Below are 133,687 nucleotides of genomic sequence, written 5' to 3' on the forward strand. Positions count from 1 at the left end.
AGTATTCTTCTAAGTCAATGTTTCCCAACCTTGGCAACGTGAAGATATTTGGACTTCAACTCCCAGAATTCCCCAGCCAGCTTTTGCTGGCTGGGGAATTCTGGGAGTTGAAGTCCAAATATCTTCACGTTGCCAAGGTTGGGAAACACTGTTCTAAGTATTATGACCATCTGAAATTACTCAGGTCTTATATATTCTTGTGTCTGTTTTCTGGGTCTCTCACTACACTAGATCTTAGTCAAAGAGTTCAGTAAACAGTTGAGGATGTGATCTTAGACATTACGGCCCTTGGTATAATCTTTGATTATACTTACTATAGAGTCCTTATAATAGTGGTTTGCCTAGCAGGCTTTTTATCCTATTCAATTATCTAATTGACATTGTATGAAATGAATTTGATCTGCACATTTTAAAGACTTGAATAGAACAATGAATCTCCATTCTGTATGAATAATGTGCAGCAGTCTTAATATTATCTGTTATCAAAAATTTCAATAGATCTTACCCTATGATTTATTTAGTAAAAACCAGCATATCAGACTCATGGGATCCAATTGCATTTGCACAGAAAATAATAAGAAATAGATAATTCATCATGTTCTGAAGATGCAACACTTTTCTGTTGCCTTGAAATTGTTACACACTGGTAAGTTGTCACTATATCTATTAATGCAACAAACCATAAATGTATTAATGGTTAGGCAGTGGAAATGGATTTTATATGCCCTTTCTATTGCTAAAAATGTATTCTTCAACATTGGAAATATAATTGTAGGACCCCAATAAACACCTGCTGTTATTTGCACTTTATGAATATTTATAAATGAATTGCTTAAAGATTATGTGGATGATTTACAATGAAACATGCTCATCTATTGTAACTTCTATATAAATCTTTACATTGCACATATTCACATGTGAGCCGCCCCGAGTCTGGAGAAGGGCAGTATACAAATCTAATAAGTAATAAGAATAATTAACAATAATAATGTAAAAAGCCTTTATTCACACAAACGCAAACGTGCATACAAATAATAAAAATAAAGAAAAATAAAATAAAAGAATAAAGAGAGAAAACTCAAATTATTGCTAAGAGGAAATATTACTATTGTAAGGCACTATTATACCATGGAAAAATATAGAGGATATGAAAGCATTCACATAGAAATGGATACGTTAATGGATAAATTAATAAGATATATGTGTAATAATAAATAAGAGGGGAAAAATATACTGTTACAAATGAATATGGTGCATAAAACAATTAGCCTGCAATCTAGCAGGTGTAAATACCAAGTTCTGATACCAAAATAACTCATGTATAAAGCACAATGCTTTATTTTGTCTTGAATATATATATATATGTATGTTGTTATCCCTCCTGTCTTCTCATTCTTTTTCCCTTTTTTTCCTTTTTTTTCTATGGATTCCTATGCACAAATAATTATGTAATTGTATGCACTCTGTAAATGTTGTACTGTTGTATTGTTTTTTAATGTAAATAACTAATAAAGTATTTTTCAAAAAACAATATTTTTTTTGTTATTGCTGTTGCTTTCCCCCCCCACACATTTTTTCCCTGCCATACTATTTTGCTTCTTCTTAAATCAGTAAAGTGCAAAAGGACTTGGCCCATTATGTGTGTGCCACAGTGAAGATCTTTCTCTTTAACACTTGCTGAACCCTGTTCAAAAGCACGGCAGAATGCACAGCAAAGAATGATGAAGCCAAAGTGATGACATGTGTCTAGTGACATCATCAGACAAATGCCACTCGATACAAGTGCACTGAGTCATCACTGTAGTATGATGATGCATGTTTATCCTCTATATTTATCAAAGGAATATATAATCAGTTCCCAACTCAACTTTCCCTGTTTTCCTGAGCCACTTGCATCCTAATTTGTGCCCATTTTGTCTGGTGTGATGCATTAATTTAATAATATCTTTGCTAGCTCTCCTAGTAAATCATATTGGAAAAACATACTTCCTGTATTATCTCTTAAAATAGGAAGAAAAGGCTAAGTCTTGTTCAACAAGTTGTCCTTGATTTATAGCCACTCTTAAACCCAAAATTACTATTGCTAAGTGAGTTTTCCTGGGGTAGACATGTGCAGTGGCAAAAAACCTGACCCCCCCCCCAAAAAAAAAATCCAAAAACAAGATGGTGACACACACGCAGTGCCAGAAACTCGGCTTCTGTGCATGCTCAGAAGAAAAAATATTTTTTTAAAAAAATTCCCAAGAATAAAAAAAAATCAACACCCCCCTCCCCGCCAAAAATATGGCAGTGCTCACCGGTTCTGTGATATCACCGTGATGTCAGCAGTGGATCGCTACTGATTCTGGCAAACCGGTCTGAACCGGGAAAAACTAATCCCTGGTTTTTCCCCATTGTATGGGGGAAGGGGTGTTTGGCCAGAGTTACTAAGTGGATTGTGTGATCATTAAATGTATCTGGTTTCCCCCATTGACTTTGCTTGTCAGAAACCAGCTGGGAAGGTTACAAATGGAGGTCACGTGGCCCCAGGACAATGTAGCAGTCATGAATTGCAGTTTATGCAGTTTGTAAATGCCAGTTGCCAAGTGCCCAATTTTTGACTACGTGACCATGACAATATATTTATTACTGTAGCCACCCCGAGTCTGCGGAGAGGGGTGGCATACAAATCTAATAAATTATTATTATTATTATTATTATTATTATTATTATTATTATTATTATTATTATTTATTAATTATTATTATTATTATTATTATTATTATTATTAATTATTTTTATTTTTATTTATTCGACTTCTAGGACACCCAATCCCAAAGGACTCAGGGTGGCTTACAACAATAATAAAAATACAATATAAATAGATACAAGGGGATTTTAAAAAGAAGAAGTCGAACATTATCTAAAACTAAAACATTATCTAAAACTAAAACTATATATAAAACTATATAGGACAGGGTAACAGAGTTGGAAGGAACCTTGAAGGTCATCTAGTCCAACCCCTGGGCCAAGTAGGAGACCCAACACCATTTCTGACAGATGGCAGCCTAGTCTCGTCTCCAAAGCTTCCAGCGATGAAGTGCCCACACCTTCTGAAGGCAAGCTGTTCCATTGGTTGATTGTTCTGTCAGAAAAATTCTCCTTATTTCTGTTCTGCCGGCGTGTTTCAACCACCCATAATTACAGGGTAATTAGTCCAGGAAGACACACACCACACGATAAAAGGAAAACCCAAAAGTTTTTATAAACAGAAAAACAGAAACAGCTCCCTTTTTAAATGTCAAAGGGATTTTCTGGTACACACAAGGCACAGGTTAAATGCAATCCAATTGCTCACCCAATAACTGGGAAATTGAGACAATTCTAAAGTCCAGAGAGTCCACACACAATCTTGAACAGCACAAAAACCACGATCTTGACGAAACAATGAATCAGATAAACTGCCACGAGGCTAAACCAGCATGCTGTTCTTTTTATCTGTAGCACTAATTACAGCAGCCCCACCCAACCACAGGTGGCCTCATTTTCTCTTGTAATAATCCTTCAGTTGTTGTCTCCTATGCATCACTCTATGCATGCGTGGATGTGTCATTAATTCTTGTTCAGAATCCAAGGATGATACAGATGATTGATCTCCTCCTGGGCTGTCTGCCAAATTCCCCTCTTCCCTTTCACTCACGCTTCCTTGGTCAGAGGAGGCTTCGTCGGCAGATTCCATCAGGAGCAAAACAGGCCTGCGGCTTGTGGATGTTTCCCCCACATCCACCTGCACATTCCTTGGGGCAGGAGCTGGGCCAGAGCTAACCACAACAATTTCTAGGTTGAATCTCTTCTTGATATATTTCCATCCATTATCCCCTTCTCTGAGAGACCCACAAGTATTGGAACATTGCTCTCCTGTCTCCCCTGGTCCTTCTCTTCATGCTCAGTTCCTGCAACTGTTCTTCGGATGTTTTAGCCTCCGGTCTCCTAGTCATCTTTGTTGTTCTTCTCTGCACTCTTTCCAGTGTCTTGACATTTTTTTTATAGGGTGGTGGTGACCAAAACTGGATGCAGTATTGTAGGTGTAGTCTTACAAAGGCTTTATAGAATGGAATTAATACCTCATGTTATCTTGCAACTAAGGATAATGTTAATGCAACTTAAGATTGCATTGGTTTTTTGGGCTGCCGCTGCGCACAGTTGGCTCATATTTAATTGGTTGTCCACTAAGAGTCCAATTGGGCTCCCCGCTGTAGCTCCTTGTCCCATCACTGGCTGGCCTTATCCTACCCTACCCTCCTTCTCCTGGCCTGAGAAGGTATGGTTGACAGCGAGAATGGAGAAGGGACCAGGACTGATTCTCCAGCACTGGCTGAAGAAATATCTCCAGTGGAGCTTCCCTTCAGGCGGCTCTCATCCCCCTCTCATGGCTCCCTGGCTACCTGTGGTGGAGCCAGGAGGGTGCGCACATGTGGGGAGACCCTCCTCAAGTAAGCACCAAAGTGCAGCAAAGGTCCATGCTGAGAGTGGGCTTAAGGAGGGTCTTTGGATGCAGTTTTTTCCTTGCCCTATGGATCTGACCATCACCTTGCCATATTCATACATACCTCAGCTCTTTGACCGAGGGCATAAGCTCCAGCCTGAAGTGGCAGGAAGTGAAACCTGCCTTAGGCTGTTTTGTCCCTGAATTAAGGCTCAGGCGACTCCTTCCCACTCTTTCTCTTCTCATGTGCAGAGGGGGGAGGGAGAGGGGAACGGGACAGCAAGGCGACGGCTGGATCCTTAGGGCAGGAGAGAAACTAAGTCCTTCCGTGTCCTGTTAAGAGCCTCCTTAAGTGAGCGCCCACCCTTTGCTGCTCTCACTTGAGAAAGGTCTCCCCAGTGTGCACCACAGCCAGGTAGGGAGTCGCAAGAGGGGGAGGAGGGTCACCCAAAGGGAGGCCTCCACCAGGGGTGGCGATCATTCCTCAGCAGAGGGAGAGAGAGAGAGAGAAGAAGAGAGAGAGATGAGGGAGGGAGAGATGGGGAGCAGGAGGGAGAGCGACAGAGCAATGAGAGAGGGAGGGAGAAGGAGAGAGATGAGTGGGGAGGAAGGTAGAGAGAGAGAGAGATGGAATGATGGAGAGAGAGAAAAACAGATGAGAGGGAGTTAGAGAGATGGGAGAGGAAGCGAGAGAGAGAGAGAGAGATGAGTGGGGAGGAAGAGAGAGAGAGAGATGGAAAGATGGAGAGAGAAAAAGAGATGAGAGGGAGTGAGAGAGATGGGAGAGGGAGAAAGAGAGAGGTAGAGAGAAAGAGAGAGGGAAAAGAGACAGAGAGAGATATCTGTTTACCATCGAAAAGAAAACATAGTCTTTTGTTTTCTCTTGGAAACTGGTCCATATGGCTCTTTGAGTTTTTAAGGTTGCGACCCCTCATCTAGGGTGTTGGCTATTCCTGTCAACTTAGTATCATCTGCAAATTTGATAAGTTCCCCTTCTATTCCCTCATCTAAATCATTTGTGAAAATATTGAAGAGTACTAGGCCTAGGACAGAAACTTGTGGTACCCCATTGCTTACTTCCCTCCATGTAGTACTGCCATGATGTGTATAAAAGTGTGAAAATCAATTATTTTGATACAGCTTTACACTGAGATGCAGTAGAAATAAATAATGTGTCTTTGTATTTACAGAGAATAATTAATTTACGGTATTGTTTGACTAATTTTAGAGTTTTTTTCATATTTTTCCACTGTTTTCTTTTTAATTGTGTGTAATTCAACTAAACAATGTCGTTTGGCGGGACCCAGGAGAAGAGCCTTCTCTGTGGTGGCCCCGACCTTCTGGAACCGGCTCCCCCTGGAGATTAGAACTGCCCCCACCCTCCTTGCCTTTCGTAAAGTTCTTAAGACCCATCTTTGCTGTCAGGCATGGGGGAACTGACACATCTCCTCCGGGCCAATACAGTTTATACATGGAATGTTTGTATGTGTGTTTGCTTTTAATACAGTGATCCCTCGATTTGCGCGAAACGCTGCAACGCGGTTTTTCAAAAAATATTAATTAAAAAATAAGTCCGCGTTTTTTTTCCTACACCACGGTTTTTCCCACCCGATGACGTCATACTGATTGCTGATTGGCCAAAATCTCGACCAATCGTTGCAAACGCAAAAAAAAGCTTTGCAACTGTTGGAACTTGCCATTGCCATTGCCGCCAGCGCTGCCCTGTGGGTAGCGGCGAGAAGCCCAGAAAAATCACCATTGCATTGCCAGCCTCCGAACTTGCGTCGCTCCACCTTCTGCGCATGTGCGGCCATGGAACAAAGGGCGCGCATGCGCAGATGGTGTTTTTACTTCCGCATCCAGTATAACGCGGAAATCGGTTAGCGCGGGAGGTCTTGGAACGTAACCCCCGCGCTAACCGAGGGATCACTGTAATGGGGTTTTTAGTGTTTTTTTAAATTATTAGATTTGTTCTTACATTGTTCTTGTTATTGTTGTGAGCCGCCCCGAGTCTGCGGAGAGGGGCGGCATACAAATCTAATAAATAAATAAATAAATAAATAAATAAATAAATAAATAAATAAATAAATAAATAAATAAATAAATAAATAAATAAATAAATAAATAAATAAATAAATAAATAAATAAATAAATAAATAAATAAATAAATAAATAAATAAATAAATAAATAAATAAATAAATAAATTCCTAACAAAGAAGCAGCCTATGACTATAAATACATTTCCTTACATGTTATTGGGGTTTTTCTTCTAAGGAACGCTCACCTGGTTTCTAATGTAGTATATTTGCAAAATTCCTTTTAAAATTGGCTTTTAATATACAGTATGTATTCTTCGTGTCACAATCCTCTCCCCTGTTTTACAATGTTGTCATTTTGTTTTGTATTTTCACTGTGTTTTGTTTTGTCAACTGATCTGGTAATTGTTTATTGGAGGCAGATTTTTTTTAATGACCTTATAAATAAATGCTCAAGAAGTGTTGCACCATTTACATACAGGGAAGAAACAGTGGGTCTATTTAGGGACATCTTTGAAGCGAGACTCCCAATTGTTTCCTATCCCAGGAAAAAGCAGCCCTTGCAAATGACCCTGCCTAGCTTCATTGTTGGTACCATTGCAGTTGACACAACACAGGAAAGGGCATAATTTGGTACACTTTTTGAAGTTTCCACCGAACAACCCCCTCCTGCCCATAGCAAGAAGTTCAAGAGTCCAAGTTAGCCAGAAAAACCAGTTATTTGCCCGGGAAATTCACTGATTGACAATTCAATACTCAAGGAAAAGTATTCTGCACATGCTCAAAACGATTGAGCTGTTATTCTGGCAAGGAACTTTGCTTTTTTTTCCTTTTCCTTTTTAAAAAAAATGAAAGATAAAAGATCATGGAGCCTCTTCACATTTTATTCCCAAAGCTGGTACTTCTGCCATAAGGCTGCAGAGAGGAAGAGAAATTAGATTATATCTTCAGTGTGGTTGATAGATAATTGCCCTGGCTTTTCGCCACTGCTCCAGTAACAACTGGACACTACTCTTCCCTCTGTAACTTCTTTCCCTTTGAAAGCTGGACAGGCTGGGGCCTGTCTTAATAGTGATACATGGGTGATACATAGTTCTCCTCATAATAATATATGTATAATAGTGATCAGTGTCGAGTTGCTCCCGGTTCCGACTGGTTCTTAGAACTGGTAATGCTGGCAGCCAAAGGCTCCGCCCATCTGCCTGGGGCGTTTCTGCGTATGCTTCGCGCAGAAGCATCCCAGGGGGGTGGGCGGAGCTTCCCGCTGCCGGCTGCGCAGAAACAAGCACGCACACAGACCGGTAGTAAAAGGTCTTAGGACCCACTATTGATAGTGATACACAGTTCTCCTGAAAACCTTCCTTGCTAAACTGCAAGGTAAAAACATTTGAAATGAACCAAATTTTGGGATGCATGTGTGAACTGGAAGATGCAAGGATTCAAGAACAATTCTATCAAGACAACACATCTGAAAAATGGCTTGCTTTTAATGTTCGGTTGTCACCTTGGCTTCTTTAACTGACCTGCACCTGAAAAAATAAAACACTTAATAGGCAAACAAATTCCAGTCCATGTTTGTCATTCAGTTTGCTGTAGCTCCACGATAATGATGATGTAGTGTAATGCTTCTCAACTTTAAGATATATAGACTTCAACTCCTAGAATACCTTAGCCAGATGGCTGTTAAAATTCCCATATCTTAAAGTTGCCAAGGTGATGAAATATTGGTCTAGTGTTTTTTAAAACTATTTTGCATACCTTCTGTATTTACATTAAGGTTTTTAAAACCCCATATCTTTATATTTCATTTAACAGGAATTTTTTCAGAGTGTATAGACAAAAATTAAGATTTACCCAACTACATTTTCTGCTGCTGGAAGCACTTACTATCCTTACCTGCCTGGCCTTTCTTTGCTTTTCTCTCCTCCTTCCCTCCTCCCCATAAATCCCACACCTTCCTTATGACTGCAGAGATGAGAAAAGATATTTTAGCTTTTGGCAACAGTCATTAGTCAAAAGACATTTGATGGTAAAACTTATCTAAAGGCAGGTCTGGTCTACCTGAGAGGAAATGGTGTAAAAAAAACAGAGGGAGTTTTTCTCAGCCAATCAGACAACACCTTTCTTTGACCACACCTACCTGGCCGGTAGGTGCATAAAAAGAAAAAAGGAACAACACTCCAGAGCACTAAGTAACTGCTGAAGAGCTGGGACTTGACTTCTCCCTTTCCCTGAATTCCTGCCACTTCTCCAGTCTACCTTTGGAAATCCATCAGTCATGCTTTTTTGGCACAGCCAACCTGATCATTACTGGCCAAGCCCGGGAGAAATGTATCCTTGCCCTGGCAACAATCTCATAAGGTGAGCAGCTCCTTTTTTTTCACCTCTCCTATTCTAGCTATGCCAACAGCAGAGATCTGCAAGAAGAAGAAGAAGCATGCAAGTAAATCTACTTGGTCGTGATGGGATACATGAAATAGTTGCAGTGATTCAGCTTCCAGAATTTTGCTTATTCTAGGAGAACGTCTGGAAAGCTCACAGACTGTCAGAGAGGATGAAGGACACTGATATATGTTGCTCCCCTTCTCTTCCCAGTACTTTGTATGCCGAGTAGCCATTCTACTCCGAGTCTCCAGAGAGGGGCGGCATATAAATTTAATTAATAATAATAATAATAATAATAATAATAATAATAATAATTATTATTATTATTATTATTATTATTATTATTATTATTATTATTATGTCAGTACAACACAGCAAACGAGATCACTATGCTGGATTTCGTATTTCATCACCAGTCGGGCGCTTCCCAAGCACCTAGGACTGTGTGATGTAGCGGCGAATTATGTGTGCGGATCCCAGTAAAGCGGCCTTTTGCAATTGACAGATGGAGATTTTGTCAATTCCGATGGTTTTCAAATGTCCACTGAGATCCTTTGGCCCAGCGTGCCAAGTACCACTGGGACCACTTTCATGGGCTTATGCCAGAGTCGTTGCAGCTCGATTTTTAGATCTTCGTATTTCACTAATTTCTCTAGCTGCTTATCCTCAATTCTGCTGTCAAGCAGCTAGAGAAATTAGTGAAATACAAAGATCTAAAAATTAGATGTTGTTGTTATTATTATTATTATTATTATTATTATTATTATTATTATTATTATTATTTGCAGGGTGCTACCCTGGATAGTTGCTATAAAAAGACTTCTCATCCATAAGTTGGTCTCTTCCAAATTTAAAGTTTAACCTGTTCTCTCCCCCCCCCCCCAATTCTGTGGCTAAATGAAGGGAAATCAGTGTTGGCCTCAGAGCCAGATCAAGAAAAAAGAATAATAATGGCACACCTTGCCCATTTCTTTGGCATAAAGTGACATGAGTGACAGATCTTGTTTAGACCATGTCCACATTTAACTTCAGGAGGCAGTAGGCAGCTTAAGAATGACCCATAAGGGAGCCCATCTTTGCTCTGCTGCTGCTTGAGAAGATCCTACTCAACACCCAGTAGGAGCTGGATCTTGCTCAGAGGCTAATGGGAAGACTTTTCTTAATTCCAATCAAATTCCTTCTCTTCTATCCTTTTTAGTATGCAGAGAGAGACAGTTCTCTGGAATTGCTACTCTTTCCCACACCCCTTTGCTTTGGATTGCATTTAAAGGCTGTTTAGTTGGGAAAAATAGGGGATGGGTGTTAAGGTATCCACTGCTACACAAATATGAATGATGCGCAAGCCCTTGCAGCCTTTTAAATTGTGGCATTCTCGCTTACTGTTCATCACAACTGCCCTTCTCCCTTATAAGACCTCCAGCTTCTGTAGCCAAACCGTCTTTCACTAGCTCAGTGTAATGGCATCTCAAGAAGAAGAGGTGACAGTTGAAGTCCAGAATTGCTGCCATGCACCAAAGTGTGTGTGTGGTGTGTACGTGTGTGTATGTATGCATGTATAAACATTTCACTTTTGAGAGCTCAAGGTCAGAAATCCAATTCCAGAAAGCATGAAATGTTTCTGTGAAGTACATTAGGTAGATAGTCAACCACCGGCCCAAGGCCACCCTATTATTAGTAATTTGGCTAGAGACATTTACAAAAGCCTTTTTGTGATGCAGCCTTTTTATATGCAGTGAAAAACTGAGCTTCTATATAACTTATCTGTGGGAACAGGCAGAGAGAATTCTCCCATTTTACTCCTTCCCTTCAAAATTGTTGCTCGCTACTAATGACTAATACTGGTATATATTGTGATAAGGACTAATTACACATTTTACAGTCAAACAACGTGCAGGAATAAAATTGACACTAACAATGTCAATGCAGAACAGAATGTGAAAGGAAACTAATTTTAAAGTAAACCAGCATTAGCATTCGAATTATGCAGTACAGTAGTTAGTTTAAGACATTGCACAATATTACAGGTAGACTTGAAAAATTTCTTTGGGCTTTTACTAAAACTGCAGGATCTGCTGATCCAAAGTGAGTACCAAAATAATGACCCCACTGGCATTTGTGTTGTGCTAAAATTGAAGTGCCTCTGAGCATGTCCTCAGCTGAGGTACTTACAACCAGTGCAGGATTCATAAGAGAAGATTGTTAACATGAACCAACCAAGGATTAGAAAGCTGCAGTGATCTACAACCTCTTGCTTATTTGCAAAAGGAAAAAGAAAAAAAAGATGAAAAAATAACAAGTAATCTTGGCAATAATGCACTTTGATTCTCTTTCTTTCATTGGCCATTTAGCTACTACACAGGTATTTACAAGTTGTGTTGATTGACATATGACCTGTAACCTCCTGCTGATAATGGTCTTACTTATTGTGTTTTGTAATCTTTTATTATTTTATATTTATACTGTTTATTATTTTAATTATGTGAACTATCCAGAATCACAAATGCAAGATGAGTGGCTACACAAATTGAACGTTATTACAGTACATTTTTGCAGTACTTTCTTGGCTTCTGAATATATTTTACATATTTTACACTGAACTTTACTTGAAAATCTCTCCCCCTCTCCCCTTCCCCCTCCCTCCCCCAGTCTTTCACACACATACACACTCCAGTTTTCCTCTTGGCAAATTCTACTTCCTGTAGTTTTCTTTGGCAAAATTTTGAAATTCTTTGCCATTGCTTACTTCTTAGAGCTGAGAGAGAGTGGCTGGCCTCCAGCTGGCTTTGTGCCTAAGGTGGGATTATAAATCGCAGTTTTGCAAGATGTAGTCTGATGCATGAACTACTACAGCAATTCCTATATATCTTATCCATACCTTTTTCGCTACTGCAGAGAGCCACTAGCACTGCCATTCCTAAAGCAAGAAGAACCAAACATCTCAACATCAGCTGAGCAGCATTGCCCATCTTTCCAGTATATTCTGTGTGCAATTACTTCTCCAGCTGTCAAACAGCATGAGGAAACTCTCACCTATCTCAATCAAGGTAAGATTGTATAAATCAAGCCAGGTGGTGCAGGAGAGAGGGGTAAAATGACCACGTTCTACTGCCCCCTAGTGGTAAACATAATGCATTAGCGGCATGTTCCACTGCCACTGTGACACAAAAATGACTGGATTCACACACATGTACAAACCCCACCCAAAACCTCTACTGTTGGAAGAGAAAGGTGAATTGCAGACCTTCCTTAAACTGACAGCTGAACCAGGTAACAATAAGGCTTTCAACCATTTAAATCCTAACACATTGCAAGATTGATTGCCTTTCTAATTAAAAGCTAAAGGTTGCATTTTATCCAGCAGAAGATCTTTTGTTAGAGCTACATACTGTGTTTACACAATATGCTTAATCTGATTACTGAATTAACTCATTGTCAAGGCTTGCACAATATATTTTACCAAAAACGAGCCACATGGGTTGGGTCTGCACAATGTGTTACTTCTTTTTAGCTGCACTAACATTGGTGTAAGAATGCATGGTGCATTTTAGAAATTGAATTTAGACATTATTATTATTATTATTATTATTATTATTATTATTATTATTATTATTATTATTATTATTATTATGTCAATACAACACAGCAAACGAGATCACTATACTGGATTTCGTATGTCATCACCAGTCGGGCGCTTCCCAAGCACCTAAGACTGAGTGATGTAGCAGCGAATTATGTTTGCCGATCCCAGTAAAGCGGCCTTTTGCAATTGACAGATGGAGATTTTGTCAATTCAGATGGTTTTCAAATGTCTGCTGAGATCCTTTGGCACTGCGCCCAGCGTGCCAAGTACCACTGGGACCACTTTCACTGGCTTACGCCAGAGTCATTGCAGCTCAATTTTTAGATCTTCGTATTTCACTAATTTCTCTAGCTGCTTCTCCTCAATTCTGCTGTCTCCTGGGATTGCAATGTCGATGATCCATACATTCTTTTTCTCCACAATCAGGATGTCTGGTGTGTTATGCTTCAGAATTCGGTCAGTCTGAAGTTGGAAGTCCCACAGTAGTTTTGCTTGCTCATTTTCGACCACTTTTTCGGGCTTATGATCCCATCAGTTCTTTGCCACTGGTAAATGGTAGTTCCGACACAAGTTCCAGTGGATCATCTGTGCCACAGCATCAAGTCTATGCTTGTAGTCAGCCTGTGCGATCTATTATTATTATTATTATTATTATTATTATTATTATTATTATTAATTAGATTTGTATGCCACCCTTCTCCGAAGACTCGGGGATTACCATCTCTCGGCTGTGGCCATGGGGACCTTTGTCCAGGTTCGCCTGGTATACCAGTTGCAGCCCTTTTTGGACCAGGAGGCTTTGTGCACAGCCCCTCAGGCCCTCATCCACCTCCCGTCTTGACTACTGCATGGGGTTACCCTTGAAGACTATTTGGAGAATGCAGATAGTCTAGAGTGCAGCCGTGCGAGCACTCATGGGTATACCTAGGTACACCCATATAATACCAACGCTCTGCACGCTGTACTGGCTACCAATTAGTCTTCGGTCACAATTGAAGATGTTGGTTATTACCTATAAAGCTCTACATGGCTTAGGCGTAGACTATCTATGGGACTGTCTCCTGCCACATACCTCCCAGAGACCAATAAGATCTCACAGGGTTGCCCTTTTCCAGATCCCGTCAACTAAGCAATGCAGGTTGGCGGAACCGAGGGGGAGGGCCTTCTCTGTGGCTGCCCTGGCTCTATGTAACCAACTCCCCCCCCCCCCGATGTCTGTACTGCTCCTACCCTGCTGGCCTTCCAATAAGCTATGAAGACCTGGCTTTGCAGACAGGCTTGGGGGCCATGAATATTACATCTATCATGGCCAAATTGTGTATCAGTGGTATGCATGTATGATAATTGGATTGTTTGCCTTGTAAGTTTTAAAATGGGGTTTTATTGTCTTAATTTAATATTTTGCTTCTTTATATTGAACTGTATTTTTTATTTTGTTGTAAACTGCCCTGAGTCCCATTGTGGATTGGGCAGCATAGAACTCAAATTAATAAATAATAAATAGTTACTTAAATTGAGAAACATTGATATGGTGGGGGCGGAGATCATTTTAAAAGCAAAATTATACATGATATGTGGAGGTGCGGTTATGAATTGTTATTGGTTGGATTAAGACTAAGGTCAATTTATATTTAAGATTAACAGTAAAATAACTGAAATATTTTTGCTTATATGTGATGTGAACTGCGCCATCATGCTTCGTGAATTTATGTTTTAGCACAATCATGGGTTATTCAAGTATGATTAAACAGATCACAGCTTAGCACCATGTTACAGGCCTGTCAAACTAGTGGCCTTCAGGCTGGAGGCGTCACACGCAGGCCACACCCACCCTAGCTCCACAAAGGCAAAAAAAATGTCATGATAGGTCATGAAACGTCATATGATGTAATTGAGTTTGACATCTCTGATTTAATAACTCAACCCTTAAGAGTTCCTATACTTCAAAACATACCCAATATTTTTAAATGTATAGACACTTAAATGTCTATAATAAAATGAAGAGAAAATTATAAACTAATATTCAGCTATAATGTTTTTTATTATTATTATTATTATTATTATTATTATTATTATTATTATTATTATTATTATTATGTCAGTACAACACAGCAAACGAGATCACTATGCTGGATTTCATATTTCATCACCAGTCGGGCGCTTCCCAAGCACCTAGGACTGCGTGATGTAGTGGCGAATTATGTTTGCCGATCCCAGTAAAGCGGCCTTTTGCAATTGACAGATGGAGATTTTGTCAATTCCAATGGTTTTCAAATGTCCGCTGAGATCCTTTGGCACTGCGCCCAGCGTGCCAAGTACCACTGGGACCACTTTCACGGGCTTATGCCAGAGTTGTTGCAGCTCAATTTTTAGATCTTTGTATTTCACTAATTTCTCTAATTGCATCTCCTCAATTCTGCTGTCTCCTGGGATTGCGATGTCGATTATTATTATTATTATCATCATTATTATTATTATTATTATTATTATTATTATTATTATTATTATTTATTAGATTTGTATGCCGCCCCTCTCCGTAGACTCGGGGCAGCTTACAGCAATGATAAAAACAATATATAATGACAAATCTAATAGTTAGAATCTAAAATAACAATAATACATTTAAAAAGTCTAAAAAACAAGAAACCCCAATATATAAAAACATACATACAGTCATATCATACACAAAAAACTACATAGGCAGGGGGAGATGTTTCAGTTCCCCCACGCTTGACGGCAGAGGTGGGTTTTAAGGAGTTTACGAAAGGCAAGGAGGGTGGGGTTCTTTTTGTACTTTTAATGGTTCTTTTTGTACTTTTAAAGGAGTTGAAATTTGGGAATGGTTAAAATAGTTTCCAATACTTTGTATGTTACTGTTAATTTCTCTGATAGACTGAACAGTAATTTAGATTTTCATTACTCCTTCATTCACTTACAAATTTCTCTTCTTCATTGGAAAATGTATTAGAAAACAAACATGGAACATTAAAAGGTGGTATTTTGGATTTTAAGGCAATGTTTGGCATATTTGGCCAATCGCACATTCCACATGCTGTATTATTATTTTCCAGGGCAATCATATGAAATCCGGATGCTGTGTAATCCCAAAATAGGTGAATTTGCTGAGGGACGGAAGCTGCTAAAGGTAAAGCATAGGATAGGACAACTGATTGACATTTTTGAAAATTGAGTCCTCGTGAAGCCTCGTGTTATAACAAACTATGGAACTCATTCACGCAACCTATTGCATTTTTTCTAAAAGATCCAATTCACTGCCTATGGAAGAATAGTAGAAGAGAACCCATAATTAATCATTGATTCCTAGAGAAACAATTGTTTTCTTCAGAAACTCTCAGACCCTGGATATTCCTATCTTGGTTTGCTTACAGTTTGTCTGAAGAAAATCTCGTTCCATAGATAGTCAGCTGAAAATTAATCAGAACAGAGCTCTGTGCACTTCAAGCAATTCAGTGTCTTTGAGGCAAAAGTCAGAGAGTTCAAAAATTCATTCCCACAAATATCACTTTGGTCTGATGAGTGGTGCAAACATTAAATCTAATTAAAACCAAACTCACAGTATTTCTCCTCTGTGCAGCTTAAAGAACGATCAGTTGTCTATGATTCAATGCAACATTCTGGTGGTAGAAATGGATTTTAAAACTATTGGTTCTCTCTCCTTCCACCCCCACCCCCACCGCTGTCTCTTGATCAGAGTGTAATCCGAGTGGTGTTCCATGACCGAAGACTGCAATACACAGAACACCAGCAATTAGAGGGATGGAGATGGAACAGGCCAGGGGACCGCATCCTGGATATTGGTAAGGTGTATTTTCAAACTGGGAGGAGTGGTATTATCTCCCTAAGCCCATAACTTGGAATGTGCCTTCATAGCAATCTTTCAAAGAGATTGTAATTGTGAGAATGCCTGCCCTGAACACAGAGAAATGGATCAATCACTTCAGGATTATAGTTGGCACCAAGTGAGGTGGATGTTAAATGAACCATGCCCAATTTTACATCCTTTTTTTAACCAATGTTGTGTGAATCACTGCAGTTGTTAAGTGAATCATGCATTTGCTAAGCAAATCCAGCTTCCCCCATTTGGTTTTCTTGTTGGAAACTGGCTGGCAGGGTTGCAAATGGGGATCACAGGTCCCCAAGATGCCGCAACCATTATAAATATACGCTGATTCCCAAGCACCCAAATTTTGATCACAGGACTGTGGAGGATGCTGCAAAGGTCATCAGTGTAGGGATTTGGTCATAAGTCATTTTGTTCAATTCAATTCAATTTATTAGATTTGTATGCGGCCCCTCTCCACAGACTCAGGGCGGCTCACAGCAATAATAAAAAACAATATACAATGGCAAATCTAATAATTAAGATATCTAAAATCCCTTATTTAAAACAATACATCCCACACAAACATACCATGCATAAACTATATAGGCCAAAGGAGATGGCTCATTTCCCCCATGCCTGATGGCAGAGGTGGGTTTTAAGAAGTGTTTGAAAGGCAAGGAGGGTGGGGGCAATCCTAATCTCCGGAGGGAGCTGGTTCCAGAGGGTCAGGGCCACCACAGAGAAGACTCTCCCCCTGGGTCCCACCAGACGACATTGTTTAGTCGACGGGACCCGGAGAAGGCCCACTCTGTGGGACCTAACTGGTCGCTGGGATTCGTGCGGCAGAAGGCAGTCCCGGAGATATTCTGGTCTGATGCCATGAAGGGCTTTACAGGTCATAACCAACACTTTGAATTGTGACCAGAAACTGATTGGCAACCAATGCAGATTGCGGAGTGTTGGTGTAACATGAGTATACCTAGGTAAGCCCATGATTGCTCTTACAGCTGCATTCTGCATGATCTGAAGTTTCCGAACACTATTCAAAGGTAGCCCCATGTAGAGAGCATTACAGTAGTCAAGCCTTGAGGTGATGAGGACATGAGTGACTGTGAGCAGTGACTCCCGGTCCAAATAGGGCCGCATCTGGTGCACCAGGTGAACCTGGGCAAACGCCCCCCTCGCACAGCTGAAAGATGGTTCTCTAATGTAAGTTGTGGATCAAGGAGGACGCCAAAGTTGCAGACCCTCTCTGAGGGGGTCAATAATTCCCCCCCCCCAGGGTAATGGACGGACAGATGGAGTTGTCCATGGGAGACAAAACCCACAGTCACTCCGTCTTATCAGGGTTGAGTTTGAGTCTGTTCATTGTCTTTATAACTTCAAAAGGCCATTAAATGATCATTTATATCAAGGACTATGGGTAAAAAATTGCGGATATTCATTTAGCAGTTTATCTTCTCCATTTAGAAGGGCTGCTCCGTGGACTTTTTTGTTCCCAAAGTCTAAGCCTGTTACCATTACAAACCTTTGGGACACAATTCTTGGCTTATCTGCTGTTTCACCAGCATCTAATGTTTTGTCTTTCCCCATTTTCATGCCTAGTCTATGCATGGCTGGAAGAACCTTTCTATTTTACTCTACGCTTGCCATCTCCTGCATCCCTCGCACAATAAGAGCATTCTAATTAAAAGCGCACACTTCCTGCCCTTACAAACACTTAGATGCTCTTTGGCGAGTCAAAAAAAAATAATCAAGATTCGGAAATCTGTCCTTTAGGTTTATTTATTGTCTTGCTTTTTCTCCCAAAGCTTTAATTGTAAAACAAGATTTATAAACATGACATTTTTAAAATGAACCTCTTTAAGATTTGCTTTTTCCAGAAATGTTATTTTGATTATATATAACCCCCCCCCAAGCCCCCCTCTCAGTTTCCCACAGCACTAATTGTGGTAGGCCTGAATGTTTTTATTTATTTATTAGAGTTGGAAGGGATCTTGTGTTGATCATCTAGTGCAGTGGTCCCAAGCCCTCTTGCCCAGCGGGAGCTAAGCGCTGGAGAGAGGGGGTCAGGCTGGCCCTCCTGCCTCCCCCCAGCCAAAAACGCAAAAGCGCCCCGTGGCAGAAGCCAAAAGAGGCTTGAGCCTTTCGGTCCTTCCCGCCCCTCTGTCCCATCCATCATCCTGTGGCCGGCAGAACCTGCCTCCCGAGGCCTCTTGCCCGGCGGGAGGCGAAGCGCTGGAGGGAGGGGGTGGCGGCATGAGGGCCGGCAGCTGCTGACTCCACGGACCGGTGCAACATGCTGCGGTCCGCGGCCCGGTGGTTGGGGACCTCTGATCTAGTGCAACCCCACCCCCTCCACAAACACACTCAAGCAGGAGTCCCTACACTATTTTGGACAGATGGCAGTCCAGTCTCCCTTTGAAAGTCTCAGTTGTTGGAACTCTTACGTCCTCCACAGGCAAGCCCTTCCTAAAACACGATCTAAGTATTGCCCACAAAATTATATGCTGCAACGTCCTGCCTGTCAATGACTACTTCAGCTTCAACCGCAACAACACAAGAGCACGCAACAAATTCAAACTTAATATTAATCGCTCCAAGCTTGACTGTAAAAAGTATGACTTAAGCAATGGAGTTGTCGAAGCGTGGAACTCATTACCGGACTCAGTAGTGTCAACCCCTAACCCCCAACATTTCTCCCTTAGACTATCCACGATTGACCTCTCCAGGTTCCTAAGAGGTCAGTAAGGGGCGTACATAAGTGCACTAGTGTGCCTTTCATCCCCTGTCCAATTGTCTCTCCTTATCTCATATATCATATATCTTTTCTTCCTTCATATATACAGTGGTCCCCCGATCATTGCGAGGGTTCCGTTCCAGGACCCCTCGCAATGATCGGTTTTTCACGAAGTAGCGCTGCGGAAGTAAAAACACCATCTGCGCATGCGCAGATGGTGTTTTTACTTCCGCCGCAGCAGCGAGGAGCCAAAGATTGGGGTTTCCCCACCGCCCACGCAAACTCCTCGCTGCCGCTCGCCCGCCCTTCGCCGCCCACGCCGTTCGCTTGCGCCGCTTCCCAGCTGAGTCCTGAAGCCAATTCGCTTCAGGACTCAGCTGGGAAGTGGCGCGAGCGAACGGCGTGGGCGGGCGAAGGGCGGGCGCGCGGGCAGGCAGGCGGCGGACAAGCCGTTCGCTAGCGGCGCGAGCGAACGGCGTGGGCGGGCGAAGGGCGGGCGAGCGGCAGGCGCGCGGGCAGGCAGGCGGCGGACAAGCCGTTCGCTCGCGCCGCTCGCTCGCACCGCTCGCTCGCGCCGCTTCCCAGCTGAGTCCTGAAGCCAATTCGCTTCAGGACTCAGCTGGGAAGCGGCGCGAGCGAACAGCGGGGGCGGGCGAAGGGCGGGCGAGCGGCGGGCGCGCGGGCAGGCAGGCGGCGGACAAGCGGCGGGCGCGGCAGCAGCGAGGAGTTTGCGTGGGCGGTGGGGAAACTCCTCGCTGATGCCCGCCGCTCGCCCTCCCGCCAGCAAGAGGGGGGAGACCCAGGGAAGCCGCCCAGCAGCTGATCTGCCCGGCGCCATCTACGCAAGCGTGGCGATAGAAAAAAAGGGCGCCCATGCGCAGATGGTGTTTTGACTTCCGGGTTGAAAAATCGCCATATAGCCGTTTCGCAATGATCGGGATCGCAATACCCAGGGGATCACTGTATTCGCCTCTATTTTTTATATCTTCTCTTTATATATAATACTTCATGTCTATTCTCTTCAATATGTATTGTGTATTGGACAAAATAAGTAAGTAAGTAAGTAAGTAAGTAAGTAAGTAAGTAAGTAAGTAAGTAAGTAAGTAAGTAAGTAAGTAAGTAAGTGTTTACAGGCCTGACCCCTTCCTTGGAAAGAGGACTGCAGGATTGACAAGCCAGCTATCCCCATGAAAAAGTTGAGAAGGAATTTGGGAGGTGTGTGTGTGTGTGGGAAAGAGTATGGGAAACATTATTTACTTGATTAAACTGGGATTCCATGCAGCTTTTCCCCCCTGCCCTGCCCCTCCCCAGCTCCCTTTTCACGAGAGGATTCTGATAGGTTTTTCCTTTTCTGGCCTGTTGTAGATATCCCCATGTCTGTGGGCATTCTGGAGCCCCACATGCCCTCCACTTTGCTCAATACTGTGGAATTCCTGTGGGACCCAACTAAGCGCACTTCAGTCTTTCTGCAGGTGGGTAGCAACCTGCTGGTCAGTAGGCTTGTCTTCATCCCCTTCATTTGTTTTTATAAAAACAGTAGTGCAAATTTTACAACAATCTTGAAAGCAACGAAAGCTCCCTCCCACCACCACTTGATAAAAGAAAAAGGGGAAAAAAGAGCCAGTTTGGTGTAGTGGTTCTGGCTCAGAACTAGGGGACTGAGTTCCAGTCCAGCCTTAGGTACAAAAGTTGGTTGGGTGAAGAAAGGGACAGACGAAGTTATCCCATAGAATTATTGTTGTGGAGAAACTAGGAGGAAGAAGGAATATTATTTTGTTCACTACCTTGAGTTACATATAATAAAGGTAGTAAAATAATCTTATTTTTTAAAAAACAAGAAAAAGGCACGTTTCTCACAGGACAACACCAATATTGTGATTCACTCTTCCTAGTTTTCCTTCCGGCATAATAAGCCCAAATCCTATGCTTAGAGCAAGTATATACTGGTACAATGATATAATTTTTTAGAATCTGTACGAAAAAGAATCTGCAACAAAATGGGTCAGCATGGATTATTCCTCATTCGGGATTTCAGCCATCAATTCTTTGTTCTTCTTTACCAATTTAGGGAACATTTCATGGTCAATGGGCACACAGTAGATTATATTAGGGGATCCTCCACCAATTATCCTCCTCCCCATTTTTATTATATTTTCACAACCTTGTGACTACCCTACCTGTAGATTTCATTCCCTTGTGTTCAAATGATGTTCTTACTTCTTAAACAATGGCCTTCAAATTGTAAGAATTGATCTGTATAACCCCAGCTTTTATGTAACGGGGAAGCAAAATTGGCTTTGAAAAGAAAGGCTGTAGATCAATACCAAAGTACCTGCTTTCCACACAAAAGGAACCAGGGTGGTACATTAAAAAAAATGTTCTGCCCCAAAACTGTGTACAAAACTTTACCAGTCAAGGTCAACAGTACCAGCTACAGCAAAGCATTGATACTCTCATTCTAGCTGGTCAAAGGAAATCTCACAAGATGAGAGAGCAATTATGAATTTCAAGGCTGCACAAAATGGTGATTGTATATTACTTCCAGAAAGTTAATTGCCCCTCCATACTAATTATGACAAACCAATGTATGAAGGAAAGCATGGTACCCAGGTCTTTCATTCAACACTTGAGGACCATCTGCGGACTAGATATGCTTGTGGTCTGATCGAGCAGCATTTCCCCCAACTGAGAGGTCATGTCTCTTTCCTCTTCCTTTGAAACAGGTCCACTGCATTAGTACTGAGTTCACACTTCGTAAGAATGGTGGGGAGAAAGGGGTCCCTTTTCGCATCCAAGTTGATACCTTCAAGCCCAATGAGAAGGGTGAGCACATGGAACACTTGCACTCTGCCAGCTGTCTCATCAAAGTCTTCAAGGTAATGTTGCCTGACTCAGTAGAGGCAAGCACAGTTATTGAAAGGAAGCATTCCTACTACAAGGATACTACAATTCCTATTCCCTGCCCTGGGTACAGTATAATGAAAGAAGGCCGGAATAAAAGGATCGTTGCCAAGTTAAGGTGGAGGCTGTCAAAGCTCAGGAGGTGCCAATGTCATCCCTCCTTCCAAATCATTCTAAAAATGGAAAATTTCACATTGGCCGAAGGGGACCATGTATTCTTTAGCCAGCACTGCTGGCTGTTTGGACATGGAATGGGAGCTGAGTTAAAAGGCTGATCCATAGGCAGTTTTGTCGGGTGGTAACAGTCTTGGGCAATATTGTTCGTGTGTGAGCCTTAAGGATCCAAGTAGCAGAAAGAACATCTATCTTGTCTGGAAGACAAAATAATCAGCAGAGGTTGGTCGTATGTTCCACTGCCAGTTATCTAACATTCATTACTATATGCAGAGAAGTTTCATGAGATGCACGATTAGTTGACATGAGTCAAATGTTGCTGAATATCTGCTATTCAAAGGAGAGTTACAAGGATGGTGAGTGGTCTGGAAACCATGTCCTACGAGGAATGGTTAAAGGATCTAGGGATGTTTAGTCTGCAAAGGAGAAGACTGAGAGGAGACTTGATAGCTGTCTACAAACATCTGAAGGGCTGTCACAGAGCAGAGGGATCAACATTGTTCTCATTAGCACATGGAAGGACTATGGAATGAAACTGCAAGGGAGTAGATTTAGATGAGATATCAGAAAAAAACTTCTAACGGTAAGGGTGATAAACCAATGGAACAGTTTGCCACAGGAGGTGGTGGGGGTCACTGGAGGTCTTCAAACAGAGACTGGACAGTCATCTTTCTGGGATAGATTAGTGAATTGTACATTGAGCAGGGGGTTGGACCCGATGACCCTGGAGGTCCCTTCCAACGCTATGATTCTATATTTTAAGTGAGGCTGTTTTTCCCCCAGCCCAAAGGAGCAGACCGGAAACAGAAAACAGATAGGGAGAAGATTGAAAAACAGTCCCTCCAGGAGCGAGAGAAGTACCAACCTTCATATGACAGCACAGTATTGACAGAGGTACTTGTGCTTCTTCTTTTTTGCTGTCTTGCTAAAGAGCTTTGTGTGATTTGAAAGTTTACTTTCATTAGCAACATATGAAGTCAGCCCAAGAAGGATAACCTCTAGAATTTATGTGGTTAAAATAAAAGGCAAAAATAACATTTCACAATATTTTCACAACCTTATTTCCTAACATCAGCAAGTATTGCAGGCCCAATTGGCAAAAGAAAGCTCAGGAAAGTATAGGTTGGAAACATGCAGAAGAGACCTTCATCCTGCAATGGATACAAAATGGCTAAAATGATCACACACACACACACACACACACACACCTTGGTTTATGTTTAACAATGATTTGAATAAGCTTCAATGGCTGAATTCACACATTACACCAAACCAGGGGTAGGCAAAGTAGTCAATGACATGTGGACTTCAACTCCCCAAATCCCTGAGCCAATCATGCTAGCTCAGGAATTCTGGGAACTGAAGTCCACATGGCATAGAAGAGCCACCTTTGCCTACCCCTCCACTAAACCATTAGTTTACACACTATGCAGACTATAATAGCTGGGATTATACAAAATGCACCCATACCTTTGTTAATGAAACATGCTGTAAAATGTCATGTGGGACAAGTCAGTTCCAACACGCCAACCAGCCATGACCTCTACCATAATATCCTGCTTCATTTCAGAATGATAAACTTGTTTTAAATTCAGCAATTGCAGAGTGCAAATTCCAGGACATAACGTTTATCCCCCTCCCATCTATTTCTTCCTATGATTTTCCTTAGTGTGCCCCCTGGCCTGAAGTTTCCAGCAATCTCAATAGTCCTCCACCAACTCCTGGTCTTGTCTCTCCGCATCCTTTCAAGCTTCAGACCCCTGAGAGGTACACTAGACTGAGCCATCTATAACAGCATTCCTTCTCTATTTTGGTCTTGGGATATCTGTAATATAAACTGCCTTTGTTGCTCTTTTTGGCAGGGTCTGCTCTTCACCCAGTTATACCTTGGACAGCTCATCAGAGAGCACGGCAGAGGTAACCAATTGCATGTGTAGGCAGGTGGAGCTATTTATGAAGGCCGTATTATTAAAATAAAATAAATGAAGTTTAAATAAAATCCAGGCCAATTTTTTGATATTTTGAATTGGTCCAGATCTTGTTCTCCACTAAAACACTAGTTACTAGTTAACTATGAGTTGACTTGATAACTTACCAAATCCTTGCTAAGTGACTATCCTGCCTTCCCTGCTTTAGCGCAGAATATAGTAACCTACCAGCAGTAGACTAACATGATCAGGAAAAATGTCTGTCTTTAAAAAGACACTAGGCCAGGGGTCAGCAACCTTAAACCCTCAAAAGGTCCTAACCAAAAGCTCCCGGCTCAATTCTGGAGCTGACCATAAGTCCAGTTCCCTCACCATAGAGTCTCCTCCTAACCCGTCCTTTTTCCTCTACCTATCCTAACTGAAAGCCCTATCACTTGTGGAGCTGACCAGAAAACCTGCCCCCTTGCCATAATTTCCTCCTGGCACAACCTGCTCCACACCAGCAACAGGATGGTATCTCAAAATTGTGGTGCTGACTGGCGACAGGGTGCCGCAGCAGAGAGATGAAAGAGCCTCATTCGGCTCCAGAGTCGTGGGTTGCTGACCCCTGCACGAGACTGATGAAGCCACACAATTTACCAATAGGTAATGTCAGCTAGGATTGACAAAAGTTTTATTAAGTCTGTGTTTATTCTGCACTCAAAAAAATACAATGTAAAGGTGCCCCCTGGTGGCAAAGTTTTATTTCCAGTTAATTTTTTTAAAAAAATGGATGAAATTTAGTTTATGAAAGAACATCCAATATACCCGAAGTTGGCAGCTAACTGATGTTTGGCTCATCAACATTTTAATTAAAATGTTACACTAAATAGTGCTGCAGTTTCCAACATTCATTTATGTTATGTTATGGGGGAGAGGAACAAACTCATAGGATATCTCATCCACTATCTAGAGCACATTGCCTTAAATTATGAGTGGGTAACGCTTGGTGCTCCAGATGGCTTATTGCTCCAGGGTTATTACTCCAGATGTGGCTGAACCATAACTGTAACCAGAATTTCACCAGGTGACCACAGTTTCACTATTTCTGCTTTACATGAATCACTACTGCCTTGGCCAGTTTTTCCCACTACAATAGTTTCCACATGTGTAAAGGTCACTTGGGAATGTCAAAAGCTGAAGATGTTAAAGCACAGATTTTGAGAATTCCTTTTCATTAGTTCCAACTTTTCCAATGGTTGCAATAAATGTAGGGACATTCTGAATATTTACCCATGTAATATGGAGCCATAATGGTAGAGCAAGATATCAGTGGGCAAAATAGTTCAAATATAAACTATTCTGTATTTGGAAATGCTTATTTTGAGTTTGAAACAGCTGTCCACTGCAAATGAAAGGTTTTTGGGGGGGTTTTGCTTTGGAGGAGCTAGGAAAAAAAACATCATGGGTTCTTTTGCACTCAAAATAACTTTCACAGTTGAAAGGGGTCTTTAAAATTGAAACATTTGGCAAATCCTTCAAAATGTGAATTACTTATCTACCTAGCGGATATTGAAGTAGAATACTTTCTACAATTCATGTGACAGCAACACTTACTCTTAATACATGAAACATAATAAAAAAGCATGTTTCCAGCATGCAGTTGAAGAATTTCCTAATCCCTGTTAATCAGTAACCAACTAGTCATCTGAATTAAGCAGGAGGGGTTTTTAATCAGAGAATATGAACGATTAAAGATACATTAGATTTTGACACTATTTTTCTGTAGAAAGCCTTTAAAAATATTCCATTTGTCAAGAGCTTTTTAGAAGGAGATGGCTTTTAATCCATTATATGAACATCATGAAATATGGCTACAGGATTCACAAGGGCTAATTCATTTGCAGAATAAATTTTATGTGACCCAACTTGACCCTGAAAAGAAAGCAATAGTCTAGTCTAGACCCAGGGGTCTCCAACTTTGGTAACTTTAAGGCTTGTGGACTTCAACTCCCAGAATACCTCAACTAGCAAAGCTGGGAGTTGAAGCCCACAAGTCTTAAAGTTGCCAAGGTTGGAGAACCCTGGTCTAGACAAGAGCTTTTAGCCTTCCAAAGAATCTGTTTTCAGAGAGAGATTTTCTTCTAACCTGTCTTGATGGACTGGATTCAAGATGCCTGTCAAATTTTCTGCCTCTTTTCAGACCCTGAGTCCAAGTGCCTCCATTTTGGAAACTCAACAATGGTTACTCAAAAACAGGTTCTCCAGTTATTCCAGGGTTTTTGCCAGCTACACAGGTAAGACATCTTTTCTTCCCCAGGGTGAAGATGCCAATAAACTCATTCAAGATTATGTAACCTTGCAATTTTGCATTTTTCCTAGGCCAGTGCTTTTATGGTCTCCTAAATCAGACCATTAAAATACCCTCCTCCCCACATTTCTTAAATACAGTAGATCAGGGGTCCCCAAACTTTTTACACAGGGGGCCAGTTCACTGTCCCTCGGACTGCTGGAGGGCCGGACTATAAAAAAAAACTATGAACAAATCCCTATGCACACTGCACATACCTTATTTTAAAGTAAAAAACAAAATGGGAATGTACTATTTAGAGGTGGGGGGAGAAGGAGTCTAAAATTCATATGTTTCTGTTTTGTTTTTAATTTTCTATTGTTAACATGTGATTGACTATACAAGGTTTTCTTGGTTTATAGAAAAATGTATAAAGAAAGAAGGAAGCACTTTGGCATAATGGTTAATAAGTTAGAAATATAATTGGTGTTGTACTGGAACGGGGATCTTGTGCGTGCAGGCGCGCGCGCATCTTCGCTGGTGCAAGACTTCCCCGCACTTTCCTTGCTGCTCCCCACCCCAACTCCAACGCCCAGCTCCCCAGTGCAGCCTTGGAAAAGACTGCGCCGGGGGGGGGGGTTGTGTGCATGGCTGCACGCCTTACAGGGACACAGCCGGAGAAGACGGGTGGGGCACAGAGCCCACGGGGGTTTCTCCTGGCCAATACTTACCCATGGGCCGGATAAATGGCCTCAGCGGGCCGTAGTTTGAGGACCGCTGCAGTAGAGTCTCGATTATCCAACATAAACGGGCGGGCTGATAGTTGGATAGGTGAAAATGTCAGATAATCCAGACCACACAGTATGTGGCCCTGACATGACTCAAAATCAAGGCAGGAGAATAATAAATAGATCTCCATAGGTCCTGGAAAAAGCAATTCTTCAAAAAAGAGCCGGGGTGGCGCAGCAGTTAGAGTGCTGTACTGCAGGCCACTGAAGCTGACTGTGGATCTGAAGGTCAGCGGTTCAAATCTCATCACCGGCTCAAGGTTGACTCAGCCTTCCATCCTTCCGAGGTGGGTAAAATGAGGACCCGGATTGTGGGGGCAATAGCCTGGCTTTATTAAGAAGTGCTATTGCTAACATGTTGTAAGCCGCCCTGAGTCTAAGGAGAAGGGCGGCATAAAAATTGAATAAATAAATAAATAAATAAATTCAGGAGATACGTCCCTCTCTAAATCTATGTGCTCTTTCCTTCCCTCTTCTGCTTGCCCCAAGCCACTGGTGCGAACATTTCCTGCCAGCGGGGCCGTTGCCCTCCACTTCACTCCTCTCAGCTTGCCCGCCTGCCTGCTTCACTCCTCTCAGCTCGCTCGCCCACCCACCTGCTTCATTCCTCTCAGCTTGCTTCTGGACATGCACGGCCAGTTCCTCTCAACTCGCTCACACGCCCGCCTACCGGGCTCCTCTCAGCTCCCTCGCCTGCCTGCCCGCATCATTCCTCTCAGCTCGCTCTCCCACCCGCTCCTCTCAGCTCGCTTCCATGCATGCATGCATGTTTCGCTCCTCCCAGCTTGCTTGCCTGCCTGGATACCACAGCAGCCTGCGCCTCCCCCGATCCGGCTCCTCTCGGCATCACCCACCTACCTGGAAAATGGGGACTGCTTCCCCGTCATGGCTGCCATGTTTGGGGGGGTGTCTGGGGGCTGCCATGCCCCCAAGCATCCGTGATGTTGGATAATCTGGAATGTCAGATTATCAAAGGATGGATAACCAAGACTCCACTGTAAGTGAGAACAGCCCAGTTTTCTCCAGCATTCCTCAAATTAGGAGACTAAATGTCGGTTTCCACTTTTCTTCTTCACCTGCTTGCTTCAGCTGTCACAGTAATGGAGGGAGGGGGAGGTCAGTTAATTGAAAAGGGGGAAGTTTACTGGTCAGTGCCCTGTTTGACGTTTCAAATATTGCTAGGGAGGATTTTTTTCATCACTGTCTGCCTAGGCATCATGGATTTGTTTACAGCCTGCTCAAGGTCAATGGCTTCTACAGCTCATATGTGGAAGAGCAAATGGCCGGCACACTCACCTGACATCTTGGGACATGGGGATTGGATGAAGGGCCCAGGGGACCACTTGGGAGGGTTTGGGGTTTCTTTGTATATGCATCTTGCATATCTTTTGCCTCAGAACTTGCTTTCATTTTGTTGCTATCACTTCTTTTCTATTAAAAGTACTCATCTCAAATAAATGGAGCTGGGGGTTTTCTTTCCTGGACTTTGAATGCTAACACACCTGACACTATACCTGTATTGTAGAGAATAAAGGAAATACCAAAGTTGAATTACAACTTTCTTATGGTAGATGATATTTCTTCTTTTTTTAAAAGCTAATCTGCAAGACACCATACATATCGATTATAAAAAATAATGAAAAATTATTCATTAAAAATAATGAAAAATAATTGGCTCTGCCAATCCCTGATAGTGTGAATATGAAAAAAAGAATTCTAGCTACATTATGGATTGTTATGGGTCAGAATAAATATAGTAAAATAAACATTTAGTCCAATTCTGCTTTGCTCTCGGAAAATTATCTATTATCAGCAAATACTAAATTATTTTCTTCCCACCCAGGAACTGATTTGCTGAAACTGTCCCGAAATGATCTTGTACAGATCTGTGGAATGGCAGATGGGATTAGACTTTCAAATGCTCTAAAAGCGAGGTATGGAGTTATGCGCAAAGATAGCAAGTTTATGGATTTTTTTTAAAAAAATACCATCTATTAAAACATTATTAAAAGGAGAAATAAACTTTTTTTGGGGGGAAATGAAACTATTGTCACAGGAGACCAAAAAACCATCACAGAACAGTTCATGAAGTTACCAAATGTCAAGCTTAAACTTTTAATATAAATACTTGGTGAAATATAAAATCAAGTCTAAGCCACTCTCAAAAAAAGTGTTGTTGTGATTCAGGGATTACATGAGTACCAGAGCCAGGGGATTAACTCTTAGGAAGCACTTCACATTAAACAAACAAGGAGCTTCCTAACTATTTCAGCTGCCAGCTAGTAGCCAGAGGGACAGGCTACTGTATTTTTCAATGTATAAGATACACTTTTCCCCTCCCAAAAGATAGGTGGAAATATCTGTGCGTCTTATAGAGTGAACATTGCTGAAGCCGTGCCCACCCGTTGGCTCCCACCGTTTGACTTCCACCTCCCAGCAATTTGCCTCCTTGCAGCATACAAATCTAATAAATAAATAAACAAACAGCTGGTTAGCTTCAGCATAGCCTGATTTAACGCAAGCAGCTGATTGGCAGTTGGATCTGCCTCCCAGAATATTTGTCTACCCCTGGTCTAGCCCATACCATTCAGCAACTATGTCACTGAGATGTATGTGTTTGTGTGGGGGAGGTGTGTGTCTTTGGGAAGAATGACCTTAAAAACTCAAGGAAACGGCCAAAACCATGCAGCTGAAGCTCCTCCCCTTTTATGATTGAGATGAAAAGGGCAGGACCTCAGACACATTAGAAATATTCTACATGACTCGGGCCCTTCCCGTTTTACTGAATCATAAAAAGGAATGGGACTCAAGGCAGCAGCAGTTGTGGCTGTTTTATTTAGGCCATTCCTCCCATAAAGCCCGTTTCACCACTGCCACCATCAAGCAAATTTACAGCCGGTAAGAACTTTGTAGCTAATCCTTGAAATCATTTCATGCTGCCAGATCTTGGTACATCAGAGAAAGTGGCTTGACTTCCTCCTCTTTTTCCAGGACTGTGCGCCCTCGTCTTATTCTTTATGTGTCCAAGGAACTGGAAGCAAGTGGGAACAATGCTCCTCCAAACCCAGCATCTGGTAAGTCAGAATTATTCCATAAATATGATTTTGGGGCACCTGTGTGCATCTCTCAGCAAGCAATCCAAACACATCTTCATTGATTGTGGAGGCCTTTTAGCTGCACATTCAGTTGCAATGCTGCTTTGCATTTTTTTAAAAAGATGCAATTTTGCATGCTAGGTTTATGTTGTTCTTAACACCAGCAGCTTTGTAAATTTATTTATTTATTTATTTATTAATCAGATTTGTATGCCGCCCCTCTCCGCAGACTCTGGGCGGCTAACAGCAATAATAATACAATGTAAACAAATCTAATATTTAAGTTAATTTAAAACCCCAATTTAGAAACCAATCATACATGCATAAATTTTATAAGCCTAGGGGGAGGGAAAGTCTCAATTCCCCCATGCCTGACGATAGAGGTGGGTTTTAAGCAGCTTACGAAAGGCAAGGAGGGTGGGGGCAACTCTGATATCTGGGGGTAGTTGGTTCCAAAGGGTCGGGGCCGCAACAGAGAAGGCTCTTCCTCTGGGTCCCGCCAACAACATTGTTTAGTTGACGGGACCCGGAGAAGGCCAACTCTGTGCGACCTAACTGGTCGCTGGGGTTCTTGCAGCAGAAGGCGGTCCCGGAGATATTCTGGTCCGGTGCCATGAAGGGCTTTATAGATCATAACCAACACTTTGAATTGTGACCGGAAACTGATCGGCAACCAATGCAGACTGCGGAGTGTTAGTGTGACATGGGCATATTTAGGAAAGCCCATGATTGCTCTCGCAGCTGCATTCTGCACGATCTGAAGTTTCCGAACACTTTTCAGAGGTAGCCCCATGGAGAGAGCATTAGTGGGATCTATGTAAATTTAAGCAGAACAACAAAAAGATCTAGTAAGCAAGAGGCCCTGGAATTTTCTAGCAAGTTACAGCTGTCTTGGAAGGCATTTTCCCTAGTCACAAAATGGTTCCCAGGCAGGTGTAGCTGGTTGCAAAAACACCAGTTTACCCAGAGCAAAACTGATCAAAGTCAGTACTCATTGTCCCTTCTAAGTTCTCAGCTTTTTGTGCCAGATGGGTTTAGCTCTAAACAAAGCACCAAGCCATTTTCTAAGAATGCCCAAGGGCATTCTTAGAAAACCTTTAGGGCTTTGAGGCATTCTCAGAAGTAATGAAGATGATGGAGTCTGGTGTTTTACATTGCAGCATGCCAGGTGGTGGGTTTCTTTTTTCTGGTTTTGATGAAAGAGTCTAAAAAATAAATTAAGAGGAGGTGGAGTGTGGCAAGCAGCAGGGGAGGAATTTGCAGGTACAATGATGCCCAAGGGAGCTCCGCTGCTCATTTGGGAGATTACAGTCTCTCCTTCACCACTTTTAAGCACCGATAGCATAATTTTGTTGTATAAATTGTTGTAAATCTTTTTTTATTGTATTTCTTAAAACTTCACAATATTTTATGCATTTATATTTCTTCCTCAAAAGTTATATACCAGGAGTTATATCTGGAGGAACTGACTGCCACAGAGCTGACTAATAAATTGGCAGAACTGCTTAGTGTCCCAGCCAATCAGGTCCAGCAAGTTTCCAAACAGGGGCCTACAGGAATTCATATCCTTGTCAATGATCAGGTATGGTGCAGACTTATTTTACGAATGAGCCTTATTCAGCCTTACGTCTCAGAAACACTTGTCTCTAAAGATTATATAATAATAATAATAATAATAATAATAATAATAATAATAATAATAATAATAATTTAGATTTGTATGCCGCCCCTCTCAGAAGACTCGGGGCAGCTCACAACAATAATAACAATGTTACAATGGAAACAAATCTAATATTAAAAAACAGCTAAAAAAACCCCATCATTTAAAAACCATGCAACACACGCATACCATACATAAAATATAAAAGCCTGGGGGAGGTGTCTCAGTTCCCACATGCCTGGCGATACAGGTGGGTCTTAAGTAATTTGCGAAAGACAAAGAGGGTGGGGGCAATTCTAATCTCTGGGGGGAGTTAATTCCAGAGGGCCGGGGCTGCCACAGAGAAGGCTCTTCCCTGGGGCCCGCCAAACTGGCTTGCCGCCGCCGCTGCAGGATGCTTAAGCCTCCCGGTCCTCCCCGCCCCTCGCCCGTGGCCGGCAGATCTGCCTTCCGAGCGCTCTTGCCCGGCGGGAGGTGAAGCACTGGGGTGGGGGGTGTCAGTCCGGCCCTCCTGCCTCCCCCCCAGCCAAAAACGTAAAGCTTCACACTGCTGTTGCCGCTGCAGGAGGCTTAAGCCTCCCAGTCCTCCCTCGCTTGTGGCCGGCAGAACTGCCTGCCGAGCGCTCTTGCCCAGCGGGAGGTGAAGCTCTGGGATGGGGAGTGTCAGTCCGGCCCTCCTGCCTCCCCCCCAGCCAAAAACTTAAAGCCTCGCAGCCACCGGCCAGTTCTGCCGGCCACGGGCAAGAGGTGGGGAGGACCAGGAGACTTAAGCCTCCTGCAGCGGCGGCAGCAACTGCAAGACTTTAAGTTTTTGGCAGCTCTGCCAGGATTTAACTTTGGATGATAACAATGAATTTAACTCTTTTCTTCCATAATGTCACTTCAGCAGTTGATAAGGGATTATGATCATATATTCTTGAAAAGACATACAGTGGTATCTCTATTTAAGAACTTAATTCATTCTGTGACCAGGTTCTTAAGTAGAAGCTATTTTTCCCATAGGAATCAATGTAAAAACAAATAATGCATGCAAACCCATTAGGAAAGAAATAAAAGCTTGGAATTTGGGTGGGAGGAGGAGGAGGAAGAGGACAGTCGCTGCCGAAGGAAGGTGAGGTGAGCGCCCCCTTTTGCCTTTCGGTGCCTAGACGTTCCGGGAGGCAACCTCGTGCCGTGTGTATGGGAGGCAGCACGAGGGAGTCATCACAACGAAGTGATTTATTCCCTCTCCAAGCACCCAGAGAAAGGAAAACGCTCCGTTCGGTCTGGGCTGCCAAAGCCTCCTTAGGCGCCACAGAAAGGATCCCCTGGGGAAAAGCCCAAGATGGCTGAGATTAAAGGGGGAATGGCAGGAAAGTGTCTGGGCCTTCATGCCGCTCTCAAATTACCTGGAAAATTTTTCCGGGCTCGGTTCTTAAGTAGAAAATGGGTCTTAAATAGAGGCAAAAAAATCTTGAGCACCCGATTCTTATCTAGAAAAGTTCTTAAGTAGAGGCGTTCTTAAGTAGAAGTACCACTGTATTTTATAAACAGGCATTGCTTGATTGGGAAACCCAGATCAAACCAGTTTCAGCTACTGTGTTTTCCTAAATGATAAGAGTTTTTGATTGTGAAAATTTAGAGCAATATCCACGTGGCATGCCCTCCTGATGCTCTGGATACATCTCTAATCGATAGTTAACCCATACCCCATAATCTATAATCAACATATCTAGAAAAAAACCAGATTCGATGACCTAAAATTTGCTCCAAATGAATTAGCTGGGGACAGAAGCTGGGGAGAGAAAAGTTAATTGTAATCTTTCTCAGCCAAACAGCCTTTTCAGATTGTCTTCCAGTAGATAATAAATTTCTGAAAGGGGTTATTGGTCTAATCCTGCCTTTTCCAACTTGGCTTCAAGATGGCTTGAAATTCTGGGAACTGCAAACACAACACATATACCTCCTTGCATTGATTCCATCTGGTCTGCACCTTAAAATAGTTAAAAACTGTAGACTGAAGCATTATCATCTTGAGTACAGATACAGATGGAAATGTTCTGGGTAGCTCAAAATCTATGTGCATGAATAAGTCATTTTTAAAAAACACCTCAATTTTATTTTTTGGCAAAAAAATCTTATGAACCAAAACAGCTATCGGGGATTTTTATAGATTATTTTCAGATAAAAGAATGCCAACCATCCAGAAAGGCAAACGAGTAAAATATCCCTGCTTTGCTGCAGATTTCTGGAGCTGAAAAAAGTATTTCCTTGCCTAAGGCCACTTCATCAACTGTCAGAAATGAGATTTGAGTTGGACATTTTTTAATTCACAACCACTGTGGATTATTTTGTACTTAACTAGAATTTGCAGGGATCATACAACATGCTAAGTCACAAGAACCGACTTCATGTAACACGGAAGCCATATTATGACCCAGTGGAACTATCATTTGCTAGTCCCCTCCTTTTTCCTGAACTCTGGAAATTCCAGTTTCCCGGTGTGTGTGTGTGTGTGTTGATGAACACACTTGAGAACATGCAGATTCTCTCTAAACTGACTGCCATGGAGGTGGCTGTCTGGGAGCTGATAAGAGGCAGAGTGCTCCTTCATTATGCCATTGACAAAGAATATTATCTCTTTCCGCTTTACTCCCTTACACTTTACTTTATTATTATTATTTTTAATTTATTTATTTATTTATTTATTTCCTATGGAAAAAAATGTATTCCCAAAGAAAGCATTTAGATTATGACTAACCATTGTTTTTATTTGTAAAGAAAATTTATGGGACAAGTTAATTACCTACTTTGGGAAATAGGTTCAAGATCTAGAAGGATCTTGATAGACTTGAGCATTGGGCTCTATCCAACAAGATGCAGTTCAGTGGTAAGAAAAGTGCTTAGGCAGGAAAAGTGAGGTGTCAAGAGTGTGCTGCAGCTGCCAAAAAACCAATGCATCATGAGAGGGATAGCATCAAGAACCCAGGAAATGGTAGTACCACTAGTGAGGCCACACTTGGAACACTGCATTCAGTTCTAGCCATCATGATACAACGAAGATGCTGAAGCCAAGAAAGAGTGCAGCGAAGAGCAACAAATATGATAAGGAGTCTGGAACCTAAACCATAGGATGAATGCCTAAGGAAACCAGGTATATCAACCTACGAAAGAAAAGGCTTATGGAGGGCCTGATAGCAGTTTTTCAATGCTTGAAGGGCTGTCACAGGAAAGAGGGGGTTAATTTAACCTCAATAGAATCTGAGGCAGGACAAGAACCAATGGGTGGAAGCTTGTCAGAGGAAGATTTGACTTGGAAATGAGGAGGAATTTCCTGATAATGAGAAGGATTGATTAGAGTTGTGAGTGCTCTTCACTGAAGGTTTCAAAAAGAGTGAACAACCATTTTTTTCTGGAATGATATAAAGATTTCTGCCTTGAGCAGGGGATTGGTCTTAAGACTTCTAATATTCTAGCCACATGACTCTTAAATTAGGGTACCCAAAGTATTTCTGGACAAAATAATGAGGCTGAAGATAGATGTTTTGCTCTGCAACAAACCAGTTTTGTGTATTCTTTTGTAATTAAAATATTTAAAAAGATTAAAAACACAAAGTCAAGATAAACTCCTCTTAGATTCTGAGTCGCAATTATAGCATATGTACAATACTACAGTAGTCAAAGATGCTATGCTGGAGACCTTCAAACCAAACTTGGTATCTTACTCCAAATAAAAAAATGCAAGTTCTGGTTATTCAGCTGTTCAAAAGCACACTTTGCTTAAGCTTGGAAGCAGTTACACCTTACACAATACATTTGGGAGATTCTTATATTAACAGAGTTTTAGACAAACTACATTACATTTCTATTAAGTCTCCTCCCCGCGCTCCACCTGTACTTTTACAGTCCATCTTTTTCTCTGTACACATATACACACACCTCATATCAACACTGCCACTGGCTTTTATATGTCTTTACACTTTATCATATTGCCATCTGTTGCTGACTCTCCCTCTCCAGCAACTCAAGTTATTATTTTTTTAAAGCAGTCATTTAGGAGTCTAGCCAAGAACTAACCTTGCATTGTTCTTTTCTGGTTATCACAGATGGTCAGAAATCTTCCAGATGAATCCTGCTTCATAGCAGCTGTAACAAAAGGTAGGTAGATCTACCTGTGAAAGGAGCAGAATTCTGGCTTCTTCAGGACTGATAAGATTTATTGAAGCCTGAGTGTGTGTAGACAAAAAAACCCCATTATTCAGTTTTGGATATACTGTACTCAGTTGTCAAAATGTCCATGACACAGTGGACTCAAATTTCTACTCCAGGAGTTTGCTTTTTGTTTGCAAGAGGATTGAGATAGTGTAGAAGTAGTTCCTTCATCAGTTCACAGACCCCACTCCTTTCAACTCTGTACAAGGTTCATTTGGACATAAGGAGGAATTACTGTAAATTATTACAGGAAGCCCTCAACTTAAAAACAGTTCATTTAGTGACCACTCAAAATTATAACAGCACTGAAAAAAGTGACATGATCACTTTTCAGATTTACGAACATTGTAGCACCCCCCTTGGTCATGTGATCAAAAGTAGGCACTTGGTAGCTGATTCATATTTATGACAGCTGCAATGTCCCGGGGTCATGTGATCCCCCTTTGTCACCTTCTGACAAGCAAAGTGAAAGGGAAAGCTAGATTCACTTAAAATTATGTTACTACCCTGCAGTGATTCATTTAATATACATGTGAATAAATGGGACAAATCTCACTTAAACGTCTTACTTAGCAACAGAAATTTTGGGTTCAATTGTGATAATACATTGAGGACTATCTGTATTTCCCCCAATACACACTGTAATACATCCAACCAGAGGAATCAGAAATCAGGAGATAGTAGGTTTTTTCCTATCAGTGTCTCCTGGCACTTCACATTCTTGGGGCTCTGTAATTTCCTCCCCAACCCTAACCCCATATTATGGAACAGGATTCAAGCAGTGATCAGACTCAAACCTGTTTGGTATTCCTAGGATTTACTGCTGCATTTTCTGTCCTTACTGCTTTGCAATGTGTCACTACATAAAAACAAGGGCATTTCTTTAAGTCTGCAGGAGAATATTGCACATAAAATGGTAGGCAGTGGAGTCCTGAAAAATAATACTATCCTATTAAGCGTACAAGACACAGCAAATTCAGTTAATATTGCAGCATAAATATTCCTTTAAAGGTTTTTGTAGACTAGTGTTCCCTCGATTTTCGCGGGTTCGAACTTCGCGAAGTCTATACCACGGTTTTTCAAAAATATTAATTAAAAAATACTTCGTGGGTTTTTCCCCTATACCATGGTTTTTCCCACCCGATGACGTCATATGTCATCGCCAAACTTTCGTCTGCCTTTAATAATTTTTTTTTTTAATAAACTGTAATAAATAAACATGTTGAGTAATAATCTGAATGGTTGCTAAGGGAATGGAAAATTGCAATTTAGGGGTTTAAAGTGTTAAGGGAAGGCTTGTGATACTGTTCATAGCCAAAAATAGTGTATTTACTTCCGCATGTCTACTTCGCGGAAATTCGACTTTCGCGGGCAGTCTCGGAATGCATCCCCCACGAAAAGCGAGGGAACACTGTATTCATAATCTCCCTTTGGAGCAATCACTTTGAATTTTTTTTCATAATAAGCTATAAAAGCAGTCCCTATGCTTAGCCAATGCTGACCCAGCCTAAGAAAGGATGAAAACTTCCTGTTTTTAGAGACAAGTATTTAAAAAGTGACTTGGTTTTGTCTTTTCTTATCTGTCATTACAGTACAGAATGCAGAAGGCTACCATTTAGTTCTAAAATAGACTAGGACCTTCTTGACGGTGTGCTGCTGACCTGCAAGATGGGGGAGCTGAAAAGTGCAAAAGCAGGCGCAATAAGAATATTAATAGCAATACCCCAGAAGTTTGACTCGACATCAAAGAACTCAAGACCGACATCATCTGATGTGGATTTTAGCAACAGGAATGCGTAGTGCAATAAACACTGGGATTTTTTCTGTACTTTTTTGCAAAAAGAAAGTGGCAACCGTGTCACTTTGTTTTCATAGATTCCAAAGAATGATGTATATTATCAACTGATTATGTTGTAAGCAAAATAACTATTTGCCTAATTATCAGTTTCTAATAATATTATTTGCACAGGTCCACATTTTCTGTCAGGAGGAAGATGTTTTCAGAACTTATATTTGTTGTAGTGGTGAAATCTGATAAAAAGTGCTTTTAAGAGAATGAACATTTGGCAGGGCCATCTACTTTTGCTAATTTCTTTCTCTATAAGAATGCCCAAGCAATGCAGAGCTTTGCTTTTCAAATTAGCTCAGTGTGACAATGCCAAAAAACGATAGGTTGTAAAGGAAACCTCTTTAGTTTTTGCTCCTTAGCAGTCCCTCAACCAAAAAGCAGATTTGTCTGTGCACTCTTTTGTGTTGCAACTTTATTTGTGCAGCTTTCTTTGATTTTGACATTGGATAGTTTCAGTGTGAGAAATGCCAACTGTTTTTTCCAGCTTCTATTAGAAAATGCAATTAGATATTGACGATTCTTGATAGAGAAATCCAAAGAGTTAAGCTAAGTTCATACAAGAGACAATGTAACAGTCTTCCATAAATATCAAATTATTATATATTAGAACCACCAGCGAGGCACGTCTTCAAACATTTAATAAGTTGTTTTTACATTTATAAAATACAGATTATGGGACGTTGGTTGCCAGCTTTTGTTAGCATTTTAATTAAAAAAGCTAAATATTGAAATTGATGATTGGATGATCCTCAAATAGTTTAGATTGCACTCATTCATTTGCTTATCTATGATAATCACTAGTGACCTCAACAATCCTGACTTTTGAGTAAATAAGCACAGAATCTTGCTATTAAATCATCTATCAACCATTAGTCTTTTTATAAGAAACATTTCTGAATTCATGTTTTAAAACATGACTTCACTTAGCATTAACTGCAATCTTTTTAAAACAAATCTATTTTTATTTGGATATTGCTGTTATTTGTCTAAGCCTTTTTAAACATGACTATCTTACTGCCATCTGTTACCAGCTGGGTGGGGGTTTTTTGTAATGATTTCTAAATCCTGCACAGTAGGAAAGTAGCAACATAATTATAAAGTAATCAAGAGTACCTATTTTTATACCAGATAAACATAATGTATTAATGCAAACACATATGAAGTGCTAAGTCAATAGCACAAAGCACGCCTATCCCTTTGAATAGTGATCCAGTTGTGATGTACAACTCCTGTGATGTTTAAAAAACTTGCCTTTCCTATACAAAGGAAATCCCATTTAAACTTGAACGTTCAGAAATTTGACAGCCTTCATATTTTATTAAATTTCCAGATATTGATGAAAGCTTTAACCAACATTACAATTTATCAACTCAAAGCTTTCTTCATATACCATACTCCTAAAGTATCTGTTTTGAGGAAAATACACTTGTTTCTGGTAGGTATTGATTGGAAAATTTACTGTTGCTGACAAATCTTGCTAGCAATATTGTACAGTACAGTAAATCTAGGTCTGCCCTTTATAGGTGGGGTGGGGGAATTATATAAAATTATTCCAGGGGAATTTTTTGGAACATGTAAACTTATTACCTTTTAATTAAGGTATGCCAATTTTCCATCTTCATACACTGACTATAGTTGGTCTGTTCCTTTTATGTTGTAGTAAGATGGATTTGTTATGGAAACCATAACAAATGTGCCACAGTTCTAGTGTTAAATTTCTAGTGTTAATACTTACAATACAATATACCATTAATTTCAGAATTCCAGTTAAATAGGTCATGCTTGTTTGGAGCACAAGAATTCCTTGTCCATTGTGCACCCAAAATAAATTAATTCTACAAGACAGTTTGAAGAACGAATTACTCTCTCTGTTCCTCCAAATATCTTATTGGAAAGCTTTTTTTCTCATGGTGATATAATGCCAAGTATTTGGAACTAGATTTTTTTCTTTTGCAACAAGTTTCCAACACTGTGAACTTGATCAAGGTTATATTATTATACAATAGAAGCTGATTGATCCATGTGCATATTTTTGTTGTAGTAAATTGGCATTATTACATCTTCAACAGTTTTCAGAAGCAGTGAATGCAGCTTCCATGTTTTTGAAATACAGTATACAGATAGCCTATATTTAGGGGACTAATTTGCAAGAAGTGTACTTCTAATATATTTGTTAAAGAGGAGACTTATGCTCCATATATTCAAAATAGCTTTTTTACACTAAGCAAAATATCAATAGTTATATAAATGCAACCTTAAAATTTAAAGATACTCTATAGTTCTGGAGTGAAATGTTCAATTAAATGTTTATTTAATTAAAAAGTGTTTATGTGAATCCTTTGACACTGGTTTCCTAAAGGAATTCACTGAATTGTATTATATTATGTTCGGATTCTAAACAAAATTTGTATATAAACTTCAAATACTGTACTCAATCCTTGATAATCCTCAGGGACTTAGGCATGGGCCCTTTTTTGCAGATTTCAATACTATTATTCCACTAATTCTTCATTCTAAACTGTGTGTCTGTCCATACTTGTAGGTAGGCTATAAGTTTTCTGACAGATAAAGAGCAATAGGTGAAGGTTGGAGAAATCACATCAAATACCCAATTAGCACAGCCCTCCTCCCAAACCCAGGGCCATGTACTCTCTCTATTTTTATCTTTTTTCTCTATACACAAATAACTGCACCTCTAAATAGCCTTCTGTTAAAATATGTAAGTTTGCAGATCCTTGGTCTCATTCGAGATGATGCGTCTGTTCAATGGGAAGTTGAACAACTGACCCTATGTTGCAGCTGTAACAATTTGGAGCTGAAAATGCTTAAAACTAGAGGCAAGAGTGGATTTTAGGAGGAGCACTCCTACTTTATCACCTCTTACTACAGTATATCAAACAACACAGTATCAACAGTAGAGTCCTTCATGTTTTGGGTTCTATGATTTCCGATTTGAAACAGACATTAACATTAGAACCATCATTAAAAAGGAAAAACAAAGAATGTTCTTTCTGTGCCAACTCAGAATGTTCAGACTATCCAAGGAGCTAGTGATACAGTTTTACAGAGGAATTACTGAATGTGACATTTGTACCTCTATAATTGTCCAGCTTGGCACAGTAACCTATCAGAACAGGTATAGACTTCAACCGTTAAGATCTGTACAAAAAATAATTGCAACCAGCCTGCCTTCCATTGAGCACCTGTATATTGTTCTGTCTTATGTTTTTTATCCATCCTTCTCATCCACTGCACTATTGGTATCATTATCTTTTGTTATTATAATTTTAATTTATTCTTTTGCATGTACACTGGGAGCTTGTATACTGGAGACAAATTCAATGTGTTTCTAATCATACTTAGTCAATTTTCTATTCTATTATTTTCTGTTCTATTCTATTAGTAGACACCACCACCACCTGACAAACAGAGAAGGCATAAGTTGCAGTTCACCAAATGTGCTCCAATTGGAGAAAATCATTGGTACAAGTGGGTTAAATCCAAAAGTTTAAATGATCTCTTCCAAATCTATGATTTTATTTCTGCCTTCCAGGGATAAATATAAGCCAAGTGAAGAGATCATATTTAAAGCTAGCAAAACTTTGTCTATGGACCTTTCTCCCAAAAACACAGCATTTTAAGATGCCACATCTATCACTTCCAAATAAATAAAATAACTTTTAAAAAATATATATATTTTTCTAACTTCAGGAATATCTATTTTAGAATTGTGAAATATCACTGTATTAGTGTATCTTGAGAATTAGATTTATTGACTTAGCAGACCTGGAGGTTCTCCAGATCACTCATTGAAGATATATTGTCATTCCCAGCATATTTACTATGTATATAAGGCAAATAGATTACATGTAATTCAGCCGATAAATAAGAATTACTGTTTTCCACAATATGTAGCACAGCAAGTTCTGTGCAATTTTTGCTGAGGCATTTGTTAATTCTGTTTAGGTATAGACTTATCCAATGGCAATAATAATATTTTGACATCTCAGGTTACTGTGATTTCCAATTAAATAAAAAAAAGATTAATGAATGTAAATAATAAATAATGGCCTTACAACTAGTTTTCAATATAATCAGCATTCTACAGTGGGAAATCTCCACCCCCACCATTGCTTATGTCTGAGGCAGGACAAAAGATTCAGATGTTATTTCTTTCAGTATTATGGGAGAGCTCAGCTGATATGTACGATTGTTCGATTGGAAATTCTTCTGTGATTTCAGTCTTTGATTAGTAACTGGGTGGGCTTGACTCTAATGTAAGTGCGATATATATGTTTTTCTATTACAGAGCAAGATGACTTTGTGGGTGGGATCTTACAGCTGAATGCCCCAGACCCATATGCTAAGACAGACTTTGATTGAGGCATGTAAATTAAGCTTATTTTATGAAATAGGACACCAGAAAAGTATGCATCACATGTATCTTTGGAGATATTTGTGTCAATTTTTAACATTGTTAGGTAGCTCAGAATCACCTCACAACAAGATAGCGGCAAACGAATTTAATAAATAAAATATAGGTAAGGTGATTAACGGAGTGTGCATACTTGGGGTTTTCTAGGCTACTTTAGTATGGGAAACAACTAATGAAGTTCCGCAACCCAAATGAACTTGTTGAAGGAGATGAGAAGGTTAAAATTCTGAATTCCTGTTCTGGACAAATAAAACTTCAAGGACATCTGACATCCAAGTTTTTGCCAAATACTAATTACACATTTGGGTTGAAATAGGAGGAGAGGATCAATCCTGAATCTGGGGGAAGTTCTGAACTCATCTCAGATACAAAGGTTGGATAAAAATATAGTAATGGGGTATAGCTGTGTTATATAGAATGTATTAAGAGATTGGTGGGAATGTAAAGGCATAAATAACATAGATTTTTGATCTAATTAATACATTTGCACCTTTACTCCTTGGCTTGGATTAATTTTTCAATTTTGTAGATCATACATGTTCTTAGATCAGTTGTCAACCTTAAGATTAACGGGATTTATTCAAGCATTCCAGAATTAGGCTATATTTTCAGGTTATATCTTTCAATTGAGCTAATCTATCCTTGTGTTATGGTTTGACATGTTCATTTATGGCAGCTGTCTATGGGTAGGTATTGGTCCACTCCAGGAAGATCGACTCTCTTTGGTGCTGAGAAGGACATTGAAGTGATATGAACCTGATGTGAGTTCTTTTTAAATTTTATTTTTCCAGAACCAAATATTTCAGAGTCTGCAAACATTTTCCTGTTCAATCTAGGGTGACTAAACCAATACAGTGGTACCTCTACTTAAGAACTTTTCTAGATAAGAACTGGGTGTTCAAGATTTTTTTGCCTCTACTTAAGAACCATTTTCTACTTAAGAACCTGAGCCTGGAAAAATTTCCCAGGAAATTTGAGAGCAGCATGAAGACCCAGCCAGTTTCTTGCCATTCCCCCCTTAATCTTGGCCATCTTGGGCTTTTCTGGGCTGCCAGAGGAGCCTTTCGGTGGCAATTAAGGAGGCTTTGGTAGCCCAGGGCGAACAGAGGGAGACGCATGCTCCTCCTCGCTGCCTCAGAGTCCCTCTTTTTTTTTTAAGCCTTAAAGTTTTGGATTTTTTTGATTCCCCTCAGCTCTTCTTGTTCCTTCAGCAGTGACTGTCCTCCTTCTCTTCTTCCTCCTCCTCCTCCCACCCAAATTCCGAGCTTTTATTTCTTTCCTAATGGGTTTGCATGCATTATTTGCTTTTACATTGATTCCTATGGGAAAAATTGCTTCTACTTAAGAATGTTTCTACTTAAGAAACTGGTCACAGAATGAATTAAGTTCTTAAGTAGAGGTACCACTGTATATCCTATAGGCAGGAGCACTTGGAGTTGAGATTAGCTATACTGATTACCATCAATACCTGAAGAGCTGCTAAATGGAAGACAGTGGGTGCCTGGGGGACATCTAAATAAAAGTCTTGTCTTTGAGACAATATTGGATGTTTCCATCCCAAACCTTTAATATTTGATATGGCAATTTATGCATTACATTTCCAAGATTAATGATTAGTTCATTTTTTCAAGAATAATGAAGAATGTGAAATACAGTATCTTCAATTATCTTGATTTTCTGTATTGAGACAAGAACCTGGATGAGATGGTTGACATTTTGTCTTATGAGACTTGTGGAATAGATAAAGTTAGTGTATATGCACTGATGAACTCTATCATAGCATTTGTGACACTTTATACATAATTATGTGGGTTCATTATGTGGGTAAATTCCATTAATCTTCCACCTACACCAGGGGTATCAAACTCAAGACCTGGGGGCTGGATTCGGCCCAGGTGATGGCCCGTGGTGCCTCTGCCATGTGTGCTCCCCACCGAGCTCAGTTTCTCAGTGGCAGAGGGTGGCAGGAGGCCATCACAGCTGAAAATGGAGCTCTGGAGCCCGTTCCAATGGCAAAGTGCTTGGGCCACCACAGGTGCCCCTGACATGAGTGCCGTCAAGCTGGACACACACACCAGGTCAAACACAACCCTAATGTAGGTCTCAATGAAATCAAGTTTGATACCCCTAACCTACACAGTTTTTGCCACTCTTCATGATCCTGGGGTGGTTTCTCCATTCAATCCTGCATGATTTTGTTACATGCTTCAGCCAAGGTGAGGCACAAAGCAGACATGTGAGCTGCAAAGAAAATATCATCTATTTGTACGTGCGTAGGAATTTTTAAATTGGAAGATCCTGATTCCTTGTTTTGGGGTTTTACAGAATTTATTAACCTGGGGTAAATTTGCATGTGTAAATTCTGAGACTGGCCATTGGTGGCCCATAGACTGTTTCCCTCCTTCCTCCTTCCTCTTTAATGGAATTATCTAAATCGCTTTCATTCAACGCTTTCCCATCTGATGGCAGGCTAGACATTGGCATCTGAAGTAAGGAAACACCTATGATGAATGGAATATGGGGATTGCTGCAGAACCTCTCCTCACACCTTGAGTTGATTCAATTGGACTTTCCCCATCCTTTTCATCTCTTCTAATACAAGCTAGAGATCGAGATCATGCCCTTCACTGGTAATCTGTGGGAATAAATGCTAAAAGAGATTGGAAGTGGTGGTTCCTCTAAAATGATGAGGAGAAACAATGGTTATTTTTTGCCTTCCACTGCCAAGCTACCTGACTAGAAGGCAACAGATTATGTATCAGCTGTGCTGTTCACATGGCTTATGGCTAATACTTCAGCTCCTATGGTGTTGACTAGTGTCTCTGGAAGAGATTGTGGAAATGAAGTGAAGTGAGTGCATAAGCATGGAAATACATATTTGTTTCATGGCCCAGACCCAGCTTTGAAGGAATTCTGACATACCTTCAAACATTAAGAGTTCCTGATAATATGCTTTGGGGGCATGTCAGTCTGGAAGAGGAGAAAAAATAGGGGAAGAAGCTGTCTAAAAACCAAGGATGTCTTCGACAGAGCTGATGAGCATAAATGCTCCTTGGGAAATAGCAGAGCCAGAACTAGGGATGGTGCTTTTGAAAACATTAGTATTTCTCACCCTGCCTTGGAGATAGGGAAGTATCCTATTGTAGAAGGCCTTGACCCCACTTCATTAAAAAATACTTTAACACATCAATTTAGAATCATGGAACTGTTGAAGTCATCTTCAGTCTGATCTTTTTTTGTGCAGTAGTTTAGCCATACATTTTCATCTAACCCAGTTCCTAATAACCTATCCTGTCATAGCTGAGTCTGGACAAGCCATAGAGTTTTAGAGAATGGGAAAATTTTCATCACATAATACACTTAGATCAAACCTGGCATTTGTCAAAGCCAAGATTTTTTTAAAACAATAATTAGTACTAAAACTCATCTGCTTTTTGAAGCCACATCCAGATAAATAACAGCTTTGCTTATCTTCTGGGTTTTAACTCCAGAAAATGCAGTCCATTATTGGCAATCACGGCAAATCTTTATTGTCATGAATGCAAGTAAAATGCATGCTATGATGCTGGATCTTAAAAATCCACAGGAAATCCCCCCTCCCAGAAATTAACCTATCAATTTGCCCAAAGCCTTTTTCTTCAACCCCAGATGTGACATAAATAGAGCTATTTCTATCTTACCCTGAACAAGTACCCCTACATTACTGTTAGATAGAATGGAACATTTAACAAAATCATTTAAACTGAAAATAAACAACATGTAATGCAGCAAATATTTTCATTTATCTCAAGGGGGCTTTGCACATGAAAAACACCTGACATTTATCCCCACATGTTCATTCATAGACAAAAAATCCAAAACAGTGTAGGGTTATCTTCAAAGCCTTGCTACCATTTCCCCCAAAGTAAGACATTCCCTGATAATAAGCCCAATAAGGCCAAGCACTTATTTCAGGGTTCAAAAAATATAAGACAGGGTCTTATTTTTGGGGAAACGTGGTAACCGTTAACAAGGTAATAACACACACGTTTCTAATTTGTTCTGGATGATAACTACCGCCATGGTGTTTGGGATTCAAAAAGAGGGAATTTACACTGGAACAGTGGATCAATAATATACATTGCAGTTGATAATTGCTTATAACATTTCTCTACTGGAGCCAGATGACTGTTTCTTAAAACTATAAATTAGAAGATATTGTAGGGAAGAGAGAAATGATACTTTAAGAAATATATTTTTCAAAATATTTTGGAACAGTCTAAATTGTTTTAAAGCCCTTTAAAACTATATATATTGGTGAGTTGAGAAAATTCTTTGTAAATGTTTGTGTAGGAAAGCAAGTATCTGTGCAAAAGAAATTGTAAATATTGAGATCACAACACAAATTTAAATATTTCATATGGAGCAAAGGGAAAACATATTTTCTGGTCTCAAAATAAATGTGCTGCTGATTAAGAAAAATGAAAGAACATGTCACAAAACAATTTAATAAAACAGTGGAATTCTACCCCATCTTAGTCTTTCTAGTATAATTAAGGTATAATTAAGAAAGTTTAATATCTATAAGCTTGGCAAGAGAAAAATAAATTAATGTAAACTGTGGGAAGTTGTCTGGATAGAACTTTGCAAATATGTGCTGCGCTTTTGCTTCCAGAAGTGGGTGAAGATCCCTTTAATATCTGTAAATTTCATGATGAAGGGAATACTTAATGTCTCCTGCCTTGCTTATCTTTCTGCCTCCCTGATCTTGTTTTCAACTTAACATTCTGAAATATTGCCATTTTTATGATAGGTTTCAATTTCCTACATCAACGGAATGTATTGAGATGATACTATAATCACCATGATTGTTTGAAAGAACAATCGTCAAATCTGAAGACTGAGATGTATGTGATTATAATGGAAGTTTGCAATCCAAACAACCAAAGAGCCTCATTGGGAATGGTCTAAATTCCAGATTAAATTTTGCAGCTAGCTGTAATGTAAACCATACTGTGTCAGGAAAAACAATAACACATCCAGTAGTTTGAATGGGAAAAGCAAATGATAACAAGAAGTATTCATAAAAGCAAGATACAGTATTAGATATTGGGGGAAGTGTTTGGTCACCTTTGGCATATGTTTTGGGGCTCCATTTGCATTATTTGTGAAGTGAAGTTAGAATGTTGCTGTATCATCCCCACAGCCCTTTTAAACCATGTCTGATACCAAGAATGGCTTCTGAAAAAGCACTATATTTCCAGTGTTTGTTTTTTGAAACAGCAACTTTGAGCAAATCAAACCAAGTTCAGTAAATATAATCCTTCAGTATTGAACTGAATGGACTTGAATTTTCCCATCATGAGTTCTACTTACTTCTAAATAAAATGCAAACATCTGATGTAGTTTCCATACATGTCCAGGTATCTGAAAAGGAATTTTCCAAGTTCATCTAATAATGGAAAAGGTTATTTGTCACTGAAATTAGAATAATCTTTGTTTATATACCATTTCTGATTTATGAGGCACCCATTTCTTTGGAAGTAATACATTATAATAGACAGAACTTTTCTCTTCTCCCCAGATTGCATTACTTGTTTTAAAAAATGTAGAATAATCTTTATAAAAGGCTTTTGCTTTTATAACTTCAACCCATTTCACAGCTGTTTTCAAAGCTTTATCTTCTAGTGATAGAAAGATGCCTTTTGAAAAGAAATATTAACTTGGCATGTGTATTATATGTTCAGTCATTTCATACAGTTTCAGAATTAGACATCTAGTTTATATAAAAAAGAAGATACTGAGGAGATGGGGGGAGGGAGATATCAGGCCTGACATTACAGATTTCTAGCTTTATCATCACAACAATCTAGGAAGCCTCTGAGCCAAATATTATAAAAGAAGAGAAACTGCTGAACCTCCAAGATGAGCATGCTCAGTGTATGTGCTGGCACAGAAAACAAGGAAGTACAGAAGCGCAGGAATCTACATCTCACAATGGCTGCTGTTTTAACATTCCTTAACACACATATGATCTTCTTTTTAAATAAAAAATATACCCAAGGGCATTGTGTTTTCTTTTTGCTTTGTACATTTTCCTCCCACCTGAACAGTATCTTCAAGGTTCAGTACTCATGTTTGTTCCTCCTCAGTTATAAACCTCTCCTTCAATCTCATCATCATCATCAATTTTTTTTTTGCTGCTTTCAGTGTCAAAAGAACAACTTTTCCCTCGCTTGGAAGCAACAGCAGTTCTTCTGAGGTGCGAAGTGATTCAGCCAACAACTCTTTTCTCCCACCCGTCATCTCATTATTTCCTCTGACCAGGCTCTGTAGGAATGGTTTACAATTATAGCAATCCACCCACAGGGCGATGGGGTGGTGGGAGAGGAGAAAGTTCCCATAGATTTAGGTCCTCAATTTCAGGGACCATCAGTCTATTGGAATAAGTATGTATATACTACTCTCTCTCTCTCTCTCTCTCTGTGTCTGTGTGTGTATATGTGTTTTTACATAGGGTAAAAAAGGGGAACAATGTTTTGCACCAGCTTCCCCTGCTTTGTTTTCCAAAAGCCCTGGTGAAGGAGTACTGGCATCATTTGTTGGCAGAGATACTGGTGTCCACTGTAACTTCTAGAAGGGTAATTTAAATACTCAGTTTGTTTTTCCACAAGGTAGACTGGCTCTCACGTCATAGGATGATGCAACATCTGCAGAAACGCTGTCTGCTGCCCCCCACAGATGGTGGTGGAGTTACAGGTGCAAAGTAGGCGTGGACTTTTATATTAGGTAAATGGGTCTGAAAAGACAAACACATTTTTAAAATTTAAAAATACCAAAAAAATAAACAAGGAGTGTAAACTTAAAACACTGAACATGAAGTAACAAAGATTGTAAACTTAAAAAGTTGAAAATAAAGTACCTTTTTATGCAGAAAAATATTATGCATAAAAGATACTTTAAAAGAAAATCAGTGGGGGGGGGGGGGTTTCAGTCTTCCCCGCTTCAGTTTTGTGCGCATGTAATTTTTACTTCATTATTTTCTTTATTATCTGGTTGCTTCTATAAAGAGAACTTCCCTTAATCTTACTTTTTAATGATTTATGAAACACACTGCTTCACAATAAAAAACAAAAATAAAATAGAAATAAAAAAGAAATAGAAGAAGGGCCCCAAACATGCATAACTAAAGGGCAATTTCACCATTAGGCTAAGAAGTAACATTTGGGTCAGGCAATTAAGTTCTAAAGATGCTTCAACTGTGTAAATGATTATCTTGTTTTGAACTCTTTTAAATAATGAACTGTGTAAGTACTGTTCTGCCCTAAGAAGGATCTTACTACTGGGCATATTCAACACTCCCTCAAGAAAGCAGGACAGGCCCACAAACAGATCAAATTATCTCAGAAGGAGGGAGCTAATGGGATAAATTCAATTTTAGCTATCTATTTGAAGGATTTTTTTAAATAGAAAGTTACCAATAGTCATTGTTTCCTATGAATACTTTGTAACATTGGAAATTAATTTCTATCTCATTCTTAACCAACTCTTCAATTTTGATTTATTGTTTATTTGTCACATTTATGTCCCGTCTTTATCTCAGCAGCTTACATGGAAGTTTGCTCTAATTTTATCCCATAATATCCTGCGAGAAAGGCTGGATTGAGAGAATGACTGACTCCCAATTTCCAGTACATTCTGTGGAGGGTTGAATCTATAATTTCCCAGTTCAAACTGAATACTATTATGCTGATATTATGCCATATACCCATTACTTTCAGTTTGAAGTATATGTTTTAAGTAGCTGCAGCTATTGCTAGAATAGAAAATAATTTAAAAAGTACAGGAGCTAGAACTATCTGAATATTAATCTATTAAATGATGTAAATGTATTCTTACTCTGAGTCTCTTAATTCCAGCTCGGGTAATCTGTTGGCAGTCATACAGTTCTATCCTTTCCAGGCTGTGGCAATTCTTGAGGTGTTCCAAGGAGGCATCTGTGATCAAGGGGCAGTTATCCAGCTCAATGACCTCCAGGCGATCATGTGCACAGGCACCATTGCCTAAATGACGAATACCATCATCGGTGATCAGCTCACAGTGTGATAAACTCTGCCATTAAAAGGGAAACAAAGCAACATGTGATAATCAAGGCTTGGCTATGCAGATTTTTTTTCAATCTAATTTTTCAATCTAATTTATTATCCTCTACAAACCGTTCTGCTGAAATCATCCATGATATGTTAAACCTTTCAGGTGAAAATACACAGGCCTCATGGATCTTCATTTCTTCAATAAAAACCCCAATTCCATATATACATTGGATAGCATGCCAATTCCTCTCTCTGCAATTCTTTTATTTGAATTATTGGTAAGCAATCTTAATAACCTCCAATGTGATTATGGAGGGCTTACAGAAGTTAAAACATCATTACTACAGTTTAATAAAAAGCTTGATTTCACACACAATCTAATTCATAAACATATCATAACTACATTAACCAGCAGCACAAGACTCAGGCACCTGGGGGAACAGCTAGGTCTATAATACCTGACTAATCTCCAGAAGGATGTTTTGTAGGATATACATTGCCTTCCCTTTTCTTCTATTCAGATTTTTGCAGTCAAGTCATTGTATACTTGACCCTTTTATAATGTATAAAAGCTTCTGAAGTTGACATTTAACAGGGCTGCAGTCCTGTTCACAGCATTTAGGAAATATCAAATTTTATCTGGTTGTATGTAAAGTATTTATGTTCAGCTATTTAACTCAGCCTCTTAAAGGTGCACTTTACCTAAGATATATACTAAAATATTATCTTGGCCCTTCTGACTCATATTCTAAAATTCTATAGTGCAGATGAAAAAAATGGGTTGGGGAAAAGTTTAGCCTGAAAGAAAAATATAACTCACCAAAACTTGGAGCAGTGGACAGTGTATGGAAAGCTGGATTAATGTGCTATCTGTTATCTGGAAGAAAATAAAGACATATTTGAAACTAAAACTGTACATTGTACTGAGAAAAAGTTTCATATACATTATTTCACTTATTTTTTGTTAGCCTTCTTTCAGGAACAATATAAAACTTAAGAGGAAAGTTGCTAGGAGAGGTACTAATTATTCTCTGGTAATTTCCACAATGAGAATTTTGAGTGGGGGACAAGAGCCAAAATGTAAATTTGTTAATATAAAAAGTACTGTATTTCTAAGCCAGTAATAATGCTAAAATGTCCATAAATCAGGTAAAATTTGTCTTTCCAATTCAGATTACATTCAATAGGATTTAAAATTTGGGTCTCTTTACAATTAATAATCATAAAGAACATTAATCTGAAGAAGATATAAACTCAATCGCAAATTAATTATTTCTGACAATTATGGAGGAATCTGATTAAAAATAAAAAAAGAATCACCAGATCATGCAGAATTGAAATCAATCCTCTATACTTTAAAAACCTTTTCCTCCTCTTCGTTCTTATTTTTCCCCCCATCATGTAATCAAATGCTTTTCCTATTTATTATGTGTGTGAATCTTCATAATACAGTGTTCCCTCGATTTTCGCGGGTTCGAACTTCGCGAAAAGTCTATACCACGGTTTTTCAAAAATATTAATTAAAAAATACTTTGTGGGTTTTCCCCCTATAGCACGGTTTTCCCCACCTGATGACGTCATATGTCATCGCCAAACTTTCGTCTGCCTTTAATAAATATTTTTTAAATAAACTTTAATAAATAAACATGGTGAGTAATCATCTAAATGGTTGCTAAGGGAATGGGAAATTGCAATTCAGGGGTTTAAAGTGTTAAGGGAAGGCTTGTGATACTGTTCATAGCCAAAAATAGTGTATTTACTTCCGCATCTCTACTTCGCGGAAATTCGACTTTTGCGGGCAGTCTCGGAACGCATCCCCTGCAAAAATCGAGGGAACACTGTATAATTGTATGCAACTGAACAGATTAATCTTTGTGATATATCTTCAACTCTCTGGTAATGTTTAATAAAGAAGAGACACATGATGTCAGAAAATTGCATATACAGTGATACTTCGTCTTATGAACCCCTCTTCATACGAACTTTTTATGATACGAACCCGGTGTTTAAGATTTTTTTGCCTCTTCTTCCAAACTATTTTCATCTTACGAACCCGAACCGCTGATGCTGGGATGCCCTGAAGCGCTGGATTTCCCTGGGAATCCCCGCCTCCAAAATTCCGTTGCCAGCCCAAGCGCCCATTCTTGCATTGCTGGGATTTCCCTGAGGCTCCTCTCCCTGGGATTCCCTTCATTTTTTTCAGCGCTGCTTTGAATCTTGAATCCCTGCGACAAACACCCCCTTCCAAACTGCATGGGGAAAATGTGTATAGTGGGGTGGACAAAAATGGGAGGGAAAGACTCATGGAGCTCAAGAGAGGAGAAAGTTGTGGGGGAGATGAGCAGAGGAGGGGGGGACAAAAACGGGAGGGAAAGACTCATGGAGCTCAAGAGAGGAGAAAGTTGTGGGGGAGATGAGCATAGTGGGGTGGACAAAAATGGGAGGGAAAGACTCATGGAGCTCAAGAGAGGAGAAATGTGTGGGGGAGATGAGCAAAGGGGGGGGGACAAAAACGGGAGGGAAAGACTCATGGAGCTCAAGAGAGGCTCTTTTTGCCTTGCTTCGTTGGGACTGCCACCTCTTGCCACCTTTCGCTGTCCCTCCCCCCACTCCGTTCGCCTCAGCTTCGTCTGCCTGCCGCTTTTTTTTTAAAGCCTTAATGTTTTGGATTTTCCTAATGGGCTTGCACGCATTATTGGCTTTTCCATTGATTCCTATGGGAAATACTGTTTCATCTTACAAACTTTTCACCTTACAAACCTCCTCCAGGAACCAATTAAGTTTGTAAGACCAAGTATTACTATACATTCTTCCTTTTTTGCTTAAAGCTGCCAATGAGACAGAGTGAAAAAGCTTTCTGCCTAATTTATTGCACACTTTGAAAGATGCTTTAGGCCAAAAAGAGAAAGTCGATTAGCTGCATCTCATTAGAATAAGCCTATCCAACCAGCAGCCCAAGGACTGTATGAGACCTTGGATAGCTAATAATGCAATCCTACAGAACTGTAAACGTTTAACATTACGTGCATTTTTTATACTTTAATTATATATACTGTATATATAACTATATCTACAGCAGCACAAAGCTTACAACTTCAGCCTGATGATGGTGAATGTGATTTCACCGAAACGTCGCATATATATATGTATGTATGTATATATATATATGTATATATATATATGTGTGTATATATATATATGTGTGTGTGTATATACTGTGTTGTATATACAGTATATGTGTTGTATATACAGTAATACCTTGTCTTACGAACTTAATTGGTTCCGGGACGAGGTTCATAAGGTGAAAGGTTCATAAGATGAAACAATGTTTCCCATAGGAATCAATGGAAAAGCCAATAATGCGTGCAAGCCCATTAGGAGAATCCAAAATATTAAGGCTTAAAAAAAAAAAAGCAGCGGCCAGACAAAGCTGAGGTGAACACCTTTATTCTCCCTTGAGCTCCATGAGCCTTTTCTTCCCGTTTTTGCCCACCTCTCTCTCCTCATCTCCCCCACACCTTTATCCTCTCTTGAGCTCCATGAGCCTTTCCCTCCCGTTTTTGCCCACCTCTCTCTCCTCATCTCTCCCACACCTTTCTCCTCCCTTGAGCTCCATGAGTCTTTTCTTCCCGTTTTTGTCCACCTCTCTCTCCTCATCTCCCCCACACCTTTCTCCTCCCTTGAGCTCCATGAGTCTTTTCTTCCCGTTTTTGTCCACCTCTCTCTCCTCATCTCCCCCACACCTTTCTCCTCCCTTGAGCTCCATGAGCCTTTTCTTCCCGTTTTTGCCCACCTCTCTCTCCTCATCTCCCCCACACCTTTATCCTCTCTTGAGCTCCATGAGCCTTTCCCTCCCGTTTTTGCCCACCTCTCTCTCCTCATCTCTCCCACACCTTTCTCCTCCCTTGAGCTCCATGAGTCTTTTCTTCCCGTTTTTGTCCACCTCTCTCTCCTCATCTCCCCCACACCTTTCTCCTCCCTTGAGCTCCATGAGTCTTTTCTTCCCGTTTTTGTCCACCTCTCTCTCCTCATCTCCCCCACACCTTTCTCCTCCCTTGAGCTCCATGAGTCTTTTCTACCCGTTTTTGTCCACCTCTCTCTCCTCATCTCCCCCACACCTTTCTCCTCCCTTGAGCTCCATGAGTCTTTTCTTCCCGTTTTTGCCCACCTCTCTCTCCTCATCTCCCCCACACCTTTCTCCTCCCTTGAGCTCCATGAGTCTTTTCTACCCGTTTTTGCCCACCTCTCTCTCCTCATCTCTCCCACACCTTTCTCCTCCCTTGAGCTCCATGAGTCTTTTCTTCCCGTTTTTGTCCACCTCTCTCTCCTCATCTCCCCCACACCTTTCTCCTCCCTTGAGCTCCATGAGTCTTTTCTACCCGTTTTTGTCCACCTCTCTCTCCTCATCTCCCCCACACCTTTCTCCTCCCTTGAGCTCCATGAGTCTTTTCTACCCGTTTTTGCCCACCTCTCTCTCCTCATCTCTCCCACACCTTTCTCCTCCCTTGAGCTCCATGAGTCTTTTCTTCCCGTTTTTGTCCACCTCTCTCTCCTCATCTCCCCCACACCTTTCTCCTCCCTTGAGCTCCATGAGTCTTTTCTTCCCGTTTTTGTCCACCTCTCTCTCCTCATCTCCCCCACACCTTTCTCCTCCCTTGAGCTCCATGAGTCTTTTCTTCCCGTTTTTGCCCACCTCTCTCTCCTCATCTCTCCCACACCTTTCTCCTCCCTTGAGCTCCATGAGTCTTTTCTACCCGTTTTTGTCCACCTCTCTCTCCTCATCTCCCCCACACCTTTCTCCTCCCTTGAGCTCCATGAGTCTTTTCTTCCCGTTTTTGTCCACCTCTCTCTCCTCATCTCTCCCACACCTTTCTCCTCCCTTGAGCTCCATGAGTCTTTTCTACCCGTTTTTGTCCACCTCTCTCTCCTCATCTCTCCCACACCTTTCTCCTCCCTTGAGCTCCATGAGTCTTTTCTACCCGTTTTTGTCCACCTCTCTCTCCTCATCTCTCCCACACCTTTCTCCTCCCTTGAGCTCCATGAGTCTTTTCTTCCCGTTTTTGCCCACCTCTCTCTCCTCATCTCTCCCACACCTTTCTCCTCCCTTGAGCTCCATGAGTCTTTTCTACCCGTTTTTGTCCACCTCTCTCTCCTCATCTCCCCCACACCTTTCTCCTCCCTTGAGCTCCATGAGCCTTTCCCTCCCGTTTTTGCCCACCTCTCTCTCCTCATCTCTCCCACACCTTTCTCCTCCCTTGAGCTCCATGAGTCTTTTCTTCCCGTTTTTGCCCACCTCTCTCTCCTCATCTCCCCCACACCTTTCTCCTCCCTTGAGCTCCATGAGTCTTTTCTACCCGTTTTTTTCCACCTCTCTCTCCTCATCTCCCCCACACCTTTCTCCTCCCTTGAGCTCCATGAGTCTTTTCTTCCCGTTTTTGCCCACCTCTCTCTCCTCATCTCTCCCACACCTTTCTCCTCCCTTGAGCTCCATGAGTCTTTTCTACCCGTTTTTGTCCACCTCTCTCTCCTCATCTCCCCCACACCTTTCTCCTCCCTTGAGCTCCATGAGTCTTTTCTTCCCGTTTTTGTCCACCTCTCTCTCCTCATCTCTCCCACACCTTTCTCCTCCCTTGAGCTCCATGAGTCTTTTCTACCCGTTTTTGTCCACCTCTCTCTCCTCATCTCTCCCACACCTTTCTCCTCCCTTGAGCTCCATGAGTCTTTTCTACCCGTTTTTGTCCACCTCTCTCTCCTCATCTCTCCCACACCTTTCTCCTCCCTTGAGCTCCATGAGTCTTTTCTACCCGTTTTTGCCCACCTCTCTCTCCTCATCTCTCCCACACCTTTCTCCTCCCTTGAGCTCCATGAGTCTTTTCTTCCCGTTTTTGTCCACCTCTCTCTCCTCATCTCCCCCACACCTTTCTCCTCCCTTGATCTCCATGAGTCTTTTCTTCCCGTTTTTGCCCACCTCTCTCTCCTCATCTCTCCCACACCTTTCTCCTCCCTTGAGCTCCATGAGTCTTTTCTACCCGTTTTTGTCCACCTCTCTCTCCTCATCTCCCCCACACCTTTCTCCTCCCTTGAGCTCCATGAGCCTTTCCCTCCCGTTTTTGCCCATTTCACTCTCCTCATCTCCCCCACACCTTTCTCCTCCCTTGAGCTCCATGAGTCTTTTCTTCCTGTTTTTGTCCCCCCTACTCGGCCCAGCAGAGCGCCCGTTTTTGCGATCCTGGGATTCCCCCCTCCTGGGATTTCCCTACAGCATTGCAAAAACACGGAAGTCAGGAGGTGGGGTTTCCCATGGAGGGGAACCTCAGGGGATCCCAGGATCGCAAAAACCTGTGTGTGGCTTGCAACGAAAGTCCGGGGAATCTCAGTGGTGGCTTGGCAGGTTCGTAAGGTGAAAAAAGTTCGTAAGAAGAGGCAAAAAAATTCCAAACCCATGGTTCGTATCTCGAAAAGTTCGTATGATGAGGGGTTCGTATCATGAGGTACCACTGTATCTATCTCTGGGACCGCCTTCTGCCGCACGAATCCCAGCGACCAGTCAGATCCCACAGAGTTGGCCTTCTCCAGGTCCCATTGACGAAACAATGTCGTCTGGCGGGACCCAGGGGAAGAGCCTTCTCTGTGGTGGCCCCGACCCCCTAGAATCACTTCCCCCCCGGAGATTAGGACTGCCCCCACCCTCCTTTCCTTTTGTAAACTTCTCAAAACCCACCTCTGTTGTCAGGCATGGGGAAATTGATTCCCCTGGGCCGTTTCCGCTTTATGTATGTTCTGTATGAGAAGTATGATTGTTTTTATATTAAGGGTTTTAAATTGTTTTAAGTATTGGATTTGTACTGTTTCTTGTTGTGAGCCGCTCCGAGTCCTCGAAAAGGGGCGGCATACAAATCTAATTAATAATAATAATAATAATAATAATAATAATAATAATAATAATAATAATAATATTTTATATGCGGCTGGGATAAGATACATGTGCACTTGGTTCCAATTTTGAATTTCATTATAAAGTCAGTAAACGTGATTGAGAGACTTGTTTCAACCTTGTGGCATTATAACCATTAATATGTTTTCTTAGGCACAATAAAGGCCTATGAAAATAACTCATTATATATTAGTAATACCCTATTTTCATCATTACAAAGTGGCCTCACAGTCAGGTTATCACTCAATTTTTTTTTTGCTTCAGTGCTTGCTTTGATCTTTAAAAGCAAGCCCTGAAGCTTCAAGAAGGGCGGCACAGAAATCTAATTAATTAATTAATTAATTAATTAATTAATTAATTAATTAAAATCAAGCAGGTTCTTGGTGAATTGTAATTTATTTTTAATTAAATAATCTAGAAAATAGCTTGAAAATAATACAATTACCTGAACACATTCCTCCAAGTCCATTTTTTCAAGTTCGTGACAATTCTGGAGAACATACATACAAATTAAAGATTAATTTGTTTTTAGTAACATGTCGTGGAATTGCAGAAAAGTTTCATTTGCTACTAGGAAATAATTTCAGTGGTAAGCATTTGGACAACCTTTACTTAAGGTTAAAAAAAACCCCAACTTTGTCACAGAACTCAAATGCATGTAATGTATTAAAATTATTTTAAGGCAAGCCAATTATGTTCAGGAATAAATATGGACACACACAGGCTCCTCTTTCTGACTTGACTGTAAAAAAATACCAAGTCACAACAGATTATATAATTTTAGGGAAATGTCTAGTTATCAAAGTAATTTGTTCTCATTCAATGAAATGATTTTTATTTATAGCACTAGATGGTATTAAACTTCAAAAGGATTATATTAATAAAGTGATCTGTGCATTATGGTCTTACTAGTCACTGCTTTTCACATTATTACATTTCAATTCCTATCATATTGAACCATTGTAACCAATGGTCAAGTATGAGCACGGTATTCCAAGAACAATGGCGGCCAGGATTAGAGAAAGTTAAGTTCTTTGTAAAATGCAAAGAATAAAAATTAAAAAAGAGGAAAAGGTTTCGGAATGTTTGCACTAAACTTAGACTGGTGGATAATGCACAACCAATACAAATTTTTACTTGCTGCATTTTCTGTTCAGTCATATCAAGCACCTGTGATACTATCAAACTACAATCATCTTAAAAATGTTTGGAATCACATATTCAATTAAGCTCAGAATTCTGGATCTTTTCAGATCTTTCATGTTTGTACAAAAAAGCAGACCTTAAGATATATCATTTGAAAAGATACTGGACTGGAAATGACCACTGAGCTCTCACATCTTGGCATAAGCTAGGTTTTTTCCTGCACGCTGGACTCACGTCTGGATTCTAAAAGGGAAGGCTGGTTAGATCAACTACCGTGTTTTCCCCAAAATAAGACCTATTGAGAAAATAAACCACAGCTTGATTTTTCTGTGTGTACCTAATATAAGCCTTACCCCAAAATAAGCACTACTTAAGACCCTATCCACTCTGTTGCACTGTCTAGTTGTACAAGATGGGGCAAGGTGCATGCATAAAAATTAAACTAAGGTAGGGCTGGAGGGTGGAATGGCCTGCACCTGTTTACTTTAGGACGGCCACCATCAGGGCTCCCACGCCCCAGTATCTGTTGTGCTGCTACCCAAATTCTTCTGCAGCTGCTTATAAGCCGTTGTGTCAATGGCTCATCATGCCAATGCCTCCGCTTGCAGCTGGACACTATATGGCGCACTGCACCAGTACTGCTGCTCACCGCAAGAGTACTGTTGCTTATAGCAGGATGTCATATGCTGCTGTCACTTGTGGCGCACCACGAGACACATGGCAGCCTGCCACGAGTAGCATTGAACTGGTGCAATGTGGCACAAACCACATAGCACCCTGCCAAAGGTGGTGGCACCAGCATCATGTGCCACGTGGCATCTGGCCGCAAGTGGCTGTAGAAGAAGTCAGGCAGTGGCACGACAGGTTTTGGTTTGTGGGAAGCCTGGCTGCAGTGGTCCTAATGTAGTAAGCAAATAAGACGCCCCCTAAGACCTGGTGCCTCTTTTGGAGGCAAAAAAATACAACACTGAGTCTTATTTTCAGGAAAACATTTTGGTGATAAAGCATGAATGGTAAAAACTTTATGTTCATTCATTCTCATGCTCTTTTATTATTCTGAGACTTCATATCCTGGTTTTCATAATATTTCAGGACAGGCAACAGAATGATATTCTTTTTTATATCAAGTGTGATCCCTAATTTGCTTCCCTTTCTTCTTTGTTACTAGGACTAATCCTACCAACTTTGGCTCAAGACCTACTAGCATTACCGATTTGGATATGTGAGACTCTGAATCTGCTTTTTTTCTCCCATCCTTAAAGCTCCTGAGCAGCATTAAAGGGGAGCACAATGGCTCCCAAGGAAATACTGAAACAGAAGATGTTAACTTGTGAAGTACAGGCATAAACAGTAAACAAAGTATTTAAATGTAGTCCTTAACTTATGACCACAATCGATCCCAAAATTTCTGTTCCTAAGTGAAACCTTTGTCAAATATGTTTTGCTTCATTTTACAACTTTCTTGCCACCATTAAGTGAATTACTGCTGTTATTAAGCTAGTAACACAGTTGTTAAGTGAATCTGCCTTCCCTATTGACTTTGCTTATCAGGTTAGAAAACATGATCACGTGACCTCTGGAGATTGCAATTGTCATAAATAGGAGTCAGTTACCAAGCATCCGCCCCGAGTCCTCAGAGAGGGGTGGGGTACAAAACTAATAAATTATTATTATCATCTGAATTTTGCTCATGTGATCATGGGGGTGTTGCGATGGTTGTAAAGGTGAAAAGCAGACGTATTTTACTTCAAATAGTCACTAAATGAATGGTTGTAAGTCAAGGACTAACTATAATGGAAAAGACAACTTTGACATCGAATGCTTACCCGAGCCAGAGTTGTAAAGCCCACATCTGTAAGCTGGGAACAACGAGCTACCTCCAGTATCCTGCATGGAAAATAAATTGATGTACCAACAAACAATTTTAGTATTTAAAATCCACTTTTGAAATCTCAGAAAGCCAGTATGAAATAAGGAATACTTTTAAAACCCTTATTCCAAAATAGGGGAGATGTTGAATTCTTCCTACTTCCATTTCATGGGATTTTAGACACCAACAATTATATCAAGAAAAATAGAACACTAATAGAAGAAAGAAATACAACAGTATAAATTTCAGAAACTTGTTTCTTTTTTTATGACTTATTTTTAAATTTTGATATTTTTACTACATTTCCGAGCACTGGTACTAAAACTTTTTCAGAAACAAAAATCTCCATTCCTGCTTGCTTGCCTTTCTTAGCTAAAGAAACATCTTTTAGCCAACTCCTTTTGTCATCTATCCCCTCATTTCTCCAATATATATCACTGTCCTGTCTTCATTTGATTCTCAACAATGGTTCATTAACTTTTAGAACAAGTTAATTTCGTTCAGGTTCTCAATCCAATCTAATCAAAATTATCTTAATCAATTTATGGAAGAATCACACTTCAGAATAATAAAGTAGCTTCAGAAAGGAAGGGTGACATACCGTATTTTTTGGAGTATAAGATGCACCGGAGTATAAGATGTACCTTAATTTTGGGGAGGAAAACAAGGGGGAAAAGTTCTGCCTCTGCCTCCCAGCAATTTACGAAAGAGCAAACAATACCGATGATTTACACTGTTTGCTGTGTATTTTTGTACATATGTGTCTGACTCAGAAATAGCAAAGAATTGGAGAAATGTACATTATGGCAGTATATTAATGTCAGAAATTTTTCTTAAATGTAGTCATACTAACTCCTTCCAATTATTTAAATACAGTAGATCTACTTAAAACATGGCTAAATCAGGGTTTAACTCAGCTGCCTTAATACTAAATCTGTTACATTTCAAATTATACTTTTACAGATCTTTAAAATTGATATGGCTTTCTAGAAGTATAAATTATTCTCTGCTATTTAAAGGAAAATACAATAGCACTGGGCCTCTTCAGATCAAACATTTATTTTAAAAAGTTTATACATTGTGTTAAGTTGTCTACAACAATAAAGCAGTCTTTAAAAAATAAGTCTAATAATTTGAGCATTCTATAGACATTTATAGTTATTGACTTACCTGCAGTGAAGAGCTACCAAAATTTTTACTACCATACTGTGGGCGTGGCTTATGCAGGACGCCCTGCATTTTCTTTCAATATCTTTCAGTGCAAATTGTGTGCTCTGGGGTGGAGCTCCATTTTTGCTACTCCACTGCATTCCCCATCCAGGCAGTAGCCTACCCCTGCTTACCTCCTTACATTCAGTTTCAGCAGTCTCATTAGCACAAGAAAATACAATTCTGCCTCTGCCTTTATCTGCCAGCAATTTGCCTCCGTGCAGCTAGTTTCACTTTCAGTTTTAGCATGTGGCCTGCCTGCAGTATTCTGAATCAGCTGTGAGTCGGGAAGCTGAAAATAAATTGCTTGTGCTGTTTGCTGCAAGGAGGTAAATTGCTGGGAGGCAGAGGCCAAAGGATGGGAGGGGCTACATTCAGTGTATAAGATGCACCCAAGCTTTCACCCTCATTTGGGGGTAAAAACATACATCTTATACTCCAAAAAATACGGTAGTTCATAAAAAATGTTTTATGCTTTCACCTCAAAGATATGGGATATATTCTCCTCAAAGATATGGGATATATTCTAAACATATAACATGCTTACATGTCCTGTGAATGAAGAACTGGTTACTTACCTGCAACTGTTGTTCTTCAAATAGTACTCTGTGATTTGACACACACAGTGTGTGTGTCTCCACCTAGCCCCATTCAGAGCCTTCCAGAGCTTACAAATTTGAAAGGAGGCCCATCCTCACATGTACTATATTCCTATGCACTGTTCTCACAACCCTCTCAGTTCCTAAGACTGATACAAAAGACTTGAAGAAACATTAAGGTCATTTGAGATGAAGCAAGGTTACATGGTGCATTGTGTAAATTTGCAGATGACTACTGAAAGAACTGCAGTTATAGATAAGTAAGCAGTGCTTTATTATTATACGTTCTCTCACTCTCATTTAGGCATATAAAAGCTTCTTATACAGAACAGAGTCTGAACGACATAAGGTTACCAACGAAAGGAAAGCCCTTCCAAGGTCTGCATCTCACTGTAAGTTCAAGTCCATTTTTATCTTGAGTAAAGGTGGAGGCTTGAGATTAAGTGGCTGCCTACATTGCTTCAGTAAGGCCTACATAGCTTTCTCTAGTCTAGAAAAATGTTGCCACTTCTGCTGTCACTCTTGATAAGAGTATAGACTACAAGAGTCAAAGCTGGTAACTCATAAAAAGCCTACATGATTGCTACTATCTATTAGGAGAATACTGTGAGGAAAGCTCTTCCCTTTAGGCAGGCATTAGAAGACCAGGAATGAACTTTTAAACATAGTAAAACAGGCATTCAGTTCAGGTTAAAAGTACCATATAAAGAATGAAGCAGTTTTTCTAGGGGTATTTAGAGTTGGTGGGTGTGGGTGTGGGTGGGAAGATGGCAATAAAATTCCAGGGTTAAGTGAAACACTGGGGTTGATTTAAAAAAAAGAAAAATAACTGAAAAAGAAACATACAATTCTATTCTTGACCATTCAATGTCTCAGCAATAAAAAAAGCTATTTTCAAGGAGGTGAGATTAACTGGAAGAGTAATCATGGATTCAAAGAATATAACATAGAAAGAAGGCAGCAGAAAAATGAAAGAGATGCCAGAACTGTGTTAGGCTTTCCATGAAATGTTTTGTAAGTAGACTAGAAAATAAGTATTTTCCAATAAAGAGGAAAAAGGAGGAGATAGCCACAAGATACAATGTTACTGAACAGAGAAGCAAACACCACTTCTTTAAATGAAGAGAGAAGATTGAAACATGATGGATCTGATATTGCCAGAAACTGAATTGCTGTTTCTCATCTGAAGATTTCCATTTAGCTGTAAAGGAAGCATATTTGGGTGGGCTATTTAGTGCTGGTGTCTGAAAAAGCCACAGGAAGGGGGTAGGGGGGAAGGGAGACTGTAAAACTTTCTCCCTTTACTATTTCATCTGTATATCAACTCTTCCAATTGCCTATCAATTTATACGAAACAGAACATTTGGAACAGTTCTTCCCAATTCTCTGGTTCCCCTGTCTCATGAACAATTTCCTTAGTTTATACTTTTCAAACTAGTCAATTATAAAGCAAGGTAATTCTCTCCTATATCACTACTGTTTCCTTGGCCTTATTTTTAGGAAGGTCTTTTTTTTAGAGGTGCAGGAGGTAGGGAGGGCAATCACCTCATACCTCTTGGCCTCTTCATTTCAGCCTGTAGCTGGCACATTAGCTGGTCCAGCGAGGGTTGGATGTTCTGTCTCACAAGGTGCCTGGAGATGTTTGTGGCACACTCTTGTCAGCCCTAGCCCTGTTGACCTGGGCCTGGGGGGAGGATGACTGGCACCAGAGCTCTGAGAAGTGGCCGGCCACTGCGCAGCCATGAAGCGGGATCAGCGTGGCCAGTTCTTGCCCACAGCATTGCCAGCCAGGATCAGGTCAGTCATTGCCACCCGAGATCAGCAGGCCAGATTCAATGAGCCACATGCACTGCCACATCCCGGGAGGAAAAGAGCAAGAGGAGGCGCTGCAAGGGAGCCCATTTCTCAATTTCTTCTCCTCCCAGGCAAGTGGCGACACATTCAGCTCACCGAATACAGCCCGCTGATCTTGGCCGGCTGTGGTGTTATCTTTCACTTCCTATTAACACCAATTTTGATCAGCCTTGAATAAAGAAGAACAACCAGTACAATACTGTGCTGCCCAGCTCCAATCCCGTAGCTGGCACAAAAAGATAATCATGTTGACGGTATTGGAGGCCACTGAGAGATCAAAGAGAGAAAAGATGGTTGCATTATCCCATCCTGCTCTTGCCAGAGATTATCGACAAGCACAATCAATGCAATTTTTGTACCATAACCAGACTTTTACTGAAAGCGGTCTGTTTCACCCAGAATCCTCTGAAACTACCAGGCAACCACCTTTTCCACTACCTTTCCTAAGAAGGGAAGATTGGAAACAGGATGAAAATTGCTCAAGAAGATAGGAACAAATGATGTTTTTTTCCTAAGTATTCATTATATGTAAGGACTGCAACTGGTTCAAACCGACTGACTTATTCTGACAGTTGTGGTACCTATTCACACATTATAGCATTTAAGTTTAAACATGGTAATTTCCATAGCTTATTGGAAAAAAACAATTTACCGTATCTTTCTCATGATTTATGTTAAGTAACAATTGGTAGTTGTGTATATGCCTGCCCTGGGAAACTCTAGCTTGTTTTGAGCTCAAAATGTTCCCAAAATACTTGAAATAGCTAGTTACGTACTTGAAACCCATGTTTTGCATTCAGAATTTTTTGGGGGGTAGGTGGGTGGGTCTGAAATGGTTACATTTAAAAACATATCGTACACTCTTAATCCTGATATTTCTAACACTGATGAACCCTAAGGAGTTTTGAAGATTTGAGATTAAAGAAAATGTAAATTAAAGATAAAGTATTTCAATAATGGTGAAGTATGGCTAAAAGAACGTGAAACACAATGATAGTCAAAGCTGAAGGGATTCAGCAGGAGCTTACAAAGTTAGATATGAAGACAGAGTATCCATCGAACAGTTCTATAAATTCTAAAAGTTTCCAAACAGGCACATAGTCCATATGTGTGAATCTTAAGAGACCAGAAAGGAAAAAAAAATACTTACCTAAGTTTCGGGCAATTTTGCCCTAACGCATTCAAGATGGCATCAGTTATGTTGGAACAGCCAGAAGCACACAGAGATTGCAACTTGTGACATCCTCTACATATTGTAATGAGGCCATCATCTGTTATTTGCTAGAAAAGGAAAGAAAAAGTCAGTCATTTATAGCAAGAACCATGATTGGGGTGATGCTGTGCTCAAATTTCTCTGCAAATTCTAAAATTAAATGTTAAAAACTATTTGCTAGTGAAACAGTTGGATGAGTGACTATTTGATAACTATGTTATGAAAAACCAGAATGCCAACTGCATAAAATAACCCCAACTCAGTTCTTTTTTGGGATAAATATTCCATTTTTGGCATCACCACAAACTGGTTCATGATCATTTCTTGAAAGAAAAAATATACTTCCTCTTTCAGCTCTTATTATACACACATAATAACGGACTATATTTTTTTAACACTTGTTGAAAAAAAAAAGAAGACAAGACCAACAAAGCATGATAGTTCAAAATAAAGATTTTTTTTCCAGCCTGTTCTACAAACAAATTTTGAAAAAAGTTCATATACAAGGCAAATGAAAGCCTGATACGTAGATTTACCAGATTAAATGCCAATGTCCCAATAGTTTTGGAAGATTTTAAAGTGATATTCATTATATACAAATGTGAATAATTAGTTGCCAATTTGAGAGTTTAGAAACACTTAGTCATTGAATGGAGTCAAGCAAAGATTTCAGACTCTGAGCATGGAAAAAATGACTTGCTTTGTCATTATAATGACATAGTAAATAGTGATTTTTGGATTGATTGGTCAGAGATCAGAAAGTAGGTCATGAAAGCATCTGTGCCAAAAGAGTATTTTATAATCTCCCAATTCAAAATTCAAACTAGGAATTGCTAGGGAAAATGACAGCTGATAGAAGGGTTTAGGCATGGAGTACCCATTTATTATTTTAAAACAAAAAGTGCCAGAAAAGAAGTCTTACAAAAACACTATTTTTAAATGTATTAGTAGAAAGAGGGTAATGAAGGAATACAGTGAACCCTCGAGTTTCGCGTCCTCAAGGATCGCGAAAGGGCTATTTCGCGAGTTTTCAACCCGGAAGTAAACTCCACCATCTACGCATGCGTGCCCTTCCACGCATGCGTAGATGGTGGAGTTTCCCCGCCGGGCAGAGGCTTCCCTGGGTCTTCCCCCTCTTGCCCCCGTAAGACCCCAGCGGCGGCGCGAGCAACGGCGTGGGCGGGCGGGCGGCACGCGCGGGGACACCCCAGCTCGGCTCCCCAGCTGGGAAGCGGCCCCAGCAACAGCGTGGGCGGGCGGGCGGTGCCCGCGCGCTTGGGGACATCGCAGCTCGCTCCCCAGCTGGGGAGCCGAGCTAGGGAGTCCGGACCGCGCGCGCGTTGCTGGGGAAAGCGCGCGCGCTTGGGGAATCCCTAGCTCCGCTTCCCAGCTGGGGAGCGGAGCTAGGGATTCCCCAAGCGCGCGCGCTTTCCCCAGCAACGCGCGCGCGGTCCGGACTCCCTAGCTCGGCTCCCCAGCTGGGAAGCGGCCCCAGCAACAGCGTGGGCGGGCGGGCGGTGCCCGCGCGCTTGGGGACATCGCAGCTCGCTCCCCAGCTGGGGAGCCGAGCTAGGGAGTCCGGACCGCGCGCGCGTTGCTGGGGAAAGCGCGCGCGCTTGGGGAATCCCTAGCTCCGCTTCCCAGCTGGGGAGCGGAGCTAGGGATTCCCCAAGCGCGCGCGCTTTCCCCAGCAACGCGCGCGCGGTCCGGACTCCCTAGCTCGGCTCCCCAGCTGGGAAGCGGCCCCAGCAACAGCGTGGGCGGGCGGGCGGTGCCCGCGCGCTTGGGGACATCGCAGCTCGCTCCCCAGCTGGGGAGCCGAGCTAGGGAGTCCGGACCGCGCGCGCGTTGCTGGGGAAAGCGCGCGCGCTTGGGGAATCCCTAGCTCGGCTCCCCAGCTGGGGAGCGGAGCTAGGGATTCCCCAAGCACGCGCGCTTTCCCCAGCAACACGCGCGCGGTCCGGACTCCCTAGCTCGGCTCCCCAGCTGGGGAGCGGAGCTAGGGATTCCCCAAGCGCGCGCGCTTTCCCCAGCAACGCGCGGGCGGTCGGGACTCCCTAGCTCGGCTCCCCAGCTGGGAAGCGGCCCCAGCAACAGCGTGAGCAATGGGGTGGGCGGGCGCGAGCAACGGGGTGGGCGGGCGAAGGGCGGGCGGCAGTGGAAGCAAAAACACCATCTGCGCAAGCGCAGATGGTGTTTTTACTTCCGCACCGCTACTTCGCTAAAAATCGATCATCGCGTGGGGTCCTGGAACGGAACCCTCGCGATGATCGAGGGTTCACTGTAGATAGAATTTGGAATCAAGGCAGGTAAATAACTACAAGGGGGGACTTATTATTATAAAGAAAAGTTTTCTGTTTTAAAATTGCATAAGCCTACATATGTATGGACACATGCACAAACATACACACTTATTAATCAGTAGGTTGCTGTGGAAACCTTGCTACCCAATAATTCTAATTAGATGTTGTTTTCACATTTGTTTTCCTTGTGTAACTGAGAAAAGCATGTGAAGCACCAAAAGATTCAGAAAGTGTAGCATTAATCTTTAACCTTGGAAATTTAATTGGTTTGTTTGAAATTTGGGAACACATAGGAATTGCAAAAAATGGCTTCTAGGAGAACTTGTCCATTCACAAAATAGCTGTCCTAGAGAATTTAATCAATTTTAAAAGATAAAACACAGATAAAAGTAATGTCAGACACCTGCTATCTCCTTTTTATTTCACAATCTACCTTTATCCTTTTTCCGGGCAATAGATACATTTGGAAGCAAACTAGTAGACTGCAATCATCTGTTATACTTATGGTGGCCACTGATGGCACAAAAGTATTCTTGGAACCAATATGTTTTCATCTGCCACTCTCCCGTATCCTACACACACACACACACACACTCACACACATGACATATGTATAAAATGATCATATGGGACAGAAAACTGGAAGGGTGTCATGGGAAAAATAGAAATCGAGAAATAATGCCAGTGTTAACTAGGCTTCCTAACCATGCAGAAGATTAGTTAATTAAGTAATCCTATGTTTTATTTCTAAATCTATTGTGTTTAAGGCTTGATCCATTTATTCCTTAGTGATCCTCATAATTCAGAATATGTCGGCACAAATCCTAAACAAAAAAAGTGGCAAAAAAATTATATCTATTCTAATTATGGTAAGAAAATCAACCGTCTGATTCATGAAAATAATCATTGAACTAGGACCATGCTGGAGAACCAAAGGCATGTGTGCTGCATGTGGGCACGTGAGCCTTCGCCCTAGTTCAGCTCCAATGTGTGCATGTTTTGGGCCGGCCAGCTGGTTGTCAGGTCCCTGCCATGTGCACATGCATGGGGGGGCGGGTGCGTATATGGGCCGCATGCACATGCCCAGGGTGCAAGTACACGGGCCGCACATGCATAGCATTTGGGGGGTTTAGGGGAGGCGCTTTGAACACTCGGAAAAGGTTAGCCATCACTGAAGTAGCATAATATAATGTACAGATTTTGACCAACCTATTCCCTCTGGCTCATATTTTAAACATTTTCTTTATTTAAAAAAATATTTTATTGAACATATTTTATCATTTTATATCATATTTACAATCTTTACAGCACTCCAGCATCGCTAACCCTCATACATAACAATTACATTCCTTATTTTTCCTCTAACTATGTACATTGTCATTAAATTTTAGTATACCTCGTTACTTATTCAATATTTACTCCTATTCTCTAGCCATTTGTACCATGTGTCTCAGGCTTTTGGACCACCACTCTGGCTCCCACTAAGGAGAATATTCTATTTCTCCTCTCTCTTTTAATTCCAATGTTAGTCTGTCCAACTCAGCTCAATCTAAAACCTTTTTGGTTATCATTCCATTGGAGGGCGTGCTGTTCTGTTTCAGGTTTTGAGCATATGCAACTCTGGCCGCAGTTGTTATATGCAATATAATGTATTGAATTTCCTTACTGTAGTTTCCTCTTATTAACCCTAATAAAAATAATTCTGGTTTTAACTCAATTCATTGACTTGTGATTTCTTCTAACCATTTTCCTATTTTAATTGTACATCTTGGCTTCTGGACACGACCATCACATATGGAAGATTGTACCTTGATTGTGTCCTGCACTTCCAACATTCTATAAATGATTTGGAAACATTTTGGTCAGTCTAGCTAGCAATAAATGCCAATGACAGAACATTCTGTATAACTTTTCTTTATACGTTGCCATTGTTACCGTATATACTCGAGTATAAGCCGAGTTTTTCAGCCCAAAAAATGGGCTGAAAAACACAACCTCGGCTTATACTCGGGTCATTGACAAAGTCACCACACGAGGGCGCCATTGCTTGAGCCAGAGCGAGGAGGCACCAGCTTTTGTCTCCTCTCGCACGCCATAGTTCCTCTCCCTGGCTCAAGCAAAGGAGGCAGCCATTTGCTCCAACCGAGAGGGGAAAAAAGCAATGGGAAGCCGGTGAGGTCGTGTGTGTGTGTGTGTGTGTGTGCATGCCCCCCCTCCCCCCCCCCCCGTGAAAAAACCCAGCTACCTCTTGCTGAAACCCAGAGGCTTTTTTTTTTATTCCCTGTGTGTATTTGTCAACAGGTTTACAGTAACTATTCCTTGCTCTCTCTGCATTGCCCTTAGTTGGATTTAAAAGGCCCCCTGCTGTCAGATTCTCCTCCCCCTCCTTTGAAAGGATTTAAACTGTTTAAAAAATGGTATTTTGTGGTAGTTGCTGTCCTTGCTTGGATAGGATCTAATAATGTGTTATGAGGCAGAGCTAGACAGGAATTCTTTTTCTATCTGTCTATCTTTCTATCTATCTATTTTTCTATCTATCTATCTATCTATCTATCTATCTATCTATCTATTTTTCTATCTGTCTGTCTGTCTGTCTGTCTGTCTGTCTGTCTGTCTATCTTTCTATCTATCTATCTATCTATCTATCTATCTATCTATCTATCTATCTATCTATCTATCTATTTGGTTTTCTATGCTGATAACCTCACAGCAGCTAATGCTGAAGCTCTTCTTTGGATACACTTATTTGTTTGTTTGTTTGTTTATTTATTTAATTGGATTTGTATGCCATCCCTCTCCAAGGACTCAGGGTGGCTCACAGCATATATAAAAACAGAACAATAATGTAAATCCAATTAATGATGAGAAGGAATCCAGTTTTGAAGGATTTTAACTCTTAGGTTTTAGCTTTGTTGCTGATCGAGCTACTTTTTTTACTTTTTAATTTATTGTTAATATTGTTAATTTGTTTACCCTCTTTTAAATTTACAGAGCTAGTTTACTGGTTTTCTTTAAAATAAATATTCTAAAACATGTCTCAATTAATGTAATTTTATTGTTTTCCATTTTTATAAGTTACCAGTAGCCACTGCATTTTCTAATCTCGGCTTATACTCGGGTCAATACGTTTTCCCAGTTTTTGTGGCAAAAATTGGTGCCTCGGCTTATACTCGGGTCGGCTTATACTCGAGTATATACGGTAATTTAAAGGTTTTTTGCCATAGGTTTTGCCAATATTCTAATTCAATATAATAACTGAAATTCTTTGTCCAGGCTATCATGGTTTCTTTAACAGTTTTTTCTTCCATTTTAAATCTCAGGAAATAGTTATATGCTTTGGCTGTCATTTTTTCCCCTGTCCACCATTATTTTATCAAGCTCTTGTTCCTTATAGAAGCCATATTTTTTTCATTTTCTTATACTCCAAGTTTTATTTACTATGGAATAAATAGACATTCTGCTAAGCCAATACTGATAACATAAGACATAAAATATGATATGGAATAGGTAATTAACAAAACTGCCATAGTATAAGAAAGGAGAAAAGATTGGGTTTATAAAGGCCAACCTCTTACCAAGCATGTTTGCAAATTCAGAGTCACTAATTCGGGACAGTTTGCACCAATGTATTTAAGAGCTTCATCTTCCAGCTAAGAGAAAGACAGAAATAGAGAAAGTAGACAATTTCCTAGGTCTCTTCATTGTACTTTTGACTTCTAGCATGAGTGGGCAATATTCAGTCAATCATGCTTTTCTTATTCCTGCCTCACTAAGATAGCAATGTTGCAATTCACAACAAAACCCAGAAATTTGGTGATATATTTCAATAAAACACAAAATATTTTTTTCTTTCACTATCCTCCTTTTAAAAAAAGCAACTGATCCCATAAGAAACTGCAAATGTTGTTATATGATTAATTAATTGTTCTGCCTCCTGCAGTTTTTGAATGTTGAGTATATGTTGCTGAAAATAAATATGGGTAAATCTCACTCATTTGTGCATCAACTTGTCAAAACTTACAGCAGTTCTGAAAAAATAACTTTGTGAAGATGCAACTTTTACAGCGTCTCTCTATAACATGCTCACTATTATGGGAATACACATTGAAAGGAATATCTAGTACCCGTAATCCTGGGTGCGTCTAACAAATAACTGATGCTGCCATATATAAGAATAGAATTTTTATTGGCCAAATATGATTGGGCATACAAGGAATTTATCTTTGATGCATATGCTCTCAGTGTACATAAAAAATTCAATTACGTGCCCATTTCATTCCTCATTATGTGCCTGTTTACTCTCTTATAACTATAGTTGAGCCCAAAATTACTACTGTTAAGCAAGAGAGTTGTTAAATGGGTTTTGCCCCATTTTATGACTTTTTTTTGCCACAGTTGTTAAGTGAACCACTGCAATCGTTAAGTTAGTAATACAATTGTTAAATGAAATTGACTTCCCCATTGACTTTGATTGTCAGAAGGTTGCAAAAGATGATCACATGATCTCAGCTCACTGCAACTATCATAAATAAAGCATCTAAATTTTTATCATGTAGGATTCAGGGGATATTGCAATGGTTGTAAGTGTGAAAAATGATCAAAAGTCAAAGTAACCAGTGTTTTAATGTCAAACAGCCACAAAACAAATGGTTTTATGACTATTTGTAATCCCTTCCTCTTCAATGACTATAAATATAAATATTAATTTCCTTTTTCCAGATTATCCCAGTACCAGAGTGAACATTTCAAAAGGCAGGGAATGGGTAAAAAGGAAACTTATAATAAAATAGTAAGAACCAAACACAATCATATGATTTCCCACTTACTAATGTTATCTAGTTATTGAGTTGCCAGTCCTAATTGTGATCGCTGAATAAAGATCATCAATATTATACAAGCACCAAATATGTATGATCTCTGGCTGCAATTAAATTTCCCATCTACGCCATAAGGGTGTAACAATAAATGTTATCCAAAATTTGTTTCTTAAAAATAGTGCAGGATTTCATTATTAAGGACTTCAAGTCACATTTCTTTTATTTCCAAAGGAAAACAAAGATGTTTTCCACAAAGCAAAAAAATGCACACATTATTTTTGCAATAATGTATTTCTTGAGTTACAACCATTTATTCAAAAATATTATGGAACTGAACAAAATGGGATGGGGGAACTTACAACTGATCTGCAAAGTTGCAGCAGTCAGTGTCCCTGCAGTCACCTGATCAAGATTCAGGCGTTTGGCAATTGGATTGTAACTACAATGTGCTAACATGTTATAAGCCGCCCTGAGTTTAAGGAGAAGGGCGGCATAAAAATTGAATAAATACAATAGTTCCAATGTCCTGCACTATTTATGCCTTTCCCTGCCTGCTTCTCACAAGGCAAAGTGAATGGGGGAGCCATTAACAGGGAAGGTTGCAAACTGCTCCTGCCACTTTTTCTTTGAGAGCCTGTATAAGATCCCGGGGCTCACCTACTGTAGAACACCTGCATGCAGCACCAACTTTCCTTGCTCTTCTTTTATACCAGCTTGCAATGGGCCCAGCATCTCCCCCCACCCCCAATGCTGCAGTAGAGAGAATGGGACAACTCGCCATGGCCAGGGAACTTGATGTGGGACAATTCAACAATTCAATGTAGCTATTTAAAATTATTAAAATTATTTCAACTTGTGTAATTTATATTTCATATATGTCTCTCCTTTGGCATCCTTTCTGTAATGATTCTATTCCACTATTTATTTGATATTAGTATAACTCTTATGCTGTGGCAAGTTGTCCTGCAGCAAGTTGGGTATGGTCAGTTGTTCCATGGCAAGTTAGCTACAGTTCCATGGCGAGTTGGCTCCAGTGAGTTAGCCATGGCAAGTTGGCGGTGGTGAATTGGTGCAGTGAGTTATCATAGACCCTGCAGTACCTGTCTTTGGACCTGGTCACAGTCTGCAGTACCCCCATCTGCCCAAAATCATATGCCATCACAGCATTTCCCCAACAACTACACTTGTGCCACAAAAACCCTTTTTCCTGGCCACATTGCATAACATTTATCTGTCCTCTGGCCTCTTTCTAGACTGTCTGAGGAAAGGCTTGTGGCGACTGGGACTTTAACTTCCTGCCGATTTCATCAAATTTGCATGTTTGAAACTGGTAGGAAATTGCAAGTTGCAATCCCTGCTTAATGATGTGCAATCCTTGCTTAAAGATGGCAACAGGGAATGCTGGGATTGCTGTTGCTAACCAAATGCTGTCAAATGATGTTGCGCTTTAGGCCCATTTCACTTGGTCCCAATTAGAGTTGCAACTCAAGGAACTACCTCTAATGTTCTGATTTAAAGAACAAATTATGCAAATTATGGGTAGTCCGAGATGACAGACAAAATAATAACTAGATGAATAATCTTGTTTCTTTAGAATTATTCTTTATCCAATTTTCAATGTCTCATATGTGTGTCATGAGACACTGCATGAAACAAATCAGCCAATCCAGCTTTCCAAACTACTGAACTTTCTGAACAAATCCAGCCAATCCAAATTCATCTTTCTAGACTACTGAACTTTCTGTGGAGACTTGTACAGTACCTGTGTACAGCCTTTAAGAAACAGAGCTTTGAGTCCACCACAGCCTCTCACCAAATTTTGGATGCCATCTTTTGTCACTTGGTCACACCACGAGATATTGAGTTGCTCTAGTAGAGGGCACCCCTCACTGAAGGGGAAAAGGGATGAACAAAGAAAGAAAATGCAGGTGTATATATTAACTCTAAAGATAAACATCTTGCTTCAGGAACCAAGGTAGGTTAACCCTTGTTTACGTTTATTGTTCTAAACTGTTAACAGTTTTCTTCTCTAATACAGCCTTAATAGACAATCCAATTGAAAGCTATAGCTGGAACAAACAGAATAGCTATAGAAATAGAGTTGGAGAAAAGGGATTGGTCTCTTTTTGCATCCTTGTTAGGGATCTGAGATAACAGAACATCTCTGATTTGACTCATAATTCTCAGTTTGCATACTTCTTGTAACATTTCCAATATAAATCTTGTTGATCATGGCTGCTGAAAGGTTTGTCCAAAATCCAAAACTTAGACTGTTCTGGGATCAGAAACCCATTTACTGGCATGCAAAAAGTCATCATGTGTTCCGCTTATCTGAATCTCATGAGCTACACTGATTACAAAAGAACCACATTTATTCCTCCAAGTTATAAACTGTGCCAACTGCATTACTATTAGTCTTTTGGACAGGGAAGAGAATAAACGCATTACAAAGGCATCTGACATATTTAAATCAGAGACAATCACTATGAGTCTACTTTTATTAACCTAGCTTAGGTGGTTAGTTTTATAAACAATCTGAACACTCACCTCAATGCTTTCAGTGACAGGATGGTTATTGATGTGCAGGAAGCTAGATCAAGATGCCGTAACTTTGAGCAAAATTTACTAAGGCTAGTACATGTACTGGAAGAAAATAGAATATCCACAGGTTCATTTTGTTTTTATTTTAAAAAGTAGGAAAAAGCATTGGAGTCATTTTCAGATGGATGACAATAGCTAATTCTCGCAATTAATATATTATGCCACTATTCCTTCTTACCTTCTTCAATTATTTTCTTGTGATAAGAAATAAAAATAGAAATGGTTGGAAACACTGGAAATTTACATATAGGAGATGACACTAAACGGAGTTGAGATATGAAAGGATGAAGATGGTAGTAGTGTGTGTATATGCAAATGTTGGCGCACTAGAGGAGTTTGGCGGAAGGAACTTTTTGGAAGGTTTTGAATGTTGAGAGTGGTTTGTGGAAGGGGAGAACTGTATCAAGAGGAAGGCAGGCATGATAGGCTTGATGACAGACTTGAGAATTGATAGGGAAGTAAAATATGGAGAGATTGCAAAGAGAAAGAATGGGTGAATGGCTGGATGGGGGTACCGGTAAAGAGATTAAAATGAGCCCCACCACTAATCTATTCTAATCCCATTCCAACATCCTTTTAAAATCATGAAATAAGAAATAGAGCAAATACATGAAAATATCATATTTAAGCAAACTAACAACAACAACAACAACAAAAAAAAGGACCAGGAGGATGGGGGACAGGGAAGACCATTGGGGAGAGGAATCATAGTGCAATCTTGTATATCTCCTCAGACCAGGCTAATTTCCAATGACGTTTGCTCTCAGTTAAGTGCTATAAGACTGACATTTTAAAGAGCTAATGCAATAATTCAGAACTACAAAACAAAGATCACTTACGCATCTGTAATCTTGGTGCAGCCATTTAGATTCAACACTTCAATATTTCTGCAGTTTTGTGCAAATGTCCTTCATGCAAAGAAACATACATTCTTTCAGGCTTTTAATGAAAGGTTTTATCACAATGATTTTTTAAACAATCTCATATGCACTGAAAAGTAAAGCTAGCAAAATAAACTTTAAGTAATATTTTGACAATATCTAGGGAGAAAACCCAGTTTTTTAAGAAGCAAACACCCACCCCCATGAAACACAATTCTATTGAAAATTTGTATCAAACTTGAGCCCCTATTTTTAAATGCCACAAATGTAGGAATTCAGTGGTTATGTATCATATAACCTCTGAATAATATATCTGCCAACCTCTAATGCAAAAGTGGGGAATGATGATCCCTTTATGACTTGTGAACTTCAACTCACAGAATGCCTGGGCCAGCGTTCCTCACTCCTGCTCTACTGGGATAAGCATCACTGGACTGATTTATTTATTTCAGTTATTTAAGCAATATAATAGATAATGTATAGCTTACCAAGAGTGACTTGAAAATGTATCAGGCAAAAATTATACAAGTGGTCCTCAATTTGCAACAGTTCCCAGTGACCGTTCAAAGTTACAACGGAACTGAAAAAAGTAACTTTTTTCGCTTATAACCATTACAGTATCCTCATGGTCACAACAGCTACAATGTCATGGAGTCATGTGATCCCCTTTTGTGATCTTCTGACAAGCAAAATCAATGGAGAAACCAGATTCAACTAACCATCTTGTTACTAAATTAATAATGGCATTGATTCACTTAACAGATGTGGCAAGAAAAATCGTAAAATGGGGCACTTAACAAATTTTTCACTTAGTAACTAGTGTTGGGCGAATCGAACTTGCATAGTTCAGGTCCGCCCCGAATTTTGCGGGGTTCGGCATACCGAACACGAACCTGGACTTTTTCAGACATCTGTGTTCAGGTTCGCCGTTTGCTTGAACGCCGCGATGGGCGTGAGGGGGAGGGTTCTGAGGCTCAAGCTGCCAACTCGGTTTGGGGGCAGGAGGGGCAACTCCAGATCCAGAGCCTGACCTCCCCTCCAGCGCTTCGCCTCACACCGGGCCAGAGGGGCGGGGAGGCAGGTTCTGCCGTCCGTCTATCCAGGATCCCGGCTGGCAGCTTCAAGCGGACTGTGGGCGGGAGGGGGAGGCGGGCAGGGTTCTGACTCAGAGCCCTCCCCGCCTCCTCCTCCCTCCCACCACCTGCTTGAAGCAGCCGGCCGGGATCCTGAAGCATTGGGGGGGAGGTGTCAGGCTCCATCAAGTGGGTGATGGCTGGGAGCCGCCGAAATGAGAGAGAACTAGGGGCAGGGATTTTCGGTGGCTCCCAGCCATCGCCCACTTGATGGAGCCTGACAGCCCCCTTCCAGCGCTTCGCCTCTTGCCAGGCCAGAGGTGTTGGGGTTGGGGGAACCTGCCCGAACTCCGACGGCAAGTTCGACTGAATCCGCCGAACCCGAACTTCGGCGAATTCGCCCAACACTATTAGTAACATAAATGTTGGGCTCAGTTGTGGTTGTAAATTGAGGACTACCTGTAAATGCTATACCTGACAACCTATGACTTAATCTGAATTTAATGTTTCTCAATCTAAGATGAAAATTCTATGCTTATTCAATCATAAACATATCTATAGACAGGCCATGAAGGCAAGTATTTCAGTATGCTCCAAATTCATTCTTCCAGATAAAAGCTGAAGGCAGTCTGTGTTTTTGTGCAGAACATAGTCCATTCTCCCATAATTTTGTTTGTAGATTTGTATTTAATTGTTCTCAATATTTCTTTAGATTTGTTTTTAACCATTCATTGTGTATTAGCCAGACTTCTAAAAATTTCCTCATTACATTACTGTGTATTTCTGCGTGGAAGTATATCTACTGCTTAGATTTGTGTGGAGATAGGAAACAGCTAGAGCAGGCTTATTAAAGCCCACAAGAAGCTTTATGTAGTCTACCAATATTTCTTTAAAAGTGCCTCCCCCCAAAAACATGTTACCAACTACTTCCAAGGTTTAATGGTATTGTTGTTGCTGCTGCTGCTGCTAGTATCAGCCTTTCCACTAATCCACTAATCATGGAACAGTTGACTGGCACTCTTAGTATTTCTTTGGGGCCCATGAGGACTTTTAATTTATCAATGCAAGCCTTTCCTCTCAATGAGTTGTGCAGGTCTGATCTGGAAAATAGGACTGAGAAAGAATGCTTCCCCTCCTATAAATAACATCAAAGTTATACTTTAGTTTGATGTTACAGATAATTATGGCAATGCAGAAATCAAATATTTGAGAGTTCTGCAGCCTCAACTTTTGTACCCCAAATTATCTACCTGCTCTATAATCTCATTCCCAGTTCTCAGATAGGTGTTAAATAATTTGTGTTGACCTCTCTACCTCAATGCGCTGTCTCCCACACCTAGGCATCCACGTAGACTCAGCTTTCGAAGGAATCCTCCACATCTTTTAGAAATATTCTCTACTACACGCCCCTGTAAGAAGAAGATGAAGAAGAGAATCTTCTAAATTAATTCTCTTGCTTAATTTTACATGCAGCAAAACAACTTTTTTTCTTTAAACCATCTTTTCCTACTTGATATATTTTTATCACATCTTGTTACCCTCCTTCACCTCAGAGGATTTATTCTATACTTAAATTATATTTGAAATGATGTATTTTGTGGAATGCCTGCATTTATTTGGTTCATAAATAGATATTTTTAGGATGAATTTACAGAAGCTGAAGCTTATATTGTAGTGCTACGCTTGTGAAACTAAGATGCTTTTCTGGGGCAAACTAATCAGCTGAATATCTTCAAGAATAAGAACAAAGCATAATTTAGTATGCTGTCATCCAGCTCATATATTGTTTATTGGACTGTTATCTTTCTCAGCTTATACCTGCAAAAGACCATGCAACTAACTTAGCCACATCATTATACATTCCATGGTAATATGAGGGGTGTGTATGTGTGTGAGTGACTGAGTGAGTGAATGAATGGCTACTTCTCTTAGAGAAAGCTGACTTTGGCTATCTTGTTACAGTTTGTGATGGAAACAACAGAGGGATTTTGTTCAGTAGCATACACTTGGGTGCTAAATAGGAAGAAATTAGTTAATTTGGCTACAGGAACTGATAAAAACAGTGAGACATATTTATAAAGGGCAAAGCATCATGCCTACTTTTCAGTCCATGAAGCTTTTTTTTTTTCCCTATTGAGGTTTAATAAGGACATAAGGAGAAATGCCTGGACACCATTTAAAACAAACAAACAAATCCTCAAGTGGTCTCCTTACTAGTTTTCATTACTTTTCTAAAAATCTAAACCCAACATCTTTTAATATGGTGACTTTTAATGATACTCTAAGCCTCTATAGTTGATGTGTAACACCTCTTGCTGTTCAATGCTAGTTGTACCTCAAATATATTCATATAATTGTAAGACACGATGTTCAAATCAAGAGAATTATTACCTCCCTCAGATAATCAATTCTTTCTTTAATATTTTCAGCTTAGGGACATAAATCTTTGGGGGACAGATGATACTGAATTAATTAATACAGAGATAATCATTCATATTATAAATCAATGTAGTTTTTTTATTAAAAGCATACTATAGTTTTAAATGCTCTTTGGAATGAAGAGTACAAATTAATAATTTGTCTCTGAAGATCTGAAAAGATGACATGGCTTTTACTAATCTGAGGCAGTACAGTAGTTACCATTTATCTAGAGACAATCTTTTGCATGTCACTTAATTATACCTCAATGTCCCTTTGGAAATCAAACAGGTCAATGCGCTGCCAATTGCTACCATCCAAAGCTAGGACATTCCATGCCTGTAATGAAATTGGCAGAAAGTTGAAAAAAGATTGTCAGATATATACCTCTAAATATAGAAAAACCGAAGGTAGGTATAGTCTCGCTATTCATCTGAGCCAGTCAAAGCTTCTGTCCTCTAGTAATACTATCACCAAGTTACTTATTCACAAGAACCATTACATTCAAGCACAGTCTAAATGTGCATCAGTTTAAAACAATGCAGATTTGAATTAATCTTTCTGTAGCTAACCATTTTAAACCTTACATTCAGAAATTATGGAGAATAGATACATGAATGAACAACTCAGAAGGGACTCCTGCACATTTCCATTTCCCAAATAATAATATTCATTATGTTTTAGGAGTGAAGGCTCTGTGTAATGAGTATAATAATACAATATACAACAGTTGCCTGGACTACCTTAATTCAAATGATAACATCATTTGAAGCCCAAATGTTAATATTATTTAAAGCCCAGATGTTCAAATTAGCAGAAAGACTTCCTTATGAAATATGAGGAGCTGCAAAGAATCTTTAATTTAATTAGTGAGCAGATTATGTATCTGCTTCCCCCCTCTTTAAAAAGATGTCGGTGTTGTTTGAGAACTTCTTTAAACCCTTTTATTGTTTTTGCAACAATGCATCTAAAGCAACTTATTTTTCATAATTATGTCTCCCAGTGCAGATTTTATGGATTCCAACAAGGTTATGCAAATCCTTCAGAAGAATTGTGATGAATTAAAGCAGTTGGGCCTTTTCTCAAGCTTGTGCAGCTGTTTTAGACATTGCTCCAGCAAGCCTCTGCATGTACCCACCAGGTACTGCAGACTGCCAATTCTAAATGCACAGCCCTAGACTGTAATATTGCAATCTTTTGACTAATTCAACTTCATTTTTGGCATTTTTAAAAAAAGAATGGGGCAATCAGAGCAACAACCGCTTAAAAGTTCAGAAAACTTCTCAACACATTCAGCATTTTGTAAATCTCATTGGGAATTATGGGAAATGAAGTTTAATGCATCTAGAGGATAGCAAATTTGAAAAACTTGTAACAGACATGTAATAAGAATGTGCTTCGGAACTATGCTATTCTGCTCAAGGTCTAGTTCTGTGATGGTGAACCTATGACATGTGTGCCACAGGGTGGCACGCGGAACCATATCTACCAGCACACGAATCGTTGACCCAGCTCAGGTCCAGCTGATTTTCGCGCTGAGGTTCCAGGAGGGCATTTTTGGACTCCGGAGGACTTCCAGGAGGATGGGGGAGGCCATTTTTGCCCTCCCCAAGCTCCAAGAAAGTCTCTGGCACCTGGGAAGGGCGAAAAACAGGCCTATCAGGCCCACTGGAAGTTGGAAAACAGGGGGAGCATGGAGTGTCATGCTTGGGGGCGGAGCAGTGTGGAGCAGGGTCACACATGCATGTAGGGTGGTAGGGAGCAAGTGCATTGAATTATGGGCTCAAGCTTTCAGCACCCAGGGAAAAAAGGTTCACCATCAATGGTCTTGTCCATTCACCATTAAAAAAGATTTCTTCTGAGGTATACCATGTGCATTTATATGAAACTAATGAACAGTGTAGGAAAATGTTCTCAATAATGGTCTTCGGTTATAAATTCTATTCCTGATGATGTCCAGCAAAATATGAGTCTGAGCATCTTAAGACTTTTCCCCCAGACACACATTTAATTATTGACCCAAGAATAACTCAGATAGATTTCTCTGGGTTCTCTATGAATAGTTGACTTACAATCATTCATTTAATGATCAAAATTATGATGTGCTAAAAAAAATTAGTCCTAGCATCTACACATCATATGATCAGAATTTGGGTGCTTGGCAACTAGCCAATATTTACAATGATTGCAACATTGTGGGGTCACTCGATCAAACAAAGCCAATGGAGAAGCTGAATTCATTTAATAGCCATGGTAATTCACTTAAAGAAGATTGGAAAACATTGGAAGATCAGAAGATGTTCTAAAACTGGACTTGACTCACTTAATGATTACATCACTTAGGATGAAAATTCTGCCCCCAATTTTGGTCTTAAGTTGACAACCGCTTATATAAAATCCATTTTTTTCGCCCTCTTCCACCCATGCCCTCAAAAACTGTTGCTGCCAAGGACCTGTGAACATGAATTATAGGTGAAGAAAATGCATCAGCTGCAACCCCACCATTTTCCAGCAACACAGCACTCTGCGTAGAGTAACAAAATGAGTAGCCATTTTTGATACAAAACTTTGCAGAGGGTGGGAGAAAATGGGCTCACATTGAATTTTACTTAAGTCTAACATATTCCTGGGTTTCCTATGCTGATCAATATTTATATTAAAGATTTGATTTGATCTGATTTCTGGGTTTCAAGAGATAACCTGGAGATACCCAACAGAGAAAGCCTTACCAATACTAATATGCAAATATTCTTACCCTGGAGACCTGCGCACAGCGGCATAGAGTGACCACATCCAGAAAGGAGAATATTCTGTTAAAACACACACACACAAACAAATAACTAAATGTACATGTATAAACGTATTGCAAAATGACTTAAGCAAGAGCTACCAAGAGTTTTGTTTGGAAACCTGGTTTCAATACCAGGCTTCAGTTCTGAAAAACTAAAAATAGAATGTGACATTCAATCAGTTAAAAAATAATCAAGTGAGTGGTCCCTTATGCGGTTACAAATGAGCAGAATTGTTGTTTATTATAACAATAATTTATAGTTTATTCTGTATATTATCTGTAAGCATAATATTATTAATTTATTTATAATTGAATAATTGAGGTATAAAAATTTACAATTATATATTTCATTGCTTAAGATAATGCAACTGGATCCTGTATCTAACTTTTAGTTAGCTGGAGAATTACATCTTCTGCTCCTGCATTTTTGCAATTTAAATCCACAAACCAAAATTAGTAATTACTAAATTAGTTAAATGAAGTGGTGGAGATAAAGATTCAAACTACTGATAGAAGCAATCTTAATTACAATGTCTAAATGTGACATCTATCAGTTCAAAAAGTTGTATTATTTGGAGTCTCAAACAAAAAACTACTACATTACTAAAAACACAATTGAACTAATCAAAGGTTAAATGAAAAACTATAATACATCAGAAAATATTGTTTTAAAATATGATGGCAAGTAAAAATTATAAATATATCCTCTCTTTCATTATGATTTCATTATGATGCAATTAAAAGATAGCTTTCCACAAAAATCTTGACTTTGAGGAATATTTGATTATTAGTAAGGTATTAACTGAAGTCCACACTCAGCGATTGAGAATCTTAATTCAACATAATTCTGATGTCTGAGGTTTTCAATTGTATTTCCTATTGAATGGAAGGTAGAATGTACTAGATCAAGTATGCAGATATAGATCTATATAGGATATATAAATCTGGATATAGATATGTATTTTATACTGGTGGTTAAAAAGGGCTAGTTTAGGTTTTTACTGGTATGAGCATTGTCTGGAAGTAAAAGTAAAACCTAGAGTCAGATTTTATTTGATGAATGTTATAAATTAAAGACCACACTCTCCCTTTCGCTCCTTTATAACTGTTTAAATTGAGAGCACAGTATTAAAATAGTTACACTGTCAAGTTCAGACACAGTAACACAGGACTAATTTAAATCATTTGTCCCTCACAATAGAAGGCTTGTAGGACAACTCGCCATGGCCAACTCGCCGCAGGACAAGAGTTACATTAATAGTAAAAACAACAGTGCTTAGACTTATATAATATTTCACAATGTCAAAAAAATGGTAGAATAGAGTAATTCAAAGATTTCAAAGGAGGGACAAAATGAAATATGAAAAATATTAAATTGTTTTCATTCATTTAAATAATTAAATTGAATTATTAGTTCTGCAGCAATTTATGCTGCAGCAAGTTGGTTGTGGCAAGTCAGCCATGGTGAGTTGGCCATGGGTTGTGGCAAGTTGGTTGAGGCGAGTGGTCCCATTCTGCAAAAGAAGCTTCTTCTCTATTACCAAACAATAGGTTCACACAAAGCCACTTGATTTAATGAAGATAAGTTTGCTTAACGGAACGAAATAATAACTGATGGCATATAAAACATAACTTTTATGAATCCATAGTAAGTCACAGTGAAACAAGCCACATTAAGGGTTAAAACAAAGTGAATTCAACCACTAAATAATTGGTAATTCTTCTTAAAACATGCCTTGAAAGAAATGTTTTATCAAGATTCTAATGTAAAACAAAAAGTCATATACAACTATATTGCTGAGATTGTAAAAGACAAGATTATCGGCAGATAGTAAAACGATGATTTGAATATAAAGTTATTCAACTCACCCGTTTACTGGACTCGTACCCGTCCTGGCTGATTTTGGCCAGTTGGGAAGTGACACAGAGCTGGATTCAGGTATTGATTAATGCTTCCTTGAGTGAGGGGTCATTCTCACAGTCTCTGAAGGAGGCGGTTGTGCGATCCCTCCTCAAGAAACCGTCCCAGGATCTGGCCGAATTGAAGAACTATAGGCCAGTCTCCAACCTGCCCTTTCTGGGTAAGATTGTTGAGAAGGTGGTGGCACTCCAACTCCGACGGTCCTTGGATGAAGCTGATTATCTGGATTCTTTTCAGTCCGGTTTCAGGACCAGTCAGAGCACGGAAACTGCTTTGGTCACACTGATGGATGATCTCTGGTGGGCCCAGGATAGAGGACATTCCTCTATCCTGATGCTCCTCGACCTCTCAGTGGCCTTTGATACCATCGACCATGGTATCCTTCTGCAACGACTGGAGAGATTGGGAGTGGGGAGACACCATTTTGCAGTGGTTCTCCTCCTATCTCTCCAGTTGTTCACAGTCAGTGTTAGTGGGGGAGGGGGGCAGAGATCCACCTCTTGGCCTCTCCTCTGTGGAGTGCTGCAGGGGTATGTCCTCTCCCCCCTACTATTTAATAGCTACACGAAGCCACTGGATGAGATAATCCGATGGCATGGAGTGAGGTATCATCAGTACGCTGATGATATCCAGTTATACATCTCCACCCCATGCCAATTCAGTGAAGTGGTGGATGTGATGTGCCAGTGCCTGGAAGCTGTTAGGATCTGGATCAACAGGATCAAGCTCAACCCAGACTACACAGAGTGGCTCTGGGCATTTCCTCCCAAGGACTCCTTGATCTGTCCATCCATTGTTCTGGGGGAGGGAGGCAAACATTGACCCTCTCAGATAGGGTCCGCAACTTGGGTGTCCTCCTGGACCCACAGCTGAGCTTTAACTACCATCTTTCGACTGACCAGGGGGACCTTTGACAGTTACAGCCCTATTTGGACCAGGGGGCTCTACGCACAGTCACTCAGGCCATCATCATCTCCCGTCTTGATTATTGCAACACGCTCTACATGGAGCTACCCTTGAAAAGTGTTCGGAGACTGCAAATAGTCCAGAATGCAGCCTCAAGAGCTGTCATGGGTATGCCTCGGTATGCCCATATAACACCTATGCTTCGCGAGCTACACTGGCTTCTTATTAGTCTCCGGGCACAATTCAAGGTGTGCCTGGTTCAGGGCCAGACTATTTACGGGATCACCTCTTGCCACATACCTCCCAGAGACCAATAAGAGCACACAGAGTTGGCCTCCTTCGGGTCCCATCCACTAAGCAATGCAGGTTGGCGGCACTGCCAGGGAGGGCCTTCTCTGTGGCCGCCCCAGCCCTATGGAACCAACTACCCCCTGATGTCCATACTGCTCCCACCCTACTGGCCTTCCATAAGGTCACGAAAACTTGGCTTTGCCAACAGGCCTGGGGGGCCATGAACTAACAACTGACAAGGACAAACTGGATAGATAGTATGTATGCATGTGATTATGACTGTTTTATAATTAATGGATTCTTTTTAATACAGGGTTTTGTAGTTTTAGATATTATATTCAACTTCTTCTTACTGTTCTGTATCTATTTGTATTTGTATTCATATTATTATTGTAAGTCGCCCTGAGTCCTTCAGGATTGGGCAGCATAGAAGTTGAATAAATAAATAAATGCATAAACTTTATGTTGGTTCCTTTATAGATCTTCTATTCTAGTAGCAGCCATGAAACTACAGTAGTTATTCTCTGTTTTTAGAAGGAAGGCATCTGGGCAGATTCCTATTGCTAGGTTGTTTGCATTGCAGCAGGAGACTTAGTTCAGGAAAAGTGCCAAGAAAGCTAAAATCTTTGGAGCACTTTCAGTTTTAACTACTTTTGCCTGTTTTCTAGTGGAGCATAATACCAAATCAGAATTATCTAAAATATTGTTTTTTGATATATGGAACTGTAAACATTACTTAGCTTTTAATTAACTGTATTGTTCTTAGAAAATCAACTACAATAGATTTAGAAATCATGACCAACTAAAGTTTGATAAGTTACAATATGACAATGTTATGTATCAGAAGATTTTTACTGTATATTGTTCATGACTGTTGTTAGCCGCCCCGAGTTTTCGGAGAGGGGCGGCATATAAATCCAATAAATGAAATGAAATGAAATGAAATTGCCACTAAAGTATTAAAGAAAAAAGATGCTGAACAGATACTGATATTTCTACTTCATTCATCTGTCTTCTTGGCTTTCTAATACATGTCAAACTGGCAATGAGAAGAGGCAAACAAGCTTTCAGTGTCAGGCCCAGGGAAAGATTCCTAATTATTAAAATCAAAATCATCCAAAGATTCCTAAATTATCAAAATTGGAAATTACCCACTGTACACCTATTGCAAATGTAAAAAGAAAAATGTAATGCTTATTGCTTCATGCCCCATACATGAAATGCCAAGACATTCTTTTGCTATTTAAAAAAAAATCCAGAAACAACTACTTATGCAATAATTCTGTATGAAAACACACCAGTCTTTGTCTTGTAGAAACTGAAGCTTACTTATAAGGCAATCCTCTGGATAAAGCTCTCTTTCAAAATCTCATGTGCTAATTTGCATTAATAAATTTTCACAGCTTGTATGCAAGAAGCTTCCAATTCCTAAAGCTATTTCTTATGCTTTATATAAGTTTTCAAAAACACAGAATCCAGAAGGCACACTATTAAGTTTGTCAAGAAGTATTCCCAAAGTCAAAGTTGATTTGATCTGTAGAAAGGTTTTGCAGTACAGTACTGTACTTTCCAAGCTAACTTATTTGTTGTGAAATATGCTTTCATATGTTTTACCTTCAAATTTTAAAATGAAGAGGTTTGAGAGCCAGTCGTCAATTTATTTTCATAAGAGATGCATTTTAAAAAATATTCTCTATTATAGTATCAAATGTATAGCTTTCTACAAAAAAGCGCAAACAAAAACCCACTCTAAAAGACAAAGGTTCTTACAATAAGTTACTACGTACTATATTATACTATTGAGGCCCAGGTTCAAAATCCTTTTCCAAAGCCTCCACCTATTGTAGAAATGTGATGATAAAATGGGCTGATATCAGGGAGAATACATTTAAGGATAACTGGATTAATTATTTTAAAAATAATAATTTTGGGACAGGAAAAAAACAAAGACTTTCATGAGAATTGGATTATCAAACCAAATACACAAAATCTAAATAGCATAGCATTATCTAAGCTGCTATTTTAAAAATATCTGCAGGTCAGTAGTTTGTTGGTGTTAAAACTCAGAAATGGTTGCATAAGGAACAGGCCTGTATTCAGATGCAAAATATAACTCAAAGAATACATAAAATCAGATGGATACACTAGTTTCCTTTTAGAGACTATGTCCAAACTGCAACCCAAAACCCACTTTATTGCAAAGTGCCAATAAGGCAATTTAACCTGAATACTGAGGTTTTACTACCTAAAATAATGATAAAACAAGGCAGAGTTCAGCTATTTGTTCTAAGAAAAACCTGATAAAAGCCCTTTTATGCCCTCATTATTTTTTTCCTTTGAAATTTTACGTTTATAGCAACAATAAAAAAGAAAAACTTTTGTTATATCATTTCTTGGTTTTTCTTTTCATTTTCTCATTCCAATTTTCTCATTCCAATTTTCTCTGTATATTTTTATTTTTTTCTTATTAAAATAAAATGCCATAATTACAGCATAGGTGGCCAGATTCTGCACAGCAGCAGTGGAGATTTGTTGCAAATGTGTACCTTCATCATAGCAAGATATGCACATCTTTTGTATATTTACAATGGGTCAATTTTGGTTGGTAGCCAAAAGTCATAAATTTTGTAAGTCATTTGTCTCCAGTTGTCCAAGAACCTCAATACCTAGCATGTCTTTGTTGACTTGGGTGATGACCAACTTTGGATGGTCAATGAACTGCTGTAAGTCAAGGACTACATTTATCACCCAAGAATCTGCTACTACAGACCTGGGCAAGTGGCGGCCTGGGGGTCGCATGCGGCCCGCCCGCTGTCTGTGACCAGCCCGCAGAGGCTGGCCCAACCAGGAAGGAGAAATGAGGGAGGAAGGAAGGAGAAATGGAGGGAGGGAGGAAGGAAGGGAAGAGAAATGGAGGGAACAAGGAAGGAAGGAAGGAAGGCAGGAAGGAAGGAAGGAAGGAAGGAAGCAAGGAAGGAAGCAAGGAAGGAAAAATGGAGGGAGGGAGGAAGGGAGGAGAAATATATAATATATAATTATATATATAATATAATATAATATAAAATTATAATTTATAATTATAATATAATTAACTCAGTTCTACCCAATAATATACAGTATTGGATAGAACTGAGTTAATTATATTAGTCCGGCCCTCTAAAACCATCCCATTTATATCATTGAAAGAGACTGCCTTCCTCATAATTAAATACCCATCAATTATTTATCTGGAAGAAAACCACCATAAAATGTCTTGTCCGGGACAGAAGAAAGGATAGTCTGAGCCTAGATGTATTTGGTTAAAAGCCAAAAAGTCCAATTACTTTTGGACAGGAATTTCAAAACAACAGAAGGGGTAGGGCAAAGCTATTGGACATGGCCTGTATCTTGCAGGAAAAGACAAAGTTAGGATGTTTTGAATTCACTGTATAGAGATCGGATAGCACTTTTTGTTCTGCTTCTTTGTCTGATGAGTGGTTCCAATAAAGAAATATGCTTATTCCCCCCTGCCCCCAAATATGTTTCTCCCAAGGACTCTGCAAATACTGTGATTGCCTAGGGCTGAAAAGTACAATATGGGTAGATGCCAATTTATACTCTTCGCTTTTCCATCCTATGCTCTGCTGCCATCGCCACCATGGCTGCTGCTACCGGTTCAGTGAGTCGGGGCAAATTTCCACCACCGGTATGGGTAAACCTGTCCAAACCGGCAGCAAGCCACCACTGGAGTTAATGTATAAAAGTCATAGATTTATATAAGACAATTGCCTTTCATATGGAAAAACAAGGGAAAATGCAATAATAAATTCATCAGCTGCCCAGCCAATCAGTTTATTAAGGCCATAACTTCTGTAATAATTTTTAAAATGTAACAGAAAGCTGATCAAGGTTAAACACAAAGATCCAAAATATATTAAGATTCGTAGGCAAACAGTTTTGGGTGATCTCCAAGACTGAATAACATTGTGATTCAATTTCCAAATTAAATAGATAAATTCAGGTGAGTTAAAATATGTATGTAATGCTCAAAGCATCTCTCTAGAGTCTAGAGCATGGATGTCAAACTCACAATCCATCACGTGACTTTTCCCCCTTCACAGAGCTAGGGTGGGTGTGGCCTTTGTGACACATCTGGCCTGAGGGTCAGCAGTTTGACACCCCTGTTCTAGAGGATTAAGTTCCGAGTGTTTGATTTGCATCATGACTATTTTATTTTCCACATCTCAAACAAATGAACTCTATCCACTTAACAATATATTCCAGAAAGCAGAGTCCTATTAATACATATTTTTAATATTAATATGCTATAACACTAAGAAAATGGGACATTTCAACTATGAAAAGCACATTTCAAAAGCTAGAAATAATGACATATAATAAAAATATAAATGTTATGATAAGTCAATAAGCAAGTTAGTTTTAAATAATAATTATTTCGCTCTATAGCAAGTAGTGGCAATCCAACTGCTGCTCTTTAAGTAGCCAAGACACAGTGACAAGCAGTTTAAATTAGTTCCTTAATTCCATAAGGTGAAATAGACTTTTGCTGACTATCTTATCAAGAGCCAAAGCTAATGGATTTGTAGCTTTTTGATAATCAGGTCTTAGATCTCACATTGGAGTCTATTGCTCAGTTTAAAAAATGAAAACTGCTACTCTCCGTTATTCATCCTAAAGAAATTGCCTATGCTGAATAATGAGAATATAAAACTGGTATAACCAGAAAGTCTGTAGTAACATTACAGATCTGGGCTTTCAAGAGTACTGTAAACTTAACAATAGAAATGAGTGTGATTCAAACTGTGGGATACACAGATGTTTCTGCTAATCAGGTCTGACCATATTAAACTTTTCTGAGAGCAGCAAGGTTTGCTAGGTGCTGCCATCTGCTGAGGATGAGCTATCGTTAGTATAGCTAAATCTCTGCTGATCTCCTTATCCAGCCCAGAAGAGGGGATTGTTCTTCTGGAGATTCTACTGGATTTAAAGTGTTGGAAATTGCTTAGAATTACCCTCAACCTGGCCTAACCCTTTAGTTTATCATATCTCACTATTCCACTGGCAGATCTTGGCATCAGAGAGCAAAAATGTCTTGCGACAGAACTGATTTGGATGATTTTCTATTGCTTTTAGAATGGGTCCCTTAGATTGAGATTTTTCAAACTGTATTCTAAGATTATAAGCAAATAGACAATTTTCTAGCACTACGGTTTTGGCTCTGGATAAAGATTTCCAGGAATTTATTTTTAACTAACAAATTCTGTAGCTTGATTTTTATTTTTTTTTGAAAATCCCTTCTTTTGTTCTGACTACACAAACTGTACCTAATGTATGGGAGATGAAAATGATTACAAAGTGTAATAATTACACATGCCTTAAAGATTCATAAAATTTCTAAAAATCATGATTTCCCCCTCTATTTTTCCTCTTCTAAAGGCAAATATCTTTGGACATGAATATGAAGTTATAACAAAAACAAAATCAACTTTATTTGAACAAGTGAAGTCAAGAGGCTGTTCCAGTGCCTGGAGGCTCTTTGGGTCTGAATGAGGAAGAATATATTTAGGACCAATCCTAGCATGAAAATTCCACTTCTAATTCTGGATGGATGCATGGTCCCATGGCAATAATGTGTGGGCCCTTTTCATAATGTATGGGCCCTTTTGACTTATAGCTCTTGCTCAGTACTGATGTGACTAGAATAGTCTTTGCAAATTCCACCCAGTAATGATCCTACTCATAAACATTCAAGCCTTGGTCAATGTTAGGACTATTATATAGATGGCTTGCTTTTTGAAATGATTCAGAAGTTCATCCTTTCACCCATATAACAGTATTACGTTTAATTGTGCTGATCAGTTATCAGCTGATTTCTGAGTGCAATTTAATGTTCTCATTTTCATCTTCAAAATTCTACACAGCACAAGACTCAGGTATCGACTACCTACTCTTAATTGTAACTGCTATATAATAGGATCAGGAAGAGTGACTCTCAATTGATGCCTACAATTCTTTGGAACCACACTTCACCTATTCCCATATAGCTCCATCCTACTGTGATTTAGAAAAAGTCATAAAATTGGTTCTTTTAGGAAGCTCTGGGAAGTTAATGAAAGGAAGGACAAAATGTCAGAATAGTGAATTTGATTGAAAGTATTGTTAGGATAAAGAGCAATCAAATAAAAGAACATCTAAGCAAAGGGAATGACTTAAATACAAACTAATGTGGAGAAAAAGTAAGCTGACAGAGAAGAAACAGAAAAATTATGGGAATGGGAACAAAGTAAATCACAAAAAAAGCAGAAGCTAAATTTTTAAAAAAATATATTTTTAAGGCAAATTTTACTTTCCTCTTCTTTATTTAGATTGCCATAATGCTGGAGTTTGAAAGCATGAGAATGGATGAGTAGTTAAAAGGCTAACAAAAACAAAAACTAGGATCAGACATTCCCTTCCACAAAGCTTAAACTGGAATGCTAAAATCAACCTAAAACTGCGGGTTTTGCTCTAAGATGAGACCTACAATTCTGCAATTGTGAACAGAAAAAAATATCAAGATTATATAGTAGCTTTCTACACCCTTTCCAAATATGGAACTCTTTCTCTTTTCTCTAAACAGTAGAAAAGGTCAATACAGTCTATTGGGAGCAAATTTGAATCTGAACAAAGATAGCTGAGTGTGTTAAAGAATAGTCTGAAGATCACTGCTTGTCTATATGGCTTTCTTCTTCTTCTTTTTGGAATCTGAAACAAACCTAGCAATTTCCCATCTTGTTTTAGAAATACAGTAATACCTTGTCTTACAAACCTAATTGGCTCCGGGGGGAGGTTCGTAAGACGAAAAGTTCGTAAGACGAAACATTGTTTCCCATAGGAAACAATGTAAGATCAATTAATCCGTGCAACGGAAAAAAAAAACGCAAAAAAATGCCGCCACCCGGCTGTCACCTTTTAAAACAGCCGGGGGGGGGCTTCTCGGCGGCCTCCCGAAAGCCGAACCCGGAAGTTCGGGTTTGGCGTTCAGGTTCAGGAGGATGCTGAGAAGCCCCCCGGCTGTTTCAAAAAGCGACAGCCGGGCGGCGGGGCTTCTCGGTGGCGGCGGGTTCGTAAGAAGGAAAAAGTTCGTAAGAAGAGGCAAAACATTTCTGAACCCCGGGTTCGTATCTCAGGTTGTTCGTAAGATGAGGGGTTCGTATCCTGAGGTACCACTGTACCTTAATTTCAATGCACTGTTTTGAAATTTGTAAATAGGTTTAAAATAGGTTCATAATCGAGTCTTCGGAGAGGGGCGGCATACAAATCTAAGTAATAAATAAATAATAAATAAATAAATAATGTTGCTCCTTAATTTATGACTCTTTATGAAGGAACTGGGGATACCAAGTTTTAACTGTGCCAAACCACACTGAAAACAGCTTTTAAAATCTGTTGAAAGGCTGTACTGCATATAGCAGAACTAATTTGATACAGCAAATGATTCAAGAGGTTTGAGAATATAGCTTTCCAGATTGCAGCATCTAGGCTTTGGAATTGTTTGCAGTCGATTAGCATCTTGCTTTACTCTCATTGTTAGTTAAACCTATGCTCAATCTTTGAACAAAACGGAAAACATCTTACCGAAGAAGTAACTCTTTGGGAAGCTTTTTGTTGATCACAGCCTCATCATTGTTTGAGAACATCTACAAAACAAAAGCAAAACATGCATTAAGTCTTCTGCATTTTCATAATAGATCATATTCTTACAACAAAATCAGTATGGCACTTTTGCACAAAAAAGTTATTCTTAAATCAGATTGGATTGACAGCTTTAAGTACATTTATTTTAAAAATAATAACAAACCATCTCCACGTTGTTGCCAAGGAAATTATGTGCACGTTAATAAAATCACCAGGAAATGACTACAGGGCAGATTGAAGATATTGATTTTGCATGTGTTTTAATTTGCATAACAAGAAAAGGTCAAGTACTGTATTTTTCAGACTATGTCACACATACATTTTGAAGAGGAAAACAATAGCAAAAAGTTTTTGGCCTCTGTGCGCCCCATTTTCGGGACTTTTCCAGCCTTTATTCTGCCCATTTTTTAAAAGGCTATTTAAAGCTCATTTTCTAGGCTTTTTTGACCCAATTTTGAAGCTTGTTCTGGCTCTTTCTCTTTCTCTTGTTCTGGCTCTTTCTCTTTTTTCTGGCCTGCTTTTGAGGCTTTTTTTGCCTGTTTTCAAGGCTTTTTTGGCTTGATTTTGAGGCTTTTCCTGGCCTGTTTTTGAGACTTTTTCCGGCCCATTTTCCAGAAAAACTAACCAAAATGCCTCAAAAGCAGATGAAAAAGCATCAAAAACAGGCTGAAAAAAGCCACCCAAATGGGCCAGAATAAGGCCTGAAACCAGGGCATGCGCAAGCCAATAAATGGTCAGCAGACGAGTCAAGCTTCGGCAATTCTCTCTGCATTTTTCTCATTGTCTGCTGTTCGCCGTTCCTGTTTGTCGACTTGGACTGGCGGTGGCGACTGTGCTTCAGATGACCACCACGGCCATTACTGCTACCACTGATTGGCCTCAGTTGCTCTCTCGGCTGTTCTACGGGCCCGCTTTCCTGCGCCTTCTTCTTGTTTGGAGTGTACTTTTAATTTATTTTTAACTTTTTAAATTTTTAACTCTATTTTACATTTTAACATTTTAACAAAATATTTTATACTTTTAACTTATTTTTTACTTTTTCAACTTTTTAAAATCTATATCGAGTGGAGTGTTTTTGGGTTTTTTTAGCAGTTCCACCTACATTTCCTCCTACATTTTTTATTTTATTTTAACAATCTTTTAAACAATTTTTATTGGATATTTTTATTTAAATAATATTTCCTGGAGACAGACCAAGCTTTGGTGGTTGTGGACTAATAAGGCATGGGGAAAAGAAAGAAGCACCATGGAACCAGCTCAGGATCTCTCCCACCAGGGAAGAATGCAAAACAACCTAAAATTGAAGAGCTCTTTGCTGGCAAGAGACTTGGGGGACTGCCTCTAGTTTTTGGCTTTTGTCGCCTCTCCTTTTCCCACCCCCATTGCTGCCAGCTGAAATGCATATTTGTTACCTTGCGGCAGTCGATTGACTTTTGGCTGAGAATTTTACCACCTTTTACTAAGTGTTGTAACTATAGTTTAGCTTTTACATAAAGGTGTGTGTGTGAAAGATGGTTGGGGATTGAGGAAGTGGATTTGGAGTGCTTAGGTGAGCCGGGGTCAACAATTGGTACCCAACAATTGGTACCCAAGTGTGCAAACAGAAGCAGAAGGGGGCGCAGATCCAACCTCTGGCTTGATATGAATGGGAAACCTTGCCTACCGAGGAGGAGGGAGGCTGCTAAAGTGGATGGGGAGGGCATCTCTGGGACATTGGAGAACTGGAGCATTACAGTTATGACTGGGAGAGGTAGATATGGTGGGAGCGGGGGCAGGGAGGCTGTTCTCGTGGAAATAGGATTCCCTGTCTTAGAATGATTATTTGTTCTGGCCCCTCTGAATAGGAATCGGGCTCATCTCATATAGCTGGTGACATATAGCTTCTCTTGTCTGAATTTTACTCTGAGAAGAAGGGGAAGACCTGGCATGTATAACTGAGACCTGGCTGGGCCAAAAGGGGGTGTTCCCCTCTTGGAAATGTGCCCAGATGGGTTTCAGGCGCTGCACCAGCCGCGACTCCAGGGAAGGGGTAGAGGAGTGGCAATTATTGTCCGGAAGAGTCTTAATACTCGCAGGATCAATCTTTGAACTCAGGGGTTCAGCTGAGTTTGTTGTTGACGTACCTGCCTCCCAGTTGAATTGCAACAACCGTGCCTGTATTGCTAGAGGCTGTAGCCAAGTTGGCGGTGGAGTTCCCCAGGCTTATGGTGCTTAAGAACTTCAACTTGTCTTCGCTTGACGACTCCTCAGAAGCCACTAAGGAGTTCATGGCTTGGGACAGTTCAGGTTACTTGGGACAGTAGTTCAGGGTCCGACTCATGGAGGGGGGGGGACGACAACCTGACCTAGTGTTCTTCACAGGGCATCGCAGGGAGGCAGAGCGGATTAAGTGGTTCTGCCCCAGATGCCTAATGGACCCGGAAGGGTTGCAGAAGGAACTTGGGGAAATACTGAACTGCTTTGTTCATAATCCGGCTGAGCCCCTATTAGTTGCCTGGAATAGGGTGACATCTGGGTCATCAGATCAGATTGCGCCTTTGAGACCTCTACGTGGCAGAGGATCCAGGAGAGCTCCTTGGTTTATTGAGGAACTCTAGGAGATGAAGTGCCAGAAAAGATGTCTAGAGCAACGCTGGAGAACCAATAACTCTGAACTTGACCGAACACTACTACTAAGAGCCTTTATGTACTTACCTAGTGTTAATACGGGCAGCAAAATGTTCTCATTTTCCCACACTTACTGGTGTGGATTCGCACCCAGCTGCTCTTTTTAGTGTGACCCATTCCCTTCTTAATATAGAGGGAACAGAGGAGCCCTTGCAAGGTAGAACTGAGGAATTTGTTCAATTTCTGGTGGATAAAGTAGCCCAGATTCAGATGGACCTGGACTCTGATTGCGTAATTCCGACCGAGATGGCAGGGGTAGGTCTTAGTCCTGTTGTGCGGGAAGAATTTGATCCTGTGACTCCTGAGGATGTGGACAAGGCTATGGGGGCGACAAGTTGGTCAGTCGCAATAGTGTTGGTAGGAGGACAGAGATCAACTGCTCTGCGGGATGCCCCAGGGTTCAGTCCTCTCTCCTCTCTTATTTAACATCTGCATGAAACCACTGGGTGAGATCATCCAACAACATGGGGTGAGGTATCAGCAATATGCTGATGATACCCAGCTATATATCTCCATCCCGTGGCATTCTGGATCAGGCTGTAGAAGTGATGTGCCAGTGCCTGGAGGCTATAAAGGTCAGGATGGGAATTAACAGGCTCAAAATTAACCCTGACAAGACCCAGTGGCTGTGAGCATTGCCTCCGAAAGATGACATTGACTGTCCATCTTTGGTTCGGGGGGAATTACCCCACTCAGAACGGGTTTGCAATTTGGGTGTCCTCCAAGACTCACAGCTAGGATTAGACCAACATCTGACAGCTGTGATTAGAGGAACTTTGGCTCAGGTTTGCCTAGTGCACCAATTGCGACCATGCTTGGATCAGGAGGCTCGCATGCCCTTATCACCTCACAGTCACTCATCATCATCATCATCATTTATTAGATTTGTATGCTGCTCCTCTCCGAAGACTTGGAGCGGCTCACAACATGAAAAAAGTACAAATCCAATATTTAAAAACAATTTAAAACCCCTTAATATAAAAAATAGTCATACATCTCAGACAAAAACCATACATAAAGCGAAAACGGCCCAGGGGAATCAATTTTCCCATGCAGAAGTGGGTTTTAAGGAGTTTGCGAAAGGCAAGGAGGGTGGGGGCAATCATAATCTCTGGGGGTAGTTGATTTTCGTCGACGGGACCCGGAGAAGGCCAACTCTGTGGGACCTAACCGGTCACTGGGATTTGTGCGGCAGAAGGCGGTCTGATGCCATGGAGGGCTTTATAGGTCATAACCAACACTTGTGTTGGTTATGTGACTGGAAACTGACTGGAATTGTGACTGGAAACTGATTGGTAACCAATGCAGACTGCGGAGTGTTGGTGTAACATGGTCTGTGGGGGAGGGCCTTCTCTGTGGCTGCTCCGACTCTTTACGACTCTTTAGAACCAGCCACCTCCCAAGATCTGGACTACCCCCACCCTACTGGCCTTCCAGAAAGCCATAAAACCTGTTTTTTCTGGCAGGCTTGGGGCCGATGATCAGATAGTAAACCATTGGGATCCAGCCATTAATGACATGCATGGGTTTTTAAACTATTTTAATTGTTTTAAACTATTTTAAAGGATTTTTATATTACATTGTATATGTTATTTTATGAGCAGCCCAAAATCCCTCAGGAGTTACAAATCCAAATGAACGAACGAACGAACGAACGAACGAACGAACGAATATTCAGTCTATAAGATGCACAGATATTTTCATTTCCTTAGTGCATCTTATAGTCTGAAAAGTACATATTTTTAAATTAAAAATTAAAACAACTATTTTTTTTACACAATCGAAATGGTTATTCTTATTGTTTTCATCAGATTTAAAGAGGAGGATATAAAATATTTTAATCTTTGGATTACAGCATGACATCTTCAGATGGATCAGAATGCTACAACAAATTTCTGACTGAGACCAATTTTATGCAGTACAGTATATGATTTCTCTCTTATGACTGATGCTTGGGTTAGTGGTCATTTCCAATTTCCAATTATACTCCATTAAAAAAAGATTCAGTGAGAAAAATTAAATTTAAGTATCTGTACACTGGCAATATATGGAAATAAAAATTACTTAATGTCAGTTAAGTAATAAATTGTAAGTAATAAAGTAGATTAGTTAATATTATTTATATAAATATTTATATAATTATATTATAATAATATAATATAGTAATAATATAGTCATAATGTTAGCTACATACAAAATAGGTGTATTACAGATATATTATGTCTGAATTTAATTGATTTCTTGGCTCCAATCCTCCCCCAGAGGGCTTTCAGAGGGCTCTTGGGGTTATACCAGATATACTCGTTCACAGTTTGGCAGAGTCTCTTGCCGTGGCCTGGAACAAGGCTGCGACAGAGGCTCTTGACCAGATTGTGCCATTGCGACCTCTCTGTGGCAGTAGACCCCAGAGAGCTCCTTGGTTCACCAAGGAACTCCAGGAGTTGAAACGCCAGAATAGACGTCTAGAGAAGCAATGGAGGAAAAGTAAATCCGAGTCCGATCGAACACTTGTAAGAGCTCATATTAAGACTTACAAAGTGGCGCTCAAGGTGCCAAGATGCGCGTACCATGCCGCCTTGATCGCATCAGCGGAATCTCGCCTGGCCGCTCTGTTAAGGGTGACTCACTCCCTTCTTAATCGGGGGTTGGGGAGACCATACAGAGCAGTGCCAAGGATTTTAACTCATTTTTCGCTGATAAAATCACTTGGATCCGAACAGACCTTGACTCCGATTGGATAACAGAGTTGACTGACAATGAGTCAGTTGAGGTGACTTGGGCCCGTCCTTGTCCATCTGTCTGGGAGGGGTTTAACCTGGTGACACCTGATGAAGTGGACAAGGCCATTGGAGCTGTGAGTTTCGCCACCCGTTTACTGGATCTGTGTCCCTCTTGGCTGGTTTCGGCCAGCAGAGAGGTGACAAGGAGCTGGGTCCAGGAGATTGTCAATGCTTCTTTGAGGAAGGGATCCTTTCCAGCTCCCTACAAGGAGGCACTTGTGCACCACCTCCTCAAGAAGCCTTCCCTGGACCCACCCATACTTAACAATTATCGTCCAGTCTCAAACCTTCCCTTTATGGGGAAGGTTGTCAAGAAGGTGGTGTCACTCCAGCTCCAACGGTCCTTTGAAGAAGCCAATTATCTAGGCCCTCAACAGTCAGAATTCAGGCCCGGCTACAGCATGGACACTGCTTTGGTCACGTTGATGGATGATCTCTGGCAGGCCCAGGACAGGGGTTTATCCTCTGCCCTGGTGCTTCTTGACCTCTCGGCGGCTTTTGATACCATCAACCATAGTATCCTTCTGCGCCGGCTGGAGGGGTTGGAAGTGGGAGGCACTGTTCTTCAGTGGAGGTCTCGGAGGTATTCTAGTCTCATGCCATGTAGGGCTTTATAGGTCATAACCAACACTTTGAATTGGGCTAAAAAACCAATTGGCAACTAATGCAGACCACAGAGTGTTGGAGAAAAAAAGCCCGTGACTGCTCGCGCAGCTGAATTTTGCACAATTTGTAGTTTTCGAACGCTTTTCAAAGGTAGCCCCAGGTATAGAGCATTGCAGTAGTCGAACCTCAAGGTGATAAGGGCATGAGAGACTGTGAGCAGAGACTCCCTATTCAAATAGGGCCGCAACTGGTGCACCAGGCAAACCTGGCTAAATGGCCCTCTCTCCACTGCCGAGAGATGATGTTCTAATGTCAGCTGTGGGTCGAGGAGGAGGCCCCAAGTTGCGGACCCTCTCTGAGGGGGTCAGTAGTCCCCCCAGGTAATGGACGGACAGATGGAATTGTTCTTGGGAGGCAAAACCCACAGCCACTCCGTCTTGTCAGGGTTGAGTTTGAGCCTGTTGACCCCCCTCCAGAGCCTAACAACCTCCAGGCACCGGCACATCACTTCCACTGCTTCGTTGACTGGACATGGGGTGGAGATGTATAGCTGGGTATCATCAGCGTACTGATGATACCTCATCCCATGCCCTTGGATGATCTCACCCAGTGGTTTTATGTAGATATTAAATAGCAGGGGGGATAGGACTGACTCAAGGCACCCTACAAGGGAGAGGCCTAAAGGTTGACCTCTTACCCCCCACTAACACCGACTGCGACCGACCGGAGAGGTAGGAGAACCACTGAAGAACAGTGCCTTCCACTCCCAACCCCACTAGCCGGCGCAGAAGCATACCATGGTTAGAAACATAGAAACATACAAGTCTGACGGCAGAAAAAGACCTCATGGTCCATCTAGTCTGCCCTTATACTATTTTCTGTATTTTATCTTAGGATGGATATATGTTTATCCCAGGCATGTTTAAATTCAGTTACTGTGGATTTATCTACCACATCTGCTGGAAGTTTGTTCCAAGGATCTACTACTCTTTCAGTAAAATAATATTTTCTCATGTTGCTTTTGATCTTTCCCCCAACTAACTTCAGATTGTGTCCCCTTGTTCTTGTGTTCACTTTCCTATTAAAAACACTTCCCTCCTGGACCTTATTTAACCCTTTAATATATTTAAATGTTTCGATCATGTCCCCCCTTTTCCTTCTGTCCTCCAGACTATACAGATTGAGTTCATTAAGTCTTTCCTGATACGTTTTATGCTTAAGACCTTCCACCATTTGATGGCATCGAAAGCCGTTGAGAGGTCAAGAAGCACCAGGACAGAGGATAAACCCCTGTCTTGGGCCCGATAGAAATCATCCATCATCATGACCAAAGTAGTTTCCGTGCTGTAGCCAGATCTGAATCTGACACCACCTTCTCAGCAATCTTCCTCATAAAAGGAAGATTGGAGACAGGACGATATTATTATTATTAAATACAGCTGGGTCCAGGGAAGGCTTCTTGAAGAGGGGGCGCACAAGTGCCTCCTTGTAGGGAGCCGGGAAGGACCCCTCCCTTAGAGAAGCGTTGGTAATCTCCTGGACCCAGCTCTGTGTCACCTCCCTGCTGGCCAAGACCAGCCACAAGGGACACGGGTCCAATAAGCAAGTGGCAGAACTCCCTGCTCAAATGGCCTTGTCCACTTCATCAGGTGTTTGCTCCAAACAGGTGAACTAAGACAAGCCCCTGTCACCTTGACTGACTCATTGTCAGCGGACTCTGCACTTCAATTAGAGTCAAGATCAGTCCAGATTTGAGCGATTTTATCTGCGAAAAACTTGTTAAAGGCTTCAGCACTACCCTGGGTTCCTCAACTCCCCCCTGATTAAGGAGGGAGCGAGTCACCTTAAACAGGGCAGCTGGGCGGGATTCTGCAGATGCAATCAGGCCGACATTGTATGCACGTCTTGTCGACCTGATTGCCACTTTGTAAATCTCCATATGAGCTTTTACAAGTGTTCGGTCAGACTCGGGTCTGGTTTTCCTCCAACGCTTCTCTAGACCTCTCTTCTGGCATTTCATTCCCCCGAGCTCCTCAGTAAACCAAGGAGATCTCCAGAGAGGTCGCAACGACGCAATTCGGTCTAGACCCTCCATCGCAGCTGTATTCCAGGCCGCAGCAAGAGACTCTACTGAACTGTGTACAAGCGAATCCGGCAGAACCCCAAGTGCCCTTTGAAAACCTTCTGGATCCATCAGGCATCTGGGGCAGAGTCTCCTAATCGGTTCCACCTCCCTGAAGGGGAGGATTGGAGCCTTAAAATCAAACCGCAATAGAAAATGATCTGACCATGACAAAGGCAACATCTCTAGGCACCTTAATATCAGATCATTAAACTGCCCTGAGAGGAAAATCATGTCGAGAGTATGCCCCCTCTCATGAGTTGGACCCTGAATTACTTGAGTCAGGTCCATGGTTGCCATGAACTCCTGCACCAGCCCGGAGAATTCGCCAAGGGACGGCAGATTAAAATTCCCCAAGACAATAGGTCTGGGGGATTCCGCCGCCAGCCCGGCTACCTCCTCGAGTAGCGCAGGCAGGGCTGTTGATACGCAGCTGGGAGGCAAGTATGTGATCAACAAGTCCACCTGTACCCCTAGGTTCAACCTCATAAGAAGGGACTCACAACCCGCAATCTCAGGGGCAGCGAGCCTACACAGCTTGATGGTCTTCCTGGCTTTAATGGCCACTCCTGCCCCCCTTCCCAGGGGTTGCGGCTGGTGCCACACAAGAAACCCAGCTGGGCACATTTCCAAGAGAGGAACTCCTCCCTCTGGGCCCAGCCAGGTCTCAGTCACACATGCCAGGTCTTCCTCCTCCTCCAGGAGTAAATCTTGTATGAGGGGAGCTTTATTTACAGCAGGTCTGGCATTAAACAGCAACAGCCTGAGCCAGGATCCAGATTTTGCTTGCCACCAGTTCTCCGGACTGAGTCCATGGGGCCGGAACGAGGGACCGCTTTCAAGCAGCGGTCCCTTATTCCCCGCGAGCGGGGATGGCTTTATAAAGGGCCCTGATGTTTACTGTAGGCAAAGCTATGGTAGATACAGAATTGTACAGAACAAAACATCATTACATTGGTTGCGAATTACTTTAAAGACATTCTTTTTTCATTTCCTTATGTTTTATGTTCTTCTGATTGAAATATATACAATTTTGATTCACTGCTTGTAAGTGCATTATAGAGTATGAGTTTGAAAAACAAAGTTTGTTAAACATAAATTAGCTAAAATGGTCATTTTAAAAAGTTCATCTTGCTAATAAAAAGTGTCCCTCAAACGCTTGCAAATTCTATTACAGTGGTACCTCTGCTTATGAATTTAATTCATTCTGTGACCGGGTTCTTCAGTAGAAAAGTTTGTAAGCAGCAGCAATTTTTCCCATAGGAATCGATGTAAAAGCAAATAATACTTGCGACTGGGGAAACCACAGGGAGGGTGGAAGCTGTTTCCTCCCAGGAGGTTCCTAGAGAGGCCCCACAGAGGCTTCTCCCCACCTTTTCCGCCCTATTTCCTCCCACGGAGGCTACTCCCTGCCTTTTCTGGTTACAGTTTCAGAGGCTTGGGTTCGTGAGTGGAAAATGGTTTGTGAGAAAAGGCAAAAAAATCTGGTTCGTATCTAGAAAAGTTCATAAGTATAGGTATTCGTAGGTAGAGGTACCACTGTACTTTAGTAATGTCTTCTTTACTATATGTAATTTTTTTTAGGCAGAATGCATGAGCAGATGAAATGCATGTTATCAGATAAATATCTTTAGATTTTTAAGTATTTTCAGCAATAGTATATTTTGGTCCTTTGGATGTTACTGGGCTATAACTCCCATAATCCCTGACCAATGGCCAGGTTGGTTGGGGCTGACAGCAACTGGAATCTAATGTGGAAAATCAAAGCCCTGGTTTACGTACACTGTTTAACTGTTTATGGATTTTTAAAACTGGGATTATGCTTTAATCAGGGGATTAAGGCATAATCCCTGGCAGGGGACTGGACTAGAAGATCTCCAAGGTCCCTTTCCTCCCAGTTAGTTATTCTGTTTAACCAGGTCCTTAATAGGTTAATTTGTTAAGATTGTCAGATAAGCCTTCAAATACTCATCAGAAACCATGAGGAAGCTGAGGCAGACTTGCTCTATGGAACCCTAGTAACAGTCAATCACATTCAAACTGGGAAATGATCTGATCATGGCAAATGTTTGATGGTAATGTTAATTACATAGCAACTAATCTAACACAAAAGCAAGGTTCAAAGTCTATCCATATATGTTTGTTATGCCTCAGATCACCTGAGACAAGCTGAGTTACCATAGGGACTATAAACCTCTGTGCCTTTCAATGTGGTGCTCATAACATGGAAATTGAATTGTCCTGACACAAATGAAAGGAGACTTCTATCCCCAGAGGAACAATCAAATCTACAAATTTAGAAAGAGAATCTGCTGGTGATCCATTAATATTCTGAGTTTGTCTGTACAGCCTAAATTCAGAGTAGATAATCATTTTATTAATTGAAGGAATTTTTATGTTGACAAAGTTCAACTCTCTTTGAAGGGATCAAAGCTAAAACATTGGGAATTCGATGTAATAATGGGTAAATTGTTAGCATATCATCTGAAATCAAAGAAATGATATTTCTAAAATGAGGGGTCTTTGGTATTCTCTGAACTTGCTTGTTTCCTTGAAGCTATTTCATTACCCTAACTAGATAACATCATCAGTGCTAGTGAGGAGTGCTGTTTGTTGTCAGTTTATATTCTACAGTCTTGCCTGTCTGTGTGGATGGGGGCGGTCTTAGACATTCTTTGGTTGGCCTGTTTACTGATGGCTCTTTGGCAGTTTCTTGATTGGGGTAATGCTTACTTGATTGTATGCCGCCCCTCTCCGCAGACTCAGGGCGGCTCACAGCAATAATAATACAATGTAAACAAATCTAATATTTAAGTTAATTTAAAACCCCAATTTAGAAACCAATCATACATACTAGCATACCATGCATAAATTTTATAAGCCTTGGGTGGAGGGAAAGTATCAATTCCCGCATGCCTGACGACAGAGGTGGGTTTTAAGGAGCTTACGAAAGGCTAGGAGGGTGGGGGCAACTCTGATATCTGGGGGGAGTTGGTTCCAAAGGGTTGGGGCTGCCACAGAGAAGGCTCTTCCCCTGGGTCCCGCCAAACAACATTGTTTAGTTGACGGGACCCAGAGAAGGCCAACTCTGTGGGACCTAACTGGTCGCTGGGATTCGTGCGGCGGCAGAAGGCGGTCCCGGAGATATTCTGGTCCGGTGCCATGAAGGGCTTTATAGGTCATAACGAACACTTTGAATTGTGACCGGAAACTGATCGGCAACCAATGCAGACTGCGGAGTGTTGGTGTGACATGGGCGTATTTAGGAAAGCCCATGATACCGTGTTTCCCCGATAGTAAGGCAGTGTCTTACTTTCTTTTTACCCCCAAAAGCCCCACTATGTCTTACTTTAGGGGTATGTCTTACATTGGAAAGGAGGCGGGCGAAGGAGGGCGCAACTCCGGACCCCCCCCCCCTTTCCACCCCTTGTCGCCCGAGACAAGGGGCAGCGAGGCAGGGGAAGAGGCGGTGGCTTCCGAGAACATGTTGCTGTTATTTCGTTGACAGAAAGCCTGCAGCGAGGCACATCGGAGCAGTAAATGGAATTACTACTCGGGATACAATCTTGCGCCCGGAGCGCCTCTTTAGCCCCAAAGCTGTTTCCCTGCAAGTGAGCGGATGTGCACCATCCCCGGAAGCGAGCCAGTTTATGCCCTGGAAACCAGCTACTCTTCCAGCCAAGGCACCTTTTGAACTGGGGGAGACCCCCACCACCTGGCAATGCACAATGGCCCTCCTTGCTCTCCCTTCTCCCCCACCCCACCCCAAGGTTGGGCTTCTCCACGCGCTTCTGTTCAGCCCCAACTCCGAGCGAACCACCTTCCCTCTTTCCCCAATGGAGCGGCGTTGCAAAAAAAACCAAACACATCTTACCTCTCCCCTTCCCCCAACCCCGGCCTCTTTCACACAACCCGACCCGGAGAGAGCGCTGGAGACGGCGCACGATTTGCAGAAGTTTCTCCTTTGTCGGGCGACAAGGGGTGGAAAGGGGGGGGGGTCCTTTCAAGCGGCGCTGGGCGAAAGAGGGCGGGCGGCCAGCAGCAGAAGGCGAGAGGTGCCTTCTTCTCCGGCTCTCCGGCAGATCGAGCGCGCGAAGAGGCACCTCTCACCTTCCGCCGCTGCTGGCCGCCCTCTTTCGCCCAGCGTCGCTTCGGAAGCCGCCGAACGCTGTCAGGGGGGCGCTTGGTGACCGCCTCTCCGCTCGCCAAGTGTTTCCCTGAAAGTAAGACATATATCTTACTTTCGGGGTATGGCTTATATTAGCCGACCCCCCTGAAACCCCCCATATGTCTTACAATCGGGGGGGTCTTACTATCGGGGAAACACGGTAGCTCTCGCAGCTGCATTCTGCACGATCTGAAGTTTCCGAACACTTTCAAAGGTAGCCCCATGTAGAGAGCATTACAGTAGTCGAGCCTCAAGGTGATGAGGGCATGAGTGACTGTGAGCAGTGACTCCCGGTCCAAATAGGGCCGCAACTGGTGCACCAGGCGAACCTTGTTGGTCTGAAGTTAACTTTCTGAATTTCTGAACTATTAACAAATTAAGGATTGATACTTATAAGATACAAAATCCATTCATTATTATAATTTGGATAATGCTGGATGAATTGCATGCAATGGGTAGGGTTTTTTTTAATTAGTGCGGCATTAAATAATTACTGCAAAAATGTCTTAAAAGAACAATTGAAATCAGAAAAGATATTCAAATTCAATTGATGAAAAATGGAAAAACATCGCAGCCAAATGGTATACATTTCTTATACATTTATTGGCTTCAGTGTCATTAGAAATAATCAATCATTTAAATGTGGCAAATTGCCTTCACTTTTTATAACATTTATACAATATTATTTTAAAACCAGATAAAAGTTCCTAAACAGATTACACTAATTAATATTATCTACCTACCTATCTATCTATCTATCTATCTATCTATCTATCTATCCATCCATCCATCCATCCATCCATCCATCCATCCATCCATCCATTCATATTTGTATGCCGCCCAACTCCCGAGGGGCTTGGGACAAAATACCTAGATACCTAGATATTTTTATTAAGGGATTCTAAGACTTTTGGCGAAGAATCTAATTTGCCCATCACAAAAAATGGGAAATTTATGTTCATTAATAGACATTACAGATATGTCTCAATATAGAATAAATCTATTGAATTAATTACCTGTGATGTTCAAAAACACTTTTTCCAAAGTTAATTTTAATTTTAATTGATTTTAATTAATTTTGTAAAGTAAATTTTGTCTAGGCATAGCCTCCTATTTTATTAAATGGATTCAAATTTACTTCTTGCAATCAATACAACAAAGTAACCATTTATTTTAGATCAAATGAATTTTATCATGTCAGCTGCCAGTATTATCCATTTTCTCCCCTGCTTTTTGTCTTAATTTTTCAACTGTGTAATGATTACTGGTATTACAATGGTAGATTCAGAGTATAGAGTAGTGACGTTGAACCTTTTTTGGGTCGCATGTCAAAAGGGTTTGCAGGTGCACTCACATCAGACTTCTAAAGCTTGGGGATGGCAAAAAAATGCCATCGGAAATAAATTTCCAGCTGGCTCATTGGGCTGTTTTTCATCATCCCCAGGATTTAGGAGGCTTCCCTGAAAACTAGGCCAAAAATCAACTAACTAGCACGTGTGTGCGTGCTGGATCCAACATAGGGCAATGTCTTGCGCGCCTTCTGATATGGCTCTGCAGGCCATCTGTGGCACACATGCCATAGGTTCGCCATTATGGGTGTAGAGTTCAGGTAGTCCACAGTTAATTATGGTAATTGAGATCAAAAAGTATTTTATTCAAATTGATAGACTCTTAAGGAATTGTATATGATAGGCTAAGATTTTCTGTTGAAAGAGATTTTAATTTACCATAGTACTTTCAAAAATAGTAATTTGATTGAATATCGGCCTTTATTGGAAATTTATCTTCATTAAGATCTCAACAATTAGGCAGGTCAACATATAGCAAAATGAGTCATTATTTAGCAACCCATGCTAAGTACGGAAGACTGCTACCTCTTTCATAGTTGATTGCTGGCATCTTTGGTTGGTTGGAAAAAAGCCAAGACAATCCTCTTAGTTTTAAAAAAAAAGTCCATCTGCTACAAACAAAAAACTAGATCCTAGCTATCAATGCTACCAAGCATTTAGTCTGGTTTATGAGGTACACAGTCCACAAGGTTGTTGCCTTTGTTTTAAGATGAAGACCCTTATAGCAAACAAAACAAAACAAAACAAAAAAAACCCTTCTTATAACCTATCCCCTTAGTTCTAGATTTAACAAACACTATAAACAAAAATAATTTTGCTACAGTATAACGTTTAGCTTTACGAAACCAATTACAGTGATCCCTCGAGTTTCGCGATCTCGATCTTTGCGAAACGCTATATCGCGATTTTTAAAAAAATATTAATTAAAAAAAACCCACTTCCGCGTTTGGCTTCGGGAGTCAGCTGGGAAGCGGCGCGGCTGTTTTAAAAGGTCGCAGCCGGCCTGGGGGGCTTCCCAGCACCCCCCCGAACCTCCAACCCAGGTTCGGGGGCGGTGCTGGGAAGCCCCCCAGGCCGGCTGCGACCTTTTAAAACAGCCGCGCCGCTTCCCAGCTGAGTCCTGAAGCCAAACGCCAAAGGCGAACTTCCGCGTTTGGCTTCAGGACTCAGCTGGGAAGCGGCGCGGCTGTTTTAAAAGGTCGCAGCCGGCCTGGGGGGCTTCCCAGCACCCCCCCGAACCCCCAACCTGGGTCTTCCCGGCCGCCCACGCAAAGGGGAAACCCCGGCTCCTCGCTGATGCCCGCCGCTCGCCCGCCCGCCCGCCAGCAAGAGGGGGAAGACCCAGGGAAGGTTCCTTCGGCCGCCCAGCAGCTGATCTGCTCGGTAGCGCAGCAGCAGCGAGGAGCCGAATCGGGGTTTCCCCTTTGCGTGGGCGGCGGGGAACGCAAACTCCACCATCTACGCATGCGCGGCCATAGAAAAAAAAGGGTGTGCATGTGCAGATGGTGTTTTTACTTCCGCAACCCTACATCGCGAAAAATCGATTATCGCGAGGGGTCTTGGAACGGAACCCTCGCGATAATAGAGGGATCACTGTATATATCACAATTTATATTCCTTCAAATGTTTTCTACATAATCTCTAACATCTCTAATTACAAGTTATTTTTATTAGAAACTAAATAACTCGTGCCTCGTTGGGTCATCATTTCAGAAATATTTTAATACCTAAACACAGAAACAGAATGACCAAGGGAGGATGACTGGCTTTCTGCTAGCTGTTTGTCTGTGGGAATCTTGCAGGGAATATCAGAAACCTTAGTTCCCATCCCAGCAGGCAAGTAAATGGCTATTGCTGGAGAGAGGAGGGGGAGAATCATTGGAAGGTTGGCTGAACATTGAAAATGAAGATCATGTGACTTACAACAGCAACATAATAGCAGCCAATAGTCCTGCAACAGCAACAATTTCCCCAAATTTCATTCCCTTGGGAGTTACCGGTCCTGAATTTTAGACAAATTCTGTAAGTTAACCCACTTGAAGTATCTAGATTCAAAAATTGTTTCTGAACAATGCACGGTTTTGCTAGCATGTTACCTTACCAAATGATACTACTGAAAGATAAAAATGTAAGATAAAACCTTCAATATATTTAATTATTTATTAAATATATTTGCTGTCCATAATTTCATAATAAGCATTATGTAGGATACTATTACTGTTCACTGCAAGTTATAAATGATATAGTACTGTATATAAAGTTATTTTTCCTGTTCAGTTTCTATTTATTTCTTACTTTTCTCTTCTACACTTCACTTAATGCTGATATCATATTTAGACTAATAGTGCCTGGTCTGTTGAATTTTATCAATATTAAACTAATTCCATTGTAGCTTGTTGTATCAAAAATCTAAAAAACAGCTGATAAATCTGATAGCTGATAATTATATTTGTAAGCACATGATCCTCATTTCCATAACTTTCTTGGAATTATGGAGTCTGCTGGATGAGAAACTCAGCTAAGTTTAGAAAAAATTCAGAAGGAGCCATAAAATAAGCTCATTTCTATTTATATTTTTATAAGATTTATATCCTGTTTATTTTGGGCAACTCAAGGTACTGCATATAATGCTCCCTTCTATTTTCCCCACACAACAACTCTGGAGGGTGTGTTGGACTGACAATTGCCCACTTCTACAATTTATTAATTTTCTAAGACCACCAACCTATTAAAACATATTATTAATAAACTTGGTGGAATGAATGTACTTTAACCAGAGAGAACAAGATCCAACTCTTTGGTCTACTGCAATTTAGGCTTCAGACAGGAGGATTGCGTGAAAGGGACCATCTGGAATTTTGGAGCTTCTTAGAACAGGACAGAACTGTAATCAGTAACTCAAAAGAAATAAAATTAATAGAGTGTTTTGTAAAGGGAAACCAGTATGTTGTGTACTTTGTTTCTAAATTGCCTGAATAGAAAAGAAATACTCCAGAGGCAAATTGTATTTTGGAGCTCAACTATTATCTTGAAATGCTCTGCTTCTAATTAAAAAAAAAACCTTATTCCTTTTATTAACTAACATTCATCCTTAAATATCTGAAACAGTAAGCAGAGAATTATATAGCAGATATATGCATGTTTCACACACTTGGCACAGTCCTTTACTTGACTATTCAAAACATTTCCAAGAACTAGCAAGCTCAACTTGACCGTGGCATTGTGTTTGATAAGGGATTCCAAAAGGACGCCGCCTGAAGGACGCCGCCAGACCAAGTCTGCTTCATACTCTTAATCTTATTTTTCAAACAAAATATATTAAATAGAAACATAGAAGTCTGACGGGAGAAAAAGACCCCATGGTCCATCTAGTCTGCCCTTATACTATTTTCTGTATTTTATCTTAGGATGGATATATGTTTATCCCAGGCATGTTTAAATTAAGTTACTGTGGATTTATCTACCACGTCTGCTGGAAGTTTGTTCCAAGGATCTACTACTCTTTCAGTAAAATAATATTTTCTCATGTTGCTTTTGATCTTACCCCCAACTAACTTCAGATTGTGTCCCTTGTTCTTGTGTTCACTTTCCTATTAAAAACACTTCCCTCCTGGACCTTATTTAACCCTTTAATATATTTAAATGTTTCGATCATGTCCCCCCTTTTCTTTCTGTCCTCCAGACTACTGTATACAGACTGAGTTCATTAAGTCTTTCCTGATACGTTTTATACTTAAGACCTTCCACCATTCTTGTAGCCCGTCTTTGGACCCGTTCAATTTTGTCAATATCTTTTTGCAGGTGAGGTCCAAGCAAATGTAATGGAGTCCAAGCAAATATATTTCTCCATGCTAGTATATATTAAGGTTGCACAAAATCAATATAGTATCTATTAGTATCTATAGTATCTTAGAGGTATTTTTTCTGCCCAGAAAAAAAAATGTTGGGTATGTAAGCAGAAATGTAAAATTTAAGTTGAATGCAACAGAACTAATTATTTGAGTGTATGCACTAAAGGAAGAAGAGTTGAGATCAAATTGAATGGATTGAATACCAAAGGAATGTGCACTGCGTGAAAGAATTATATTGAGATAGTGTGATCGTACAAAGAGGATAAAGGAGAATCTAAGTGCAGAACAAATTTAAGAAGGGAGGGGGGTTTAAAATAAATGGGTAGACCAAGAATGTCATGATTAAATAAGCTGATGAAATACCCCCCCTCCCAAGAGGAAAAGTAAGAAATTTAAGCAAAGAAAATAAATGTGTGGAGCAATATAGATACTTGATAGAAACAGGGATGATTTGCAAGAAGAGAAAAGTAAGGAGTGTTGGTGTAAACTAAATTTAGCTACCTTTCCTTTGCTTTTTTAATCTCATGCTCCACTTACTTTGGCTTACTATTTTACTCCTTTTGTCCACCTTGTTTAATGTTTTAGGGAAGAGCATGATGGGAATGTATATGTGTGAGGATTTAGTTACTGAGTTGCACTCTGTCCTACTTGTTTTGCTATAGCCAAAGACACTTTTCCTACTGAAACTACATCATTTGGACAGAGAGCATTCAGGTACCGAAACCAATTTGCTCATATCTGCACAAAAAAGGAGAGGTTTATCTTTACTATAATGAGCTTACTACTCCCAACAAAGTCATTACGATATTATCAACAGAGTAATTATAACAATGTTAATATAAACATATTCTAGAACTCTATCACTATTTAAATTCCAATTGATTTGTGACATGAAAAGATTTGTGTCAATTATAAGGAGCTAGCATAGCTATTTCAAGTTGTGACACTATAATACTGAGAACATATTTAAAATATACAGTATAACCAAAAAAAATTATCTAAACCAACTGAAATTCATTAAATAATGGCAAACCATTTTGTAATCAATGTAACAGTATTTCTGCTACAGCAATAGCAGATACCATTACTCTAGACTAAGGATGAAAGACTATTCAGTGTCTGATGACAGTGGTGGTTTTGGAAGCAGAGCTTTTAAAATATTTTACTGACTGTAAAGAAATACTTTCTAGGTATATTATATTTAAAAATAAGTTATAAACTGTAATATCTGAATTTGCAATAACATGCTAACTCTAAACCAAATAAAACATACTAATGCTTCAGACTACAGTGTTCCCTCGCTTTTCGCGGGGGATGTGTTCCGAGACCGCCCGCAAAAGTTGAATTTCCGCGAAGTAGAGATGCGGAAGTAAATACACTATTTTTGGCTATGAACAGTATCACAAGCCTTCCCTTAACACTTTAAATCCCTAAATTGCAATTTTCCATTCCCTTAGCAACCATTCAGATTATTACTCACCATGTTTATTTATTAAAGTTTATTAAAAAAAAATTTATTAAAGGCAGACGAAAGTTTGGTGATGACATATGATGTCATCGGGCGGGAAAAACCGTGGTATAGACTTTCCGCGAAGTTCGAACCCGCGAAAATCGAGGGAACACTGTATACTGAATATAGGTTTTGTTTGTTTATTTTTGTTGTCACTAAAAATTGATGAGAATTAGTCTGGTTATTGCTTGGCAATTTGCCAGCAATTTTTGCTAGTAGGTTTCTTGAGTCTGCAAAAATGGATCACATGTGGTTTGAAGCTTACCCCGCATAAATTTTTAGTATTTCTACTTTTAAGTGTTTGATCTGAATCTTGGATATTTCAATTAAAGATAAGAGTAAGATACTACGACCATTTTTCAAAAACCAAATGACTATTTCCATGAAATCTTAACAGAATCTGTATTATCAAAAAGAAAAACTAAGAAACATGAAAGAATGGGTACAGGGGAGTGAAAAGTAAACTTCATTATTTATTATTTATCCCTTCAAAACAATACTTTTGCCCTATGGTTTTTACCACTGAGTTTCTTTATATATAATTTCAGGAAGCTAAAGTACATTGGTCAGGATTATATTATGCAAACGTTATAAAAGTTCAAGAGAGGAAATAATTTGAAGCAACAAATTCCAAAATCCAAGGCAAGATCCAATGTTCTGTTTTAGTTCTTCAGAAATCGACTGTTATCTGCTCAAACCCTGTAATTCTGTTTTTTTCAATCAAGAGGAAAAATTATAAACAATATCTTTCAGTTTATTACTGAAAAAGTTATTTCGTCCCAAAAAAATTCTTTGAATACTCAGAAACAACTCAACCCCTTCATGTTTTGCAGGCAAATTTAAATATTATGAAGTAACTATGAGAACTTATATATACAGTGATCCCTCGATTATCGCGAGGGTTCCGTTCCAAGACCCCTCGCGATAATCGATTTTTCGCGATATAGTGGTGCGGAAGTAAAAACACCATCTGCGCATGCGCGCCCTGTTTTCCATGGCCGCGCATGCGCAGATGGTGTTTTTACTTCCGTACCTGGGAAGACCCAGGGAAGGTTCCTTCCGCCGCCCAGCAGCTGATCTGCTCGGCAGCGCCGCAGCAGCGAGGAGCCGAAGATCGGGGTTTCCCCGCCGCCCACGCAAAGGGGAAACCCCGATCTTCGGCTCCTCGCTGCTGCCCGCCCACCGCTCGCCCACCGCCCGCCGCTCGAGAGCAAGAGGGGGAGAGATAGAGAAAGAGAGAGAAGGAAAGAAAGAGATGAGAGAGGGAGGAAGAGAGTGTGAGAGAGGAAGAAGCAAGAGAGAGAAAAAGAGAGAGAAAGAAAGAGAGTGACGTCATCGGGTGGGAAAATATTTTTAACTAATATTTTTTGAAAAATCGCGATATAGCGTTTCGCGAAGATCGAGATCGCGAAGATCGAGGGATCACTGTAAACGCTATCATATTTTAGTTTTATACTACATTCTTTTATCAGAAACAGTAGCTGAATACCAACTCAGTCATACTATAACAGTTTTTAATTAATACGTTAATATGTATCAAGTATAGTGATTTATCTTCCCATTATATAGCTCATTTGGACCATTTAGCTTTTTATATTCAATTTCTGAGATACTGATCATAAAAAAAATTCTCAAAGTATAGATTTTTCATAGTAACTATATAAAATTGTCTTTGACATCCTCATCTCTTTCAAGGGCCAAAGAACAAAATTCCTCAAAAATATCTATTATTATTATATCTTACAAAACATTTTCCTAATTTCAATACCTTTTTGTTTAAATACCTTTTTCCTTGATGAAAGTCTAGTTGTTACAGGCCAAAGTCTTCTGAAGTTCAGTCAATAATCTGGAAATACTGTATATCAATTTTCTACTAGCACTATGAAATGTTTCAATTTAGCACCTATGCCTGAAAATCTGTATAACTCTGAAGCTATTAGATGCAAGCAACAGGAGTCACTTGTGAATAAGTAAAGTCAGTAACTATATTATCCACCACTTATGCTAGAAGAATCTCACCAGACTGCTTACCTTTCTCTGGGAACAACAAGGTAATGAATTTTGGAGGAGGTCACACTTATGATGTTTGTGACTGCGCAGACTCCAAGCTAGACCCCTGCTTCCAGCCTGGCTGGCAGTTTCTTAAGAGAAGTTTATATAGGATTCACTTATTAGTTCTCAAACCCTCCCCGCCCTCTCAAATAGTATTTTGTTTGCTCATCAATAATTTTCAAAGGTATTAAACTTGTTTCTATGATACATCTGTTACCTTTTTGGTCACCCACACTCAAATTTCTTTCTATTTAGCCATAATGCTGTATTCTATGTTTTTTGTTATTATTATAAATAACCAGTCTTTAGGAGAATTATTTATTATTGTTGTTGTTATTGTTGTTATTATTATTGGAGAATTATCCTTACATCATGTTATGACTGAATTAATGCAGTTGATTTTAAGTTGCTTTTTACTGGATTAAGAATTTTGGTCATTATAATGGTATACAACAATTTTTTTTAGTTAGATTGGACATATATGATCACATTTGTCATAATTAAAATGGTTTGTACAAGAAACACCCCCGATTGGTGGTGGGGTATGAATATTTGTCTGGTGGTGGGCACAATCACTGAGCACTTGTTATATGTTGTGTGCGTGTTTTATATTATAAAATCAATAAAAATATTTTTTTTAAATAGTCTCCATATTCCATGGAAAATTCCAAAATATTTTTTGCAATTCTAAATTGCTGGAAACCATTTCATATGCAATGTATATATAGTATCTTATTTCCCCCCAATATTTAAATTGCTTAAATGTAATTTTGATCTGAGAACGCAATTAGAATCAATGTATTAAGTATGGTTTAATGTGAAAATCAGACATATTTCAAGATTTATTTCAAAATTATTTAGAATGAAATGTTTGCAAAAATGGAATGCTATAGATTTAATATAGACTTAAAAGGTTTCCCATTTTAGCCTACAGAGTGTTTATTTATGTTATTACTAGGTAATTTAATGATAAAATATATTTCTGAGAATGAAAAACTTTGTATGGAAAAACACAGTAATAGAAATGTTTAATTATTTAAGTCAAATACTTTTTGCATAAAAGCTTATTTTTATACAAAGACAAATTTTCATGGTATCCTACTTTATTAAATATTGCATTTTTAATAATGCATTTTTCCCTTAGAAAGTTTTTTTTTAAATTTGTGGTAATGTCTCCAGTTCCCTTTTGTAATAAGATGAATTTATTTTGCAAACTATACTGTACATATCCTTTTTTATACACAAAGCAAAACCAAGACCAACAGGTTTGAAAATATTTGATTTCAAAAAAAGTTATGACAGAGGTGGGGAACTATAGTCTTCTTATGACTTATGGACTTCAATTCCCAGAATTCCTGAGCCAACATGGCTGTCTTTTCGGATGCTCAAGCGGTAGAGTTTAAACAGTTTAATTATCTTTCAAAGATTGTTAGTCCTGAACACTTTCTTCTTTCAGGGAAGATGATTAAAACTGAAGAAAATATTAAATTTGTAGAGTGGTGGATGTTAATCACAAGATTCTATCTATTGATTTGGAATATGAACCTAGCAACATCATACTATGCAATTTGTGACATTTAATTCAATGAATATACCATCTCTTCTTTTTATCTGTTTTTTGCATCAACATGCAGTTTAATACCTGTATAAATAGAAAAATAAAAGCAAAACCCAGTATTACCTGTCTTAATCCAACAGCCAATTTCTGGACGAAGATACTCTTTTTCATGTTTGGAGATGTGTTGCTAAATACTTTTATAACACTTGGTAAGTTTTATTTTTCTTTTCTAAACTACAGAATGAAGAAGCAATAATGTTCAGAGTTGTAGTTTCTAAGCATGACTACTATTATTGCACTTAAATTATTCCTGCTTTATATCCATGAGAGATAATATATAAATAAGAAAAATAAGGAAGAAATAAAACTTGTGACTCCCAAGTTGTTGCCCTGCCACCATCATAAATTCAGAAAGGAGCCAAATTGGAGGAAAGACATTTGTCACAATAATGTACTGGCAGTAACTCTGGTTAAAATAAGGTGCTTTTGTGTTGTCCCAGATTATTCTGATTACATGCCATATTTTCCTGAATAGTTTGTTGTTTATTCTTGAATTGCTCCCCTTTTAAAATCTTTCTCCTTCAGCTTCCAAATATTCGACTTCTTCCTTTTTCACAATCTCATGATACATGAATGCAACAACAGTACTAGATTGTTCTGCTTTTGATCAATCTGACATTAAACACCAATCATCTGCTCTCTTATTGTAAAATAGCTTTGTACAATTTCAAACAGACATGATCAACTATACATCCTAAACACAGCTGTACGTCCTGTTAAAACAGTTTGTGTCACAATCTCCTTAAAATCCTAATCACATATCTGTATATCAAAATACAAATACATTTATTAATACTTATAATATATTCATCTATGTTCTCTAGGATATCATTCAAAGTACTAGCTGCTCTCATTTCATTAACCCATAAGTAATTACATAAGCTTCATATACTATACTCTACATAACCCCAACATTAACATTAGACATAACTTCAATCTCCTGTTGTTTTTCTAATACAAATGGGTTTGCCCCTCCTCTCCAAAAAGCACTACATCATACATTATAGTTTTATACAGTTCCTCGATAAGTCTTTGCTCTATCACCTTACGCTCCTTCCCTTTATCCATGATTGGGGGGGGGGGAAATACCTGGTAGATGAGGATATGGCGGAGGCAGAAGCAGCAGAGATAGATTAGATTAAATTAGAGAGAGAGAGAGAGAGCATCCCCTCCTGTAGTGCTCTTCGCTCTTTATTTCTGCCATCAGGCAGGCCCCTGCTTAAGAATCTGACTACCACTAGCTATCACGAAACATAGGAGAAACAACCTGCATGCTCCGTGCCATCCCCTTCTGGTGACGTATTCACAACCTATTTCTTCTGAACTCACCTCCCCGCAAACCCTCCATCCACCACCACACCCTCCGAAACAATAAATATTTTCTCTCTCTCTACCAAAGGGGGAATCCCGCAATCGAACACGACGGCCCTACCCTGGGACTTCCACTTCACACAAACCTATCGCCCAGAGACTCCGCCCCGTCCACCGCCTCTCCTTCCTCTGCTGGCTCCTCCCCCTCTGCCCGGAGTTGAAGGGAGGGGGGGAAGGGAGGGCGGACGAATGGGAAGGAAAACTCGGTGCGAAGTAGTACCCTTCCTCCTCCTCCTCCCCCTCCCCCTCCCCATGGACTCCAAACAGTTCCTAGCAGTTCCTGCGGCCCCGATACGCACGGACGAACCTCACCTCCCCACCACCACCGCCCGCAGCTGCAGCAGCCTAATCTTTCCAGGCAGGGCCGGCACATCGGGCGGTTAACAAAAAAAATTATTAAAAAAAGAAAAGCCAGCAGCCGCACCGTCCGGCACCTCCCTCTGGGGAATCGAGCTACCTCGACCCACAATCGGAGGCTTTTACTTGACAGTCGCGTGGTTTGGTGGGTTGTGTTTGCATAGAGGAGGAGAGGCAGGCAGGCAAAGGCTATAGGGGTCTCTTCCGAAGGGAATGCCTCCTCTGCCCAGAGAGGGAAGACTGAGACTCCCCTACCTCTCCTCTCAATATCTTCTTTGGGCTGTGTGTGTTGGGGGGAAGTACTCCTTTCCTTTGGCCGGACAGGCAGGGCAGGGACGAAGAGGACAGCCTTCGATCCAGGGACATGATCTCCCCCACCCGTGTGTGCTCCCTCTCTCCACCACCCCCAACATCCTCAACTCGTTCAAGAAAACGCACGGCCCTCACTTGCTCCGCCGCCGCCCGTCAACGGGGAAGCAGAAAAGGCAGCATCCCCAGGAAAGAGATCCCTTCCCCGATTGCCCCCTCAACCGCACACCCCAAACAAAGCCTCCCAACAGCCCCCACCCTTCCCCCATCCCAAGAAAACTTCCAAAGAGGCCAAAGGAGCCAACCGGTCAATCTGCTCACCTCAAACCGGCCCTTAGTGACCCCGTTCATTTCCCTCCTCATGGCTGAGGCCCGGCGGGGGTCAGCTCGGGCGAGACCAAGCCAAGCCGGGCCAGGCCGAGCCAGACCTGGCCCCCCACCTCCTTGGCGCGGCGGCGGCTTCGGTCGCTTGCTTGGCCGTCGTCCTCCTTCTTCACCGCGGGAGGGGAATGGCGAGAGAGGAGGAGCCGTATTCCTTCCTCCCCCCCTCCCCAACACCAACACCCCTCCCTCCCAAGGCCAGCGGCGGGGACAAACTCTCGGTGCGCGTGAGGCTGCTGGTCAGCGAGAGTTCCTTCTCGGCACGCGCAGCTCCGAGAGGGCGAAAATAAGGAATCTTGGCCTTCCTCAACTACAACTAATTCTTCTACCCAAAACAAAAACACGCCGCACCTGCCAGCAACAGTGCCGCTCATTGGCCGAGGGCGGCGCAGACGAAGGAGGGAATACAGGCGGCGCGCGCTCCCGAGGCCTGGAGCGAGCTGCCGTGGGAGCGCGCCTGCTATGGGGAAGAGGGCGGAGGTGTCTGTTTCCCCCCACACACAACCCCCCTCCTGCCTTCCCTCCTGGTCTTTGTAGCTGATGCAGCAGAAGCTATTGCCCCTTCCGAGGTAAATGCAGCTTTCCTCCCACCTCCTACAGGGTTCAGATATTGGGGATACTCAGCCACTCTTTACGTGCTCACTTAGTTATGTACGTGTTTCCTTCCGTGCTTACGTGCATTAGGCATTTTCTCAGTACAGTACTTTTAATAGGTACTATATCTCAGTGTCACTGCGCGGTGGAGATGGGAATGGAACTGAAACCTGAGATCTGCCTTTCTGATTAACCGAGTTATAAACAAAGCCAATAGCTTATTCATGGATACTAATTCGCAGATCAATAAAGAAAGCAGCACACTAAAATTTTTAGTTTTTCTCTGGATTGTATATGATCCTAGTGTAAATTTATAGAACCCACATAATATCACCATTAAAACACAGAGGAACCCCCCCTCCCATTAATCATGGCTCTGACGGTTGTACTAGAGTGCTACATGAATCAGAGGCATAGGTTAGTTTGCATAGTATTAATATGAAGTCATGTTTTCCTTACAAATTCTCTTTTCTGGCATGCAGTGAGGATAGCAACAATGTATCTCATAAAAGTACTACCAAATATCAAAACATTTCTATCTATCTACCCATAATTAAATACAGTGTCCCCTCGCTTTTCACGGGGGATGCGTTCCGAGACCGCCCGCGAAAGTCGAATTTCCGCGTAGTAGAGATGCGGAAGTAAATACACTATTTTTGGCTATGAACAGTATCACAAGCCTTCCCTTAACACTTTCAACCCCTAAATTGCAATTTTCCATTCCCTTAGCAACCATTCAGATTATTACTCACCATGTTTATTTATTAAAGTTTATTTTTTAAAATATTTTTTAAAGGCAGACGAAAGTTTGGCGATGACATATGACGTCATCGGGTGGGAAAAACCGATGTATAGGGAAAAAACCCGCAAAGTATTTTTTAATTAATATTTTTGAAAACCCGTGGTATAGACTTTCCGCGAAGTTTGAACCCGCGAAAATCGAGGGAACACTGTATCACAATAATTTATTATCACAATAATAAATATCACCACAGTGCCCCAAAAAATCTACATGTGATCCATACCGCTATAGATCATATCTTTCTGCATATACTAAATTCTGATAATCATGGGTCTGACAATTTTTCACATTACTTAAAAGCACAGATCAAGTTAGTGAGCATCTTGATCTAACATGATTTTTAAATGGAAGTTGTTTTAAAAGCCAACATCAAATCACAGAGGCCATTGACCGGCATACTGTGAATTATCAGAATTAGAAATCTAATCATTCTCGGCAGCCTCATAGTATAAAAATATGGATCCAAACAAAAATCCTATTGAGTTGATATGAAGGATCCCTAGTGCTTTCTGAGCTTGGTTGTTTTCTTGCAGACATTTCATTACCCAAACTAGATAACATCTGGTTTGGGTAACGTCATTACCCAACTATAACAATGTTAGTCATGATCTTCATTGACTAGATTCATACGTATTTAGGCATGAGCAATACATCAGTTTAACTGGAATTGTACTCGTAGTTCTTCAAAATCAGGTAGTTCTTAATCTACAACCACAGTTAAGCCCAAAATTTCTGTTAAGTGACACATTTGTTAAGTGAATTTTGCCCTATTTTATTACATTTCTTGCCACAATTGTAAAGTGAATCACTGTGGCTGATAGGTTAGCAATCTAGTTGTTAAGTGAATGTGGTTTCCCCATTGATTTTGCTTGTCAGAAAATAGCAAAAAGGGATCAGTGATCCAGGGACACTGTAACTGTCATAAATATGAGCCAGTTGCCAAGCATTTTAATATTGATTATTGTAAGTGTGAAAAAACAGTCATAAGTCACTTTTTTCATGATGTTGTAACTTTGAACAATCAGCAAATGAATTGTTAGATGAGAAATACTTGTATAATGTGTTTGCATGAAATACTGTAATCCAAAACAATCAGCTATCCAAAAGTCTTTATTAGGTTAAAGTATTATAAAATACAAAAGCAAGTAAGATGACAGGGAGAGGGAAGGGGAAAGGGCAAAGAAAAATGAGGAAGGTTAGGGAAAGAAAAAGAAGCATTGACTTCTGACTCTGTTACAGTAGAATAAGGCATTAGCAACAAATCACAACTTTTTGTTTTATCATAATAGTATGGACTAGTCACTTTTACAAAAGTCCATCAGTCTAATCTGTAAAATACAGAATCAAAGTTTAATTCTTTTCAAGCATGAAGTTCAGAAGCGGTTTCCATGTGGAAACAAAAGTATTTATGTTGTTTTCTTTGAGCAGAGTAGTCAATTTTGCCATTTCAGCCAACTCTATCAGCTTCTGCGACCATTCTTCTATAGTAGGAATTGAAGTGTCAACTATCTAAACGTTTTGAGCACACATCATCAGTATCACGCCTGGATATCTCAGTCCTGACCGTGGCCATAAATTGAATGTAGAGAGAGACTACATCCAAACAGTGGGCCTAAGGTTCCCAAGTGCAACACTGGATTCCCATAATACATTATTCTGCTGGTGATGCAATATTCTTGCCTGCTCTCTCAATCCTCCCTCCCTGCCTATACTCATCATTTCCTTCTTCTAACCAAGCCATATATAGTCAAGCAACCCATTGAGGGTTGTTCCTGGTTCGGACCGGTTCTATGGAACCAGTAGGAATTTCCCCCCTCTCGCCAAACTGGGAGCGATCGCTAGTTGGCCATACACTCAAAATGATATCTAATGCTTTTGTTTTTTGCTTCTGCACATGCGCATGTGCAGAAGCTTGGTTTTCAGCAATACATGAGCAAAGGGCATGCACCCACGTGGCATGGGAGGAAGTGAACCAAAGGCGAGGTAAATTAGAACCCATCCCTGGTCAAGCACACCCCAAAATGTCCAAATCAATACCTAAGCACCCCACATTGTCCCTCCAAGAACCTCCCTCACCCCATGCAAGTATGTGTGGCTTTGTTATATCATCAAGGTTCAAAAACGGGCATAGGAAGCATGGATCCCACAGTTCCTTTTGATTTTTATAGGCAATATTTCTAGGTTTGCTGTTGAATAATAAATCACATGTATAGCTTGAATACATTTGAAAAAGCCAAATTAGTTTTGAAACTTGTTAACCAGTATTTAGTAAATTATTCTGAAGGATGGATCTGCAGTATTTTGTGTCTATTAATTTTCAGAGTCTCAAATTTAAGTCCATTCTAATCAGGCTTTTGATCAGGAGATTTTACTGAAACTTTTCTAATTGTCTTCATCAGTGAGAGGTGATGAGAATGTGAAATTGTACTTCTACTCAGTGGCTTTGCATATTCAATCATATCCCCATGGAGCATCTTTGTCACCAGAGTTCTACTTGTTAGATGAATAGACATATAAAATAGTGATCTGAGACAGAAACAAAAAACTTTTTCCTACTTTGAGACATGGAGTAAAGGAATGGTCATTGCTTCAACCATATTGGAGCATTGAGATTAATGATTATGTATCATCAACTTGGTGTCTACTCTTAGTGATAATATAATTTATTCCACAATGGTCTGCCCCTAACCTTATTTTCATCATCATCATTGCAACTGAGTTCCTTCACCTTCCCCTTGGTTGTCTTTCTTCTGTTTCTCCCACCTTTCCCAGTATTATAACCTTCTCCAGAGCGCTAGAATGCATCTGAAGCAGTATTTGCTACCGGTTCGATATTGGAAATGCACACATGTACATGCGCAGAAGCTTCTTTGCATGCACAGAGACATCCAGGCGGGTGGGCGGAGCCTTCCACCGCTGCTGCTACCAGTTCGCCTGAACTGGTAGTAACCCACCACTGATCCGAAGTAGTATAATTTAAGTCTGGTTTAGATAACAGAGTTCAAAAAATAGACACTGGTGTATGGTTGAGTCCCTTGAGATTTAATTTTGTCCCCTGTTTCTTATATTTACATAATATTTGGCTAAGGAACATTGTCTGGCATTTTGAATTGTAGCACATGGATATAACTGGACATTAGAAAGTGTCCAGAGATTCTTTATGAGAAGAACCCTCCACTCCTCTGCTCCCAACAGAATATGTTACATAACCAGACTTGAAATCCTAGGCTTAGAAAACTTAGAACTATATCGTCTTTGACACGACCTAAGCATAGCCCTTAAAATAATCTGCTACAATGTCCTTTCTGTCAATGACTACTTCAGTTCAACCACAACAATACATGAGCACATAACAGATACAAACTCAAAGTAAACCGCTCCAAACTTGACTGTGGAAAATAGCAACTGAGTAGTTAATGCCTGGAACTCACTACCTGACTCTGTAGTTTTGTCACCAAACCTCCAAAACTTTACTTTTAAACTATCCACTGTTGACCTCAGCTGATTCCTAAGAGGTCAGTAAGGGATGTGCATAAGTGCACCAGCATGTCTACCATCCCTGCACTAATGTTTCCCTCTTATTAGTACCCACCTCATGTATATAAACAGCATTGTATCTATGTATACTACCAACATGTACTTGACAAAAATAAATAAATAAACATTCTGATCATAAGGTGACAAGAGTCCTAAATTGAGCAGATTTATCTTGTTAGCATGAGGTAGCACTCACAAAATATATGCTGTTGTTATTATTAAGTTTATTTGCCCCTTATCGGGCTACTCTTTGTATATTGTAAGTTACTTTCAATCTTAATGCTGGGCTTTTTTTTTTTAAGAAATCCATTTTTCCTCATATTACTATTTGACTAAATTCTAATTTCAATACGCTGTTGAGTGCAATGTGCATTAAAGTTATGATATTGTCATTATTGGTGGCATACTGTTGAAGGCAGATATGATGTATGTAAACATTAAAACTAAGCAATTTTCCCTTCATCTTCCCAAATTGTTTAGAAATGAGTAATATGACATGTTCTAATTATATCTAGTTTTGAATCTGATGTTCCTTCTCAAGTGTATCTAAGAAACAAGGCATGCTTGGGGAAAATCCATATCTTTCTGTATTTGGAAGGGGGTGGAAAGACAGACTTTGATGACAGCTTGATTACTATTGTTAAAAATATTTCTTAATAGTAGATTATTTATCTTCCTGCATGAACGCAGCCTTTTCTGCCAATTAAGTATCAAACCAGATTTGAGGGTTTGGCTATGACATATAAAGCCCCAGGCAACTTTGAATTGGAATACTTGTCAGATTGCTTTTGCTAATTTAGACTGGTAAGTGACTTGATGTCATCCAGGAAGGCCTTTCTAAGAGTATGAAAATTAATAAAAGCAATCCACTTACAGATGGGCCTTCTTTGTGGGATTGTTCTGGAATACTCTTACCCTGAAACTAGGATGTTTACTGAAATGCTCTTTTTCTGTTTTAACATATTTACAGAAGACCAACAGTTTGGGAGTATATCTGATTACAAAGAGGAAAGCTGTTCTACAATACAGGGGCCAAAACAGAGAAGCACTTCATTCTAACCTCTGCCTCCTGATCTTAAGAGTTGTGGAAAATTATAAAGATCCTTTTTTGTGATACTTATTGGATCTAGAAACATAGAAACATAGACTGACGGCAGAAAAAGACCTCATGGTCCATCTAGTCTGCCCTTATACTATTTCCTGTATTTTATCTTACAATGGATATATGTTTATCCCAGGCATGTTTAAATTCAGTTACTGTGGATTTACCAACCATGTCTGCTGGAAGTTTGTTCCAAGGTTCTACTACTCTTTCAGTAAAATAATATTTTCTCATGTTGCTTTTGATCTTTCCCCCAACTAACTTCAGATTGTGTCCCCTTGTTCTTGTGTTCACTTTCCTATTAAAAACACTTCCCTCCTGAACCTTATTTAACCCTTTAACATATTTAAATGTTTTGATCATGTCCCCCCTTTTCCTTCTGTCCTCCAGACTATACAGATCTAGTTCAATACTAGTTGAAAAAGGTAGATCTGGAGCAGAGATAGGTTCTTCCCAGTTCAGACTGGTTCACTCAAACAGATAGCAACCTGCTGGTGATGTCACTGAATTGGATCATTTGGTGTTGGTCCAAGGGCACCGCCATATTTTTTAAATTTTTTTTCCCCCTGTTCTGCTGTTTGAAAAGAGGGCCCTCCATTCCACCCCTGGGTTTATACTGACTTTTATTCCTTTGCCTGAAGCACAGCTGATCAGCTCCTCAGCTGTATTTTGGGCTGATTTCCAGCTGCTGAGCATGCACTGAAGCAAAATTGCTTGTTGGGGAGGCACAAAACGTGCAACTCTGTCGGGATGCGAACCAGGGAATGGGGAAGATAAGTAGAACCCACCCCTGACTGATGGCATATACTATATACTTTTTCAATCAATTAACAAGTTAGTGTTTAAACTCTACTGGAACACCTACTGGTAACTAATGCAGGAATCAGCATCAGTGGCATGATGTGTCTGAAACACCTTTCAGCTGTGGCGAGGGGGGCGTTCACCCAGGTTCGCCTTGTGCACCAAATGCGACCCTATTTGGACCGGGAGTCACTGCTCACAGTCACTCATGCCCTCATCACCTCGAGGCTCGACTACTGTAACACTCTCTACATGGGGCTACCTTTGAAAAGTGTTCGGAAACTTCAGATCATGTAGAATGCAGCTGTGAGAGCAATCATGGGCTTTCCCAAATATGCCCATGTTACACCAACACTCCGCAGTCTGCATTGGTTGCCGATCAGTTTCTGGTCACAATTCAAAGTGTTGGTCATGACCTATAAAGCCCTTCATGGCACCGGACCAGATTATTTCAGGGACCGCCTTCTGCTGCACGAATCCCAGTGACCCGTTAGGTCCCACAGAGTGGGTCTTCTCCAGGTCCCGTCAACTAAACAATGCCGCTTGGTGGGACCCAGGGGAAGAGCCTTCTCTGTGGTGGCCCCGGCCCTCTGGAACCAACCCCCCCAGAGATTAGAATTGCCCCCACCCTCCTTGCCTTTCGCAAGCTACTTAAAACCCACCTTTGCCGTCAGGCATGGGGGAATTGAGATACTCTTTCCCCCCCCAGGCCTTTACAATTTTATGCATGGTATGTCTGTATGTATGTTTGGTTTTTTATATTAATGGATTTTTAATCGTTTTTAGTATTGGATTGTTATTGTACACTGTCTTGTGGTTGCTGTTAGCCGCCCCGAGTCTCCGGAGAGTGGCAGCATACAAATCCAATAAATAAAATAAATAAATAAATAAATAAATAAAATAAATGTATCTAGTGTTGTTGAATTTTGTATCAGTTGCAGTTTATGGGTTACTTTAAATGCAACTTAATGTAGAGCTAAGAGGTGAGATCAATGGAGTGTTTGCCCTTTGTCAAGACTGAATCTGGACTGTAAAAGTTCTAGATCATCCACTTCCTCTAGGGTGCTTAGCATTTGCATTCTCACTTCAGCTTTACATTTTGTCCTAAAAAGGGAAGGTTAGGAACAGGACAATTAAGGGATCTAGGAAGGGACTCTTAAAGAGGCACTACAATGTATCTCCATCAAGGTCTTCGAGAAATTAAGCTTAGGCATAGAGATCACCCCGGGGATTCTTTTTTCAAACATATTTAGGCATAGATCACCTCCCAGATCTCGCCAACCTGACACTGCCATATTTGCAAGGACAGATAAGGTACGGATTCACCAGGGGACACATTAAAAAAAATCCCTTTATTGACTTTGATGGAATTCACAGGCAAAAAGGAATTGCAAATTAATATGATAAGGCGTTACCCTATTCACTAATATGGATTCTGCCCATGAAGAGTGATATTGGTAAATCTGAATGAATGACTTTGATTGCAGGCATAATTTCAGCCTCAACAATTCCTGGAACTATACAATACTCAGGATTAGGTTGTTGAAATATTTGCCAAATGGCTAGGAAAATCTTTCTAATTCATAAAACCTTAAAGTAGGTAAATCAGCCTAATTACCTTGGGTCTTGGGAGCCAATCTTATCTGGATCAGAAACAGATATGAGTAGGTCACTAAACAACTGCTTCAGGGAAGCACATTGCTAAATATTATTATTATTATTATTATTATTATTATCATTATTATCATTACTACTACTACTACTACTATTTATTAGATTTGTATGCCGCCCCTCTCCGTAGACTCGGGGCGGCTCACAGCAATAGTAAAAACAATATACAATAACAAATCTAATAATTAAAATATCTAAAAACCCTTTATGCAAGACATACACACAAACATACCATGCACAAACTATATAGGCCAGGCGAGGTGTCTCAATTCCCCCATGCCTGATGGCAGAGGTGGATTTTAAGGAGTTTACGAAAGGCAAGGAGGGTGGGGGCAATCCTAATCTCCGGGGGGAGCTGGTTCCAGAGGGCCAGGGCCACCACAGAGAAGGCGTCCCCTGGGTCTCGCCAGACGACATTGTTTAGTCGACGGGACCCGGAGAAGATCCACTCTGTGGGACCTAACTGGTCGCTGGGATTCGTGTGGCAGAAGGTGGTCCCGGAGATATTCTGGTCCGATGCCATGAAGGGCTTTATAAGTCATAACAAACACTTTGAATTGTGACTGGAAACTGATCCGCAACCAAGGCAGACTGAGGAGTGTTGGTGTAACATGGGCATACTTAGGGAAGCCCATGATTGCTCTTGCAGCTGTGAACATGGGATTATCTGTATATATTCGGATCATGCAGAATGCGGCCGCGAGAGCTATCGTAGGGCTTCCCAGATTCGCCCACGTTTCTACAACACTCCGTGGCCTGCACCGGTTGCCAATCAGTTCCCGGTCACAATTCAAAGTGTTGGTAATGACCTTTAAAGCCCTACATGGCAGTGGACCAGAATACCTCCGGAACCGCCTTCTACCGCACGAATCCCAGCAGCCGATTAGGTCCCACAAGTTGGCCTTCTCCGGGTCCCGTTGACAAAACAATGTCGTTTGGCGGGCCCCAGGGGAAGAGCCTTCTCTGTGGTGGCCCCGGCCCTCTGGAATCAACTCCTCCCGGAGATTAGAACGGCCCCCATCCTCCTTGTCTTTCGCAAATTACTCAAGACCCACCTATACCGCCAAGCATGGGGGAACTGAGACACTTCCCCCAGGCTTTTATATTTTATATTTGGTATGCATGTGTTGTATGGTTTTAATTGTTGGGGTTTTATATATACTTTTTAAAAATATTAGATTTGTATTACTATTAGATTGTTTTTGTTATTGTTGTGAGCCGCCCCGAGTCTTCGGAGCGGGGCGGCATACAAATCTAATAAATTATTATTATTATTATTATTATTATTATTATTATTATTATTATTATTATTATATAGTAGACATGACATTACCTGGGACAAGCCTTGGTTGCAGTGTAGGCCGTGAAAACTAGCATTTCCTAGTCCCAGAGATTGAAATCATCTGCATTAATATCAGCAGGGGAGATAATTCTAATGCCAATCCTGAGATTAAACCCAGGATTCAGAAAGAGATTTTCCATATCCTCCACCCCTCCTGCTGTTGAAATTGATGAAAAGGACCTGAAAGTGGGGAAGATAGATTTTTGTGAAAGTGCTATTAATTCTCATGAAACTAATCTTCAATAATGCGATAGGTGAGACTGTTCATCTTCTAGCAGATCAATTATAAGTGAACATAATATATACCATCACCAATTCTAGGCTGAGTTCATTAGTCACTGGGGCATTGGAGAGGAATGGGACTGCTCAGCAGTAAATAGCAAAAAACTAGCTGTATCCAGGGGTAGGTTTTAATTTACCCCACAGTTTGCTTCCTCTAGCGCCACCTGGCTGCGCACGCATTGTTTGCTGCGTGGGCATGCATGCACAGTGTTGAAAACTCGGCTTCTGCACATTCGCAGAAGCAAAAGCAAGCAAACAATAAACAAAAAAGAATAGAAAACAAGGTGGCTGAAAAATCAGTGCTGAAAAACCAGCAAAAATTTGGGGGAAAAATCCCAAAAAAGAGATGGTGGTGTCTATAGATCAGCACCGACAGAGCCTATGACATCACCACCAGTTTACTACCAGTTCTATAGAACTGATGTGAAATGGGAGGAATCCACCTCTGGCTGTATTCTATCTGTATTTACGGTTTCTTAATAAACATGTGCCACTTTTCCCACTAGCATTCTGTTGCCACGATTCTGAGAGACATAACAAATTACACTCATTCCACTGATAATCTGTGGAAGACAGAAATCTGGCAGTGCCGTTCACATTGGTTCTTCCCCAATATTTTTTAAACTGTTATACAACCCTATAAAATCTTAGAGAAGCTTCACATCAAAGCGCCTTCCTACAATGCTCTAGGTTAGGAAGTCTTGTCTTCTTAATCAGTCACTCTGGTGAGCTTCCTACTTTAAATAGAGCCACTGAACCTGGAAAGTCCAGCTCTGCAAATGTAAGTCCTAATTACTTGCCAAACTGCTCTATCACTGCTTCTCATACAAGCGAAAAGAACAGTGATGGCGATGGCTGCGTTGTGCTTACTGTACGTTGATCACATCATGCTTGTAAATCCCTGCCTACTGTTAAGATCAATGATTTGTTGCTCCAGACCCTACACCGATACTCCTGGGTCAAGTCTCATATCCTATCAATATCCGATCAATATTAGTTTAGGATCCCCTAAAATAATATTGCAGAATCTTGCAAACCATAATGTGAATTTACCAGTCTTATTTATAGCACGTTAATTAAGACAGAGTCTCTTTGAAACACCTTTTGCCACCCTTCTTTTAGCAGCTGAACTGAGTTTAATTTTCTGAAATTAGCATGCAAGTGAATCTCCCCTGGCTTTCCTATAATCCGCCATATCCTACAGTACAAAGCAAATCATTAAAGGAATCTTACAGCTTTCATTACACAGGTAAATATTCTATAAATTACCTATTATGCAGGCGACTGTCGTATGTTATTATCCATGTAATAGATAATAATTTTCTATCCAATTGTCTGTAAAGCCTTAAATGGTTTGGGACTTGGGTATCTTTGAGACCACTTGTTCTGAGTAGAGGTTGGGTAGTCATTTTCACTGAGCTTGGGAAAAAAGATGTTGAAAACACCACAGGTTTAGAACATATAGAGATTCCTCCCTAATTTAGAGAATAGCTTCATCTCTTATATATGAAAGTATGCTTACTGGAAAATAAAAAAGCTTTGTTTTAGCAAACTCCCAAAATCCTGAAAATGGTGCTCAAATTTATTCTGCTGCACGAATCCCAGCCACCAGTTAGGTCCCACAGAGTGGGTCTTCTCCGGGTCCCGTCAACCAAACAATGCCGCTTGGCGGGACCCAGGGGAAGAGTCTTCTCTGTGGTGGCCCCGGCCCTCTGGAACCAACTCCCCCCCAGAGATTAGAATTGCCCCCACCCTCCTTGCCTTTCGTAAGCTACTTAAAACCCACCTCTGCCACCAGGCATGGGGGAATTGAGATACTCTTTACCCCTAGGCCCTTACAATTTTATGCATGGTATGTCTGTATGTATGCTTGGTTTTTATAATAATGGGTTTTTAGTTGTTTTTAGTATTGGATTATTATTGTATGCTATCTTGTTATTGCTGTTAGCCGCCCCGAGTCTTCGGAGAGGGGCGGCATACAAATCCAATAAACAAACAAACAAACAAACAAACAAATAAATACACTCTTTTTCCTTTTGATTAAGTGATTGAAGAAATTTCTGTGAGAATCTAACCAGTTTGCCCATTTTTTTGCTCAGTATATATAATAAACTATTGAGACTGCCCACTTTAGGGGATGTCAGGCAGGAGAGGAGCTTGTCTTCCCCAAGCAATAATGCCCCCTTTTCTCTTGAGCTTAGAGGCTTGTTAAAATCTTTTTATTCTATAATATGTTCAGGGACTAGATGTCCGTGAGATGTGGCACCATAAGTGAATGTTAAACAAGGACCTATTATTAGACTATATTGTTATTTATAGATTTAAAGAAGGCAAACTTAAAGAAAGCTATCAAAATACTTTCAGCATGTCAATTGTCCCATTGGAGGCAAGAATACTTTAGGCCATTGCTACACAATACTAAAACATGATTGTAAGTCTTTACCACAAGCAGCTGTGGGACATTCTGATCATGGCACGATTCACCATGTATCTGCTTACAGGCAAAGAATTAAAACCACAAAACCAACAATTAAATCATTGAGGACTTGGACTGAGGAGGCAAAGTTAAAACTGCAGGCTTTGACTGCACTGGAATATTTTTGAAGATACCTCACAGATACTCTGAACATTATATGTCAGCTTCTGTGAAGACTTATGTGTACCGATCAGGAACTTGTGAATATAAAGCAAGTTGGTTCATAGATAAACTTAAGCAGCTACTTCATTCCAAAGGGGAAGCCTATAGAAAAGGTGATAAAGTGATGTGCCTGTGTCTGGAGGCTGTTGGGGCCTGGATGGGTGTCAACAGACCCAAATTCAATCCTGATAAGACGGAGTGGCTGTGGGTTTTGCCTCCCAAGGACAATTCCATCTGTCCATCCATCACCCTGGGGGGGGGAGTTATTGACCCCCTCCGAGAGGGTCCGCAACTTGAGCGTCCTCCTTGATCCACAGCTCACATTAGAGAACCATCTTTCAGCTGTGATGAGGGGGGCGTTTGCCCAGGTTCGCCTGGTGCACCAGTTGCGGCCCTATTTGGACCGGGAGTCATTGCTCACAGTCACTCATGCCCTCATCACCTCGAGGTTCGACTACTGTAACACTCTCTACATGGGGCTACCTTTGAAAAGTGTTCGAAAACTTTAGATCGTGCAGAATGCAGCTGCGAGAGCAATCATGGGCTTTCCCAAGTATGCCCATGTTACACCAACACTCCGCAGTCTGCATTGGTTGCCGATCAGTTTCCGGTCACAATTCAAAGTGTTGGTTATGACCTATAAAGCCCTTCATGGCATCGGAACAGAATATCTCCGAGACTGCCTTCTGCTGCATGAATCACAGCGACTGATTAGGTCCCACAGAGTGGGCCTTCTCCGGGTCCCGTCAACTAAACAATGTCGGTTGGTGGGCCCCAGGGGAAGAGCTTACTCTGTGGTGGCCCCGACTCTCTGGAACCAACTCCCCCCAGAGATTAGAACTGCCCCCACCCTCCTTGCCTTTCGTAAACTCCTCAAAACCCACCTTTGCCGTCAGGCATGGGGGAACTGAGATATCTCCCCTGGGCCTATACAATTTATGTATGGTATGTTTGTACGTATGTCTGCTTAATAATGGGGTTTTTAAAATATTTTAAATTGTAAATTATTAGATTTGTTATGAACTGTTTTATTCTGTTCTGAGCCGCCCCGAGTCTACGGAGAGGGTCAGCATACAAATCAAATCAAATAAATAAATAAATAAATAGATTGAATGAATGAATGAATGAATGAATGAATGATGAATGAATGTACAGTCAGGCCAGAAATGTATTAACAAGGGAGATTAGAGCACCAAAAGGAAGCTACTTTGAACCAGCAAACATGTGGAGAACTCCTAAAAATATCACCAGTCATGGCAAACCATCTTCTCAAGCTGAAGGAAATCAACAACTGGCAGATGACCTGAATGTGTTTTACTGCAACCCCAATCTCAGACACAACAACAGCCAAGCCCCCGACAACTGACCCCATACCATTGAGCTCACAACCTCTGGTTGTGAGATGTGCAAGATGTATTTTGCAGACAAAAAACAGCAAGAGCTCCAGGCCCAGACAAGATAACTCCTCATTGCTTAAAAGTCTTTGCTGACCAATTGTCTCCCGTCTTCACCTGAATCTTCAATAAACTGCTAGAGATGTGCTATGTTCCTTCTTGCCTCAAATGCTGTACTATCATCCCAAGGCTGAAGAAGCCCACTATCGAGGAACTGAACAACTATAGACCAGTTGCTCTAACATCTTAGTTATGAAAACCTCCAAAATGCTAGTGCTGTCCCACTTGAAAACCATTACGGATCCACTGTTAGACCCCCTGCAATTTGTATACCGAGCAAACCAACAGATGATGCTGTTAATATGGCTCTGTACTACATCCTAAAACATCTTGAATCTCCAAAGACCTATGCAAGGATCCTCTTTGTAGACTTTAGTTCAGCATTCAATACCATCATTCCAGACACTCTTCTAACTAAGCTGAACCAGCTAGTGGTACCATAACACATTTGTAAGTGGATCATAAGCTTCCTAATAAAGCAACCGGAACCGCCTGCTACCGCACGAATCCCAGCGACCAATAAGGTCCCACAGAGTTGGCCTTCTCTGGGTCCCATTGACTAAACAATGTTGTTTGGCGGGCCCCAGGGGAAGAGCCTTCTCTGTGGCGGCCCCGGCCCTCTGGAACCAACTCCCCCCGGAGATTAGAACTGCCCCCACCCTCCCTGTTTTTCGTAAACTACTTAAGACTCACTTATGCCGCCAGGCATGGGGGAGTTAAGATATTCCTTCCCCTTAGGCCATTACAAGTTATGCATAGTATGTTTGTGTGTATGTCTGGTTTTATAATAAGGGTTTTTAGTTGTTTTATTAATTGGATTGTTACATGTTGTTTTTTATCATTGTTGTTAGCCGCCCCGAGTCTACGGAGAGGGGCGGCATACAAATCCAATAAGTAAGTAAGTAAGTAAGTAAGTAAGTAAGTAAGTAAGTAAGTAAGTAAGTAAGTAAGTAAGTAAGTGAAGCTAAGCAGAATCACATCAGATAAATCAAATACAATTAGCACAGGGACCCTAAACGCCGTGTGGCGTCTTCACTTCTCTATACCAGTGTTTTTCAACCAGTGTGCCGCGGCACACTAGTGTGCCGTGGGACATGGTCAAGTGTGCCGCGAAGCTCAGAGAGAGAAAGAAAGCAAGAGAGAGAGAAAGAGAAAGAAAGAGAGAGAGAGAGAGAGAAAGAGCGAGAGAGAAAGAGAACAAGAGAGAGAGAAAGAAAGCAAGAGAGAAAGAGAACAAGAGAAAGAAAGTAAGAGAGAGAGAAAGAGAGAAAGAGAGGGAGGGAAGGAGAGAGAGAATGACATAGAGGGAGGCAGGGAGGGAGGGAGAGAGAAAGAGCCAAAAAGAGAGGAAGGAAGGAAGAGAAAGAAAGAGGGATGGAGAGAGAGAGAAAGAGGAAGGAAGGGAG

General features: G+C 40.5%; 2 protein-coding genes across 10 annotated transcripts; one reads left to right on the forward strand and one right to left on the reverse strand.

Annotated features, from left to right (window-relative positions):
* The first annotated feature begins 8,712 nt into the window (after window positions 1-8,712).
* LOC139154407 (transcription factor CP2-like protein 1) lies at window positions 8,713-37,792 on the forward strand. Of its 2 annotated transcripts, none has more exons than XM_070728980.1 (15): window positions 8,713-8,863; window positions 11,780-11,931; window positions 15,539-15,612; window positions 16,180-16,285; window positions 20,417-20,523; window positions 21,775-21,927; window positions 22,910-23,020; window positions 23,796-23,893; window positions 23,989-24,043; window positions 26,237-26,330; window positions 28,955-29,045; window positions 30,103-30,185; window positions 31,643-31,788; window positions 35,952-36,003; window positions 37,655-37,792. In XM_070728980.1, exons 1-15 carry the CDS (start codon window positions 8,781-8,783, stop codon window positions 37,690-37,692), a joined length of 1,443 nt encoding a protein of 480 aa, XP_070585081.1. In that variant the 5' UTR covers window positions 8,713-8,780; the 3' UTR covers window positions 37,693-37,792. The 2 variants fall into 2 exon arrangements, with proteins under 2 accessions (XP_070585081.1, XP_070585080.1); XM_070728979.1 differs by having other exon boundaries at window positions 37,650-37,767.
* An 8,312-nt stretch (window positions 37,793-46,104) lies between these two features.
* On the reverse strand, window positions 46,105-118,647 carry FBXL20 (F-box and leucine rich repeat protein 20). 8 transcript variants are annotated; one of them, XM_070728982.1, is made up of 16 exons: window positions 116,730-117,119; window positions 115,704-115,814; window positions 92,858-92,919; window positions 82,087-82,141; window positions 79,596-79,670; window positions 78,228-78,322; window positions 75,799-75,867; window positions 74,906-75,001; window positions 74,121-74,247; window positions 71,117-71,191; window positions 65,176-65,306; window positions 60,320-60,380; window positions 57,793-57,837; window positions 51,234-51,290; window positions 50,220-50,432; window positions 46,105-49,119 (listed from the first exon to the last, which is right to left on the reverse strand). In XM_070728982.1, the coding sequence occupies exons 2-16, from the start codon at window positions 115,749-115,751 to the stop codon at window positions 49,012-49,014; spliced, it is 1,317 nt and encodes a 438-aa protein (XP_070585083.1). In that variant the 5' UTR covers window positions 115,752-115,814; window positions 116,730-117,119; the 3' UTR covers window positions 46,105-49,011. The 8 variants fall into 8 exon arrangements, with proteins under 8 accessions (XP_070585083.1, XP_070585084.1, XP_070585087.1 ...); XM_070728983.1 differs by lacking the exons at window positions 115,704-115,814; window positions 116,730-117,119 and adding an exon at window positions 117,999-118,647; XM_070728986.1 differs by lacking the exons at window positions 115,704-115,814; window positions 116,730-117,119 and adding an exon at window positions 117,999-118,443 and having other exon boundaries at window positions 74,172-74,247.
* Between the last annotated feature and the right edge of the window lie 15,040 nt (window positions 118,648-133,687).

The sequence above is a fragment of the Erythrolamprus reginae genome, chromosome Z, assembly GCF_031021105.1.
Source record: "Erythrolamprus reginae isolate rEryReg1 chromosome Z, rEryReg1.hap1, whole genome shotgun sequence".
NCBI classification, from domain to species: Eukaryota; Metazoa; Chordata; class Lepidosauria; order Squamata; family Dipsadidae; genus Erythrolamprus; species Erythrolamprus reginae.

Bases quoted from the DNA above. Each gene is read 5' to 3' on its own strand.
- LOC139154407 (XM_070728980.1), top strand. From the start codon at position 8,781: ATGCTTTTTTGGCACAGCCAACCTGATCATTACTGGCCAAGCCCGGGA. The intron at 15,613-16,179 runs GTAAAGCATAGG...TCTCTTGATCAG, and splicing joins AGGGACGGAAGCTGCTAAAG to AGTGTAATCCGAGTGGTGTT. The intron at 23,021-23,795 runs GTACTTGTGCTT...GATTTTCCTTAG, and splicing joins ACAGCACAGTATTGACAGAG to TGTGCCCCCTGGCCTGAAGT.
- FBXL20 (XM_070728982.1), bottom strand. From the start codon at position 115,751: ATGAAAAAGAGTATCTTCGTCCAGAAATTGGCTGTTGGATTAAGACAG. The intron at 78,323-79,595 runs GTATAATTAAGT...TTCTTCTTACAG, and splicing joins ATTTCCAAAGGGACATTGAG to GGGCGTGTAGTAGAGAATAT. The intron at 65,307-71,116 runs GTAAGAGGTTGG...TTCCTTTTCTAG, and splicing joins TGAATTTGCAAACATGCTTG to CAAATAACAGATGATGGCCT.